Source organism: Oncorhynchus nerka, linkage group LG17, assembly GCF_034236695.1.
Source record: "Oncorhynchus nerka isolate Pitt River linkage group LG17, Oner_Uvic_2.0, whole genome shotgun sequence".
Lineage (NCBI taxonomy): Eukaryota > Metazoa > Chordata > Actinopteri > Salmoniformes > Salmonidae > Oncorhynchus > Oncorhynchus nerka.
In genome coordinates this window covers 24,526,471-24,670,649 of record NC_088412.1, presented here as the reverse complement: position 1 = coordinate 24,670,649, position 144,179 = coordinate 24,526,471, and the positions used below count along the sequence as shown (strand labels likewise).

The 144,179-nt window shown below is 45.3% G+C and overlaps 3 protein-coding genes and 1 pseudogene across 3 annotated transcripts; 1 reads left to right on the top strand and 3 right to left on the bottom strand.

The window, feature by feature from the left end:
* Positions 1-18,518: 18,518 nt before the first annotated feature.
* On the bottom strand, positions 18,519-20,342 carry LOC115145032 (UMP-CMP kinase-like; annotated as a pseudogene).
* A 5,466-nt stretch (positions 20,343-25,808) lies between these two features.
* LOC115145462 (protein FAM78B) lies at positions 25,809-30,147 on the top strand. The gene is made up of 2 exons (XM_029686994.2): positions 25,809-26,991; positions 28,624-30,147. Exons 1-2 carry the CDS (start codon positions 26,729-26,731, stop codon positions 29,144-29,146), a joined length of 786 nt encoding a protein of 261 aa, XP_029542854.1. The 5' UTR covers positions 25,809-26,728; the 3' UTR covers positions 29,147-30,147.
* Positions 30,148-31,595: 1,448 nt separating this feature from the next.
* On the bottom strand, positions 31,596-37,080 carry LOC115144948 (UDP-N-acetylglucosamine transporter-like). Its single transcript, XM_029686105.2, has 8 exons — positions 36,600-37,080; positions 35,801-36,016; positions 35,451-35,605; positions 35,009-35,131; positions 34,719-34,893; positions 34,047-34,165; positions 33,555-33,688; positions 31,596-33,453 (listed from the first exon to the last, which is right to left on the bottom strand). The coding sequence occupies exons 2-8, from the start codon at positions 35,988-35,990 to the stop codon at positions 33,363-33,365; spliced, it is 987 nt and encodes a 328-aa protein (XP_029541965.1). The 5' UTR covers positions 35,991-36,016; positions 36,600-37,080; the 3' UTR covers positions 31,596-33,362.
* Positions 37,081-50,238: 13,158 nt separating this feature from the next.
* LOC115144946 (neurogenic locus notch homolog protein 2-like) lies at positions 50,239-112,340 on the bottom strand. The gene is made up of 34 exons (XM_029686104.2): positions 111,765-112,340; positions 96,699-96,780; positions 78,948-79,213; positions 78,195-78,536; positions 72,632-72,754; positions 72,227-72,460; positions 71,916-72,071; positions 71,583-71,780; positions 71,387-71,500; positions 71,176-71,289; positions 70,811-71,044; positions 67,280-67,390; positions 66,979-67,171; positions 66,735-66,880; positions 66,500-66,613; positions 66,264-66,383; positions 65,993-66,145; positions 65,558-65,786; positions 65,109-65,310; positions 64,868-65,021; positions 64,528-64,712; positions 64,295-64,427; positions 63,906-64,157; positions 63,697-63,809; positions 62,517-63,058; positions 61,498-61,851; positions 61,220-61,362; positions 60,845-61,049; positions 60,480-60,555; positions 60,109-60,262; positions 59,688-60,007; positions 58,850-58,997; positions 55,624-55,721; positions 50,239-54,373 (listed from the first exon to the last, which is right to left on the bottom strand). The coding sequence occupies exons 1-34, from the start codon at positions 111,835-111,837 to the stop codon at positions 52,994-52,996; spliced, it is 7,461 nt and encodes a 2,486-aa protein (XP_029541964.1). The 5' UTR covers positions 111,838-112,340; the 3' UTR covers positions 50,239-52,993.
* Positions 112,341-144,179: the final 31,839 nt, after the last annotated feature.

Here is a 144,179-nt window from a genome sequence, read left to right as displayed (position 1 = left end):
TCGGGCTCACCAATGTCTCATAATGACTTTCTTCAAGGTCTATGACCCTAGAGTTGGAAATGTGTGATAACAGTGCCGCAATGACAGCTTTCTCTGTGTTATCACTCAATTCTTTCATCCCTCCATCACATTTATTTTCCCATAGGAATTTTACCCCATGACAATGTCAGTATTCAACATGTCATTGCTCACATATACCCCTTAATCATATGTCATTGGAAAGCTTAGATTCACAACTATCCATCAGGCACCTTTTCGGAATGTTCAGGTCAACAGAGGTTTGAACGTTGACCTCTAGGTTACATATCAGAATGACCTGTATAAATTGCTTTGAAAAAGGAAACCCTGATTCATTTGTAACTATTTGTGCCATTGACATTAGAATGCTGGAAGCTTAGCCATAGAATTCCATCTTGATGATACAAGATGATACAGACACACACAGCTAGAACAGGGTTTTAAAAAAGATTTGTAGATAGAGGAGCATCACAAGATCCAAGCATTAACCCCACAACCACCAACCAACTTAATGGACCAAATCCACATGACCATACCTGTATGAAATATAATTGTAGTGTGCCCAATAATATCTTAACATGTTCATAGTGATGTAGAATACACAACCAAACAAGACAGGTGTGCCGAGTATATAAATATGTTAAATTATTCACAGAATTGTGTTAAGAATGTGCCACAAAAAAAACTGTCTGAATCAATGATTTTTGAATATGTTATGATCATTAATTGGAGATCATTTTGATATGTACTCTAGAGGTCAAATGTCAAAGTTCTGTTGACCTGAGCATTCCAAAAATGATATATGATTAAAGGGTATATGTGAGTGTTATGGAATAGGTTAGGTGGGTCAGGTGTTAGGAGAATGATTAGACACTACCACTACCACTTCTATACTCCATCCCCTGGGGGCAGCAGCAACCGGTTAGGATGATGTGCTCTGCCAGGAAGCCTTGATAATTACTCAGGTGTGGGCAATCAGGATGATTATCAGTCCGGGAGAGATAGGAGGCCAGAAGCTTCTCAGCCAGCCTTTGCTTGTTTCCTTGTGTTAGTTAAGCCTCTTTAGTTGGTCATGCCTTAGTTTCATTTTTTGCATGTATTTATTTTGTCACCATTAATATAAAAATAATCTGCTTGGACTGGCAAACCAAGAGGTCAAGACGGAGCTGACCCAGAACTCGGGATGTTTGCTGTCTCTTGAGTACAGATTCATATGTTAAATCAGGTTAACTAGGCCTAAGACCCCTAGACTTAGCGAGTGCAACAAAATCAGTAGGCCAGTTATTCGTTTGATAACATGAGCATTGTCATGGGGTGAAATGAATGTGATGGAGGGATGAAAGAATTGAGTGATAACACAGAGAAAGCTGTCATTGCGGCACTGTTATCACACATTTCCAACTCTAGGGTCATAGACCTTGAAGAAAACCATGATGAAACATTGTCACCCTAAGTGAGCCCAACTGACCCCCCTGCATGGACAAAATGTTTAGCTGATCATCTGGCGCCACAATACTTCCCGGTATTTTGCACCTGTGACACGCGCCGCTTAGTTATTGCACACCCAGTAAGCGTTTGGAAAATTGGTCATGTGACATTGTTATTCTTATAATTCCTTTTATCTGTGACAGGATGAACTCTAACATTCAGTCATGAAGATCATCAATGTAATCAAGAAGTACATTTACTTAGGTCTGTATGAAAATAGACTGATTTTGTCAACATATCAGGTTTTTCCTAATGTAGTCTACCCAATAACTAATAATAATAATAATTTGATGGGTGCTTATATTTGTCCTATTTCACATTTGTACAAGTGTGTATTAATACAAATGTGTGAATTGGAAATGTGTTTTTTGTATATCCCAACTCTCCCTAAGACACCCTCGGAGAGTGGGGTCACAGCCAGGGTCTGCCATTATCAACGGTGACCCTGGAACAATTAGGCTCAAGGGCACATCGACAAATCTAATATGTCACCTTGTTGTCTCGGGGATTCAAACGATGGTCCCAACGCTCTAACTGCTAGCTATAGGCCTCATGTAGGCCTAGCTTATGTTATCACCCAAAGTTATTATCCATGTGAATAATGCATGTGCAAAATAACGTTTGTAGAAGTTTTTAAATAGAAAGCCTCCCATGCATTTCAACAGCCTTTCATGTGAAGGTCATGGAATAGCCAAAAAATAGTGATCTGATCTAGATTTAGAGTTTTTGGGAGACTGAATGTCCTGCAGAGCTCAGAGAATGATGTTGTAGACATTCCCTGAATACTCACTGTTTAAAGTTGCTACTTCCATTGTTGGACTTATAAATTAATTATATATACCCATTGATTCTTGAAGAATATAACTTCTAAATGCCTCATGAGCTTAGTTCAACTGTCATAACCCCAAATTCTAAGCTTGTTTTGCTCCAATGTTAGTGAACAATGTAAATGTAAAGCCTCAAAACATGGTTAAAACTATACTTTTGATTTAATGGATGGTCAGTCCTTGCATCCATAGCTCTGTATATGAATTTGAGAGTGGTTACATTTCTCCCATCCCCCAGCTTTTTACCCAAACAGAGGTGGGGTAATTGCTTTGTTATTTTTACAATAAGGACACTAGCTTTAACTTGGCACACACCAGCAAAGAAGGCCTAATAACTTAATGCTCTGAGCTCCTGTCTGACAGGGTGGGTCTCGTAGGCCTACCTGCTATTCATAGGGCCACCAAGGAGAAAGACAAACAGGAGGATCATACTCTGTATCAGAGAGTTTCTGGGGGAAGAAGAAGAACAGGTTGTTTAGATCTTACAATAAGATTTTCTCCTTTTCTGTGAGATGAAAACTCCCCGAATGTTTCTACAAGCTGTGATGGAGCTAAATAAGTCTGCGTGGAGCATTCCTGGGGGGCTATGTGGCCCAGACTGGAGGAGGGTGAGTAGCGGCTTTTGGCAGGAGTGGAGGGGATGAGGTTTGGATCGGGTGGCTGGGTAGTCTTTGTGGGTGTGTGCGTGTGCATGTGTAGAGATGGGAAGGGGTTGTCGACTGAAGATCTATGAAAGTAGCCTAATCTACCTTTCAAATGTCAGAACACAAGGTTCTGAAGATGGGAGTTATTCCCCCCCCCATTTTATCAAGAAATATTGTTCTGCGGAACTAAATTAGGTATCAGTGAGGTGACGCAGGCAGACACGACGTTAGACGTCAGAGTTTCAGAGGACAGAGGGGCGAGAGAATCACGCTCTGTGAGAGGGGACAAGGAGATCCTTTCAAAGTCTCCTCACCATCTCTTTTCATAGTGCTAGCTGTCAACAGGTGCTTCTCATTCGCTCCCTCTCTCTTCAACGCACTAGACTGAAATCCACTCTGTTCTCCACTGAAAAGGGGGTAACAACTAAGAGTTGCTCTATCATAACATCCAATATTTCATGCATACAATTTATGACTTTATTTGTTTTTACTGAATATCCAAAGCATCTCAACACAAATGAAATCATTACATTGCTTGGTTAACACAACAGTACAGATGTAGGAGCTTCATTTGAGCCCGTTTACTATCACAGGAAAATAATCCTCCAGCAACAGGAAATATGAATTATTATGTGGATTATAACTAATGGACATTTTTGTAGCAGATGACAGGTTTTTCGTAAAGGAAAATCAAGTCTGAAATGCCAAAGTGGAAATTACAAACTTTTTTAAACCTCAAACACTATACACATTTTATCTTTCCAGCATTGCAGGAAAGTTGTCCTGCAACAGGGTGATCAAATTAAGACCCTATATCTGTATATGGCAGTGCATCATACAAAAAGTATACACAAAGTTGTCTCCTGTCATTGCTACAGTATATTCCGCATGCAAATATATGTATTAAATCCAAGGCCTAATTGATTGAATGAGTGCTAATCTAGCCTACTGTTATCACCCTAGACATCAGCAGCAGCACTAGCTGTTCACCTCAAAGCACCTTTTGGCCCTGGCATTACCTGGTGATGACAAACAGACGGACAGACAGACAGTCCACCGGCAGACACCCAGCAGCCCTGATCCTTTATTCCCCAGAGAGAGCGAAGAGCAGTGATAAAACACGGCCTTTACACACACAGTCTCAGACAGACAAGATAGGGAGAGCTACACACACAGACTCAGACAGACAAGATAGGGAGAGCTACACACACAGACTCAGACAGACAAGATAGGGAGAGCTACACACACAGACTCAGACAGACAAGATAGGGAGAGCTACACACACAGACTCAGACAGACAAGATAGGGAGAGCTACACACACAGACTCAGACAGACAAGATAGGGAGAGCTACACACACAGACAAGATAGGGAGAGCTACACACACGTACATAAGAAATCACAATGTCCAATCCCAGCCTACACATTTATGCTTGTGCAAACGCACACAGGGTCACCCCACATGAGCAAGGAGAGGAGCGCACAAGCACGTGTGTGCTCGCAAACACACAGACAGACACACGCACACACACATACACACACTGAGGGCTCCAGTCCCAGAGTTCAACCTTTATCTCCATGAAACTTCATTAAAGCAGAAAGGTCAGTAGCAAACAAGTTTCACAGGTAGGCAGGCTAGGTGATTACACTCTGTACACCCCACCTCCCTAGTACACAGACAGGCTAGGTGATTACACTCTGTACACCCCACCTCCCTAGTACACAGACAGGCTAGGTGATTACACTCTGTACACCCCACCTCCCTAGTACACAGACAGGCTAGGTGATTACACTCTGTACACCCCACCTCCTAGTACACAGACAGGCTAGGTGATTACACTCTGTACACCCCACCTCCCTAGTACACAGACAGGCTAGGTGATTACACTCTGTACACCCCACCTCCCTAGTACACAGACAGGCTAGGTGATTACACTCTTACCCCACCTCCCTAGTACACAGACAGGCTAGGTGATTACCTGTACACCCCACCTCCCTAGTACACAGACAGGCTAGGTGATTACACTCTGTACACCCCACCTCCCTAGTACACAGACAGGCTAGGTGATTACACTCTGTACACCCCACCTCCCTAGTACACAGACAGGCTAGGTGATTACACTCCCTAGTACACAGACACCCCACCTCCCTAGTACACAGACAGGCTAGGTGATTACACTCTGTACACCCCACCTCCCTAGTACACAGACAGGCTAGGTGATTACACTCTGTACACCCCACCTCCCTAGTACACAGACAGGCTAGGTGATTACACTCTGTACACCCCACCTCCCTAGTACACAGACAGGCTAGGTGATTACACTCTGTACACCCCACCTCCCTAGTACACAGACAGGCTAGGTGATTACACTCTGTACACCCCACCTCCCTAGTACACAGACAGGCTAGGTGATTACACTCTGTACACCCCACCTCCCTAGTACACAGACAGGCTAGGTGATTAGTACACCCCACCTCCCTAGTACACAGACAGGCTAGGTGATTACACTCTGTACACCCCACCTCCCTAGTACACAGACAGGCTAGGTGATTACACTCTGTACACCCCACCTCCCTAGTACACAGACAGGCTAGGTGATTACACTCTGTACACCCCACCTCCCTAGTACACAGACAGGCTAGGTGATTACACTCTGTACACCCCACCTCCCTAGTACACAGACAGGCTAGGTGATTACACTCTGTACACCCCACCTCCCTAGTACACAGACAGGCTAGGTGATTACACTCTGTACACCCCACCTCCCTAGTACACAGACAGGCTAGGTGATTACACTCTGTACACCCCACCTCCCTAGTACACAGACAGGCTAGGTGATTACACTCTGTACACCCCACCTCCCTAGTACACAGACAGGCTAGGTGATTACACTCTGTACACCCCACCTCCCTAGTACACAGACAGGCTAGGTGATTACACTCTGTACACCCCACCTCCCTAGTACACAGACAGGCTAGGTGATTACACTCTGTACACCCCACCTCCCTAGTACACAGACAGGCTAGGTGATTACACTCTTACACCCCACCTCCCTAGTACACAGACAGGCTAGGTGATTACACACCCCACCTCCCTAGTACACAGACAGGCTAGGTGATTACACTCTGTACACCCCACCTCCCTAGTACACAGACAGGCTAGGTGATTACACTCTGTACACCCCACCTCCCTAGTACACAGACAGGCTAGGTGATTACACTCTGTACACCCCACCTCCCTAGTACACAGACAGGCTAGGTGATTACACTCTGTACACCCCACCTCCCTAGTACACAGACAGGCTAGGTGATTACACTCTGTACACCCCACCTCCCTAGTACACAGACAGGCTAGGTGATTACACTCTGTACACCCCACCTCCCTAGTACACAGACAGGCTAGGTGATTACACTCTGTACACCCCACCTCCCTAGTACACAGACAGGCTAGGTGATTACACTCTGTACACCCCACCTCCCTAGTACACAGACAGGCTAGGTGATTACACTCTGTACACCCCACCTCCCTAGTACACAGACAGGCTAGGTGATTACACTCTGTACACCCCACCTCCCTAGTACACAGACAGGCTAGGTGATTACACTCTGTACACCCCACCTCCCTAGTACACAGACAGGCTAGGTGATTACACCCCACCTCCCTACACAGACAGGCTAGGTGATTACACTCTGTACACCCCACCTCCCTAGTACACAGACAGGCTAGGTGATTATTACACCTCCCTGTACACAGACCCACTCTACACCCCACCTCCTAGTACACAGACAGGCTAGGTGATTACACTCTGTACACCCCACCTCCCTAGTACACAGACAGGCTAGGTGATTACACTCTGTACACCCCACCTCCCTAGTACACAGACAGGCTAGGTGATTACACTCTGTACACCCCACCTCCCTAGTACACAGACAGGCTAGGTGATTACACTCTGTACACCCCACCTCCCTAGTACACAGACAGGCTAGGTGATTACACTCTGTACACCCCACCTCCCTAGTACACAGACAGGCTAGGTGATTACACTCTGTACACCCCACCTCCCTAGTACACAGACAGGCTAGGTGATTACACTCTGTACACCCCACCTCCCTAGTACACAGACAGGCTAGGTGATTACACTCTGTACACCCCACCTCCCTAGTACACAGACAGGCTAGGTGATTACACTCTGTACACCCCACCTCCCTAGTACACAGACAGGCTAGGTGATTACACTCTGTACACCCCACCTCCCTAGTACACAGACAGGCTAGGTGATTACACTCTGTACACCCCACCTCCTAGTACACAGACAGGCTAGGTGATTACACTCTGTACACCCCACCTCCCTAGTACACAGACAGGCTAGGTGATTACACTCTGTACACCCCACCTCCCTAGTACACAGACAGGCTAGGTGATTACACTCTGTACACCCCACCTCCCTAGTACACAGACAGGCTAGGTGATTACACTCTGTACACCCCACCTCCCTAGTACACAGACAGGCTAGGTGATTACACTCTGTACACCCCACCTCCCTAGTACACAGACAGGCTAGGTGATTACACTCTGTACACCCCACCTCCCTAGTACACAGACAGGCTAGGTGATTACACTCTGTACACCCCACCTCCCTAGTACACAGACAGGCTAGGTGATTACACTCTGTACACCCCACCTCCCTAGTACACAGACAGGCTAGGTGATTACACTCTGTACACCCCACCTCCCTAGTACACAGACAGGCTAGGTGATTACACTCTGTACACCCCACCTCCCTAGTACACAGACAGGCTAGGGTGATACACAGACAGGCTAGGTGATTACTCTGTACACCCCACCTCCCTAGTACACAGACAGGCTAGGTGATTACACTCTGTACACCCCACCTCCCTAGTACACAGACAGGCTAGGTGATTACACTCTGTACACCCCACCTCCCTAGTACACAGACAGGCTAGGTGATTACACTCTTACACCCCACCTCCCTAGTACACAGACAGGCTAGGTGATTACACTCTGTACACCCCACCTCCTAGTACACAGACAGGCTAGGTGATTACACTCTGTACACCCCACCTCCCTAGTACACAGACAGGCTAGGTGATTACACTCTGTACACCCCACCTCCCTAGTACACAGACAGGCTAGTGATTACACTCTGTACACCCCACCTCCCTAGTACACAGACAGGCTAGGTGATTACACTCTGTACACCCCACCTCCTAGTACACAGACAGGCTAGGTGATTACACTCTGTACCCCACCTCCTAGTACACAGACAGGCTAGGTGATTACACTCTGTACACCCCACCTCCCTAGTACACAGACAGGCTAGGTGATTACACTCTGTACACCCCACCTCCCTAGTACACAGACAGGCTAGGTGATTACACTCTGTACACCCCACCTCCCTAGTACACAGACAGGCTAGGTGATTACACTCTGTACACCCCACCTCCCTAGTACACAGACAGGCTAGGTGATTACACTCTGTACACCCCACCTCCTAGTACACAGACAGGCTAGGTGATTACACTCTGTACACCCCACCTCCCTAGTACACAGACAGGCTAGGTGATTACACTCTGTACACCCCACCTCCCTAGTACACAGACAGGCTAGGTGATTACACTCTAGTACACAGACCCACCTCCCTAGTACACAGACAGGCTAGGTGATTACACTCTGTACACCCCACCTCCCTAGTACACAGACAGGCTAGGTGATTACACTCTGTACACCCCACCTCCCTAGTACACAGACAGGCTAGGTGATTACACTCTGTACACCCCACCTCCCTAGTACACAGACAGGCTAGGTGATTACACCTGTACACCCCACCTCCCTAGTACACAGACAGGCTAGGTGATTACACTCTGTACACCCCACCTCCCTAGTACACAGACAGGCTAGGTGATTACACTCTTTACACCCCACCTCCCTAGTACACAGACAGGCTAGGTGATTACACTCTGTACACCCCACCTCCTAGTACACAGACAGGCTAGGTGATTACACTCTGTACACCCCACCTCCCTAGTACACAGACAGGCTAGGTGATTACACTCTGTACACCCCACCTCCCTAGTACACAGACAGGCTAGGTGATTACACTCTTTACACCCCACCTCCTAGTACACAGACAGGCTAGGTGATTACACTCTGTACACCCCACCTCCCTAGTACACAGACAGGCTAGGTGATTACACTCTGTACACCCCACCTCCCTAGTACACAGACAGGCTAGGTGATTACACTCTGTACACCCCACCTCCCTAGTACACAGACAGGCTAGGTGATTACACTCTGTACACCCCACCTCCCTAGTACACAGACAGGCTAGGTGATTACACTCTGTACACCCCACCTCCCTAGTACACAGACAGGCTAGGTGATTACACTCTGTACACCCCACCTCCCTAGTACACAGACAGGCTAGGTGATTACACTCTTTACACCCCACCTCCCTAGTACACAGACAGGCTAGGTGATTACACTCTGTACACCCCACCTCCCTAGTACACAGACAGGCTAGGTGATTACACTCTGTACACCCCACCTCCCTAGTACACAGGCACTACAGACCATCTACAGACCTATTACATTTTTGTTGCTTTGATACTATTTTCACAACTCTTAGTACAAAACTCCAAACTTGTCACACTTGTAATGCGGCCAGTCTTTCATATATAACCTGTCATTGTGCATTTGGGGCGGCAAATACCCTAGTGGTTAGGGGCGGCAAATACCCTAGTGGTTAGGGGCGGCAGATAACCTAGTGGTTAGGGGCGGCAGATAACCTAGTGGTTAGGGGCGGCAAATACCCTAGTGGTTAGGGGCGGCAGATAACCTAGTGGTTAGGGGCGGCAGATACCCTAGTGGTTAGGGGCGGCAGATAACCTAGTGGTTAGGGGCGGCAGATAACCTAGTGGTTAGGGGCGGCAGATACCCTAGTGGTTAGGGGCGGCAGATAACCTAGTGGTTAGGGGCGGCAGATAACCTAGTGGTTAGGGGCGGCAGATAACCTAGTGGTTAGGGGCGGCAGATACCCTAGTGGTTAGGGGCGGCAGATAACCTAGTGGTTAGGGGCGGCAGATACCCTAGTGGTTAGGGGCGGCAGATACCCTAGTGGTTAGGGGCGGCAGGTACCCTAGTGGTTAGGGGCGGCAGGTACCCTAGTGGTTAGGGGCGGCAGATACCCTAGTGGTTAGGGGCGGCAGATACCCTAGTGGTTAGGGGCGGCAGGTACCCTAGTGGTTAGGGGCGGCAGATACCCTAGTGGTTAGGGGCGGCAGATAACCTAGTGGTTAGGGGCGGCAGATACCCTAGTGGTTAGGGGCGGCAGATAACCTAGTGGTTAACATCGCTCACCACACAACCATTGATTCAAAATCTAAGTTTGTTGTGAAATGTAATGAGAACATTGGTTTAATCCCCACAACATAATGGTGTCTTTTCAATTCAGTTGTTCTAACTACCAGTTAATCGAATAGCAAACCATGCAAAATACGTGTTTCAAATCACCCTTAGAAGTGCTGAAAGTAATATGAAGTGCTGAAAGTAGATTACACAGTTTTCACACTATGCAGTACACTTACATTACCCAACTAAATTTACCGAAAATCTATCTAAAATATATCTATCCAATGTGTAATCAAAAGTGTGATCATCCTTTATAACCATTCATGCAAAAAAAACATTGTATTTTTCAGATATAATTGCAACCTACGTGTACTGTCTGTAATGAAATGTAAACAATTAAATGAAACCATTTAAATGAATGAAAATAAAACATAACGTTTGGCGTGCATTTGCATCAAGCATGTCTTGAGCATCTGGCCATACATTCTCATCCACATCACAGTGAATGTCCTCATTGTTCATGCACCGCAGGAAAAACCTTTTGGCATGGCGAATCCAAACTTGACATGGGTCTACATTGATGTCGTCCATGCCTCATCCATGGCTAGGAGGGTGGCACGCTTATGGGGATGGCGATCTAAACCTTCCACCTCCTTGCTGAAAAACAAATAGGGTTGAGGAATGGGGCATGGGGGCAGGTATAGGTTCATTAATCGGGATGGGCACCAAACCATGCCTGAACCACCTCTGCATGGTAGGGTAGAACAGAATATACTGTCAATAGTTCATACTGTAAGAATACTGTAACATGATTTGTGAATTTACATGTATTACAATATGTAATTTACTGTAAGCGTAATGGTAAAGGAAAGTGCATATCATGCAGACTTACTGGTTTTCTTGGCGAAATGTTCTCATGATCGAATTGACAGTTGATCTTTTCAGATTGAGGTGAACTAATCTGGCAGCCTCTGTTTACCACATGGTCAACGACAATGGCCCGGACATCATTAGACACCACAGTTCCCTGCCATCTACCTCCCTCTCTCTGATGTCCACTTCTTTGACGGGGCCCATGCCCACCTCTTTGACCTCTTTGACAGGGCCCATGCCCACCTCTTTGACCTCTTTGACGGGGAACACGCCCACCTCTTTGACCTCTTTAACAGGGCCCATGCCCACCTCTTTGACCTTTTTGACGGGGTTCATGCCCACCTCTTTGACCTCTTTGACAGGGCCCATACCCACCTCTTTGACCTCTTTGACAGGGCCCATGCCCACCTCTTTGACCTCTTTGACGGGGCCCATGCCCACCTCTTTGACCTCTTTGACAGGGCCCATTCCCCCCTCTTTGACCTCTTTGACAGGGCCCATGCCCACCTCTTTGACCTCTTTGACGGGGAACATGCCCACCTCTTTGACCTCTTTGACGGGGAACATGCCCACCTCTTTGACCTCTTTGACGGGGAACATGCCCACCTCTTTGACCTCTTTGACGGGGAACATGCCCACCTCTTTGACCTCTTTGACGGAGCCCATGCCCACCTCTTTGACCTCTTTGACGGGGCCCATGCCCACCTCTTTGACCTCTTTGACGGGGCCCATGCCCACCTCTTTGACCTCTTTGACGGGGCCCATGCCCACCTCTTTGACCTCTTTGACAGGGCCCATGCCCACCTCTTTGACCTCTTTGACGGGGCCCATGCCCACCTCTTTGACCTCTTTGACGGGGAACATGCCCACCTCTTTCACCTCTTTGACGGGGAACATGCCCACCTCTTTGACCTCTTTGACGGGGAACATGCTCATCTCTTTGACCTCTTTGACGGAGCCCATGCCCACCTCTTTGACCTCTTTGACGGGGCCCATGCCCACCTCTTTGACCTCTTTGACGGGGCCCATGCCCACCTGTTTGACCTCTTTGACGGAGCCCATGCCCACCTCTTTAATCTCTTTGACGGGGAACATGCCCACCTCTTTGACCTCTTTGACGGAGCCCATGCCCACCTCTTTGACCTCTTTGACGGGGCCCATGCCCACCTCTTTGACCTCTTTGACGGGGCCCATGCCCACCTCTTTGACCTCTTTGACGGGGCCCATGCCCACCTCTTTGACCTCTTTGACAGGGCCCATGCCCACCTCTTTGACCTCTTTGACGGGGCCCATGCCCACCTCTTTGACCTCTTTGACGGGGCCCATGCCCACCTCTTTGACCTCTTTGACAGGGCCCATTCCCCCCTCTTTGACCTCTTTGACAGGGCCCATGCCCACCTCTTTGACATCTTTGACGGGGAACATGCCCACCTCTTTCACCTCTTTGACGGGGAACATGCCCACCTCTTTGACCTCTTTGACGGGGAACATGCCCACCTCTTTGACCTCTTTGACGGGGAACGTGCCCACCTCTTTGACCTCTTTGACGGAGCCCATGCCCACCTCTTTGACCTCTTTGACGGGGCCCATGCCCACCTCTTTGACCTCTTTGACGGGGCCCATGCCCACCTCTTTGACCTCTTTGACGGGGCCCATGCCCACCTCTTTGACCTCTTTGACAGGGCCCATGCCCACCTCTTTGACCTCTTTGACGGGGCCCATGCCCACCTCTTTGACCTCTTTGACGGGGAACATGCCCACCTCTTTCATCTCTTTGACGGGGAACATGCCCACCTCTTTGACCTCTTTGACGGGGAACATGCCCATCTCTTTGACCTCTTTGACGGGGAACATGCCCACCTCTTTGACCTCTTTGACGGAGCCCATGCCCACCTCTTTGACCTCTTTGACGGGGCCCATGCCCACCTCTTTCACCTCTTTGACGGGGCCCATGCCCACCTCTTTGACCTCTTTGACGGAGCCCATGCCCACCTCTTTGACCTCTTTGACAGGGCCCATGCCCACCTCTTTGACCTCTTTGACGGGGCCCATGCCCACCTCTTTGACCTCTTTGACGGAGCCCATGCCCACCTCTTTAATCTCTTTGACGGGGAACATGCCCACCTCTTTGACCTCTTTGACGGGGAACATGCCCACCTCTTTGACCTCTTTGACGGGGAACATGCCCACCTCTTTGACCTCTTTGACGGGGAACATGCCCACCTCTTTGACCTCTTTGACGGAGCCCATGCCCACCTCTTTGACCTCTTTGACGGGGCCCATGCCCACCTCTTTGACCTCTTTGACGGGGCCCATGCCCACCTCTTTGACCTCTTTGACAGGGCCCATGCCCACCTCTTTGACCTCTTTGACGGGGCCCATGCCCACCTCTTTGACCTCTTTGACGGGGAACATGCCCACCTCTTTCACCTCTTTGACGGGGAACATGCCCACCTCTTTGACCTCTTTGACGGGGAACATGCCCATCTCTTTGACCTCTTTGACGGGGAACATGCCCACCTCTTTGACCTCTTTGACGGAGCCCATGCCCACCTCTTTGACCGCTTTGACGGGGCCCATGCCCACCTCTTTGACCTCTTTGACGGGGCCCATGCCCACCTCTTCAACCTCTTTGACGGAGCCCATGCCCACCTCTTTGACCTCTTTGACGGGGCCCATGCCCACCTCTTTGACCTCTTTGACGGGGCCCATGCCCACCTCTTTGACCTCTTTGACGGAGCCCATGCCCACCTCTTTAATCTCTTTGACGGGGAACATGCCCACCTCTTTGACCTCTTTGACGGGGAACATGCCCACCTCTTTGACCTCTTTGACGGGGAACATGCCCACCTCTTTGACCTCTTTGACGAGTCCCTTGTCCACTGGCTTTTAATTTCTACCTCTCCCTCGCTGTCTATCTGCTCCATGTTGAAAGAAATTGCAAGTGTTCACACATCCCCTTTCATATGGAGACCAACTGTGCTTACCACTATGTGAAATCAATTAGCAATAACCAGTAGTCATTATGTATGGTTATCATGTATCATACATGTCATTAGATGTTTATAATTTACAGTAGTCATTATGTATGGTTATCATGTGTCATACATGTCATTAGATGTTTATAATTTACAGTAGTCATTATGTATGGTTATCATGTATCATACATGTCATTAGATGTTTATAATTTACAGTAGTCATTATGTATGGTTATCATGTATCATACATGTCATTAGATGTTTATAATTTACAGTAGTCATTATGTATGGTTATCATGTGTCATACATGTCATTAGATGTTTATAATTTACAGTAGTCATTATGTATGGTTATCATGTATCATACATGTCATTAGATGTTTATAATTTACAGTAGTCATTATGTATGGTTATCATGTGTCATACATGTCATTAGATGTTTATAATTTACAGTAGTCATTATGTATGGTTATCATGTGTCATACATGTCATTAGATGTTTATAATTTACAGTAGTCATTATGTATGGTTATCATGTGTCATACATGTCATTAGATGTTTATAATTTACAGTAGTCATTATGTATGGTTATCATGTGTCATACATGTCATTAGATGTTTATAATTTACAGTAGTCATTATGTATGGTTATCATGTGTCATACATGTCATTAGATGTTTATCATTTACAGTAGTCATTATGTATGGTTATCATGTGTCATACATGTCATTTAGATGTTTCTACTTTACAAACACACATTTTATTTCTGTAGTTCTCAAAATCCATATATAGTAGACAACCTGTTTAAAATCTCTAGGTTTACCAAGCGGTTAAGGGATTAACCATTAAAGCACAGTTGGATTAAGTGATGGTCAAATGTATTTAAACAAATGAGAAGAGAATCATATGAAACGTATTGTGAGCATTGCATTGTGAAAGGCAATAATGTTATATGAAAGATCTTTCTAGATGAAACACTGATTGGTGAAATAGTTACTGTGGGACTTTGTGTGTTGTACTTTGTCAATTGAAAATGTATTTAAAGTTTTGAAAAAACAGCCTTATTGATGATACAAAAAAAACTATATTAAAAATAGATTTCAAACAATTTTATGTTAAATATTTAAAATGTTGGTATAAATGAAATTTGTCCCCTGCACAGGATTATGGTCATTTTAACATCTCCTTAACAGCCAGTAAAGATCTCCCTCCCCCACACCCCTCGCCCTGTCATTCCATTGTCCTTTAAGAGCCCAAGCCCAGCTCAAAGAGCTGGGATCAGCACCCATTATGTTCCACAAGACTTTAGGCACACAAATGGCCATTCACCTGGTAGACACCTAGCTAGCCACCAGCACACACCCCTCATTAGTGCAGTGTCAGAAGTTCTGTTTCGCTGGTGCATGTCATCCCAGTCTGAGACAGCCATTCGGTCATATCTGGAATGGGGAGACTTCACTTCCTGAGGTGCAAGGTTCCAAAGTAGCGAAGCATTCAATCCTAAAACTCTGAGAAACCCCAGGAATTATGGGATTGTAGACTGCACTCATATAGCTCACTTCCTTACTATCACTTTATTCAAACAGAAATGTGGATTACAAAAAAGATGAATGAGTTCTAGGGTTAATTGTAATGTCAATGTATTTTTGGTCAGGAGGACCATCAAACAATGAGATTGGGAATAAACAAAAGGTAAGCATTATATGACAGACGTCAGGTCAGGAGGTCAAAACTAGGACTCATTAGAAAGGTGTCAGCAGACAGGCTGTACATGGAGACAATGGACAGTAAAAGACACCCATACTACCCTCTATTGGACTGTTGTAGGCAGTGCAGAGGAGCACTTCACTGGCCATGTCAATTAAACACGTTTACTTTGATCCAAGGTGGTTTATTATATGAAGTAATTCTTCACTGCTTAGATTACAGAGTTGCAACTATAACAGAGATTCTGTAGTAATAGAGTTAACAGTGCACAGTAAGACTCACTATATATACATACGTTTGTGGACACCCCTTCAAATGAGTGGATTCGGCTATTTCAGCCACACCCGTTGCTGACAGATGTATAAAATCGAGCACACAATCTCCATAGACAAACATTGGCAGTAGAATGGCCTTATTGAAGAGCTCAGTGACTTTCAACATGGCACCGTCATAGGATGACAACTTTTAAACAAGTCAGTTCATCAAATGTCTGCCCTGCTAGAGCTGCTCCGGTCAACTGTAAGTGCTGCTATTGTAAAGTAGAAACGTCTAGGAGCAACAACGGCTCAGCCAAGTGGTAGGCCACACAAGCCCACAGACCGTGACGGCGAGGGCTGAAGTGGGTAGAAAAAATAATAATCTGCAACACTCACTACCGAGTTCCAAACTGCCTCTAGAAGCAACATCAGTCAGCACAATAACTTTTGTTGGGAGATTCATGAAATGGGTTTCCATGGCCGAGCAGCCACACAAAAGTCTAAGATCACCATGCATAATGCCAAGCGTCGGCTGGAGTGGTGTAAAGCTCACCACCATTGGACTCTGGAGCAGTGGAAACGCATTCTATGGAGTGATGAATCACGCTTCACCATCTGGCAGTCTGACGGACAAATCTGGGTTTTGCGGATGCCAGGAGAACGCTACCTGCATAGTGCCAACTGTAAACTTTGGTGGAGGAGGAATAATGGTCTGTGGGCTGTTTTACATGGTTCGAGCTTGGCCCCTCAGTTCCAGTGAATGGAAATCTTAACGCTACAACATACAATTATATTCTAGACGATTCTGTGCTTCCAAATTTGTGACAACAGTTTGGGGAAGGCCCTTTTCTGTTCCAGCATGACAATGCTCCCATGCACAAAGCGAGGTTCTTCCAGAAAAGGTTTGTCAAGATCGGTGAGGAAGAACTTGACTGGCCTGCGCAGAGCCCTGACCTCAACCTCATCGAACACCTTTGGAATGTATTGGAATGTATTCCAAAGGTCCCTGCAACAATATTCAAACATCTAGTGGAAAGCCCTCCCAGAAGAGTGGAGGCTGTAATAGCAGGAAAGGGGGGTACAACTACATATTAATGCCTATGATTTTGGAATAAGATGTTCGACGAGCAGGTGTCCACATACTTTTGGTAATGTAATGTACAGTATGTCAAATAAAAATGAAAACATGTGGTTGCTATTTGCTATGGACCTTTATATAGATAAACAATATGTGCAATAACTAACTATATCTTGACACAACAGGCTGCAGTGCCCCGCACACCAATGGCCACTACGTTACAACAATCCTCATAATTAAACTCCTTTGCATAACAGACTCATTCAAAATCATCATTATTGGCTTGTTATAGACTATTCTCTCTGCTACCGCAAGGCAAGAGGTACTGATGCACCAAATCTGGAACCAACAGGACCCTGAACAGCTTCTACCCCCAAGGCAATAGTTAGTTAAATACTTAACCATATAGCTACCCGGATGATCTGCATTGACCCTTTACAAGGACTTTTATGGACTCATTACGTATTCTGCTGCTACTGTTTACTATCTGTCTCATTATTCCTAGTTACATATCTACCTCAACTACCTCATACCCCTGTACATCCACTCAGTACTGTAACACCTTGTATATAGCCAAGTTATTCCCTCGTACCCCTGTACATCCACTCATTACTGTAACACCTTGTATATAGCCAAGTTATTCCCTCGTACCCCTGTACATCCACTCAGTACTGTAACACCTTGTATATAGCCAAGTTATTACCTCGTACCTCTGTACATCCACTCAGTACTGTAACACCTTGTATATAGCCAAGTTATTCCCTCGTACCCCTGTACATCCACTCATTACTGTAACACCTTGTATATAACCAAGTTATTCCCTCGTACCCCTGTACATCCACTCATTACTGTAACACCTTGTATATAGCCAAGTTATTCCCTCGTACCCCTGTACATCCACTCAGTACTGTAACACCTTGTATATAGCCAAGTTATTACCTCGTACCCCTGTACATCCACTCAGTACTGTAACACCTTGTATATAGCCAAGTTATTCCCTCGTACCCCTGTACATCCACTCAGTACTGTAACACCTTGTATATAGCCAAGTTATTCCCTCGTACCCCTGTACATCCACTCAGTACTGTAACACCTTGTATATAGCCAAGTTATCGCTAGTCATTGTGTATCTATTATTATTAAGTGTTTAAGTTTTCTATTATTTCTCAATTTTCTTTCTTGTTGGGAAGGGCCCATAAGTCAGCATTTCATTGTTAGTCCACACCTGTTATTTACAAAGCACGTGATAACCTCAAAAGACCCAACTTGCTGTTAGTGCAGGGTTAATTGCATCGGTGGATAGACAGGAAGCTGCAAAATTCTCTTGACTTCAGCAAATACCTGGAGGAGACAGGATACGATTAATTAAGCTTTTTAGAGGAAAATAATTATTTTCAATTAACAACACCACAATCACACAACACTGTAAATAGAAAGAATGAGAGGAGTGTTTCACTTGTCAGCCACACATGTTCGGACAGCTGGGGTGGCCTGCTGAGTTGCCCCAGCAGCTCATAGTGAAGTGGTGATCCACATGTGGTCATAGGAAGACAGTGCAACAGATATGTGACACTGTCTGTGTGACTGTGAACAGCCTGGGAACATATTACTCTGCATGTAATATACAGTATTACATTTTGACTATATACAGTATATAGTGTGTGTGTGTTTGTGTGTGTTGTGTGTGTACATGACCTTACTGACCTCCTCCACACACTGCGAGAGGCATCCACGGTGTATACTTTCCTCTGTTGTTCATTCAGCTCTATGACGGGCCGTGTTGACTGTATGTCTGGACCCTTCAGCGCAGACCAGGAACATACATGAGACACACATCCTGGCATATCCATAAGACAAGACATCTCAGTACCACAAGAATAAATGCCTGGGGGCTTGTTGTAGGTGAGGCCCTACTGCTTCTCTAGACACCCTCTGTTGTCGTCTTAGCGTCCACTGCTCTTCCCTCAATCCAGACACCTGTCAAAACACAGCTGCACACACACACACACACACACACACACACACACACACACACACACACACACACACACACACACACACACACACACACACACACACACACACACACACACACACACACACACACACACACACACACACACACACACACACACACACACACAGGCAACCCTGCTGACTTTACCATTCACAATACCACATACACAATAGAGACTGAGTCAGATCATTTCTTCATATGGACTGCTGCATTTAGATGAAACGTATCAGAGATCACACAGCTCTTTCCCTGCTATTCCAGGAGATGTAGTTAGTTGCCTCCCGCCTGATTGCTGTAGTCAAAGAAGAGGACGAATTGGACATCAGCCTTCCCCTCCATGACACAGGTCCAGCCCTGGAAGTGATCTTGGTTACGCAGAAAGCCATCAATTAGGAAGCGGAACTTTGACTGGTCCAGCTGCATCGTTTCCTCCATCGCCTGGGAGAAGGATGGGGGCAGGGGAGTTGGGAGGGTACAAACTGGATCTGATTACTGTATGTAGGTGTCACTCAATTCCTTCTAAAATAATGCCTCGTCCAGCCTTTCTACTTATCCCAGGAGCAAATTTGAAAAAGGAAAAAACAATAAGGCAGGGTTTACTCAATTAACTGCAAACAAGAGGATGAGGTACCTTCCTCAGTAAGTTGATTGTGATCTCCACAGGAACAATCTTGCCATCCTTGATGTAGCTTCCGATCAGCTGTCCATATTCAATGCCTCCTGACCCCTCTCGGCCCGCAAGAGGTTGCCTGCAGACAGGTGAGTGCAGCCATAAGCCTGGAATACTTGAACAAGGGAAGACCTAAGAAAAGAAGGAAAATACACAAGTGAAAGAAATGAATTGTTTCATATAGTTTTATCTAAAAAGGATACCTTTTTAAATGTTTTACAATTGTTTAATGAAATTCAAAGAGGAGGATGGACCTTCCATTCCTCCTCTGTGGAGCCTCCACTGCTTAAAATATAAAATATCTCCATCCTGACCGAAATTTCAAATGTTCACATGCCTCCAAATTTTGGCACGATGGGTTCCTTTCCCTGCGCCAGGTCCTCCAAGTACAGACACAACTTGTGGATTCATCATGATCACAGTCAGTGGTGGAAACTACATAAGTAAAAATACTTTGAAGTACTTCTTAAGTCATTTTTTTTAGTATTTGTACTTTACTTTACTATTTATATTTTTGACTACTTTTACTTTTACTTCACTACATTCCTAAAGAAAATAATGTACTTTTTAGTTCATAAATTTTCCCTGACACCCAAATGTACTGGTTACATATTGCTTAGCAGGACAGGAAAATGTTCCAATTCATGCACTTATCAAGATAACACGTGGTCATCCCTACTGCCTCTGATTTGGCAGACTCACTAAACACAAATGCATCGTTTGTAAATCAAATTAAATTAAATCAAATGTTATTAGTCACATGCGCAGAATACAGTGAAATGCAAGACACTAACCAACAGTGCAGTTAAAAAAATGATGGATAAGAATAAGAGATAAAAGTAACAAATAATTAAAGAGCAGCAGTAAAAAATAACAATATATACAGGGGGGTGCCGGTACAGAGTCAATGTGTGGGGCACCGGTTATATGAGGTAGTATGTACATGTATGTAGAGTTAATTAAAGTGACTGCATAGATGACAACAGAGAGTGGCAGTGGTGTGGAGAGGGGGGCGGGGGTGCAAATAGTATGGGTGGCCATTTGACTAGATGTTCAGGAGTCTAATGACTTGGGTTGGAAGCTGTTTAGAAGCCTCGTGGACCTAGACTTGGTGCTCCGGTACCGCTTGCCGTGTGGTAGCAGAGAGAACAGTCTATGACTAGGGTGGCTGGAGTCTTTGACAATTTTTAGGGTGTTCCTCTGACACCGCTGGGTATAGAGGTCCTGGGTGGCAGGAAGCTTGGACACAGTGATGTACTGGGCCGTTCGCACTACTCTCTGTAAGTGCCTTGTGGTCGGAGGCCGAGCAGTTGCCATACCAGGCAGTGACGCAGCCAGTCAGGATGCTCTCGATGGTGCAGCTGTAGAACCTTTTGAGGATCTGAGGACCCATGCCAAATCTTTTCAGTCTGCTGAGGCGGAATAGATTTTGTCGTGCTTGCTTCACGACTGTCATGGTGTGCTTGGACCATGTTAGTTTGTAGGTGATGTGGACACCAAGGAACTTGAAGCTCTCAACCTGCTCCACTACAGCCCCATATTTTTCCTGTAGTCCACAATAATCTCCTTTGTCTTGATCACATTGAGGGAGAGTTTGTTGTCCTGGCACCACATAGCCTGGTCTCTGACCTCTTCCCTATAGGCTGTCTCGTTGTTATCGGTGATCAGGCCTACCACTGTTGTGTCATCGGCAAATGTAATGATGGTGTTGGAGTCGTGCCCGGCCATGCAGTCATGAGTGAACAGGGAGTAAAGGAGGGGGCTGAGCACACACCCCTGAGGGGCCCCTGTGTTGAGGATCAGCGTGGCGGATGTGTTGTTACCTACCCTTACCACCTGGGGGCGGCTATCAGGAACTCTAGGTCCAAAAGGCTTCTTAACAGCTACTACCACCAAGCCATAAGACTCCTGAACATCTAATCAAATGGCTATTTGATTGCCCCACCTTTTTACCCTGATGCTACTCTCTGTTTATTATCTATGGATAGACACTCTCTACCTACATGTATATATTACCTCAATTACCTTGACTAACCGGTGCCCCCGCACATTGACTCTATACCGGTACCCCCTATATATAGCCTCGCTACTGTTATTTTACTGCTGCTCTTTAATTAAATGTTATTTTTATTTCTATTTTTTAGTTAAGACTTATTTTTCTTAAAACTGTATTGTTGAGGGCCTCATGGGTGGTGCAGTGGTCTAAGACACTGCATCGCAGTGCTAGCTGTGCCACCAGAGATTATGGGTTTGCGACCGGGAGGCCCATGGGGCGGTGCACAATTGGCCCAGCGTCGTCTGGGTTAGGGAGGGTTTAGCCGGCAGGGATATCCTTGTCTCATCGTGCACTAGTGACTCCTGTGGTGGGCCGGGTGCAGTGTACGCTGACCAGGTCACCAGGTGTACGGTGTTTCCTCCAACACATTGATGCAGCTGGCTTCTGGGTTGGATGTGCATTGTGTCAAGAAGCAGTGCGTCTTGGTTGGGTTGTGTTTCGGGGGACACATGGCTCTTGACCTTCGCCTCTCCCGAGTCTGTACGGGAGAGGCAGCGATGAGACAAGACTGTAACTACTACCAGTCTGTACGGGAGAGGCAGCGATGAGACAAGACTGTAACTACTACCAGTCTGTACGGGAGAGGCAGCGATGAGACAAGACTGTAACTACTACCAGTCTGTACGGGAGAGGCAGCGATGAGACAAGACTGTAACTACTACCAGTCTGTACGGGAGAGGCAGCGCTGAGACAAGACTGTAACTACTACCAGTCTGTACGGGAGAGGCAGCGCTGAGACAAGACTGTAACTACTACCAGTCTGTACGGGAGAGGCAGCGATGAGACAAGACTGTAACTACTACCAGTCTGTACGGGAGAGGCAGCGATGAGACAAGACTGTAACTACTACCAGTCTGTACGGGAGAGGCAGCGATGAGACAAGACTGTAACTACTACCAGTCTGTACGGGAGAGGCAGCGATGAGACAAGACTGTAACTACTACCAGTCTGTACGGGAGAGGCAGCGATGAGACAAGACTGTAACTACTACCAGTCTGTACGGGAGAGGCAGCGATGAGACAAGACTGTAACTACTACCAGTCTGTACGGGAGAGGCAGCGATGAGACAAGACTGTAACTACTACCAGTCTGTACGGGAGAGGCAGCGATGAAACAAGACTGTAACTACTACCAGTCTGTACGGGAGAGGCAGCGATGAGACAAGACTGTAACTACTACCAGTCTGTACGGGAGAGGCAGCGATGAGACAAGACTGTAACTACTACCAGTCTGTACGGGAGAGGCAGCGATGAGACAAGACTGTAACTACTACCAGTCTGTACGGGAGAGGCAGCGATGAGACAAGACTGTAACTACTACCAGTCTGTACGGGAGAGGCAGCGATGAAACAAGACTGTAACTACTACCAGTCTGTACGGGAGAGGCAGCGATGAGACAAGACTGTAACTACTACCAGTCTGTACGGGAGAGGCAGCGATGAGACAAGACTGTAACTACTACCAGTCTGTACGGGAGAGGCAGCGATGAGACAAGACTGTAACTACTACCAGTCTGTACGGGAGAGGCAGCGATGAGACAAGACTGTAACTACTACCAGTCTGTACGGGAGAGGCAGCGATGAGACAAGACTGTAACTACTACCAGTCTGTACGGGAGAGGCAGCGATGAGACAAGACTGTAACTACTACCAGTCTGTACGGGAGAGGCAGCGATGAGACAAGACTGTAACTACTACCAGTCTGTACGGGAGAGGCAGCGATGAGACAAGACTGTAACTACTACCAGTCTGTACGGGAGATGCAGCGATGAGACAAGACTGTAACTACTACCAATTGGGGAGAAAAAAGGGAGTATAAAAATGTAAATAATTAAAAACTGCATTGTTGATTTAGGCATATTTTAGCAATTACATTTACTTTTGATAGGTATATTTAGAACCAAATACTTTTTTACTTTTACTCAAGTAGTATTTTTCTGGGTGATTTTCACTTTTACTTGAGTAACTTATTAAGGTAACTATACTTTTACTCAAGTATGATAACTGGGTACTTTTTCCACCACTGATAACAGTCAAATTATTTTATAAAAGTACTTGAAGGCAGGAGTCATCTTTTACCAACTATATGCTGATGTAACAGTACAGCTTCCATCCCTCTCCTCGCCCCAACCTGGGCTCGAACGAGGGACCCTCTGCACACATCAACCACAGTCACTCACGAAGCATCGTTACCCATCGCTCCACAAAATCTGCGGCCCTTGCAGAGCAAGGGGAACCACTACCTCAAGGTCTCAAAGCGAGTGACGACACCGATTGAAACGCTATTAGCGCGCACCACCACTAACTAGCCAGCCATTTCACATCGGTTACACTGAACACACTGCTTGCGTCGCGTGCGCAAGCATTGCAAAATCAATATACATGTACATGTTATTCAATCATTGCACCCACACTGCTCGTGCACGTCAACGAGCGTCTGTGTAGCCAGGGGCTAAAATACAACTTTTTATTTTATATTTATCCGTTATTTTACCAGGTAAGTTGACTGAGAACACATTCTCATTTGCAGCAACGACCTGGGGAATAGTTACAGGGGAGAGGAGGGGGATTAATGAGCCAATTGTAAACTGGGGATTATTAGGTGACCATTATGGTTTGAGGGCCAGATTGGGAATTTAGCCAGGACACCAGGGTTAACACCCCTACTCTTACGATAAGTGCCATGGGATCTTTAATGACCTCAGAGAGTCAGGACACCCGTTTTAACGTCCCATCCGAAAGACGGCACCCTACACAGGGCAGTGTCCCCAATCACTGCCTTGGGGCATTGGGATATTTTTTTTTTAGACCAGAGGAAAGAGTGCCTCCTACTGGCCCTCTAACACCACTTCCAGCAGCATCTGGTCTCCCATCCAGGAACTGACCAGGACCAACCCTGCTTAGCTTCAGAAGCAAGCCAGCAGTGGTATGCAGGGTGGTATGCTTGGTTCTATTTGTGATGGTTGACACACTGCAAGTCCCACCTCTCTCATTTCCTCATTTTTTAGGAGCATACACCCACGTGGGTGACTGAAAGATGAACTGAGGTCCACTCTCCAGTCCAGTTGGTGGTGGTAATGCACCTTGAAGTTGGTTGCCAACCGCCATATAAAGTCCAGATAAGAAGAAGAAGCCTGAAGGAGGAGAGATGACTAGAAACAAACTCAGTTTACTCTATTATCTGTGGATTCATTGTCGGAGTAGAGGACCTTGTGCATTTCAGGGAAAATACCAAACCAATGTCAGCGTGTTGGCAAAGGGATCACTGTAGGATGACATTAAAGTCCCAGCGTGCCAATAATGGGGGGTGCTTTGTTATTCTACATCAGATTCCCTGGCAGGGCCAATCCCATAAACTGTAAGGCCATGTCAAATGTCGCTACAAGTGTAGAACCTCCCATTTTCGTAGTTAACTGAAATTGGGCATCCTTGTCTGCTCAGAATGCCACGCCTACCTTTATTCATGTAAAGAACTCGACTGTGGTTCATCATCATGTCAAACAAAGATTAGTAAGTGCTATTTATTTTTTAAGAATATCAAGCTCTCCTGCAAAAATCGATTTAAATTTGCCCTAAAATGATATGATATAATCATACAATTATAGCCTAATCTTATTGATCGCGCTGACTTCAAATAATGGCTATTAGAGTAGCATAATTGGTGTGGAGTATGTCGCTCATAAAAAATGAAACCATCAATTGGCCAGGTATACGCTATAGCCATTCAAGCTATGGAGGAAATGTACAGACTGTTACTGCCAAATAATGGACCCCGGCACTACCACGCGCTCAGTATACCTCTGCTTTTCATTGGTTCCCTCATCATCATCAGCACCAGGGAAGCTGAACAGCGCCAGAGGACGCATAGCTTTCGGAGAAAAAAGGAGACAAGACAGAATCCCTAATGAATCCTTAATGTGTCTGACTTCATCAAGCCATGCGGCGACAATTCGATACATTGATTGTCTGATTGGATAGAACTGTGGTAGGCTATATAATTTCTCTTTTCTTAAACAATTGTTTTTCACCTGCTGATTTATCGAGGCGAGAAGCTGTTGTTCAGCCAATTCTGCAGCGAGGAAGCAAGCGTTCAATGAAAAATGCGGGAATTCTCCGCTTTGGCCTTGTTTTTATCCATCGTTTTACTGTCATAGTGAGGAATGCCGGGTGGTGTAGATTGTCAATGTCATCGCTCCGATCAAGTGCACCTTGTGAGCCGCCAGCGCCGCATCAACAAGCATCACGACCACCACCCGACGGGGACATCGACACGACGCCTCTGAGTCCGCCGCTCTCCTCCGGCTTGTGACATGACAGCCCGGGGAAGAAAGAAGAGGATCAAGCGGCACAGACCTGCAAGCGGACGTGTGGATTTGAATACAAAGGCCGCGGGTAACAATCATTTTGAGGGGCTGGAGCCCACGGAAGCCCGGACTGCAAGAGAGGGCAGTGCCACACAGACACCGACAGGCTACACCTGCGATACGAGACATAGAGAGGATCCCATATCACCAACTGCTGTTATTTCATCTGTTCCCCTATTCCAAGATCAGGCCACCTATCTGTTTTGTCTTTGTGCGTAAATGTGGATGGAACTGATTGCGTTTTTGGATAAAATGCATTGACTAATGTGCCATTTTAACTATAGCGTCTGGATTCAATGGGACGTGACAGAGATTGATGACACATTTATCCCAAGTCCACAGTGTTATCATCCCGTCAAGTCCCCCTGACTAGAACCCTAACCTCATCATGGGCTGCATACAGAGCATCACCTGTAAGTCGCGCATCAAACGTGAAAACATAGTGGTCTACGACGTTTCCGCCACTATCGACCACTGCCCAACAATCATTGAGGAGAACTCGCCTATAGTGTTGCGCTACAAGACGCCCTATTTCAAGGCCTCTGCACGGATAGTGATGCCCCCTATTCCCCGTAATGAGACTTGGGTGGTGGGTTGGATCCAGGCATGCACCCAGATGGAATTCTACAACACCTACAACGACATCGGCATGTAAGTTGAGTTCTCCTCCTGTTTTGAATTCCCCCATCAGGAGGCTAGCTGCTGACTGTCCTCTGTCACAGGGGACTGATGCTCCACCCTTCCCCTGATGATATGTCCTAAACTGTCACCTCTTTGGTGCATTCGGCAGGTGCCAAAGCAAAGGAACAGACATTAGTCATTGTTCCAGTGTGTGTGTGTGTGTGTGTGTGTGTGTGTGTGTGTGTGTGTGTGTGTGTGTGTGTGTGTGTGTGTGTGTGTGTGTGAGAGAGAGAGATCTTAAATGCCATAAATCTCTAAATCGGTTTTGTGAGGCATCAAAAATGACGTGAATGCAATGCAACAGTTGATGTATGGCTGTGTGGGTACATGTGTTGCAGAGCATTTGTGCACACAGCAGGGTAACTATGCTGTCACCATCTTTCATTCAAACGCCCACCAATTGATTCTGTTCCTGTGATTTCAGCATCAAAATAGAAACAACTGAGGAGCTAAACAACTGCTTCTAGACACATTGTGTTCACCGAAACAATGGAGGGAGAGATAGATGCACTGACACTCCCACGCTCCCTCCTCTACCGGAGACACAATCACACACACACACACACACACACACACACACACACACACACACACACACACACACACACACACACACACACACACACACACACACACACACACACACACACACACACACACACACTCACACACCCACTGACGAGCAACACATACCTCCGCCTCCAGCACTGCCTGGGGGTATTTTTCACTGGAGGAGGCATATGTGAGGGGATGTTTAACCCTGGCTGGAGGTGGGGTGTCTGGGGGTGCAGAAAAACACAGCGTACAGACAGATGGAGTTATTCTGAGGGGGAGACAGTGGCATCAGGTCACACCAGCTGACACTCCCTCATTGGCCAACAAACAAATGAGATATGAATCTACTACTGACGCACTGAACACATACAGTATGGAGCCCTGAGGTAGAATAGAGATGGACATGCTGATTCCATTTATCACACATACAGTATGGAGCCCTGAGGTAGAATAGAGATGGACATGCTGATTCCATTTATCACACATACAGTATGGAGCCCTGAGGTAGAATAGAGATGGACATGCTGATTCCATTTATCACACATACAGTATGGAGCCCTGAGGTAGAATAGAGATGGACATGCTGATTCCATTTATCACACATACAGTATGGAGCCCTGAGGTAGAATAGAGATGGACATGCTGATTCCATTTATCACACATACAGTATGAAGCCCTGAGGTAGAATAGAGATGGACATGCTGATTCCATTTATCACACATACAGTATGGAGCCCTGAGGTAGAATAGAGATGGACATGCTGATTCCATTTATCACACATACAGTATGGAGCCCTGAGGTAGAATAGAGATGGACATGCTGATTCCATTTATCACACATACAGTATGTATTTGTTTGTCTTCCTCTGTTCTCTTCGAGAATGTCTAATTCCCAAATGTGTTTGTGTGAGACACCTAAAGCCTTTTGAAACTTCTCGTGACCCTACAGTGTTACAAGCCACAATACAATGTCAATCAGGGACCAACTAAGAACATGCTCCAACCCACCATCTGTTAAACTGTAATCTGATCCTTTGTCCTCCTGCAGGTCTAGCTGGGAGCTACCAGAGCTGTGTGAGGGTCTTGTGAGGGCCATCAGTGACTCAGATGGGGTGAGCTACCCCTGGTACGGCAACACCACCGAGACGGTCACCCTGACGGGGCCCACCTCCAAGCCCTCTCGCTTTACCGTCAGCATGAACGATAACTTCTACCCCAGTGTGACCTGGGCAGTGCCCATCAGCGACAGCAACCTTCCCCTGCTCACCCGCATCAAGAGGGACCAGAGCTTCACCACATGGCTGGTGGCCCTCAACACGGCCACGCGGGAGAAGATCCTGCTGCAGACGGTCAAGTGGCGGATGAGGGTGGACATCTTGGTGGACCCCTCCATGCCCCTGGGCTCCAGAGCCACCCTGATGGGCCGGACGCACCAGGACCAGCCCCGCGTCCTAACCCGCATGGAGCCTATCCCCCCCAACGCCCTGGGGAGGCCCAACGCCAATGACGCCCAGGTGCTGATGTGGAGGCCCAGGAAGGGCCCGCCTCTGGTGGTCATCCCTCCTAAGTAGAGAAGGAAGGAGAGAGGGAGGGGAGGTGGAACTATGGGACCGGACATCCAGCCATGATGAGATCAATATGGACAGCTGCCTTAAATCTCCACCACTGCCTTTGAGTAGAGCGGGAGAAGACCATTGCCTGGATCAGGTTTAAATACAGGACAGACCCACAGACGGACCCCTGCCTTAATAAAGTAATTTGGCCTGGAGAAGTAAGGACGACTTGTGGGTGTGCCAGGCCCAGCAGGCTTCAGAGTAGGCTACACTCCAGGGGAGCAGCCTGTAACCTATCGCACACCATACTGCCTCACCGAGATGACAGAGCAGCCATCTTTAATCACAGATTGCTCTGGGTCTATGACAGTGATGTAGAGGGCTGTATCTCAAATGGAGCCCCATTACTCTTTGGCTCTGGTTAAAGGTAATGCAGTATGTGGAGAATGCGTTGCCATGTGAGACTAGCCCAAGGTGTGAGAGGCACAAGAGTACATGTATGTGGCTTTATGGGTATAATACAGGTGGTATTGAGGTGTATAATGTATTTTATATGTAAGAACAAAGATTGTGGTACATTTAAAGTCAGCCTTCATGCTCAGTACAGTTACAGAAAGGGATGGATGTGTTACTGGGAGAGGGGAAAGACAGGGTCTCTAAAGCAATCTACAGCAGCCCCAATGAGAACAGCAGTGTAGGCCAGGCCAGGTAGTAGATGAGTTTCATTACAAACGCTATATATTCATTTTCAGAAATGTTGGTAAATGAGCTTTTATTGTTTAAAGAAATATTGAAAGAGATGTGTTTTTTCACTATCTAATCATGGCGTGTTCAATGACAGACATGCATTTGTTTAAATCTATCACTTGATGGTTTCATTTCAGAGACAAATTATATTTTTGTTGTGCAAAATGCTATATATCCACCTCACTCTCTGAGAAATAAGTAGTTATGCTAGGTTTTATAGAATGAAATGTAACAAATAGCTACATTTTTAATAAAGAAATGTACAAATGATACATATGTGATATCTTTATATATTTTATTTTACAAAAATAATTCAACATAGTAATATGAGATCTATATGTAAAACATTTACATTTGACATTTTAGTAATTTAGTAGATGCTCTTATCCAGAGCTACTTACAGTAAGTGCATTCATCTTAACATCTTAAGATAGCTAGGTGAGACAACCACATTTCACAGTCAAATATACAGGATAGAAACATTCCATTCGAGCTAAACAATGGATATATAGCGTTTTCCCCCAAAAAAACATTTCATACATATCTCAAATCTATGAATAAAAAATATGAGAAAAGTTATATTTTATACACACATGAAGGTGATTAATCATTTCTGGTGGAAAAATACAAATGTAAAAAATTGGTGGATAATAGCATTTTGGAAATCAATTTTTCAGATGCAGAAAGGAGACTGAGTGGGCCAGGCCAGGTAGTAGATGAAGAGCAGACTGAGTGGGCCAGGCCAGGTAGTAGATGAAGAGCAGACTGAGTGGGCCAGGCCAGGTAGTAGATGAAGAGCAGACTGAGTGGGCCAGGCCAGGTAGTAGATGAAGAGCAGACTGAGTGGGCCAGGCCAGGTAGTAGATGAAGAGCAGACTGAGTGGGCCAGGCCAGGTAGTAGATGAAGAGCAGACTGAGTGGGCCAGGCCAGGTAGTAGATGAAGAGCAGACTGAGTGGGCCAGGCCAGGTAGTAGGTGAAGAGCAGACTGAGTGGGCCAGGCCAGGTAGTAGATGAAGAGCAGACTGAGTGGGCCAGGCCAGGTAGTAGATGAAGAGCAGACTGAGTGGGCCAGGCCAGGTAGTAGATGAAGAGCAGACTGAGTGGGCCAGGCCAGGTAGTAGATGAAGAGCAGACTGAGTGGGCCAGGCCAGGTAGTAGGTGAAGAGCAGACTGAGTGGGCCAGGTAGTAGATGAAGAGCAGACTGAGTGGGCCAGGCCAGGTAGTAGGTGAAGAGCAGACTGAGTGGGCCAGGCCAGGTAGTAGATGAAGAGCAGACTGAGTGGGCCAGGCCAGGTAGTAGGTGAAGAGCAGACTGAGTGGGCCAGGCCAGGTAGTAGATGAAGAGCAGACTGAGTGGGCCAGGCCAGGTAGTAGGTGAAGAGCAGACTGAGTGGGCCAGGCCAGGTAGTAGGTGAAGAGCAGACTGAGTGGGCCAGGCCAGGTAGTAGATGAAGAGCAGACTGAGTGGGCCAGGCCAGGTAGTAGGTGAAGAGCAGACTGAGTGGGCCAGGCCAGGTAGTAGATGAAGAGCAGACTGAGTGGGCCAGGCCAGGTAGTAGATGAAGAGGAGACTGAGAATGTAATGGGCGTGTTCCTCTGCCCAGGTTTTGCTGACGCATGCCAGAGCTTACAACATGTGAATATTTTAAGTTTCAGCTAACCACAGCATTATGGTTGCGTTCCCCTGTTCAGATGTTGCATGCATCAACCAATGGTTGCATGCCACATCATCAACTGTGTCATCGACTGACAGATTGCCATAACATACAGTATATGGTTAGCTGATACGTAAAATACCTATCTAAACGTAAGTTCTGGCAGGCGTCAGCAACGCCAGGGCAGAGGGACGCTCCCTACGTTATAGCAATCTTGTCAGTCGATGACACAGTTAATGACGTGGCACGCAACCATTGGTTGATGCATGCAACGTCTGAACAGGGGAATGCAAACAATATGAACTCCTCATGCTGCTCATTACTGAGGTGCAAACCATACTAGCCTTTACACTGACACACACATCCCCTCTGTGACTAAACACACATGCAGACACACACATCCCCTCTGTGACTAAACACACATGCAGACACACACTTATGCACACATCCCCTCTGTGACTACACCCAAGTCATTATCATAAGAGGGACGAGTGGGATGTTACAAACCATTTGTTTAGATTGGAGGTCATATCACATACCGTATATGGTGGCCACTGTATGGTGACAAACGTCCATTGAGAGCCAGTCACTCACAGTAACAGATGTGCCTGAGAACAGAATGACTCGGACTGGAGGATGTAATGGGACAACATGGGGTGGTACTTTACAGGGTTTCAGAATGGATGGGTGGGAGCTTTTGCATGCAAGCAGTGTTTTTAATTCAATAAAATGATTCAAGTAAAATGTGTCTTTTTTATCGAACCTATTTAAATCCCTCTGCAAACGTAATCATTTCCCCCCTCAGTTGCACATTGACAGTTCATGGGTGTATGTGTTACAGGGGGTCTCATGCACAATACGCACTCAATCAGAAAATGTATTAGTGGCAAAAACAATAGGGAGTGCATCCATTTGACTTTGTGTGTTCATATCATGGCTCAGAGCACTTGTAAAACTTCTACAAGGGAGCATTATATGACGCACAATGTTACGACAACAGAGTCGTGAAATAGAATGATACACTCGTCTTTGACGTAGGAAACATTTCCTTTATGGACTTTGTGTTCCTAATGATTGGTAAATACAGTAATAAAGTCAACCTTCCCCTCTTCCCCAAATAACACACACATCACATTACACCAATGCGTGGAAAAGTACAGAGGTCTACAGCAGTGAAGCAGTAACATAGTTCATCAGTATGTCTGTGGAGTCCAACACATCCGGACTATTGTCACAAGTCATGAGTGAACATTATGGCCTTCAGGGAAATGCACAAGTCAGAAAACTTCCCTGCCTGTGTCTTTGTTTTATCCATCATCTTCATTATTAAGATGACAATAATATAAAGACAGGGGACCCTACCCAACCAGTTTTGACCCAGTGCAATAACCTGCCTGGCAGGTGTGTCCAGTACACTGCTGAGCTTGGTCATGACTCATGGGTCTATTTCTCTGTGGTGGCAACTTCCTGATCACACTTTTTAGTCGAGGAACTTATTGGGCTGCGTTTACACAGGCATCGTACCGGCGTTTACATATAGCCGCGTTTTCACAGGCAGCCCAAATCTGATATTTTTTTCACTAATTGGTCTTTTGACCAATCAGATCAGCTCTGAAAAAGATCTGATGTGATTGGTCAAAAGACCAATTAGTGGAACAAATATCAGAATTGGGCTGCCTGTGAAAACACAGCCACAGTGTCTGAGGCCCATGTCAACAATGCCTCTAGGCTAGTGTCCTTCGCTCCTCTTTTCTCTCTTCTGCTCCACTGTTTTCTTCTCCTCTTCTTTTCTCTTCCCTGACATCCCCTTCGGTCCTCGGTGATGTCCTCTAGGCACGGCTGGGGTTGGGGGATGGCTTATCCTCGTAGCCATACAGGAAGGTGGCCACGATGACCAGTACTGCACCAAGGAAGAACACACTGGAGAGGACACAAATAAATAAAAAACACAGCATTACACGTGTCAGAGCCAAGGGACATTAAAATAGGAAATTGAAATAACCTGGCTAGAATGTATGTACCTTGTGGGTTCAAAGTCCTCAAGCCAGAAGTAGGATATGAGTGTTGACAGGATGATGGAGAGTGACGTGGCAAAGCCCTTCAGGATGTTGTCTGCATACTTGATGACAGCTGCTATAACCAGCCCTCCTAGTGCCTAGAGAAACACACACCAGACATGGACTGGATGAGCAGAGTGGGGTAGTTTGGGCAAAACGGACACTATAATACTGCTAGGCTTATACATTTGGAATCAGATCAAGCAATATTCCCTTAGTAAAGAGGCATGGCAATATTCATTCTGCAATATTAACAGAACAAGCTTTTTCACTTAAAACAGAATACTATTTGACCGGAGTCTGGTTCAGTGGGTAACACTCTCGCCTCTGAAACCATATACTTATAAAAAACTGAACATTATTTCTCCTCATTGGTAGCTTGCGAATTAGTATTGCATTTGGCTAAATTTGACCTAAAGCTGATAGGTGAAGTGAAAAGACAATAGTGAGATGTACCTGCAGAGCCACCACTGTCCAGGTGATTGTGTTGTATCCCTTGAACATCCCAGATTCTCGGACTCTCTCCCCATCGTATGCAAACATCCCCATCAGACCAAACACCAGGCCAAAAATTCCTACAGCCAGACACACAGGTCAGATGATATGGCAGTTTGAACTGATGTAGGATTGATAGGAAAGCAGATTTAGCATAACCCTGCCCGCATTAATAAAAAAAACAATAACCTGTGGTGCTTGACTGGAAATCAAAGACAAATCATGTCTACATGCATAGACATGAATACATTCATGCCAAAAACACTACACTCATCCATTCCTTATGAGGATGAATCAAGTCTCTTCTCTGTACATACACTTGATACAGGAAACTAGCACAAGTTCACACCAGGAAATGAATCACAGGAGAATTAACACACGCTTCACACGTTCAGAGGTAAAAATAAACTCAGCAGGAAGACTCATTTGGCAGAAAAGGAGCTGAGAGACAAACAGGGTTTCTGTGCAGTGAAAAGGAAAAAAAACACTGTAAAACCTCCTTTCAAGGACCCGGTAGAGATACTGGAGCTCTGTCATAAACAACATACCTTTAAAAATAATGGGGTAATTCTGGGATGAAAAATGCCCTTATAGCAAGAAAACCCTACTATAGTATAAACCTTTCATGCTGACCCAGTTGGATGTTGCGGACCCAGACGCTCTGTTTGGTCTCTTTGAGGATCTTCTCAAAATAAACCCCAGCGAAGCCACTGGAGCAGCAGGCCACCAGCACCGCCACCATACCCACAAACTGGGACCCTTCAGACATCTGCTCCTTCTCAGGGGCCCCGAGGGATTCAGAGGGCCACTAGACATCGGACACACAAAAACACACACACTTGCACTAAAACAATTTAGTCACTGAAGTGTGTTAATGCAGGTTTAAAAAAAGTGGATTGTAAAGGAGTTAGAGTAGAGTTTACCTGCACAAGTGCCACCCCAGCCATGAGGATGAGCAGGGAGAGCCACTGGTACACACCCAGCCTCCGGCCCAGCATGGACACTGAGAACAGGGCTGTGGTGAGGATCTTCAGCTGGTACGTCACCTGGTGGAGAGACAAGGGGAAAGCAGGGGACACCATTTAGAGACCATAAAAAGTACACTACCCCAGACACAAGTAGACATCCCACACAGAAACATATGCGTGTGTCCACACAATTACAAAACAGACACACACACACTCAGTGGAGGCTGCTGAGGGGAGAATGGCTCATAATAATGGCTGGAATGGAGCAAATGGAATGGCATCAAACACATGGAAACCATTTCACTCATTCCGCTCCAGTCATTACTATGAGCCTGTCCTCCCAAATTAAAGTTGCCACCAACCTCCTGTGCACACACTCCATAACAGGTTGTCTTACCTGGTAGGTGGCAGCGTCCAGGTTGGACAGAGCCACATAGAGCAGGTTGTTTTGTAGGGTGTAGATCCCAGAAGGAATGGCCAGCTTCAGGGTCTCTTTCGGCTTGTGAGTGATCTCTTGCCTCAGAATACTGTTCAGAGCCCGAACATTGTAGCCTGAGAAACAGAGCCAGGCAGAAGAGTGAGAGAAGAAAGCATTTCATTGGACAGTGTATGCCATGTGTATCATGTACATATATGACTAATACAACTTGAAACTTGAGAGGGAGACAAATGGAGGGTCAGCTTCCCTAAATGTATACTTGCACATGAATATTTTTAAACAGTTGTATTTTCTTTGAGGACTCTCACTGTGCTCCTTGAATATGAGCAGCACACAGGTGATGATCTTCATGAGCTCAGCCACCACCACAGCAGAGGAGGCCAGGTAGCGGGGGCCATCCCCCTGTAGTGTGCGGGAGTAGCGCATGGTCAGCACCAGGAAGGTGGTCTGGAACACCAGCACCCACAGAGACAGGTACTTCAGCCTGGACGACACCATGTTGAGGACAGCAGGGTCACTCTGGTCTGCAGGGAGAGGAGATAATATTTAGGCACTGCAAGGTGAGGGGGCAGTCTTGAAACATTCAAAGGAAGGACCAATGGGCCAAATGGCTGCAACTCTTGCTCCTGGTCGGGCACTGGAGACAAGCTTCAGTGGTGTGAAGAACAATTAGCTTACACTGACACTGTGGCCAGACAAACATGCTGGCATCCTACTGGCTCAAAAACAGCAACACAATGCTCTATTTGTCCGCAAGACCAGGGGCACCAGCAGATACCATATATGACAGTTTCCTAGTTCATCAAAGATAAACAGACTTTTAATTGTAGTGTGGTAAGGTCCGTTTGGACATTTCCATGATTGTAGAATCCCCTTTTCAATGATTTTACAGACAAAAGTCAGGCTACATGCATAATGACAGAAAGTCAACAATGACTAAATTAATAATTCAACTTTTGTTTATTCCGTTTAATTACAGTCAAAACAAGTGGCACCTTCCTATAAAGTTGACTAGCTAGTTTGTACAGGCGTCTTCTCACGTTCATCACCAGCGCCACTGACTCATCATTCTCACCCAGTTTAATAATGCAAGGATTGCAGACCTACCTGGTGGCACCGGAAGCAGCTAGCTAGGTTATACAAAAGTTTAACTTGAGCCGTAATTCTTGAAGTGTGGGTTGTAGTGCAAGCTATCTAACGTTAGCTGCCCGGAGTAGCTAATTAACTCAGAGGTCTGTTAGCCACACATTTCAAGCAGAGTTTCTAAACCATATTGTACTGTCTTAGTTCAAGTCCTCTCGTCCATTGACACAGGCTGGCTCACCAACAACGGTATTCTACCATTGCCCCTTCATACCGACGTAATTGTCCATAATACCATAATTGTTGTCTGTGTTATTACGGTAACTATTCTAAAGGTGCAAAGACATAGCTAGCTAAATCAAAAACATTTCGTATAATTTTACTGAGGTGTGTTCGAATACTCATACTAATCGTACTATTTGTGACGTGAGTATATCGTATGCTTATTGGTCATAATATGGATATAGTTAGTATGCCAAAAGTTCCCGGATGTGTACTAAATTCGCCAAAATACGAAGTATACAAGCAGTGGACACCATGTCCTCATCATGTCTTCTCTACTTTTGGTGGCCTTAACTTCATGTTTTGCAATTATAATATTGACAAAATTCCAGTGAAACTTTCTGCTTTTCATCGGCAGGTTTTCTTGTCATGGTCCTTAATTTATAAACACAATATTTCTCCACACAGATATTATATGGAATAATCGGGATATATTGTATAAAAATACTTATTTGTTTTTAGAATATTGGTTCCGAAATAATATCCTATTGGTGAGCCAACTGGTAATTGCAGAGGGTATTTTACTCAGTTATAAGGAATTCTTATCACTTTACAAGGTCCCTGTAACACCTAAAGATTTTGCAATTGTTTTAGATGCTATTCCCTCAGGTGTTGCTCTGTTATTCAGGAACGTGTCAAGACCTGACCCTCCGAGCCTACCTTTTATTGACCCTGTTGACTCATCAGTAGGAAAGATTTGTTTCTCCTTTGGTCCATTCAACAACAGAGTGGTACGAACCTTGTTTCAGCAGGATGTTGTATCTATACCTTATGTCATGCCTTATTGGAATGGATTTATTCATAATATCTGTTGGAAAAAAGTTTGGATGTTGTAACACACATACCTACTTGTTAATTAACAAAATGTAAAAATGTTTTTATTCACAAATATTATCCTGCCAACCACTATATGAAGAAGTTTAAGGAAAACAACTTAAATGGCTCCTTTTGTGATGACCACCCAGAAACAGTGTTGCATCTTTTTTGGCATTGTATTCATGTAAGAAAACTGTGTCAAGACATCAGTAGATTTATAATTGAACACATTTATGAAGATTTTACACTATTGTGGAGAGATGCACTGCTTAGATTCTTTAGATGCGATATAAATAAGCTGAAACATTTTTATGTAATTAATTTCATTATTCTTTTGGCCACATTTCATATACACAAATGTAAATTTACAAACAAAAAAACATTTTCTTACCCTACAAAAAGAAATGGAACTATTTTAAGAATTGTAAGTGTATGTATGTCCCTTAAGGTCCTTGTGTAATTGTAATGTGATATTGTACCCCCTAGCTCGGTGTCCATTGTATATAATCTATATATACTTGTTCCCTCATGTACTTTCTGTATTGATTTGTTGTTAATAAGAAAAAAAAGCAGTGGACACCATTTCCGTGCTTTTACGGCCCATAATGCAAGTCTTCAGAAAATGGACGTGGCTTCAACGTTTTCAAATTTGAAGAAAATGGAGGAAAATATGCAGGCAAAGTCCGACGAGAGCGGATACAAATGAATTGCTTTAACTAATTATGACAAATGTTGAGCAATTTTTCAAATAAGTTACGTTGGCTGACAATTTGTTAGCAATGCTATCCTTACCGCAGTATGTACCGGTATGTTAGCTAGTTACCTAACTCTAGTTGGCTACTAATAATGTTACATCAAACTTGCCAGGCAGTATATTAACTATCTACTATCTAACTACCCAACGTTTATTGACGTGATTATTCACATTATTAGCTAACGTAAACTCGTACATCGCCTTGGTCCATACAATTGCTTTATTTTAGCGCCCCAAAAACATAATACTTCCAGATCAACTGTAATGTCAATACCATTGTAAAGCACAATTTCTCCCCTTTCCAACAGAATCAATTACATGACCTACACACTGCCCGTTTCTGCATAATTCAAGCAGGCAATGAGCCCCGTTGGGTCTTTTTAAAAATGGCGGGTGGGGAAGTGAAACTAATGCGTGATAGTAAGAAGGAGAGATGTCGTGTGGGAAAATTGCTTTTTTTCACTCGATCCAGCTTATCGGTCCAATTTATCACCTTATCGCCTCTAAAATGTAAATAAAACACTATAAAGAGTTCATATAATGTGTCATTACATATCTGTTTGAAGGTTTGTGCCGAATTTTTATTGCGTTTTTAGGGCGGTGTTAAAGTGATCTTAGGGCGGTGTTAAAGTGATCTTAGAAGTAAACAGCGGCTTTGAGAATGATGATCGCATGCAATGATGACACAAAAAATGACTAGGTAACGCCCCCTTACCCCGTCACTGTCCATTTCTTGTTTTTAAAGGATGAGAGAAGAGCTACACCTGGTGGAGAGAGATTGTAAGACAGAAATAGTTGCTTTATGCGTGCTGTACGTTACGACATGACACGCCACAATGTAACGGAGGGTCCGTTCTTTCAACTTTTCTAAAATACTATAGATCCATTACCATGCTTGAATAGAAACCTAGTTCACACCCCCAATTTTGAAGTCAACACAGTCACTACAGTCCCATTAGTTTTCTTTGTAGCCTAGTTTGAATGTTGCGGTTTGCGCACATTTGTACTGAATGGGGTGAGTTTACGTTAAGTGGTATAGCCATTGCTCGTTTCAATGGGCATTGTTAATTCCGGCTATCTACTCCAATTTCAGAGTGCTCTCATCTGAGTGTGGCAGAGCCAGAATAACTGGTGAATACCGGTTGAATATGGCCGGTGTCAGTAAACATCGGCAAAAAAAGCGGAATTCTACTGTTGCCAGCAACACAGTTAGTCACCAACGCTCTGGATAACATGAAAACTGCATAACATGAAAACTGCCGAACCAGCCCTGCTTAGGCCGAGTAAAATGGTCAGAGTGAAGTGTTCTCTCATTTGTGTCTGGAAGTAGCTAACCAACGTTTATTAGCGATCCCTCTTCATGGGGTCCAAACATATTAAAGCACTTGCATTACATATAATTATAAAGATAAAAGAGTACATCATAACATTACAGTACTACATATATACAATACAAAATGTTTGATACCACTATACAACAATATCCCAATGCATGTGTCTGTACCTTTGTGTGTATCTCTTCACATTCCCCGCTGTTCCATAGGCTGTATTTTTACCTGTTTTTAAAATCTGATTCTACTGCTTGCATGAGTTACCTGATGTGGAATAGAGTTCCATGTAGTTATGGCTCTATGTAGTACAGTGCGCCTCCCATAGTCTGTTCTGGACTTGGGGACTGTGAAGAGACCTCTGGTGGCATGTCTTGTGGGGTATGCATGGGTGTCCGAGCTGTGTGCCAGTAGTTCAAACAGACAGTTCGGTACATTCAGTTTGTCAACACCTCTTACAAAAACAAGTAGTGATGAAGTCGACCTCTCTTCCACTTTGAGCCATGAGAGATTGACATGCATGTCATTAATGTTTTATCATGATAATATTTTAAAGGGGTGTCATTAATGTTAGCTCTCCATGTACTTTTAAGGGCCAACCTTGCTGCCCTGGTCTGAGCCAACTGCAATTTTCCTAAGTCCCACTTTGTGGCACCTAACTACACTACTGAATACTAGTCCAGATGCGACAAAACTGGGGCCTGTAGGACTTGCCTTGTTGATAGTGTTAAGGCAGAGCAGCGCTTTATTATGGACATACTTCTCCACATTTTAGCTACTGTTTTGACCATGACAGTTTACAATCCAGGGTTACTCCAAGCAGTTTAGTCACCTCAACTTACTCAATTTTCACATTATTCATTACGAGATGCAGTTGAGGTTTAGGGCTTAGTGAATGATTTGTCCCAAATACAATGCTTTCAGTTTTTGAAATATTTAGGACCAACTTATTCCTTGCTACTCATTCCCAAAACTAACTGCAGCTCTTTGTTCAATGTTGCAGTCATTTCAGTTGCTGTAGTAGCTGACGTGTATAGTGTTGAGTCCTCCGCATACATAGAACATATTTGGTATAACTCTGGTTCATAGGCTCATGATTACTGCATACAATAGCTGTACGATCAACAGAGGTATTCAGAGCAATTAGGGGGACATAATTGAAGTTACTTACATTGTGTCTGCCAACGCCCCTGGGCTAATGTACAGTTTATGCAGCATTATGACGACTCATTGTCACAATGGTAAGGATTAATTGAGCTGGTCATTGAAAAATCATTGTTTGAACACAGCCTTGAAACGCTTGGGTGCTTGACTGCCGTTGAACGCTCGATCCACCCCCCTTGGCCAGAGCTCCCAGTGTGCGCTCCGAGAGCGAAACACTAAATTTATGAACTGACAATCTGACAATGATTTACAAACGCCCAGAGCGCACTCTGGCACTCCAGATTGAATTTACCAACACACCCAAAATCGTAAAATGTCTGGCTAGTCATTTGTCATGCTAACAAGCTTAGCAAGAGGTTGCATAGCAACAGCATCAACTTCCGATAGACAGGCGCAACTCTAGTACACTCAACACATGAACGATACCATTCGTTTACAGTATACTAAAATGAACTAATAGTATGTAGTATATACTCATTAAGTATGTAGTATACAGTATGTTAGTATGAGTATTCTAACACGACTTGTACAGGATTTTTTGTCTTCCTCATCTGATTAGAAGAACATCAAGAACTAACCTTCCGCTCGCCCTTTACTGCCACCTGCTGGATGGGTGGACAGGGTTCTACTGAAAACCCATGATGGCAGGCTTGTTCGTCAGTTTCGGAGACTGCCGAGTGACTTATTTTTCTTCGGTGGAGTTTAATGACGGTTGACATCCAATATGTTGCATTACTGCTACCAAATGAACTAAAGTAATGTTATTTACTGCTACTCTTTAAGCATTTGTTATTCTTATCTCATACTTTTTAAAAAGGTATTTTCTTAGTAAGCATTTAACTGTAAGGTAGGGTGACCAGTCCCCGTTTTTGGTGGCCTGTCCCCGGAAATGTCCCCGTTTTTAACTGTGCGTTAAAAACAGACCGCAAAGTGAAATATTTTACTTGGCAAGAAAGACCGGGCAGCAGAGCCTACGGGTTGACGTATCAATCGCGTTGTGCTTGTTTTAGGCCAACAGAGGGGGCTGCTCGCTATAGCAGTTTCATTCACTATTCTTCTTCTACTAACTACTTGCTCGCGATAGTTTTAGAGAAAACTGCTGTGGAAAACTTGTCCAGAAGCTAGCAAGTGTCAAGTGAATCCACAACATCACCACAAACCTATTTTCAAGCCAGGTAAATTACAATCGTTTGAGATACTAGCTAGTGATGTTATGTCACAATTTATTATATAGATAGATGATCTGCTCTATAAGGTTTTAAATAGGTTATGCTAGCTAACGTTAGCTATGTAGACTAAGTTAGCTAGCTAGGTTAGCTAGCTACTGTTATGGTAGCTAGGTTAAAAAACGTTCACATGTAAACATGCAAGTGGACGGGCTATTTTGAAAATATGATTATATTAAATGAATGCACAATTTATTCAGAGACATTTTTTGTAGATTACAATTTTAATGGTTTGGCATTATAATAAGTAGTGTGAAAATATATTTAGAAATGTTCATGGATAGCAGTAGCAGTGGAGAGGAGGAAGACTGGATAGGAAGAAGTGTGAAGGAGACAGGAGGAAAGGTAAAGATATGATTACGGTGAAGAACGGCAGTGGTAGAACATCAGCAGACGAAAAAGCATAAAGCCTCTCTGATTGGCCGTGTTGGTATGTCCTCTTGTCACCACATTCTTCAAGAAGGTAGAGCCTTCCCAAGAAGAACATGGTTTAGCTGTGCAGAAGGGTGTCTTTGCATACCACACTATGCAACACAATCATTGTTACAGATCTCTGGACTGCACAGCACAACTGACACGGAAGCTTTATGAGCCTACGTTTACATGTGCAAGGACAAAATGTGACGCCATAGTGAGTAACGTGTTAGCACCATGGGCAACTACTTTGGTAACACAGGACCTAGACCAGGTTGAATTTGTGTCCCTGTCCATTGATGCGTCCAATCGTGGACATGTAAAGCTGCTGCCAATAGTAGTCAGATATTATAAGATATATGATGGCAGCACATCTGTGGAAACAAAACTGCTTGATTTTGTTGAATTGAATGGAGAAACAGCAGAGGAAATTGCAGCTGTGGTCCTGGTGGTCATCCAAAAATGTAACCTGGAAAACATTCTCTGCCGACAACAAATACCAAAAATGCTCTGCAGTGGGAGGTGATTGGCTTAGGTTTTCATTCAGAACACGGCCAGAACAGCTTTGGATATGATGTTGAGTATCTGCTCACAAAGATATTTGAATATGTTCATATTTTCACCATCAGAGTAGAAAGACTGGAGGGCTTTTGTGAGTTTGTTGGCCAGGAGTACCATAACATTTTAGGACACAGCAATGTTCGCTGGATGTCCATGCTCCCTGCTCTAGAAAGAGTCCTGAAAATGTGCCATTGAAATCCTTTTTATTTCTGAAGACAAATGCCGTGTTGTCCTGTGAACAATGTTCGAAGATCCACTGACTGAACTTTGGCTGGCCTTTGTCGATGGAAACTTGATTGTAATTCAGTAACACGATCAAGATGCTTGGAGGCCAGGACCACTGTGCTGTGGACTCCACTGCATTTCTGAGAAACGTTGAGGCAAAATTGACTGCAAGACGTGATGAAAACTTCATTCCAGTTTTGGTCAGAGGACTTCTGAGAGAGACAGAGAAAAATGGAGCCATGTCAAAAAGAAAGCTTTCTCAAAACATCCCAATCATTCTTCACTACGGCTGTGAACTACTTGCAAGCATGGGGAAAGCACACAGATAATCTAAAAGATGTACATCGTCTCCTTTTAAAAAGGCAACCTCTGCGTGAAGAGATCCAGAAGGCAGCAGCCACACTGCAGGAAAAATGCCCCAATATGACCATCAATGAGGATGTGTGACGAAGTTACTGGCCTGCAAGAGTTCCTAAAGGGGGGATCGCTTGAAGAATGGAAAACATCTGAGACACCGCTTAGTCAGAGATGGAGCATGGTGGTTACTGGCCTGCAAGAGTTCCTAAAGGGGGGATCGCTTGAAGAATGGAACACATCTGAGACACTGCTTAGTCAGAGATGGAGCATGGTGGTTACTGGCCTGCAAGAGTTCCTAAAGGGGGGATCGCTTGAAGAATGGAAAACATCTGAGACACCGCTTAGTCAGAGATGGAGCATGGTGGTTACTGGCCTGCAAGAGTTCCTAAAGGGGGGATCGCTTGAAGAATGGAAAACATCTGAGACACTGCTTAGTCAGAGATGGAGCATGGTGGTTACTGGCCTGCAAGAGTTCCTAAAGGGGGGATCGCTTGAAGAATGGAAAACATCTGAGACACCGCTTAGTCAGAGATGGAGCATGGTGGTTACTGGCCTGCAAGAGTTCCTAAAGGGGGGATCGCTTGAAGAATGGAAAACATCTGAGACACCGCTTAGTCAGAGATGGAGCATGGTGGTTACTGGCCTGCAAGAGTTCCTAAAGGGGGGATCGCTTGAAGAATGGAAAACATCTGAGACACCGCTTAGTCAGAGATGGAGCACGGTGGTTACCCACTTCAAAGAGAACGACATCCCACACACTAACCTGGCTAGATTAGCGTCTGTTGTCATGTGCTTACCTGGAAGTAATGCATCAGTCGAGAGAGTGTTCTCCCAAATGGATGATCTATGGACAGCAGCAAGAAATAGGTTCACTGTTCCTACCATCAAGGCCATGCTTATTGTCAAGACAAACTTTAACCTGCCCTGCGAGGAGTTCATGGAGAAGCTGGCCAAAGACAGAGCAATCCTGAAGAAAATACATTCTTCTGAGAAATAAACAGATTAGGTTGGTATAAGTATATTATGTAGTTACCAATCTCATCAGCATCTTATTTTATTTGATGTGCTTTATTATGTTAAGTATTTCACATATACTAATGTCTGTTTTTTCAATTTTGCTCATGTTCTCTTCTGCTCTTATTCTACCAGGACCACTGAATGGCTGTTCAGATTGGACAGTTCTGTCTTGTCTGTAGTGTTTCTATAGTATAGTTGTTTTCTCTGTCTATCACAGTGTGCCTGTTAGACTAAATACATGAAACCGGAATTGTCCCCCTCTTTTATTTCATAGATAATAACATTGGATATTTTAATGATATATTAACCGCCGAACTGGAAATGTCCCTGGTTTTCATTTCACAAATCTGGTCACCTTACTGTAAGGTCTACTACACCTGTTGTATTTGGCGCATGTGACAGATAAAATTTGATTTTGATTTAATAAATCCTTTACACTTTTTGATACAAAATGAGAAAAGGGCAAACAATAAAACCCACCACCTTATTCCACTACTTTAACCCTATCTGATCCTACCCCAGGCCAATGACCTGAGAGGACGGTAACCCTATCTGACCCTACCCCAGGCCAACAACATGAGAGGACGGTAACCCTATCTGACCCTACCCCAGGCCAATGACCTGAGAGGACGGTAACCCTATCTGACCCTACCCCAGGCCAACAACATGAGAGGACGGTAACCCTATCTGATCCTACCCCAGGCCAATGACCTGAGAGGACGGTAACCCTATCTGACCCTACCCCAGGCCAACAACATGAGAGGACGGTAACCCTATCTGACCCTACCCCAGGCCAACAACATGAGAGGACGGTAACCCTATCTGACCCTACCCCAGGCCAACGACCTGAGAGGACGGTAACCCTATCTGATCCTACCCCAGGCCAACAACCTGAGAGGACGGTAACCCTATCTGATCCTACCCCAGGCCAATGACCTGAGAGGACGGTAACCCTATCTAACCCTACCCCAGGCCAACAACCTGAGAGGACGGTAACCCTATCTGACCCTACCCCAGGCCAACAACCTGAGAGGACGGTAACCCTATCTGACCCTACCCCAGGCCAACGACCTGAGAGGACGGTAACCCTATCTGACCCTACCCCAGGCCAATGACCTGAGAGGACGGTAACCCTATCTGACCCTACCCCAGGCCAACAACATGAGAGGACGGTAACCCTATCTGACCCTACCCCAGGCCAACAACATGAGAGGACGGTAACCCTATCTGACCCTACCCCAGGCCAATGACCTGAGAGGACGGTAACCCTATCTGACCCTACCCCAGGCCAACAACATGAGAGGACGGTAACCCTATCTGATCCTACCCCAGGCCAATGACCTGAGAGGACGGTAACCCTATCTGACCCTACCCCAGGCCAACAACATGAGAGGACGGTAACCCTATCTGACCCTACCCCAGGCCAACAACATGAGAGGACGGTAACCCTATCTGACCCTACCCCAGGCCAACGACCTGAGAGGACGGTAACCCTATCTGATCCTACCCCAGGCCAACAACCTGAGAGGACGGTAACCCTATCTGATCCTACCCCAGGCCAAGGACCTGAGAGGACGGTAACCCTATCTAACCCTACCCCAGGCCAACAACCTGAGAGGACGGTAACCCTATCTGACCCTACCCCAGGCCAACAACCTGAGAGGACGGTAACCCTATCTGACCCTACCCCAGGCCAACGACCTGAGAGGACGGTAACCCTATCTGACCCTACCCCAGGCCAACGACCTGAGAGGACGGTAACCCTATCTGACCCTACCCCAGGCCAACAACCTGAGAGGACGGTAACCCTATCTGACCCTACCCCAGGCCAACAACCTGAGAGGACGGTAAACCCTATCTGACCCTACCCCAGGCCAACAACATGAGAGGATGGTAACCCTATCTGATCCTACCCCAGGCCAATGACCTGAGAGGACGGTAACCCTATCTGACCCTACCCCAGGCCAACAACCTGAGAGGACGGTAACCCTATCTGATCCTACCCCAGGCCAATGACCTGAGAGGACGGTAACCCTATCTGACCCTACCCCAGGCCAACAACCTGAGAGGACGGTAACCCTATCTGACCCTACCCCAGGCCAACAACATGAGAGGACGGTAACCCTATCTGACCCTACCCCAGGCCAACGACCTGAGAGGACGGTAACCCTATCTGACCCTACCCCAGGCCAACAACCTGAGAGGACGGTAACCCTATCTGACCCTACCCCAGGCCAACAACCTGAGAGGACGGTAACCCTATCTGACCCTACCCCAGGCCAACAACATGAGAGGACGGTAACCCTATCTGACCCTACCCCAGGCCAACAACCTGAGAGGACGGTAACCCTATCTGACCCTACCCCAGGCCAACAACCTGAGAGGACGGTAACCCTATCTGACCCTACCCCAGGCCAACAACATGAGAGGACGGTAAACCCTATCTGACCCTACCCCAGGCCAACAACCTGAGAGGACGGTAACCCTATCTGACCCTACCCCAGGCCAACAACCTGAGAGGACGGTAACCCTATCTGATCCTACCCCAGGCCAACGACCTGAGAGGACGGTAACCCTATCTGACCCTACCCCAGGCCAACAACCTGAGAGGACGGTAACCCTATCTGACCCTACCCCAGGCCAACGACCTGAGAGGACGGTAACCCTATCTGACCCTACCCCAGGCCAACAACATGAGAGGACGGTAAACCCTATCTGACCCTACCCCAGGCCAACGACCTGAGAGGACGGTAACCCTATCTGACCCTACCCCAGGCCAACAACATGAGAGGATGGTAACCCTATCTGACCCTACCCCAGGCCAACAACATGAGAGGATGGTAACCCTATCTGACCCTACCCCAGGCCAACGACCTGAGAGGACGGTAACCCTATCTGACCCTACCCCAGGCCAACGACCTGAGAGGATGGTACAATACCACTCAACACACACTGTAAATATATTTTTTTCCCCTGAATTCAAACCTCGTAGCCCCAAGTACTTCTCTGCAGCTGCCACCACAACATCTATTGTTTGTGACGTTCCATCTCTGCGGTGCAGTTGATGACCATTGCTATGAACACTAGGAAGCCAACCTTACTGAAATGTATCACCCATTGGCCTATCCCTCTTTGTTCTGGCACATATCTACTATTCACAGGGATCCTCTCAGAATCCCTCACCCTTGATCCACACTCCTCTACTTTATTCACTGTCTCGGCATACGACATCTTCTGCACTACTCTGACCCTGGCCACCTCAACCTGCCTCCCTCGCACCAGACATCGCAGATCCCCAGCAACATGGGCACTTGTACAGATGACACACACAACTTTTCTCACTGAAACTATGCATTTCTCTGTCCCGTGTCCTCCTGCACATGTCCCACATCTTGGAATCTCCATCCTACAGTGCTGCCACATGCCCATAAGTGACACCTATAATGTGAATTATGGATTTGATGCTCTTGAACCAGTGTTTTGAACACAGCCCATGTCTGTGAATTTGGAGAGGAATTGAGTCATGGGTAACTACATCTACCTCAGTGAACTGCATATGTGGAGTGTGTCTGGAAGTAGGGGTTGGAAAACAAGTGGGAGGATCAACACAAGTGGGTCTATTGAAAACTAACAGCTAATTGGGCAGATGCTTTTCCTAACCTTAACCTCATTCTTGTAACCTGCTAGGGTAGTTCTCCTAACCAGCCACGTTAATTCACCTAACCTGCCATGTTTATCCTAACGTGCTACCCTAATTCTCCTAACCTGCCATGTTAGTATTCCTAACCTGCCACGTTAATGATCCTAACCTGCTTAGCTAAAAGGATACAAGGAAGGAAGCAGCCACATAAAACAGTCTTGAGTGGCAACCAATCTGCCCAATTAGCTGTTGTTGACACACCCACTGGTGTTGAGCCTCCCACTTGTTTCGCAATGCCCACTTTCATACACATTCCACGTATGCAGTTACTGTACACATACTTGGATTAATTAGGTCTTTACTGTGTTCTCCACTTTTACATGAAGCGGCTATGCTACACTAAAAGTATGCGGACAACCTTTCAAATGAGTGGATTTGGCTATTTCAGCCACACCCGTTGCTGACAGGTGTATAAAATCGAGCATACAGCCACGCAATCTCCATGAACAAGCATTGGAAGTAGAATGGCCTTTCTGAAGAGGTCAGTGTCTTAATGTGGCACCGTCATAAGATAGTACCTTTCAAACAAGTCAGTTCATCAAATATCTGCCCTGCTGGAGCTGCACCGGTTAACAAGTACTGTAAGTACCTCTGGCCTGCTCGCCTCCCTACCACTGAGGAAGTACAGTTCCCGCGCAGCCCAGTCAAAACTGTTCGCTGCTCTGGCCCCCCAATGGTGGAACAAACTCCCTCACGACGCCAGGACAGCGTAGTCAATCACCACCTTCCGGAGACACCTGAAACCCCACCTCTTTCAGGAATACCTAGGATAGGATAAAGTAATCCTTCTCCCCCCTTAAAAGATTTAGATGCACTATTGTAAAGTGGCTGTTCCACTGGATGTCTTAAGGTGAACGCACCAATTTGTAAGTCGCTCTGGATAAGAGCGTCTGCTAAATGACTTAAATGTAAATGTAATTGTGATGTGGAAACGTCTTGGAGCAACAATAGCTCAGCCACAAAGTGTAAGGCCACACAAGCACACAGAACGGGACCGGCGAGTGCTGAAGGGCGTAGTGCGTAACAATCGTCTGTCCTCATTTGCAACACTCACTATCGAGTTCCAAACTGCTTCTGGAAGCAACGTCAGCATAAAAACAGTTTGTCAGGAGCTTCATAAAATGGGTTTCTAAGGCCGAGCAGCCGCACACAAGCCTAAAAACATCATGCGCAATGCCAAGCGTCGGCTGGAGTGGTGTAAAGCTCGCCACCATTGGACTCGCTGCCAAGTGGAAAAGTGTTCTCTGGAGTGATGAATCACGCTTCACCATCTGGCAGTCCGACGGACGAATCTTGTGTTTGGCGGATACCAGAACGCTACCTGCCCCAATGCCAATTGTAAACTTTGGTGGAGGAAGAAAAATGGTTTGGGGCTATTTTTCATGATTCGGGCTAGGCCCCTTAGTTCCAATGAAGGGAAATCTTAACGCTACAGCATACAATGACATTCTAGACGATGTATGACTGCAACTTTGTGGCAACATCAACACCCGACCTCACTAATTTTCTTGTGGCAAATGGAAGCAAGTCCGCACAGCAATGTTCCAACATATAGTTGAACGCCTTCCCAGAAGAGTGGAGGCTGTTATAGTAGCAAAGGGGGGGACCAACTCCATATTAATGCCCTTGATTTGCTTTATCAGTGAATTGGTTCAATGCCATAGTGTAATACAGAAAACAAATCGGTTGTAATATACATTGTTTTGAACAGTTTATTCATTTATTTTGAAAAACAATTCCTGTGTTTTACCATGAGAATGGCGGGTACGTGCACAATAGGCAGATATACAGAAATAAAGTCAGACTTTTAGATCTATAATATGTATCATTTGTTTAGTTTATTTCAAATCAGACAGGTTTTGTTCTTTATAAACAGGCATATTTTCCTCATCATACAAATATGAGGGGAAGCTACTTCATATAACGTATGTATTTGGTTAGCAGAAAAAGTATAAACATACAAAACTTGTTTATATACAGTACGTTAAAAAAATAGCCTTGCATAATGCGGCATTTAGGTGTAAATACCATGCTCCACGAGCTCTGCTGATAGTACATCACAAGTCATTTAGGTGTAAATACCATGCTCCACGAGCTCTGCTGATTTATGTGGATAGTACATCACAAGTCATTTAGGTGTAAATACCATGCTCCACGAGCTCTGCTGATTTATGTGGATAGTACATCACAAGTCATTTGTAGTGGGGGATATTAAGTGCCAGATAGGGGGAATGGGAAAGGACTTTGGGGATTTTGGTATGTAGTTCTCATAAAGGCACTCGCATGATACCTAGTGGTTAGAGCATTGGACTAGTAACCGAAAGGTTGCAACATGGAATCCCCGAGCCGACTAGGTAAAAATGTCTTTCTGCCCCTGAACAAGGCAGGTAACCCACGGCCATCGTTAACACTAACACTAGGCCGTCATTGAAAATAAGAATTTGTTCTTAACTGACTTGCCTAGTTAAATAAAAGGTATAACAATAATCATTGACTATTTGGATTTTGCTCTGTCAAAGCCACATTAATCTTTCAAATACATTGTAACAATAATCCACTTTGATTAGACAATATCTCCAAAATGCAACATTTCCAAAGAACACTTTCACCAGTCACCAATGTCATGGATTTGCAATGAATCACTTTGGTCTTGGAGACATTGATGTTTCATTTATCGGTACAAAATAGAAACAATCAATGATTGTCTGTAATCACAGAGCATTCACATAAGGCTATGCTCATGAGAAACATTAGGATGACAAAAATACTCATTATACAATTGTTTTTATCTTAAACGACTTGGTTTATGAATCACAAAACATATACACAAATACACTGATTGTAATTAAGCAAAAAAGTGATTACATGATTTTGGAAGAAATACTGTACCTCAACGCTCAACTGTTCGATCAAAGTGATTGACTTACATTTACATTTACATTTAAGTCATTTAGCAGACGCTCTTATCCAGAGCGACTTACAAATTGGTGCATTCACCTTATGACCTCCAGTGGAACAGTAGTGCATCTAAATCTTTTCAGGGGGAGGGGGGGTGAGAGGGATTACTTTATCCTATCCTAGGTATTCCTTAAAGAGGTGGGGTTTCAGGTGTCTCCGGAAGGTGGTGACTTAGTAACATAATGTAAAGCATCTTTGTCCTCGTCTTATTTCACACACCAGAGTGAAACCCCCATGGTGAGAGAACATGGAGAGCGACAGTGCAACATCAAACAATGCCTTTTTCTTTAATTTGGTATTTCAGTCACAATCTTTTCTTTTGTATCCATAACTGTACCATACATCTTAAACTCTTCAGTAACACAGATTCTCCTGACACAGAACACCACAGCCCCCACTAACTGACATCCTCCCTAAGGTGTAGGGGAGAGACAGGCTACACTGTAACAAAGGCAATAATGAAAAAGAATACAGGAACTTACACTGAGTGTACAAAACATTAAGAACTCCTGCTTTCCATGACATGGATTCACCTGGTCAGTCTAAGATAAAGCTATGATCACTTAAATAAAAAAATAAAAATCAGTGTAGATGGGAGGAGACCGGTTAAAGGAGGATTTTTAAGCCTCGAGACATATTGTGTATGTGTGTCATTTAGAGGGTGAATTGGGCAAAACCAAAAATGCAAATGTCCTTGAACAGGGTATGGTAGTAGGTGCCAGGTGCACCAGTTTGTGTCAAGAACTGCAACGCTGCTGGGTTTTTCATGCTCAACAGTTTCCTGTGTGTATCAAGAAGTCTGTTCTTAGGGCAAAAGGGGTGCATCTCAATATTAGGATCGTGTTCCTAATGTTTGGTATACTCAGTGTACATGACAACTATTTACACCACAGTTTAGCTTAGAACCACACATTGAAGAGATGTATGTGGATGTTTTTAGCTTGTGTGTGTTTCTAACCACACAATAGCCCCTCAAATAGCATCACCACATCCTAATCGGATACATTCCATAATACGAATCCATAAGGCAGTCTTCGCTTAGTGAACACATCTTAACATAAGCGAACGTAACCCATCATATAAAAAGTCAAGTTAATTTTCAATGAAACCGTATGTCCTTGGCAGAGGCCTACATAAAACAGTGAATGAAAATGATAGCATGTTAAATGAGCAATTATTTCCTTAATTTTTAAAATAAAATAAGTCTCAGCCCAAAGAAACGTCCCAAGAGGGATGACAATAAAAAGCAGAGTTAGACAATGTCCAATGTCGATTCGGTCTTGGTGTCTTCTTGAACAGTCCGTTTTCCTTACATAATCACCGTTTGGCTCTGGTTCCTTGTTTGATTTCTGACGATCCGTCACTTTTAAATGTCAAAGGTACTTAAACAGTTTTTGGTTTTAGTTGACAATACACATACAAGACTATACACTATCTTTAAGTGCAAAATTGAAGAAAATCGTGTGACAATGAAGTGTAAAAGTGATTACTGTAATCAGAGAGACGATAAGACAAAAACAAATGACGAAAGAAGTGATGGATAAGAGTTTAAGTGTTGTAACTACAAAGATCAGCAAAGCATTTAAGAGTTGGGCACTTTAATAGAGTCCTCTTGTCTATGCAAACACCTGCATGTTGCCACGCTGAGGCTGCTGGGGGTTCTGTTGTGTCTGCTGGGACTGCGGCTGCAGCTGCTCCGGAATGTGTGTGTGGCGGAGAGGTGGCAGTGCATGGGGGTTCCCCAGGGGGGTGGGGCTGGTGGTGACGTCAGACCAGTCTGAGTTGGAGTGGGGGGAGGAGGAGGACCAGGGGTCAGGGGACTCAGGGGAGGGGGTGAGGTAAGGGTGCTCGCTGGGCGGGTGAGCCGGATACCCTGGGGTGGTGCCCTCCGAGCCAGCCGTAGCGTAGCTGTGCTGAGAAGGAGGGGTTGGGTACTTATCCACGGGGCTCTGCATAGCCTGATAGGGAGGGAGCTGTTGGCGGGACTGGCCATCCTGCACCATGCCGTGGCCGTGGGCCAGGCCGTGGGGGTGAGGGAGGCTGTGAGACAGGCTGTGCTGGAGGCTCATGTTGGGCATCTGGTACAACATGCCCTGGGTGCAGTGAAGGTGAGTAGGGCCCTGCTGAGATTGGGGCTGGCCCTGGTTTTGGCCCTGGGACTGCACCTGCCCAGGCTGGGGCTGCTTCAGCAGGGCCTGCCCGCCCCCCGGCGCCATCATCTGGAAGGTAACAATGGGAGGCAGCTGCTCGCGGCTCATGGTGACATTCATAGGGGTGAGCAGGCCTTGGCCGTGGTGCTGGGACATGCTAGGTTGGCCACTGCCCATCTGCTGGGGGAGGAGGTTGAACATGTGGCCACCGTAGCCATGCTTCAGGCCCACCCAACTCTGCTGCTGGCCCAGCATGTGGCTGACTGGGGGCAGCAGGGGCCTGGAGGAGGGGCTGCCCAGGAGAGGAGAGTTGGTCGTTTTGGAGGCCCCGGCAGCATCTCCTATGTATGAGTGTGGAGACTCCAGGGAGTCGACAGGGGACATGGTGACTGAGCTCTCCGACAGCCCTCCTGCAGCTTTAGTGCCGTTGCCACTGGCTCCTCCCACTGCAGGCCCTTCTCCTCCCGTTGGCTTCTTTCTCCGCTTGGCCTTCATGTCTTTCAGCTCTTTTGCTGTAGACCCACCCACCCCTCCAACCTTTGCCCCGCCGCGCCTGCTCTTCTTGCCCTGGGGTCCGGGGCGCATGCCCATGTAGCCAGCGCCATTGCCTCCACAGACCAAGGAAGAGTGTCCCCCGCCCATGTGGTTGGGGCCATTGTGAGGGCTGTGGACCAGGTTGTACTGGTCAAGCAGACGTACGATGTCATGGTGCATGCGCTCCTGTGCGGTGTCGCGAGGCAGCCGGTCCAGGTGGTCTGTGATGTCCCTATTAGAGTAGTGGTCCAGCAGAACCTGGGCTGCCTCAAAACTACCCTCTCTGGCTGCCAGGAACAACGGGGTCTGCTCCTGATGGAACACAACAGGAGAAACAACCCATGAAGGCATGTACCAAGCAAATAAAAGATCATCCTCGTGATAGAATATACAGTGCATTCAAAAAAGTATTCAGACCACTTCACTTTTTCCACATTTTGTTACATTACAGCCTTATTCTAAAATGGAATAAATACTTTTTCCCCCTCTTCTGAAATCTACCAATACCCCATAACAACGTAAATATCACATTTACATAAGTAGTCAGACCCTTTACTCAGTACTTTGTTGAAGCACCTTTGGCAGCGATTACAACGTTGAGTCTTCTTGGGTATGACATTACAAGCTTGGCACACCTGTATTTTCGGAGTTTCTACCATTCTTCTCTGCAGATCATCTCAAGCGCTGCCAGGTTGGATGGGGAGCGTCGCTGCACAGCTTTTTTCAGGTCTCTCCAGAGATGTTCAATCGGGTTCAAGTCTGGGCTCTGGCTGGGCCACTCAAGGACATTCAAAGACTTGTCCCAAAGCCACACACCTGCATTTTCTTGGCTGTGCTCTTAGGGTCGTTGTCCTGTTGGAAGGTGGAACATCGCCCCAGTCTGAGGTCCTGAGCGCCCTGAAGCAGGTTTTTTATCAAGGACCTCTCTGTACTTTACTCCATTCATCTTTCCCCTCAATCCTGACTAGTCTCCCAGTCCCTGCCGCTGAAGAAAATCCCCACAGCATGATGCTGCCACCACCATGCATCACCGTAGGGAAGGTATTGGCCAGGTGATGAGCAGTGCCTGGTTTCCTCCAGACGTGACACTTGACATTCAGTTCAATCTTGGTTTCATCAGACCAGAGAATCTCATTTCTCTTGGTCTGAAAATTCTTTAGGTGCCTTTTGGCAAACTCCAAGCGGGCTGTCATGTTCCTTTTACTGACAGGTGTGTGCCTTTCCAAATCATGTCCAATCAATTGAATTTACCGCAGGTGGACTCCAATCAAGTTGTCGAAACATCAAGGATGATCAATGGAAACAGAATGCACCTGAGCTCAATTTCGAGTATCATAGCAAAGGGTCTGAATAATTTAGTAATAAGTTATTTTTGTAATGATTTTTTCCCAAAATATTCTAAAACCCAGTTTTCGCTTTGTCATTATGTGGAATTATAGAAAAAGTGAAGGGGTCTGAATACTTTCTTAATGCACTGTAGCTTGACTTAAAGACTACTTTTGAGGTTTGAAAACATGTGCAATACAAGGTATAAGTGAAATGCAAACTGAAGTAGTACAAACCTTGTTGTCCTGCATGTCTCTGTTGGCTCCATTCTTCAGCAGCACCAGAGTGGCCTCCACATTGTTCACAGCAGCTGCCCAGTGCAGAGCAGATTTACCTGAGAGAGAAAGGAATATGAGTCAAAGACAGACATGCAAATTGCTCTTATGGCACAAAACTATTTTGACTGCCCACTTTTTTTTTTTTTTTAGAAGGTTGGTCCTCAAGCAATGGCATGACCGAAATGCAAATGCCAAAACCGCAAAACAAACTCATGACCCAGCTTTAATGGAATTGTAATGGTAACTGGGCTCCATTGAGAGCGAGATTGAAACCATGGGACTATAAGGTTGACTTTTTGTTTTTTTAAATAGTTAAAATCACACAATTCATCTTTAGATGGTTCTTCATGTCTGTGAAGTAAAATGTTTGATAGTTAATTTTAAGTGAAAAAATGAAAAACTAAAAAGTTCTCTACATAAAACTACTTGAACTTGCCACTATAAGGTTCTATCTGCAATCCAATCACAAGCCTGAACAAATAGACAGACCAATCAGCACACGTTCTTGCCATCTTTCTCCATGTATGGGCTAGTCTAGCCAGCAATAATGGCACGTAAGCAAAAAACAAGTAAATGAAGTTGTCACAGTCATTCAGTAATGACAGTCATTTGTCTGATTATCATATTACATTTCTTGATGTATTTGATGAGTCTTGACTGTCTTGGTAAAATAATGCTATTCTATAATGTATCATGCATTCAAATAGCTACAGTTTTCTGTCTAATTCAGAAAGAACCTTGTGGCTGAACCCAGATTGACATGTCATAGCCACAAGGTTCTATCTTCTGTTTTTTTCAGGGGGATGCAATTGATCTTCAAATGTCTCAGGATTTTGATAATCTGCACTTTAGGTACCTATAAAAAGGTGAGGACCTTAATGGGTTATGAAAGAAGAATTCACTACAAAACAGTTCTGAGATCTGAAAACAATGCTTAATAGGGGGGGGCAGGTAGCCTAGTGTTTGGAGAGTTGGGCCAGTGTTACGGATACAGTTATCCTGTGTGTGTGTGTATCCTGTGTGTGTGTTTCTTTTCTCTCCTTCTCCCCTCACAGGTGAAAACCATCACTCCCCAATCAGTCAACAATCAATCATCAATCAGAAGACACACCTCCTCCTACTTCCTATCCTATCACAGTTCCTTCCCCATGGTTTAAAAACCCCATCATTTGTTTGTTCTGGAGCTCAATCTCTCTGTTAATGCCATGTCTGTAGGTCTCTGTGTTTCACTCTCGCTTTGTGTCTTAACCTCTCTTTTGTTTAAGCACCTCATAGCACTTTGTCATCACCTGTGAGTATTGTTTTTGGTTATGGTGTTTGTTTGTTGCTGGTGGGAAAAGGGGGAAACCAAGACAAGTCGCCCATGGGCATACACTACCCGTAGGTGAACTTTGTTAAATACACTAGTTAGAACTGGGCGGACCACCCACTGTATTTTGGTTAGTTAGTTAGCTGTTGTTAAAGTAGGCTAGTCTAGCTTAGGGGTGTTTTTGAATACTTATTGTTTCTTTTCTTGGGTCCAGCTCAGCCCCTTTTCCTGCTCCCCCCATTACCGTGTGTTTATAAATAAACCTAGAGTTTGACGGTAGATTTCTGTTGTCGTGGTTATTTCGTGCACACTTTTACTTTGTCACAATAATAATTTGCATGAGTTATGTTACGGGTCTCATTACCATCCCCCCTAGACTGTCGGGCCAAAAGGGATTCGTAACAGCCAGTAACCGAAAGGTTGCTAGATCAAATCCCTGAGCTGACAAGGTAAAAATCTGTCGTTCTGCCCCTGAACAAGGCAGTTAACCCACTGTTCCTAGGCAGTCATTGTAAATAAGAATTTGTCCTTAACTGACTTGCCTAGTTAAATAAAGGTTAAAAAAATCTCAGAACTATGTTTTGCACAGATAGAACCTTACAGTCCCAAGGTCTTTCCTAATTATTGCCCTATATGGCAGTGCTCAATGAGAACATCACTAAAACAACATTTCCTATTTAAGTATTACTGAACAGTTTGAGTTAATTTTTTACAGGGACTGCACATTAATCAACGTTTCAGTAAAAGTGCCGGTTTTAGCCAGCCGGCTAATTTTCAACCGCAGTCCCTGGGCAGGTTATTAAAAACAATTACAATATAGATAATAATTGAGCAGTGAGCACACACAGAGCAACATAGGACAAGCAAGACATAGCATACAGACAGAGCAACATAGGACAAGCAAGACGTAGCATACAGACAGAGCAACATAGAACAAAAAGCAGCAAGACAAAATTCATAAAAGCAACCAAGTGTTTCCACACCTCATTAGCTACAGACAACATGGAAAGCGGCAACACACAGCTAGGGACCATGTTCACAAATCTGATTGACCTTTAGCCATGTATTCATACATTTTGTGAAGGTGTGATAGGTGGTGCAGTTATGTGTGTCTGATGGCAGTGTATTCCAGACATGGGAAGCTCTCACAGAGAAAGCGGATTTACTAAAGGTGCTTTTCCTTAAGGGAACTATACAGTCACCTCTCATGGCAGACCTTGTGGATCTGCTGCCATTTGTTTGGGTTTTCTGTTTAACAAAAATACTGAGTGGAGGGGGAGCCAGACCATTTAGGATCTTGAATACAAGACATGTGTCGGTGTATTGCACAAGATTTTCCCAACTCAGGAGCTCATGTTTTCTGAGGATGTAACAGTGATGATGGCTATTGGGCTTCCTATCAAGCACTTTGAGAGCCTGTTTGTAGACAGGCTGAATAGGTCTTAATGTTGTGCAGCAAGCTTGGGCCCAACTAGCCGAGCAGTATGTTAAGTGGGGAAGTATCATAGATTTGAAGTACAGTTTTGCTACCTCTGTAGTCAAACAATTTCGTATAAATCGGAAATTAGCTAGGTTGAATCTGAATGACCTTTTTCACATGCTTTTTAAAAGAGATGTTGGAATCAAGTATGATGCCAAGGTACTTAAAATCAGATACCACCTGGAGCTTCTCCCCTGACACAGACATCTGGTTCAGTAGCATCTGTTGCCCTCTTTGTAAAGAACATGCAAACAGTTTTTTTTTTACATTGAGATGCAAACACAAGTCACAACGTAATCTCAGTTTAGAACAAATCTCTAATCCCAATGGGATTACCTGTATAAAACAAATGTAAAATCATACAATATACATGTAAAAACAATGCCAGTGCTCACCGTGGTCGTCGACAGCGTTGATGTCAGCATGGCAATGTACCAATTCCTCCACCATGCCTTCCACAGCCAGCCTGGCAGCCAGGATCAGAGGTGTGGTGCCATCATTCATCCTGGCATCCAACTCAGTGGCCCGGTTACGGATCAGGATCTGAGAGGGGAACCGTGTTAAAGGGGCAGTGCAGCCAAAAACTTTTTTTTCCCTCTGTCATGTTTTGTACACTCAGTATATATTTTACAGTGGTTTAGATGGTACAATGATTCTCTACACTATACATTTCTTGTTTTGTCACAAACTGAAATTAGGCGAACTATTCTAAATTTAGCAACCAGGATATGGCGAAACGATTTCTGAATATTGCATATTAATGATATTTCCACACTGAAGTTGTAATAACAATGAAAATGCCCTTTTATTATAAGAGCCAAAACATTTTTTTAAATATAAAAACACCTGGAATTTCAATCTGTTCAGGTGGGATAGAGCTTTTGGCCCACAGAATGACATCACAATCTGATTATTCTGACCAGACCCACCAACGGCTGCACCTATGCCCAGTAAAGTGAAATCCATAGATTAGGGCCTAAATCATTTATTTCATTGAATGATTTCCTTATATGTAACATAGTAAAATCTTTGAAATTGTTGCATGTTGCGTTTATATTTTTATTCAGTATATTTCAAGTTATTTTCCAAATAAACCCACATTAAACATACAGTGATGATTTCAAAATAACATTTAAAAGACTGCAATAAGATTTTTGAAATGGTGCCCATGTGAGCGCAGTACGAGGAATAGTTTTCAGCTGCTCCAATAGGTCTGTTTTTCTAGCCTCTCACCTGGAACACTCCCTGGGCATCGGCTGCCACAGCAGCGTGGAGAGGGGTGCGACCCATGTTGTCGTGAGCGTTGGCGTCTGCCCCAGCGTCCAGCAGCCTCTTGGCGGCGTCGGCCCGGGCGTAGCGAGCAGCCAGGTGGAGTGCCGTCTCCCCGGTGCGGTCTGTCTGGGCCATGACTGTTGCACCCTGGGTGATGAGGTCTGAGATGGCGTTGGGTCCCGGCTCATCTCCCCCGCTCTCTTCCTCCTCCTCCGCCTGCAGGCCGCAATCAGATGCACCTCCGTTTCGTAGAGAGGCCAGCATCAGGGGGGTGAAACCATCTGGAAAATATTTTTTGCAATTTGGTCAGTCAAAAAACACACAGCAATCACTTCTCAGTTAGGTATCCTTACACTTGATTGACACCAATCCTAAACTCTACCTGGTCCTTTGACATTGACATCCAGGCAGTCTGCCTCCAGATCAGTCTGTGGTGGAGTGAGAGAGATGTCAGCAGCCTTGTGGTGCTGCAGGGTCCACTCCCGTCTGTCCACTCCTCCATCCACACCCATGGGCAGCAGGGGCTTGTCCTCAGTCTGGGGGAGAGGGAGGCAAAGGAGGAGAGATTTTGAGACACTGACTCAATGCCATTATGTATACAAGGCTTTCAGATTTCAATATTTGTCCAACATTTCTACTTAAAATATCAAAGGGAGGCAAAAGTCACTTATTTCCTGGAACGACTCAGTAGCTGGTGAGCGTTCTGACCCAAAATGGCTGCCAAGAAGGGTTCCTCTTCTCGCTCTCCCTTACTTTCTTTGGCGGAGCCTCCTCTTCCATCCACCTCTGGCCTCCATCTATTATCCCTCCATCCTGGGTCTTGAAGTTCCTGCAGGGAGGAGAGGAAAAAGAGGTCAGTTTGTGGCCCAGGAGAATTACACCCCACATGACGGTACACCAGTCAAACATTTGTCTCAGTTCCATTCTGAATCATTCTGAACATACTAGAGTATGGTACAGTATAGAGGTACACATTTGTCTTTATTCCCGGTGTAGTGCAGTAATTTAATAAAACAATAAATATATATTGACCGTATGCAGGCCCTGGTCAAATGTAGTGCACTATACACGGAATAGGGTGCCATTTCAGACGCAACTTCTGTCTTTTCTCCACTCACTTCATGCCGAAGTCGTCCTGGCCCACGGGTTCTCGCCTCTTGTCATCCTTCTTGGCCAGGAAGCCATCGGGAAGCCAGACGATGCCGTGTTTGCGTTTCCTCTTGGCGGCCAGCACGCCCAGCACCAAGATGAGCAGGATGATGACGGCTGCTCCCACAGCCAGGTAGAGCAGGAAGGGGGGCTTATGGGGTTCCGTAGGGTCACCTGGTGGTGGAGGAGACATGGAACGAGTGTCCATTTGTTACCAAAGAACATGATAAGTGGGTTTAATCAGGTCTGTGATCAAAGATAATTGTGTACTGATGTAACATAACCATTAGGGTGTTTTAAAGGTGTCTCAGAAATCACACTGGGAAGAAAGGAGAGGGACTTACTGTTGACAGAGACCACAGGGTAGGGCAGCTCAGATTTCAAGTACTCAGCAGCGATGAAGGATGCAGCCAGCTCTGTGCTGGAGAAGCAGTCCATGGAGCGCTCAGAACACTTACGGTTATCGATCTCCAGGTACACCTTAGACCTGCAGCAAACACAACTTCCGTTAGTCTTACTTCCCAACATGGAAGACTATACACACACCTCATCTTATCTAGTAGAGAAAGAGAGAGAGACAGAGAAAGAGGGAGACAGACAGGATAAATACACATCTCCTTACCCGACAACCTCCTTGTCTAGCTCCCGTTTGCCTCTAAGCTTCATGGTAGAAGGCTGTCCTCCATTGGCGTCGTCGTGCTCGAGGCCGTAGTACGGATACAACATAGGTTTCTGCTGGTCGTCCATCTTGACACGGAGGTTGGTGTGCAGCAGGGTTCCCAGGGAGCGCAGGAAGCCTCTCATGTCTCCCATTAGCTCCTCAGGCTGCAGTAACACTACGATCACCAGCGTTCCGTCAGCCACCACAGCAGGGGTGTCTCCAGAGCAGTCCAGGCCGTCCCAGCCACATGCCTCCGTGTTACAGCCCTTATCACAGATCTTGTTGGCATAGTGAGCCGCACAGTACTTATCATACCTTTATACAGGACAAGGGAGAGGGTTAGGGAATTCAGAAGACTAGAAGTTCCTATGGGTTAATAAACTTTGAAATTTGAATGTAATTAATAAGACATACACACTGAGTGTACAAAACATTAAGAGCACCTGCTATTTCCATGACAGACTGACCAGGTGAATCCAGGGGAAAGATATGATCCCTTATTGATGTCACTTGTTAAATCCACTTCAATCAGTGTAGATTAAAGAGATGAAAGAGAAAATATATTTTTAACCTAAGACATGGATTGAGCATGTGTGTCATTCAGAGGGTGAATGGGCAAGACAACCAATGGAAGTGCCTTTGAACGGGATATGGTAGTAGGTGCCAGGTGCACCAGTTTGTGTCAAGAACTGCAACACTGCTGGGTTTTTCACACTCAACAATTTCCTGGGTGTATCAAGAATGGTCCACAACCCAAAGGACATCCAGTCAACTTGACAACTGTGGGAAGCATTGGAGTCAACATGGGCCAGCATCCCTGTGGAACGCTTTTAACACCTTGCAGATTCCATGCCCCGACGAATTGAGGCTGTTCTGATGGCAAAAGGGGGCGTGCAACTCAAAAATGTTCTTAAATGTTTGGTATACTCAGTGTACATGTGTATTGATGTCTTTATGTTGTTGCACATTCTTGTACCTACTTGCAGTAAGACTGTGCGCTCTCCTGACACTCGAAGCTGTCGAAGAGGCAGCCAGAGTTGTCACACTCGGGGTCACATCGGCCGTTGCGGAACAGCTCCCAGCAGGGCACCGGGGCGGTGCAGTTGACCCATGGCTGGCGCCAATGTAGAGAACAGTCCCCTCCGTCCCATTGGCACTCATGGCTGTTGCACTGCGGGTCACACACCTTATCCCCAGAATGCTGCTCACACTCTATGTAGGGGCAGGAGGCGGGGGTGCTGGTAGACGGATCGAAGATTACATTCTCACAGTGCCTGCCTGAGAAGTGGGCTGGGCAGTGACAGCTGTACTGGTAGAGTGGGTCCTTCATACAGGTGCCTCCGTTCAGACAGGGCCGGTTCTGGCAGCTGTGGACGGTCTCGCAGCGGGGCCCACTGAAGCCTGGCTGGCAACGGCAGTGCGGACGACCAACCTGAGACTCCTGGCAGTGCCCGCCGTTCTGGCAACGCAGCTTGGCACAGTTGTAGCCCTCCACCTCTCCACAGTTGAAGCCAGTGAAGCCCTGAGGGGTCGGGACAGAGTGGGCATCAGACATTTGAACAGACTGGCTAGACAGATACCTGTGGTCTCCGTTTTACATCTCTAACATGCATTACTGCAGTTGACTAGTCAGAAAGTCTGGGAGAATCTACTAAGTTCGGTATCTTCCTAGAACACTGGTGTTCTCAGTCATACCTGACCTGTGTTGTTTCACCCTCTGAAGCAAGCATGACAATAAGGAGAAGGAAGTGGTTAGTGGTTTAGAAAACAAGCCAGCAGGTCAGGGTTTCCCAAACTCGGTCCTCGGAAACCCAATGGGTGCACATTTTGGTTTTTGCCTTAACACTACATAGTTGATTCAAATTATCAAAGCTTGATGATGAGTTGATTACTTAAATCAGCTGTGTAGTACTAGGGCAAAAACCAAAATATGCACCGTGTTTGGAAACCCTGCAGTAGGAAAAAAAAAACTCACTCCATATCTACATTAAAGGTAAATACAATTTTATACAACACAATGCAATTTCTATGCAGTTGTAAATCCATTCAAAACAAAGAGAGAAAGATCAGCAAGCTGGCACATGGAGTACTTAGTAACACAGCAGTCTGGCAGTTGGAAAACAAACATCGAAAAGGGTAGAGTAACGTTATATGACTTACTGGTTGACAGATGCATGTGTATCCATGCACTGAGCTCATGTTCATGGAGCAGGTGCCACTGTTATGGCACGGCTTCGACTGGCACAGGTCCACCATGGACTCACAGCGGCGTCCTAGGACAACAGACAGACATGTCATGTTATACAGCATGAATGTGGGGTAAGCTAGGTAACTTGATACTGTCTAACATATACAGAGGGGCACTCTACCTGTGTAGCCCAAGCGACAGCGGCACTGGTAGTCATTGGTCAGCTGTACACAGTCCAGGCTGCCAGGAGACTGGCAGGGACCAGAGAGACACTCGTTGACGTCCCCCTCACAGTGTTCCCCAGCGAAGCCAGGGGGGCAGGAGCAGGTGTAGCGTCCCACCCCGTCCACACACTGGCCCCCATTCAGACAGCGAAGCTCCCAGGAGCCAGGCTTGGGAGCACAGTCGTCCACATTCACCTCACACTGAACACCTACAGAGAGGGGGAGAAGAGAGAGAGGAGAGTGAAGACCATCAGTTCAGAGGTCAGAATTATAGTTGTACATTACGCAAAACCAATAGGCCAGAAAGAGATAGATAAAGGAAGAGAATCTTCCGGTATCTGCTTACCATTAGTGCCAGGTGGGCAGGCGCAGGAAAAGCGGTTTATGAGGTTGATGCAGGTTCCTCCATGGTGACAAGGATTAGAGTGACACTCATCCACATCATATTCACAGTTCACCCCCTGGTAGCCAGCCTTGCACTGGAACAGAAAAATACATTTTTAGATGTTTCCCTGGGTGCAGTACAGTAAGTGCAATACTTAGATCCCATACGCAGACACACATTCATACACAACTTACCATACACTCATATGTGCCCTGGTAGTCCATGCAGGTGGCCCCGTTGCGGCAGGGGTTGGAAAGGCACTCATCCACCATCTCGTTACAGTAGCTGCCCGTGTAACCAGGCAAGCACTGACACTGGTGGGCATTACCCACGTTCACACAGCGACCCGAGTGCTTGCACACTAACTCCACTTGGATACCTGGCCGAGACAAACACACACAAAGACACGTTAACCAGAGACGCATTATGCGTAATATATCTTCATCAAATGGTCATTATCTTTACCTATATAAGTTTCATATTTCACTGGTGACAGAATGAAGAAATGGTACTATAGAGGCAGTTCCTGCTCACCGTTCCGAGCAGCATAGTCCTGACAGGACATGTTGGGGACATCACAGTACATGCCAGTCCACCCCACAGGACAGTGACACAACCAGGTGGTCTCTGACTGGGAACAAGACCCTCCATTTTGGCACAGTGGCTGGCTACACAGGTTCACAAAGTTCTGCAATGAGAGAAAAGTGAGTATAAAATGTTAGCATTGATTTTAAAATGAAGAACCAGGCAAGAACCATACTACAACACACTCTACCTGGCAGTTCTGTCCATTGTAGCCCACAGGGCAGGTGCAGCGGTAGGAGCCCAGGCCGTCAGTGCAGGTTCCTCCGTGCTTGCAGGGCTGAGAGTCACACTCATTCTGCTCATACTCACAGAAGGTGCCGTAGAAGCCAGGACGACAACGACACGAGAAGGTGTTGATGTCATCAACACAGGTCCCGTTATTCAGACAGGAACTAGAGGAAGGGAGAAACAAAGAGAGAAAGAGATGTAGTCAAGCATGATGAAAAGTCGAACATATGTAGGTAGATAGGAATTCCTTGTGCGTTGCAAAGGAAATTATTTTTCAATACATGTTTGATACATCTAAATGCGTCACAATACATATATCAAAAAGGAAACTCATTGAAGAATAATTCTGAGTGCGTCTCAACGTTAAACCCTTTACCATATTGACTATAGTTACAGTCCTTTTTAACCCACCTCTCAGTGCATTCTGGGATGTTGTGTTCACAGAGGATTCCATCGAAACCTGGCCGGCACACACAGACAAAGCTGTTGACGTAGTCCCGGCACACAGCTCCATTCTGACACGGCTGACTGGCACACTCGTCCACTTCTGCCTCACACCGCTCACCATCAAACCCTTGCCGGCAGTCACAGGAGAACCCACCCACTTCGTCCACACAGGAACCGCCGTTCAGACACGGGTCTGAGAGGGAGAGAGAGACGGAGGGAGAGACGCATAAAAATAAAGGATTGAGTCGGACAAGAAGTTTAAAAGACCCAGAATAGTAACTAACTACGGAGATGAGAGTGTACAAGGTGCTCATGGAGAGTACCCAATATGCAGCAGTATACGTGTTGATACAAATTAAGTAAAAAATTGAAGTAAAAGAGAAACGTGTGATAACTCACGGGGGGAGCAGTCATCGATGTTGGTCTGGCAGTTGAGACCGCTGTAGCCTGGTCGACACTTGCACACGTAGCTGCCCTGGCTGTTGATGCAACGGGCCCTGTTCTGACATGGGTTCTTCCTGCACTCATCCACATCCTCAGCGCAGCGGGGGCCTACTCACAAACATACCATTTCAATTAACATCAACGCAATGACTGAATGGTAGAACATGTCCCCCAACACACAGACACACACAAACAAACCTTTTCTCTCTTTCCATGAATTACTCACCTTGCCAGCCACTGGGACATCGACAGGTGTAAAAGGTGTAGTCTGGGGTTGGCTGACACACACCTCCCCTCTCACATGGATGAGACGCACAGGGAACCAACTCCTCCTCACAGTGTTTTCCTGTGGACGCACATAGCAATATTGGTAATATCCCAAATGGCCACGGTACAAATCAACTCAGCTCCAACAGAGGGAATGTATCCTGGATAGTACAGTAGTGTGACTGCTGTTGTTACCGGAGTATGGAGGATCACACAGGCAGCTGTAGGTGTTGACTCCATCCACACAGGTACCATGGTTCTCACACGGGCTTGATGCACACTCCTCCATGTTGAACTCGCAGTTCACACCTGAGGGGAGAGGGATGTTAACTAAAATGGTGAACAGAAATAGACGTGTATCTGTTAGGTACTGCAGTTTAATGGGATCATCTGTATATTAATAAAGGATAAATGAAACCCCGATTCAGACCTGTGAATCCGGGGCGACACTGGCAAGAGTATCCGTTGAGTCTGTCCACACAGGTGCTGCTGTACTGGCAGGGGCTGGACTGGCACTCATCCTTCTCCTGGTCACAGTGCTGCCCCACCCAGCCAGAATCACACTCACAGTTGTACCTACATAGAGACCAGGGGAGGGGTAGGAATATTATTTTACATGAAGTACGTAACTCAAGAAAGAGATAGATAGAGAGATAAGGTGAGGAGAAGCGTACCCGCTCTGCTGCTCTACACAGTCTCCGTGTACACAGGGCTGGGGGGCACAGTGGTTGGTGCCAGAGTGGCACAAGGGGCCGTGGGTGCCAGGGGGACACTGGCAGATGAAGCCGTTTACCTTGTCCACACACGTACCCCCACTCATACACGGGCTGGAATTACACTCATGGATGTCCACATCACATTTTGCACCTGTGAGACAAGGAATTCAGAAAGTAAATTAATTCACTGGAAAAAAATCAGGCTGTCATTAACATGGAAATGCTTCTGATTAGATGAGAGGGAGAAGTGTGTGTTTACCTGTGTATCCTGGAGCACAGACACACTTGTACTCATTGATCCCGTCCTGGCACTCTCCGTATTCACAGGGGTTACTGGCACAGTCGTCAACATTGAACTCACAGTTCACCCCTGGGAAGAAAACCATTTAGTCTTGAGTCTAATGTAAGAAAGGAAGGATGCATTTTGAAGTTACTTGAATAAGGCTCTCCATTACACAAGGTAGATGCAGTTCTAATGGCCTCCATCAGGGGGAGCTGTGGACTAGCTGATCATGCTTAACAGGTGTGTTCCAAAGAGAGCTGAGCGAGTGAAAGTGTGTGTGACCTAAGCTAGCTAACTGGATGGCTGACTGGCTGTATGTGTCTGTACAGCACCAGTGCTCTGGCCGCACTAATCCCCCCCAGGCCACGGCAGTGTGCTGGGCACAGCAGGGCAGAGATCAGACGACCCTTATGACTGTTCCACTCCTGTCTGAGTGCATTGTGCTGAGAGCTGCAGGAAGCCCCTTCCACACCACAGAACACAACGGAGTAGGAACTGCTGGTGTTTCAGGTTCAGAGCAGCACAGCACAGTGCTTTGGGGCTGAGAGCACCTTCTGAGCAGCAGTGTAAGTTGGGGCTACATGACACCAATGAAGTCATGGTCTACTAAAGTTTACAAACTATAGTTTGGTCATGGTCAAGACAGACCAGAGTTTCACACATAAGTGTTTTCCCTGGGACATTTTTCAGCAGCGGTGGCTAAGGTAATGGGGTTGGGGATACCCCACCAGGAGATTGTTTTGGTAGAATGACTGCGAGGCCACTTCTGGTGACAATTTAAAACGTATGAACTTAAAGGTGTGCTCTGCTGCTCCTCTCTCCCTTCTCTGTGCCCAGGGGTGTCACACTCATTTTGCAGCACGGGTCACATTCGGGTATTCACTGAGGTCCGGAAGCCCAAGAGGTCTTCAACCTTTTCTTGCCCAGGGAACCCTCCCAGGCAAACCGGCGACCCAGGGAACCCCATCATAGAATAAGTTAACAGGTCTTGTCTTATTATCAGGTGAATGATAATGGAAAGGGGAAGTGATCAACATTTAACAATTAATAGATTTGGTTGATTGTTTTGATGTCCATACATAATTGGAAGAGGAAGTGTAAACTAACAGAGCCAATAAGGTAGAAAGGTAACTAAACACATTTTCACTAAGATCAGCTATTTAGCTGGTTAATCAAAGGTTAGACATACATTTTTGCCAACACATGGCTAAGTCAGGAGAGCTTTAACCAGCAGCACTTGTTGAAAAAGCAGTGTTATAAAATGTTATTTGTCAAATACACCTAATACAGTGGGTGTAGACTTTCCTCCAGTGATCCAGTCAAATACTCCAGTGAATGTAGTAATTTGTTGAGAAAAAAAGTAATTAGAAATAAAATATATTTTCTACTGTATGTAATTACGTTTGTTTTTCTATTGTTGCTAGAGATATTTATAAAACATTTGAAATAAACACGTTTTTCACATCAACAACATTTTTTTGTTTTGTTATGCAGACCCCCATCCATTGCAGACCGCCGGTTGAATACACCTGCTCTATACATCACTTTTGGCATTTGACACTCCCTGACTGTCTAGCTTTTGTTTCGATGACTGTTAGCAAACAGGTCAGAGTGAAGGAACTATAAATGTAAGTACACTACATTACCAAACGTATGTGGACACCTGCTCATTGAACATCTCATTGGACCATTCATATGGAGTTGGTCCACCCTTTAGCTGCCCAAACAGCCTCCACTCTTCTGGGAAGGCTTTCCACTAGATGTTGGAACATTGCTGCGGGGACTTGCTTCCATTCAGCCACTAGAGCATTAATGAGGTCGGACACTGATGTTGGGCGATTAGGCCTGGCTCACAGTCGGTGTTCCAATTCAGTCCAAAGGTGTTGGGTGGGGTTGAGGTCAGGGCTCTGTGCAAGCCAATCAAGTTCTTCCACACCGATCTCAACAAACCATTTCTGTATAGACCTCGCTTTATTCATGGGAGCATTGTCATGCTGAAACAGGAAAGGGCCTTCCCCAAACTGTAGCCCCAAAGTTGGAAGCACAGAATCGAATAGAATGTCATTGTATGGTATAGCGTTAAGATGCCCCTTCACACTTTGCCCTATCGTTGTCTAATATCTTTTCACTTTTGTTTTGAATGTTCTTAATTGGAAAATGCAAAAATAAAATATTTGAAAAAAAAAAAAAAAAAAGATGCCCCTTCACGGTGCCTTCCGGGTGGCGCAGTGGTTAGGGGCGCTGCAGCTGTGCCACCAGAGACTCTGGGTTCCTGCCCAGTAACCGGCCGCAACCGCGAGGTCCATGGGGTGACCCACAATTGGCATAGAGTCGTCTGGGTTAGGGAGGGATTGGCCGGTAGGGATATCCTTGTCTCATCGCACACCAGCGACTCCTGTGGCGGGCCGTGCGCAGTGCACGCTAACCAAGGTTGCCAGGTACACAGTGTTTCCTCCGACACATTGGTGCGGCTGGCTTCCGGGTTGGATGCGCGCTGTGTTAAGAAGCAGTGCGGCTTGGTTGGGTTGTGTATTGATTGTGGAGGACACATGACTTTCAACCTTCGTCTCTCCTGAGCCCTTACGGGAGTTGTAGCGATGAGACAAGATAGTAGCTACCACGAAATTGGGGAGAAAAAAGGGGGTAAAATTCAACAACAAAAAAATGTTTTGGAACTAAGGGGCGATTACACTAAGGGGCCTAGCCCGAACCATGTAAAACAGCCATTATTCCTCATCCAACCTTTACAGTTGGCAGTAAACCCAGATTTGTCCATCGGACTGCCAGATAGTGAAGTGTGATTCATCACTCCAGACAAAATGTTTCCACTGCTCCAGAGTCCAATGGCGGCAAGCTTTACACCACTCTGGCTGACGCTTGGCATTGTGCATGGTGATCTTAGGCAAGTGTGCGGCCATGGAAACCCATTTCATGAAACTCCTGACGAACAGTTCTTATGCTGACGTTGCAGTTTGGAACAGTTTGGACAGACAATTTCTACGTGAGCTTGTGTGGCCTACCACTTCGCAGTTGAGTAGTTGTTGCTCCTAGACATTTCCACTTCACAAGAACAGCACTTAAAGTTGACCGGGGCAGCTCTTGCAGGGCAAAAATTTGATGAGCTGACTTGTTTGGAAGGTGGCATCCTATAACATGCCACATTGAAAGTCACTGAGCTCTCCAGTAAGGCCATTCTTGTACCAATGTTTGTCTTTGGAGATGGCATAGCTGTGTGTTAGATTTTATACACCTGTCAGCAATGGGTGTCACTGAAATAGCCAAATCCACTAATTTTAAGGGGTGTCCACATACTTTTGTATATAGTCATTTCATTCGAGATCGTTTCCCCCCTATTATTTTACTTAATATTTTTGGGAGAGGCAATGGTTTAGCAGATGTAAGTTTATTTTTCTGTTTGTCCAAACATTCTCTTGTTGCTTTCCTCTTATTACAAAGTTTTTGTTCAATAAAATGAAAATAGTCCACCCCTTCTCTGTCTCTGCTCACCCGAGGTGCCAGGCAGACAGTTGCACTGGTACTTGTTGACCAGGTCGATGCAGCGTCCGCGGTTCTGGCAGGGGTTGCTGTGGCACTCCATGAACTGGACGTTGCAGATAGAGCCTGTGTAGCCCGGGTCACAGTCACAGGAGAAGGTTGCGATGCCGTCACGACAAACCCCGTGGTGACAGGGCTCTGGGTCACAGTCATCTATGTTCTCATTACACAACGGCCCCGAGAAGCCTGGCGAGAGAAACCAAACATTGAGTAACAGTTAAAGATTCCCTGTATTAATGCTTTAGTTTAGACATCATGTTTAAAAATGGGAGAAAGGTACGTTAATTAAAGTTGAGATAGTGAAGGCGGTCTAGTACCTTCAGCACATTCACACTCGTAGCCGTTGGGACGGTCGATACACTTCGCCCCGTTGAGACATGGTGTGCTGGAACACTCGTCAATGTCGATCTGACACATCTCCCCACTGAATCCTAAAGGCCAGGGACGGAACCCAGCTTCAAATACTGTAGATACAAACCTTCTGAAACACTATGACAAATGAATTTGATTAGAAAAAGGCAGACGAACCTAGAGGGCACTGGCAGACGTAGCGTTTCACTTGATCCAGACAGGTCCCTTGGTTCAGACATGGAGAACTGGCACACTCGTTGATGTCAATCTCACAGTGTGTTCCCTCAAATCCTTGAAACAGAGAGAGAATATTACACAACAGTACTGTGTGTGTGTAATTATAAAGAGATAGGGAATCACTGATCACACACACCTTCCATACAGATGCAGCTGTAGTCTCCTATGCGGTCCAGACAGGTGCCGTCATTCTGGCAGGGGCTGGACGCACACTCATTGATGTCTGTCTCACAGCGCGGCCCACCATAACCTCTCGCACAGTTACATGTGAACGAGCCATCTGTGTTCACACACGATCCTCCATGCTCACAGGGATTTGGACCTGAGGGGAAGCCTGAGAGAGGTTAGATACACATAACTATAAAGGAGTAACGAAAGTACCAAAGGGAAAGGAAGGATTTTTCTTAAAGAATAAGTCAAATTACAAAAGCACTCTAGGTATCATGTGTTCTGATCTGTCCCTCCTCACCTATGATGCACTCATTGATGTCGTCATTGCAGGTGCTTCCTATGTAGCCTGGGGCGCAGTTGCAGTTGAACATGCCGTTGATGGGGTTGGTGTCGCACTGCGCCCCGTCCCGGCACGGGCTACTAATGCAGGCATCGTTCACGTGGCAGAGCAAACCTGGTAGGGAATACTCAACAGTCAGTCAGCCTGTGTGTTTTCTGTGCTTATAGATAAACCCTGGGGATTAATACACTTTGTTTCTATTTATCCATCAGTCTGTCCATAAGAGATATCTGTATATATCTATACTATAGACAGGCTTTGTCCCACACCTGTTTTTCCATAAGGGCAGACACAAAGGAAGGATGCCACACGGTCAATACAGGTGGAGCCATTGGTGCAGGCAGCCGTAGCACAGTCATCTATGTTCTCAGAGCAGTCCAGGCCACTCCAGCCGTTGACACATACACAGGTGTAGCTGCCCTGGATGTTGCTGCAGGTCCCCCCGTTCTGACATGTGTTGGGCTGCAGGCGACACTCATCCACATCCTCAGTACAGAACTGACCTGTAGGGGGAAAACAGTTGAACTTTAGAGAAGGAAAAAAACCTCCCCCAATTTGGACACAGAGAGAAACCACAGACAAACAAAGAAACACAGACACTGAACGAAAAACTGAAACAAAGAAGTAAAGCCAACCAGACAGACACAAAACCATGGACTATTCTTTATCCTTACCAGTCCATTCTGGGGGGCATTGGCAGTTGTAAGTATTGACACCGTCCATGCAGGTCCCTCCATTTCGGCATTGATGGTCGGGGCAGTCGTCAATGTTGTTCTCACAGTTAGTACCATTGAAGCCTGCGATGAGAGAGACAAAGACAGATATGATACTTAGGCTAATTACACTACATGAAAGCCGAACCATGAAAAACAGCCACAGACCATTTTTCCTCCTCCACTAAACTTTACAGTTGGCACCAATGTTCCCTCTTAGCTGCAGGCTGGGACACTGTGAAGTCCATGGAGAACAAGAGCACCTCCTCCCAGCTGCCCACTGCACTGAGGCTAGGTGACATGGTCACCACCGATAAATCCATGATTTTCGAAAACTTCAACAAGCATTTCTCAATGGCTGGCCATGCCTTCCTCCTGGCTACTCCAACCTCGGCCAGCAGCCCCCCGCAGCTCCTCGCGCCCAAGCCTCTCCAGGTTCTCCTTTACCCAGATCCAGATAGCAGATGTTCTGAAAGAACTGCAAAACCTGGACACCCTGGACCCAAACTGCTACAGACCTATATCCATCCTGCCCTGCCTATCTAAGGTCTTCGAAAGCCAAGTCAACAAACAGGTCACTGACCATCTCGAATCCCACCGTACCTTCTCCGCTGTGCAATCTGGTTTCCGAGCCGGTCACGGGTGCACCTCAGCCACGCTCAAGGTACTAAACGATATCATAACCGCCATCGATAAAAGACAGTACTGTGCAGCCGTCTTCATCGTCCTTGCCAAGGCTTTCGACTCTGTCAATCACCATATTCTTATCGGCAGACTCAGTAGCCTCGGTTTTTCTGGTGACTGCCTTGCCTGGTTCACCAACTACTTTGCAGACAGAGTTCAGTGTGTCAAATCAGAGGGCATGTCCGGTCCTCTGGCAGTCTCTATGGGGGTGCCACAGGGTTCAATTCTCGGGCCGACTCTTTTCTCTGTATATATCAATGATGTTGGTCTTGCTGTGGGCGATTCCCTGATCCACCTCTACGCAGACGACACCATTCTGTATACTTCCGGCCCGTCCTTGGACACTGTGCTATCTAACCTCCAAACGAGCTTCAATGCCATACAACACTCCTTCCGTGGCCTCCAACTGCTCTTAAACGCTAGTAAAACCAAATGCATGCTTTTCAACCGTTCGCTGCCTGCACCCGCACGCCCGACTAGCATCACCACCCTGGATGTTTCCGACCTAGAATATGTGGACATCTATAAGTACCTAGGTGTCTGGCTAGACTGTAAACTCTCCTTCCAGACTCATATCAAACATCTCCAATCTAAAATCAAATCTAGAGTCGGCTTTCTATTCCGCAACAAAGCCTCCTTCACTCACGCCGCCAAACTTACCCTAGTAAAACTGACTATCCTACCGATCCTCGACTTCGGCGATGTCATCTACAAAATAGCTTCCAACACTCTACTCAGCAAACTGGATGCAGTTCATCACAGTGCCATCCGTTTTGTTACTAAAGCACCTTATACCACCCACCACTGCGACCTGTATGCTCTAGTCGGCTGGCCCTCGCTACATATTCGTCGCCAGACCCACTGGCTCCAGGTCATCTACAAGTCCATGCTAGGTAAAGCTCCGCCTTATCTCAGTTCACTGGTCACGATGGCAACACCCACCCGTAGCATGCGCTCCAGCAGGTGTATCTCACTGATCATCCCTAAAGCGAACACCTCATTTGGCCGCCTTTCGTTCCAGTTCTCTGCTGCCTGTGACTGGAACGAATTGCAAAAATCGCTGAAGTTGGAGTCTTTTATCTCCCTCACCAACTTCAAACATCTGCTATCTGAGCAGCTAACCGATCGCTGCAGCTGTACATAGTCTATCGGTAAATAGCACACACAATTTTACCTACCTCTTCCCCATACTGTTTATATTTATTTACTTTTCTGCTCTTTTGCACACCAATATCTCTACCTGTACATGAGACCATCTGATCATTTATCACTCCAGTGTTAATCTGCAAAATTGTAATTATTCGCCTACCTCCTCATGCCTTTTGCACACAATGTATATAGACTCTCTTTTTTTTCTACTGTGTTATTGACTTGTTAATTGTTTACTCCATGTGTAACTCTGTGTTGTCTGTTCACACTGCTATGCTTTATCTTGGCCAGGTCGCAGTTGCAAATGAGAACTTGTTCTCAACTAGCCTACCTGGTTAAATAAAAGGTGAAAAAATATATATATAAAAAAATAAAAAGGCACGCAGTAGTTCCGAGACTGCCGCACAACTCCCCTGGGACTGCCGAATATCAGCCCACGGAGAGAAGCATGAGATTGACCTTCACTCAACTTTCTAGAGTAGTGGTCAACAACCATTTCTGTAAATAACCCAACGATAAAGCCTTGTGCACTCTAGACCTACCTCTCGCCAATCGGATTGCTCAGATTACCATGTCTGCAGTAATGTAGCAGGCATAAGAAATCTACAGCAAAGTTGATACTGTGAGATTTCAAAATGTTTAAAACCATGACTAGAGAGAAACTGTCAACGAATACAGCAAAGAGCTGCTGTTTTTTATGCCTTCATGTTTAAGTTCTTACTGAGCACTGTCAACTAGAGGTGGACCAATTAATTAGGGCTGATTCAAGTTTCCATAACAAAATCGGTAATCAACATTTTTGGATGCCGATTACATTGCACTCCACGAGGAGACTGCGTGGCAGGCTGACCACCTGTTACCCGAGTGGAGCAAGGAGCCAAGGTAAGTTGCTAGCTAGCATTAAACTTATCTTATAAAAAACAATCAATCTTCACATAATCACGAGTTAAACACACATGGTTGATATTACTAGTTTATCTAGCGTGTCCTGCGTTGCATATAATCGATGCGGTGCCTGTTAATTTATCATCGAATCACAGCCTACTTCGCCAAACGGGTGATGATTTAACAAGCGCATTCATGAAAAAAAGCACTGCCGTTGCACCAATGTACCTAACCATAAACATCAATGCCTTTCTTAAAATCAATACACAAGTTTATTTTTTTAAACCGGCATATTTGGTTAAAAGAAATGTGTTAGCAGGCATTAACTAACATTAAACATTAATTAATATTAACTAGGGAAATCTTGTCACTCCTCTTCCGTTCTGTGCAAGCAGAGTCAGGGTATATGCAGCAGTTTGGGCCACCTGGCTCGTTGCGAACTGTGTGAAGACCATTTCTTTATTTAGTTTGCCAGAATTTGAGGGATTCCACCCTTTCGATAAATGATAGGTTTCCAGATTTGACCATATTAATGACCCAAGGCTCATATTTCTGTGTGTTTATTATATTATAATTAAGTCTATGATTTGATATTTGAGAGTGCAGTCTGACTGAGCAGTGGTAGACAGCAGCAGGCTCGTAAGCATTCATTCAAACAGCACTTTACTGCGTTTGCCAGCAGCTCTTCACAATGCTTGAAGCACAGCTCTGTTTATGACTTCTAGCCTATCAACTCCCGAGATTAAGCAGGCAATATTATAGCGCCTATAAGAACATCCAATAGTCAAAGGTATACGAAATACAAATGGTATAGAGAGAAATAGTCCTACAATAACTACAACCTAAAACTTGTTCTGAGCAAGGAACTTAAAAGTTAGATTTTTTACATGGCACATATTGCACTTACTTTCTTCTCCAACACTTTGTTTTTGCATTATTTAATGTTTATGTTTCATTATTTATTTGAGACTAAATTGATTTTATTTATGTATTATATTAAGTTAATATAAAAGTGTTCATTCAGTATTGTTTTAATTGTCATTATATATAAAAAATTGTCCGGTTAACCGGTATCGTCTTTTTTGGTCCTCAAATAATCGGTATCGGCGCTGAAAAATCATAATCAGTCGACCTCTACTGTCAACACTTTGTATTCAACACTTTTATAAGCCAAAAAATGCACATTCTTCCTATTTCCACTCAGCGCTACAACAAGCACTGCAGCAGTAATGAAGGAGTATGAAAGTGTAAATCGATAGGCTTGCATTCTAGTTGTTATTAGCAGCGTGGGTCTTTTTTCATCTTTAGGAATATTTCAATTTCTTTGTTCATAGAAGTACCATGAACTTGTCCATGCAGAAATAATGAGGTGTGACTGGAGTTGTCATCATCCGCTGGAGGATGGTGTCCCTTTTTGGTGAGAGTCAGTGGAGGAAAGAGAGAGGAGACTGACTGACCATCAGATGCAGGCATCATCAGCCCAGTAAAATGAAAAGCAAATGATTTAAAACGCTCCCTCAGTTGTGCCTCACAAGTAATACAACAACGTATTTATTACTAGTGTGATCATATAGAATACCTCAAATTTTTAAATATATATATTTTTAAATGGTCCGTACAGGGCAATTCAAGCAAAGCCAGTATGCAGTGATAATGTATTGGATCTATAGCCTACTGCACAAACATCTGTGTCCATATGAATAACCCCTATGATGTAACTGGAATGATGAGATAGATGTTCTTCTTTTATGTTTTTGTTTTATTATTTCACTGCCATACTGTGTTCAATCTTGTCTAGCCATCTTGTCTCAAGAGGACCACAATGGAAATTAGTCCCAGACTTTATTGTGTGTTATCCTCAATGACTTTATTCATGTGCATGTATGGCTTTTAAGTTTCGTGTGCTTGTTTTTTTTTTTTAAATGGTCGAATTAATAAACTAAAAACACATTTCCACTGCTCCAGAGTCCAACAGCAGCGAGCCTTACACATCTCCAGCCGACACTTGCCATTGCGCATGGTGCTCTTAGGCTTGTGTGCGGCTGCTCAGCCATGGAAACCCATTTCATGAAGCTCCTGACGAACAGTTCTTACACTGACGTTGCTTCCAGAGGCAGTTTGGAACTCGGTAGTGAGTGTTGCAACCAAGGACAGAGGAATTTTACGCGCTCCGCACTTCAGCACTCGCTGGTCCCGTTCTGTGAGCTTGTGTGGCCTACCACTTCTCGGCTGAGCAGATGTTGCTCCTAGACATTTCAATTTCACAATAACAGTACTTGTTGCCTGGGGCAGCTCCAGCAGGGCAGAAATTTTACAAACTGACTTGCTGGAAAGGTAGCATCCTATGACGGTGCCACATTGAAAGTCACTGAGCTCTTCAGTACGGGCCATTCTACTGCCAATGTTTGTCTATGGAGATTGCATGGCGGTGTGCTCAATTTTATACACCTGTCAGCAATGGGCGAATCCACAAATTTGAAAGGGTCTCCACATACTTTTGTATATATAGTGTATTTCACTACTATCAATCTTGCTGGCAATCTGTCATATAATGTATCATTTACATAGTGATGACAAGTTATATTGTAAACAGATAACATGAGCTAGGGTTGACAGTTGATTGTTGTGCCCACAAAGAGCCATTGGGAACAGTAGAGATTTAATACATAGTGTCTAGTGTTATAGCGCCAGTAGGATTCTAGTGTTTGGACCTCAAACATTGATTGCAACAAGCTGCATTCATACAGGCCTCTCACTAGGCCTTTCTCCATCTTTCTTTCTTTCTTTCCCTCCCTCTCTCTCTTACCTGGCAGGCAGTGGCACCAGTAGCTGGTCTCAGAGGTTGGGCGACACGTGCCCCCGTTGAGGCAGGGCGAGGGGGAGCAGGGGATGTAGGGGGTCTCACATTGGCGGCCAGTGAACCCGGGGGCGCAGTTACACCTGTAAGAGCCGGGGGTGTTGACACACGCCCCTTGGTTCTGACACACCGGGGCAGAAGCAGCACACTCGTCAGTGTCGTTGAGGCAGCGAGGACCCCAGTAACCTGGAGGACAGGTACAGCTGAACTTGCCCCCAGACAGAGAGCTGCAGGTGCCTCCATTAGCACAGGGTCCTGACAGACATCTGTCCTCACGATTACAGCGCATGCCTGGACACACAGGGAGAGAGGCAGTGGAAAAAGAGATGAGTGAGCCGAGGTTATATAACAGAGAAATAGGAAATAATGGGGAAGGGGATACCTAGTCAGTTGCTCAACTAAATCAGAGGTGTAGGGGGCTGCCTTAATCGACGTCCACGTTATCGGTGCCTGGGGAGCAGGCAAACGCTCTTAACAGCTAGGCTACAGTGCCTCATGTCCTTGGTTACTTATCATGGCCATAACATACAAAACAGACTTCTGATCAATGCAAAAGCTAAGGACTGTCCTGAATACATGCACCAAACAAATGACAACATAGTGGAAAGAATGGATTTGGACTAGTGAACTGCACAGCACTTAGCACGTATCAGGAGCGCTTGTACAGTGTTAAGCAACAGTTTGAGTCAGAGAGAAGCTGACCTGTCCATCCGTGGGCACACTGGCACTTGTACTTGTCGAGGGAGAGCAGGGTGCAGACTCCTTGGTTGGCACATGGGTTGTTGGGGTAGCAGGTGGAGTTCTGGGGGGTCTGGCAGTGCTGCCCAGTGTAGCCCAGGGGACAGGAGCAGGTAGGGCTGCCCGGGATGCCCGACACAGCCACAGAGCAATTCCCCCCATTCAGACAGTAACCAGGGTGACACGGGTCTTTGTGATGGCAGTAATCACCCAGGAAACCTGCGGCACACCTATAGACAAAGGACAATAAAAGTTGTCTCATCAATACATCACAGACAGGACATTACACTATAAACACTATAAAGAGGCACAGGAGCAGCAATAGTGGACAACAGTACAAATCAGTCATAGCGTAAGAATCTTACAGCGAGCTCCAAATGTATTGGGACAGTGACACACTTGTTGTTGTTTTGACTCTGTACTCCAGCACTTAGTCATTGTATCATTTCAAATCTTATGAGGTTAAAGTACAGACTGTCAGCTTTAATTTGAGGGTATAACCATCCATATTGGGTGAATCGTTTAGAAATTGTCCCCACATTTTAAGTTACCAAAAGTATTGGGACAAATTCACTGATACGTGTATTAAAGTAGTCAAAGTTGGTCCCATAGTCATAGCACGCAATGATTACATCAAGCGTGTGACTCTGCAAACTTGTTGGATGCATTTGTCATTTGTTTTGGTGTTTTGGATTATTTTGTGCGGGGTAAATATTTAAAAGCAGAAGGATGCGACGAGGTGGTGTTAGATGGAAGTGGCAATTTACCACATGTGGACTCCAATGAAGTTGTAGAAACATCAAGGACGATCGATGGAAACAGGACGCACCGGAGCTCAATTTTGAGTCTCAGCAAAATGCGGGGGGCTATGTTCAAAAAGTGCTGTAATTTCTAAACGGTACCCTAAAATGAAAGCTGACAGTCTGCACTTTAGCCTCAGTCATTGTATCATTTCAAATCCAACGTGCTTGAGTACAGAGCCAAAACAACAATAAAATTGTCACTGTCCCAATACTTCTGGAGCTCATTAAGTCAGAGAGGGTATGTGGGATAATGTAATGAATACAGGGAAAATACTACACTGAACAAAAATAAAGGCAACATGCAACAATTTCAAAGACTGAGGTACAGTTAACTTAAGGAAATCAGTCAACTGAAATACATTCCTTAGGCCCTAATCTATGGATTTCACATGACTGGGAATACAGAGTTGATCATGCTGTTGATTGTGGCCTGTGGAATGTTGTCCCACTCCTCTTTAATGGCTGTGTAAAGTTGCTGGATATTGGCGGGAACAGGAACACGCTGTCGTACACATCGATCCAGTGCATCCCAAACATGCTCAATGGGTATCAGGTGAATATACAGGCCAATATACATAGCGGGTGAATATACAGGCCATGGAAGAACTGGGACATTTTCAGCTTCCAGGAATTGTGTACAGAGCCTTGAGACATGGGTCCATGAGACATGGGTCCATGCATCATCATGCTGAAACATGAGACAGCGGCGGCAAAGGAATGGGACAACAATGCGCCTCAGGATCTCGTCATAGTATTTTCTGTGCATTCAAATTGCCATAGATAAAATGCAATTGTGTTTGTTTTCCATATCTAATGCCTGCCCATACCATAACCCCACCATCTGCCCGGTACAGTTGAAACCGGGATTCATCCGTGAAGAGCACATTTCTCCAGCATGCCAGCATTTGTGAGCAAGAAGCCGGATGTGGAGGTCCTGGGCTGGCGTGGTTACACATGGTCTGTGTTTGTAAGGCACGTTGGAAATACTGCCAAATTCTAAATCGACATTGGAGGTGGCTTATGGTAGAGAATTTAACATTCAATTCTCTGGCAACAGTTCTCGTTGACATTCCTGCGGTCAGCATGACAACTGCACAATCCCTCAAAACTTGAGACATTTGTGGCATGTTGTTGTGTGACAAAACATTTGAGTGGCCTTTTGTTGTCCCCCAGCACAAAGTGCACCTGAGAGAAATACGTTTTTTGTACATATGGAACATTTCTGTGATCTTTTATTTCAGCTCATGAAACATGGGACCAACACTTTACATGTTGCGTTTATATTTTTGTTCAGAATAGTTGGACTATTCATGTTCATGTCACTGGAGCTACTGTACATCATTTGAATAGAGCTGAGCAGCAGAAAGGGTGACAGCAAGGTAAAGTTTAAAAAAAAAAAAAATTTATGCAGAAGGATGCAACTATGTGGTGTTAAGACGGAAGTTGGCCAAGTGGCAAAAACAAAAAACAAGAACAATCTTATGTGAAGTTTCACAAATACTTGTAAACATAAAAACAAGGACATAAGGCCAGCTCACCATCGCTAGATAGTCACAAGACATAGAGAAAAGAACAGAAAAAGAAATGCCCTATGTAAAGTGATTTAACGACATGACTAACAGCAGAGTGGAAATTACAATATTGCACAAAAGGACAAATGAAAACCCCCACTCTGCCCCATACTTTCACTGTTTCTTCACTTCTTGACATGTCCCTCTCAGTTTGACATTGTCATTTTGTACTGTAGTCAGCTCGAAGTCTGTGTATATTTTGTATTGTCTATTTTCTTAAGTTCTGTCTACTGGTTGTGGTCACAGACCGATCGAGGTTGAAGCATGATCAGTGGTCACGCTGCTCTAGACAGACATGGTCTCAGGGCTCTAATGCTTCTCAGCACACCGGAGTGTGTGTCTGGCACACTGCCAATACACTATCTAGAGTAAACTGCTGACTATCAGATATAGGTCTTCACACCTGCCTCCCTGAAGGGGCTCAGCGTAGGCGGATGGTGACATCTTAATTGGGGAGGACAGTCTCATAGTAATGGCTGGAACGGAATAAATTCCATTCACTGACACACGTCCCCCCTCCCTCCCTCCCCCTCCCCACACACACACACACAATTTTCTCAAAAAGGAATACATTTTTATTTCACAGATCATTGAATGACAACCGGGAATAATTTTTATCTTTTGAAATGGAGATGGGAATCATTTTTAAATGTAGTCTCACATGTACTATATATATTCTGCACTACACCCAAACACAGCTTGAAAATATTAGGTTGAGAGAGCATGGGAAACTCTGGCTGTCATGATTCATGACAGTGAGAATTCCAGAGTAGATCGATTGAAAGTGTATAAGTGTAACCCTAATATTTATCACACCGTCCCAGGCTTCAGAGGATTCACATACCTGTTTTATTTAACATGCTTGTTTCACACACACACAAACAACCTTAAAAAAACAGATCTTCAAAGAGCTGTAACACAGACCTCCTCACCTCTCTCCGATTGGACATGCTCCACAGGCATGACTAGGCTACTTCCCTATAATACCTTCTCATCCCTGTCAGCACTCCTCTCCTCGTCTTTGGTTACACTATGCCCTCACACACAACTAAGCACAGCCTGTCAATGATATCACAACAATATGTGCTACCCTGGGAATTTACACTCCCCTCTACTCTACTCCAAGGCAACCTCTCAACCCTCTGAAAGAATGATGACATGGCCCCTGACATAGATCACATTAGCAGCCTGTCAAATAAAGCTGACCATGTCCATGTAGGTAATCGTTTTATATTTCAGAAGACCTATAATGTATGAGTAAAGGGGAACATGATATTTAACAAAAAATACAATCTCTTCAATTCAACTGTGTTGAAAGAAAAAATGACATAAGTTTGATTTCATTTAATTGGGTTTATCATTTCTGTTGACATGAAGAAATGTCTTGTCCTTCAGCTTTGTATGCTCTATTTAATATAATATTGCCCCTAACCAAAATCACCCTACAGCTAAAGAACAAGGCTGTGAATGACACACAGCATTATTATTCCCAGGGAGGTTCTAGGTGAAAACAGGAGAGGACCTAATATGACTTATAAGACAACAAACCATGTTGGCCTGTGTAGTCTGTTTGCTGCAATGTGCTGAAGCATGTTGAAAGAAACTAATAAAAAACATTAACAAAAAAAGAAATTGGACAAAGCAGTGCACAAGGCCCTACAGTCAAATACAGTCCAGACTGCTCCTCACCACCCAGTAGTCACCACTCAGTAGTCAGCTCTACACTCAGGAAGAACTCAGTGGCTCTGCAGCCAAACTCATCTATAGGATTCTTTGTTATCCTCCGTGTGGGATTTTTCATTCCCTGTCCTTCTCTAAGTGCAGTTCGCAGCAGCTTTCCTCTCCCTCCCTTCTCGGGGTGTCAGGTTTCTACAGCTGGATCACATTAGAGAGCCCCGGTCCCTTCAATGCACCTCCTCTCCCTCGGCTCTCTGATTGCTGACCTCTCCCTGTCCTGTCAATGGGGGCGTGGGTTAGGGCTTGGGGATTGCCTCTCCAACTCTCTCATGGACCCCCGCATGCTCACTGATGCCTAAACTCCATCATTGGTACTCTACCCTGCACGTTAGAGACTACTGTCCTATGCAGTGCTTTTGGGAAGTATACAGACCCCATTACCTTTTCCACATTTTGTTACATTACAGCCTTATTCTAAAATGTATTTTAAAAATCCTCATCAATTTACAAACAATACTCCACAATGACAAAGTGAAAACAGGTGAAGAAATTTTTGCAAATGTATTCAACATAACTGAAATACCTTCCTTAAGTATTCAGACCCTTTGCTATGACACTCAAAATTGAGCTCAGGTGCATCCTGTTCCCCTTGATCATCCTTGAGATGTTTCTAAAAACTTGATTGGAGTCCACCTGTGGTAAATTCAATTGACAGTGCATGTCAGAGTAAAAACCAAGAGATCAAAGGAATTGTCAGTAGAGCTCCAATAGACAGGATTGTGTCGAGGCACAGAACTGGGGAAGGGTACCAAAACATTTCTGCAGCATTGAAGGTCATCAAGAATGCAGTGGCCTACATCATTCTTAAATGGAAGTGTGGAAATGGAGGAAACCAGGCACCATCCTTATGGGGAAGCATGGTGGTGGCAGCATCATGCTGTGGGCATGTTTTTCAGAGGCAGTGACTGGGAGACTAGTCAGGATCGAGGGAAAGATTAACGGAGCAAAGTACTGAGAGATCTTTGACGAAAACCTGCTCCAGAGCACTCAGGACCTCAGACTGGGGTGAAGGTTCACCTTCCAACAGGACAATGACCCTAAGCACACCAAGACAATGCAGCAGTGGCTTCAGGACAAGTCTCTGAATGTCCTTGAGTGGCCCAGCCAGAGCCCGGAATTGAACCTGATCGTACATCTCTGGAAAGACCTGAAAATAGCTGTGCAGCAACTCTCACCATCCAACCTGAGGGAGCTTGAGAGGATCTGCAGAGAAGAATGGGAGAAACTCCCCAAATACAGGTGTGCCAAGCTTGTAGTGTCATACCCAAAAAGACTCGAGGCTATAATCTCTGCCAAAGGTGCTTCAACAAAGTACTGAGTAAAGGGTCTGAATACCTTTGTAAAATGTGATATTTGTTTTTTAAAAGCCTGTTTTTGCTTTATCATTATGGGTTATTGTGTGTAGATTGATGAGGGGGAAAAAACAATTTAATCCATTTAGAATATGCTGTAACATAACAAAATGTGGAAAAAGTAAAGCGGTCCGAAAACTTTCCGAATGCACTGACCACTGGTCAATTTAATAATGTTTACATCCGGTTTTACCCACTTGATATGCATGTACTGTATTCTAGTCATGGCCATCCTATACAACTACTGCTGTACACACCTTTTCTATTCATATACTGTCCATATATTCTGATACGTCCAATTTCTTGCTCTTTTGATATATTTTTTTACTGTCATTGTATTGCTAGAAATTTCAGCACTGTGAGAGCTAGAAACAGAAGCATTTCGCTGCACCGGTGATAACATCTGCAAATCTGTGACCAATAACATTTGATTGGATGTAGGGCTGACCCCATTTAGTCGACTGGTTAATTGTTTTGTCGATAGGCTGTTGGTCGATAGAGATTTTTTTAGTTGAGCAGTGGCAAATATATCAAAAAAACTATTATGGCACACGAGACACCTGTCTGATTCACACATTTACAATGTTTGTTTGGTTACGGTACTTTCTGTAAATTGCATTCAATATATTATTGTTACAGTCTTATTGTTGTCATTGCAGGAGTGGACATGTTTGCAGAGCGCACAACCTAGGCTACACTTATTTCATTCCTTTTAAGAGTTGTCAATTTATTCATTGTCTTTTGTTTGGAGCGCTACTGTCAATCTTGAGTAACATGCTGACCACACCGCTCCCATTACGTAAAATAAATGTAGACATACACTACCGGTCAAAGGTTGTAGAACGCCTACTCATTCAAGGGTTTTCCTTTTATTTTTTACATTGTAGAATAATAGTGAAGACATCAAAACTATGACATAACACATGGAATCATATAGTAACCAAAAAAAGTGTTAAAAAAATTAAAATATGTTATATTTGAGATTATTCAAAGTAGCCAAAATTGACGACAGCTTTGCAAACTCTTGGCATTATGTCAACCAGTTTCACGAGGTAGTCACCTGGAATGCATTTAAATTAACAGGTGTGCCTTCTTAAAAGTTCATTTGTGGAATTTATTTCCTTCTTAATGCTTTTGAGCTAATCAGTTGTGTTGTGACAAGGTAGGGGTGGTATACAGAAGATAGCCCTATTTGGTAAAAGACCAAGTCCATATTATGGCAAGAACAGCTCAAATAAGCAAAGAGAAATGGCAGTCCATCATTACTTTAAAACATGAAGGTCAGTCAATCCATAAAGTTTCACAAACTTTTAAAGTTTCTTCAAGTGCAGTCGCAAAAAACATCAAGCACTATGATGAACCTGGATCTCATGAGGACCGCCACAGGAATGGAAGACCCAGAGTTCTCTGCTGCAGAGGATAAGTTACCAGACTCAGAAATTGTAGCCCAAATAAATACTTCAGAGTTCAAGTAACAGACACATCTCAACATCAACTGTTCAGAGACTGTGAATCATGCTTAAATGGTCAAATTGCTGCCACGAAACCACTACTAAAAGGACACCAATACGAAGAGGAGACTTGATTGGGCCAAGAAACAAAAGCAATGGACATTAGACCGGTGGAAATTTGTCCTTTGGTCTGGAATCCAAATTGGAGATTTTTGGTTCCAACCACCGACACGGTGTGGGTGAACGGAGGAACTCCGCATGTGGTTTCCCACCGTAAAGCATGGAGGGGGTGGTGTGATGGGTTGGGGGTGCTTTGCTGGTGATCTGGTCTGTGATTTATTTAGAATTCAAGGCACACTTAACCAGCATGGCTACCACAGCATTCTGCAGTGATACTATACCCAAACCAGATGGGATGCCGTGAGATTATAATTTGTTTTTCAACAGGACAATTACCCAACACACCTCCAGGCTGTGTAAGGGCTATTTTACCAAGAAGGAGAATAATGGTGTGCTGCATCAGATGACCTGGCCTCCACAATCCCAAACATCAACCAAATTGAGATGGTTTGGGATGAGTTGGACCGCAGAGTGAAGGAAAAGCAGCCAACAAGTGCTCAGCATATGTGAGAACTCCTTCAAGACTGTTGGAAAAGCATTCCAGGTGAAGCTGGTTGAGAGAATGCCAAGAGTGTGCAAAGCTGTCATCAAGGCAATGGGTGGCTATTTGAAGAATCTCAAATATAAAATACATTTGGATTTGTTTAACACTTTTTGGTTACTACATGATTCCAGGTGTTATTTCACAGTTTTGATGTCCTCAATGTAGAAAAACCCTTGAATGAGTAGGTGTTCTAGAACTTTTGACCGGTAGTGTACATGTTATTCAAGCATTTCATCCAAACTGCTCACGCGCGACTGCATACCCTGGTCCTAAAATAAATAAATGTTTACACTTGATGTGCTACAAGTCCACACTCCCATCTCTTCATTGGTTTTTAGGAACATATACCCACATGGGTGATTGAAAACTGTACTGAGGTCCACACTCCAGTCCAGTTAGTGGTGGTAATGCACCTTAAAGTTGGTTGCCAACCGCCAGAAGATGACTGAAGGAGGAGAGATTACTAGAAACTAACTAGGTTGACCCTTTAACAGAACTGATATGGCAGGTGAAAACCTGAGGAAAATCCAACCCGGAAGTGCTGTTTTTCCTGAAAGCCCTCTGTTCCATTGCCTGCCTTTGCTCCATTTAAAGGGATATCAACCAGATTCATTTTCCTATGGCTTCCCCATGGTGTGAACAGTCTTTAGACATAGTTTCAGGCTTTTAGACATAGTGCCAGCAGCGTTTTGCATGCGCAACAGCTTGGAGCAGACATTTCTCTCTCCTATTCAAATCAAATCAAATCAAATTTTATTTGTCACATACACATGGTTAGCAGATGTTAATGCGAGTGTAGCGAAATGCTTGTGCTTCTAGTTCCGACAATGCAGTGATAACCAACAAGTAATCTAACTAACAATTCCAAAACTACTGTCTTATACACAGTGTAAGGGGATAAGGAATATGTACATAAGGATATATGAATGAGTGATGGTACAGAGCAGCATACAGTAGATGGTATCGAGTACAGTATATACATATGAGATGAGTATGTAGACAAAGTAAACAAAGTGGCATAGTTAAAGTGGCTAGTGACATAAGAATGCAGTCGATGATCTAGAGTACAGTATATACATATGCATATGAGATGAATAATGTAGGGTAAGTAACATTATATAAGGTAGCATTGTTTAAAGTGGCTAGTGATATATTTACATCATTTCCCATTATTAAAGTGGCTGGAGTTGGGTCAGTGTCAATGACAGTGTGTTGGCAGCAGCCACTCAATGTTAGTGATTGCTGTTTAACAGTCTGATGGCCTTGAGATAGAAGCTGTTTTTCAGTCTCTCGGTCCCAGCTTTGATGCACCTGTACTGACCTCGCCTTCTGGATGATAGCGGGGTGAACAGGCAGTGGTTCGGGTGGTTGATGTCCTTGATGATCTTTATGGCCTTCCTGTAACATCGGGTGGTGTAGGTGTCCTGGAGGGCAGGTAGTTTGCCCCCGGTGATGCGTTGTGCAGACCTCACTACCCTCTGGAGAGCCTTACGGTTGAGGGCGGAGCAGTTGCCGTACCAGGCGGTGATACAGCCCGCCAGGATGCTCTCGATTGTGCATCTGTAGAAGTTTGTGAGTGCTTTTGGTGACAAGCCGAATTTCTTCAGCCTCCTGAGGTTGAAGAGGCGCTGCTGCGCCTTCTTCACGACGCTGTCAGTGTGAGTGGACCAATTCAGTTTGTCTGTGATGTGTATGCCGAGGAACTTAAAACTTGCTACCCTCTCCACTACTGATCCATCGATGTGGATAGGGGGTGTTCCCTCTGCTGTTTCCTGAAGTCCACAATCATCTCCTTAGTTTTGTTGACGTTGAGTGTGAGGTTATTTTCCTGACACCACACTCCGAGGGCCCTCACCTCCTCCCTGTAGGCCGTCTCGTCGTTGTTGGTAATCAAGCCTACCACTGTTGTGTCGTCCGCAAACTTGATGATTGAGTTGGAGGCGTGCATGGCCACGCAGTCGTGGGTGAACAGGGAGTACAGGAGAGGGCTCAGAACGCACCCTTGTGGGGCCCCGTGTTGAGGATCAGCGGGGAGGAGATGTTGTTGCCTACCCTCACCACCTGTGGGCGGCCCGTCAGGAAGTCCAGTACCCAGTTGCACAGGGCGGGGTCGAGACCCAGGGTCTCGAGCTTGATGACGAGCTTGGAGGGTACTATGGTATTGAATGCCGAGCTGTAGTCGATGAACAGCATTCTCACATAGGTAATCCTCTTGTCCAGGTGGGTTAGGGCAGTGTGCAGTGTGGTTGAGATTGCATCGTCTGTGGACCTATTTGGGCGGTAAGCAAATTGGAGTGGGTCTAGGGTGTCAGGTAGGGTGGAGGTGATATGGTCCTTGACTAGTCTCTCAAAGCACTTCATGATGACGGAAGTGAGTGCTACGGGCGGTAGTCGTTTAGCTCAGTTACCTTAGCTTTCTTGGGAACAGGAACAATGGTGGCCCTCTTGAAGCATGTGGGAACAGCAGACTGGTATAGGGATTGATTGAATATGTCCGTAAACACACCGGCCAGCTGGTCTGCGCATGCTCTGAGGGCGCGGCTGGGGATGCCGTCTGGGCCTGCAGCCTTGCGAGGGTTAACACGTTTAAATGTCTTACTCACCTCGGCTGCAGTGAAGGAGAGACCGCATGTTTTCGTTGCAGGCCGTGTCAGTGGCACTGTATTGTCCTCAAAGCGGGCAAAAAGTGATTTAGTCTGCCTGGGAGCAAGACATCCTGGTCCGTGACTGGGCTGGGTTTCTTCTTGTAGTCCGTGATTGACTGTAGACCCTGCCACATGCCTCTTGTGTCTGAGCCATTGAATTGAGATTCCACTTTGTCTCTGTACTGACGCTTAGCTTGTTTAATAGCCTTGCGGAGGGAATAGCTGCATTGTTTATATTCGGACATATTACCAGACACCTTGCCCTGATTAAAAGCAGTGGTTCGCGCTTTCAGTTTCACGCGAATGCTGCCATCAATCCACGGTTTCTGGTTTGGGAATGTTTTTATCGTTGCTATGGGAACGACATCTTCGACGCACGTTCTAATGAACTCGCACACCGAATCAGCGTATTCGTCAATATTTCCATCTGACGCAATACGAAACATGTCCCAGTCCACGTGATGGAAGCAGTCTTGGAGTGTGGAGTCAGCTTGGTCTGACCAGCGTTGGACAGACCTCAGCGTGGGAGCCTCTTGTTTAAGTTTCTGCCTGTAGGCAGGGATCAGCAAAATGGAGTCGTGGTCAGCTTTTCCGAAAGGGGGCGGGGCAGGGCCTTATATGCGTCGCGGAAGTTAGAGTAACAATGATCCAAGGTTTTACCACCCTGGTTGCGCAATCGATATGCTGGTAAAATTTAGGGAGTCTTGTTTTCAGATTAGCTTTGTTAAAATCCCCAGCTACAATGAATGCAGCCTCCGGATAAATGGTTTCCAGTTTGCAAAGAGTTAAATAAAGTTCGTTCAGAGCCATCGATGTGTCTGCTTGGGGGGATATATACGGCTGTGATTATAATCGAGGAGAATTCTCTTGGAAGATAATGCGGTCTACATTTGATTGTGAGGAATTCTAAATCACGTGAACAGAAGGATTTGAGTTCCTGTATGTTTCCTTCATCACACCATGTCTCGTTAGTCATGAGGCATACGCCCCCGCCACTCTTCTTACCAGAAAGATGTTTGTTTCTGTCGGCGCGATGCGTGGAGAAACCCGTTGGCTGCACCGCCTCGGATAGCGTCTTCCCAGTAAGCCATGTTTCTGTGAAGCAGAGAACGTTGCAGTCTCTGATGTCCCTCTGGAATGCTACCCTTGCTCGGATTTCGTCAACCTTGTTGTCAAGAGACTGGACATTGGCAAGAAGAATGCTGGGGAGTGGTGCGCGATGTGCCCTTTTTCGGAGTCTGACCAGAACACCGCCTCGTTTCCCTCTTTTTCGGAGTCGTTTCCTTGGGTCGCTGCATGCGATCCATTCCGTTGTCCTGTTTGTAAGGCAGAACACCGGATCCGCGTTGCGGAAAACATATTCTTGGTCGTACTGATGGTGAGTTGGCGCTGATCTTATATTCAGTAGTTCTTCTCGACTGTATGTAATGAAACCTAAGATGACCTGGGGTACTAATGTAAGAAATAACACGTAAAAAAACAAAAAACTGCATAGTTTCCTAGGAACGCGAAGGATCGCGTATTGAAGAAGCTACAGTCCCGGTTGAAATATTATCGATTATATATTTTAAAAACAACCTGAGGATTGAGTATAAAAAACGTTTGACATGTTTCTATGAACTTTACGGATACTATTTGGAATTTTCGTCTGCGATGTCGTGACCGCTCGAGCTAGGAATTTCTGAACATAACGCACCAAATCAAATGGAGGTATTTTTGATATTAAATAAATCTTTATGGAACAAAATGAAAATGTATTGTGCAACTAGGAGTCTCGTGAGTGCAAACATCTGAAGATCAAAGGTAAGCGATTTAATTTATTGCTTTTCTGACTTTCATGACCTATCTACTTGGCTGCTAGCGGTTTGTAATATTTTGTCTGCTGAGAGAGATGTCTTTACATAAACGCTTGGTATGCTTTCGCCGAAAAGCTTTATTTGAAATCTGACACGCCAGGTGGATTAACAACAAGCTAAGCTGTGTTTTGCTATATTGCATTTGTGATTTCATGAAAATTTAATATTTTTAGTAATTTAATTTGAATTTGGCGCTCTGCAATTCAGCGGATGTTGACGAAAATGATCCCGCTAACGGGATGGGTGCATCAAGAAGTTAAATAGTTGATACAATGTTTCAAGTTTGTTGCAGACAGGCCATGTGTTAAAAAAAAAAAAAAAAAAAAATGTGTAACCAATGTGATATATAGGATTTTTTTTTTTTTAAATCAGGATATTTTCTACCTGCAGGTTGCAATGTTTTTATTTGTTGGCTTTATGGAGGCTATTTTTAAATTGTTGGAAATGGCAATGGAAGCTACTTTTTAGGTTTGTATAATTTTTATTTAGATTTCGATAGAATTTTGATTAACCACATGCCAATGATATTTAGATATGAAGAAGTTATAAATTAAATGAAACTGTTTCACGAAAATGTGCATATGAAAACCATAACTGGCACGCAGATCGGTAGAAATTGTAGGATAAATTGGCATTCCACATGAGAAAGGTTGCCGACTCCATGAGTAGCCGACAACCAGCAATTTCAGGAGAGTGATGGCAGAATCTGAAAGCCAACAGGAGCGGGAGGAGAATAGTTGGGCCAGGTTTTTTTTCTTCTGGTTATCTAGATCTCTGGCACCCTTTTGAGGCATGTCTTATTTCATCAACCTGTAAGCTTAAAGCATCAGACAAGCTCAACGCATATAATTGATTTTATTAAAACACATAGGGTGTGTCTATATATGGAAAAATAAACGTTTAAAATTTCGACCAATAGATTGTTTTTAGTCAAGGACAGCCCTATCTCCTCCTCTCCCTCCGGCCATCACACATAGACCAGGCTGCATAAACAAGGTGCTCCTGCTCACATTTCACACTTGCCACATTCACTTTGGCTGGTTGGACTGGAAGTGGTCTCTCTGGTGCAAGTATGTAATATAGTGCTCTATATTCTACAGTAGAAAGTTTCAATTCAAAACCAAAAATAATGTTGTAGGTTGAGAAGATTTTGAGATGTGTGTCTTATGAGATCTAGGCTATATGACACAGTATAATAGGAAAAGTCTTCCTTGGTTTCTTTACAATAAAGCAATTTCTCTCATTCCTTTTTGCTCAACACCTTCTATGCTCTTTACTCAGAGGAAATGTTAGTAGTATTTTTGGAAGCAAACACTTTCATAAAGAGAAGAAAGGCTGCAAAAACAAGCGATTTGGGGGGGTGGGGGGTGCGAAGTTGCGAACAGCAAGAAATGAAGAGAAAATGTGTGGCTTGTAGAGAGATGAGGGAGAAGGAATGAAAGGCAGGAGAGGGTAGAAAAAGAGACTGTCGGAGAGTGGAGACTGACTTTGGGCTGTGGTAAAATAGCACACTATATTTAAAAGAACACTCCAAAGTAATCCAGATCTGACAGATGGAATAAGGAATCCATTTTGATTCTGTATGCTCCATCTGCTTTCCTCTGTTGTGTGGTGTCATTTAGTTATGAATCTCTAGGAGGCCTGAGGACTTCAATGAAAGATGTTGGCATGTAACCACTGGGCATTTGAACTTCACAGGGTTAGCCTACTTTGTTGTCATTATCACCACAGCTCGTCACTGCAGTGTCTTGTGGGTTTAGAATCTGGTTGTTACATTCCCCACTATTCTGTAGGGCTTCCTCCCTTTCAGATTGAGTGGGTGTAGGGGTGAAACACACAAAAAGGGACAGTCCCTCTTGGCCAGCAGGCCATGTTGACCCTATCTAGTGAGTTGACAATGATGAATGGTCTCGTCTCCACCCCGTCAAGACCCCTGCCATAGACCATACACACAGGCCTAGTCATACCCCACTCTAACATCCACCAACACCCCCACCGGCAGACCCCTTTCTTAGCCCTCTGTTCCAGCCACACTTAAGGTCTTTCCCTGCCCCACTGTCCCAGGGCCAGGCAAGCCACCATCTTGTCTCAAGGTGCCCCTGGGCCTGTCTTTAGTCTCTTATCTGTGTGGTTTCATTCTGTCAATACATCTCATTGAGCTGTGGTGGGCAAGTGGACTGGGTGGAAAATCAACACCCTGGGTTTGTTTCTTCAAAATCACAGGGTTTTGTTAACTCAGGTTTGCCTGGCCACTCAGTGTGTGTTATGAGCTACTGTGGTTGTGTGTGCTGGTCTGCTGGAGTAGAGGAGACGGAGTGGTTACAGTGAAAGGAGTGAGGGAGAGATTAAGCTAACGCAGTGCTCTGAGGTTACAGTGAAAGGAGTGAGGGAGAGATTAAGCTAACGCAGTGCTTCTCCACTCAGCTTTCCCTCCTCCCTTGTGCTGGAGTTTCTGGTTCTCTCCTGTTTCACCTGAGGCTATGGGAGGCTCAATGGGGATAGGAAATCACATCATGGCTCTCTGTAGGGCAAGCTCATGATGAAAGAGAACTGACATATATAGACAGGAGTAGAAAGGGGGTGAGGTTAAGTCAGTGGGGCAAAGGCAAGGGGTAACAGAGGATTTGAGGGTCTGAGAGACTAAAAGTAGGATGGAGGGGTTAAATGAAGAGAACGAGATGGTGGAAATAATGAAAAGGGGGATAAATTGAGGGAGAGAGAGAAAGAGAGAGAGTGAAGGATTAAGACACCAGGTGAGATGTGTCCAGAGGCATTTAGCTCGGCGAGTTGAGGGATGATTGATAGAGTGATGCGGAAGGGGCAGTGACAGGTCATTTCTGTCCCTCTCCTTTCTCCTCCCCTCCCATACCTCTCATCAGTGACAAGTCAGCTCTGAGATACTCTCCTCAAATTACTGCTAAAGAGGCATCCTCCTTTCTTTACTCCCTATTTTTTCCTCTCTCTGCCCCAAGCTAAATTCTGTCAGATCAAACCAACTACTACACACCAAACTCCCTCTCCCCTTCTCTGTTCAGTCAAGAGAGAGAAAATTAATCAGTTTGCACCATGGCACTGCAGTAGACAAAGGGATCTTGTTCAGGGGAAAAAAAGGTTTGGATGTCATTACTCTTGCCCTAGGGTTGCTGTGATGAGGTACTAGGCCCAACTCTAAATCTATCCTGAGCGAGAGAGAGAGAGCAAGAGAGAGATAGATAGATATAAATGTTTTATTGGAAACCTTTTAAGTTTACCAGTAAACTACCAGAATTTTGATAACTCAAGGATTTGATGTAATTTCTCTCAAGACATCAAGTGGCCCTTTTGTGTCCTTCAGATTATCACACATTGGCCCTCTGTGGGTTTATCACGTCAAATATGTCAAATAATAAATAAAGATCAACACACTTTGCTGTGACTTACCAGTACACTTGGGCACTAACGAAAGCCCAGGCTCAACAGACAGTGACACACAAACACACAGTGGTGACACACGCCTCGTTCTCACACCCTGGCTGAAGGCTTGTAGTCCCACCGGTTCAACAGCTTAAACACACCCTGCTCTGCCAGCCAGCCTCTCCCTCCCAGACTCATAATTCTCTCATTAGGTTCCCAGTAAGCAAAAAGAGAGACAGAAATGAGTGCTTGGGTGTCACCTCCACAAAAAAAGCATTACTAAGCATCAGCTGAATGTTCCCCTAATTCCTTCTCTGTATCCTCCTGTTCCCTTTGCACAAAAGCCAACAGGCAGCCATCAATCTGTTTTGGAGCACATTTCAGCCTGCCTCCCTTGTCCCCCGGCAGTGTTCAGCCTTGTCCTAAAGACAGCATATCAACACAACAGTAGTCTTTACAATTAACTCTGACCCCTGGGCTGCTGCACAGTCCATAATTGCACTTGTCTTGAGAGGGATGGACCAGGCACTGTTTTTTCACTGCTTGCCTTAACATGTTGGAAGTCTTATAAACACAATGGGATTTTCACACAATGACTCTTTTAAGGTCAGCCAGCGGGCGGGCAGGAGGGAGAGAGCTGGGACTGTGTGTGCCGTCTGACTGGTTAATCAGTCTAACAGTTGCCCTCCTCTGTCACCCGACTGGCCTTGGACTGAAAGACTCCTCTCTTCAGGAGGAGCAACCCTCTGCCCGATATGGGACAAAGGACTAAATTAATTCAAATAGATAATAGAGAAGAGGGACAAACTCAAATGTTGAAACTTCCTTCTGGGGCAGTCAGCCAGTTACACAAGTCACCGTTAAAACCAGTGTGTGACTCAAGCAGTCTGTTCAGTGTTCTTTGTCTTGGGCTCACTTGTCCTCCTACTGGCTCTCATTACAACCACTGACTGTGAAAGCTAGGCCTAGCTTAGGTCAGTGTCTTGTTCTACACCAGAGGCACACAATGTAGGATCCTATAAAATACATAAAGCGGAGGATGCAGACGGAATCACGGAATCTAGACATTGAAATGGAATTCAAAAACATTCAAAAATGTATTGAACTTATTAGTATGAAATCAAATAATGTATTCAACTTACTACAACATGTATTACATTTGCCCAAGACATTCAAAAATGATTCAGTGATTCGTATTTCCAGCAACTTTCTGAAGAGGCAACGCACAGGAATGCCCGTGCATTGATTATTTATTCTGTTACTATGATTTTATTTAGCAAATATTTGTCTTACTTTTTAACTCTGTGTTGTTGTGGATGAGCTGGTAAGTAAGCATTTCACGGTAAAGTCTACAACTGCTGTATTCGGTCCATGTAGCCAATAAAATGTGATTATCCAGTGGCGATTTATTTAGCAAACTCTGCAATTACATGTGTGGTACAGAAACACAGCTAACCAAACAAGTCTCTTGCTGGTGCTCAGTTGAATTAAAGAGCATCTACATTTATTAGATTTTTCCCAGACTCCAAAAGTGGTCTCCTGTTTGGGTTTAAGCACTTAAAACATCCAAAGGGTGTGATTTTGAGAGCGAAACCCCTCCCCCCAAAAAATGAAACCTGGAAAAACAAAAATGGATAAAACAGAATTTGGAAAAAAATAAAGCAGACTTTATAGGGCCCTAATAATGGACTCCATACACCTGTAGGGGAACATATTTGCTTTATAGTTGAATTGAAAACATTGACTATAGCCTAGATGTTTTCTATTTATTTCGGAAGCAGCAAACTTTTCAGATTCCACAGATCTGGGAACAGAAACAGAGCGTGACTCACACCCCATTACATGCAACGTGATAGGTTCATGACCCAGCTGTGTGTTTCTATAATTGGTGTATAGATTGGGAGTGTCCGTTCTTTCTATGCTAAGTAAATGTATAATTACAAGCACTGTGAAATAACTGCAGACCTTTACAGAACATTAAAAAGCTATACCCAATCTGGATTTAGACAGTGAACCATTGCCATTGAATACAGTGGAAGAGTCTTGATTCATTTGGCAACACAAGACCCCTTTGAAAATGTACGACTTGGGAGATCCCCCGCAATCTCTACAAAAAAAAACAGCTTGGAGGTGGAAGTATTCTTTGGTGGGGCTGCCAGTATTGTTATTACTCAGTGATCCTTGGGTTGGCACTGGACCCAACAACCACCTGAGGGGTTTCTCCTCGGCCAAGCCAGTCTTACCTGCAGTATCCTGTCCCGTTGGTGAAGGTGGCACATGTAGCATTGTTGACACACGGCTTAACAGCATCCAGACACTGGAGAGCTGCAACAGACAGGAATACAACACATCAGTCAAGAACACACAACCAATAACTTTAGTGATTATTTCCAATAGGCCTTGATCTGTTTATTCAGAATCCTCTTGAAAACATGCATTTAAAAAAAATCCTAATATATTTCAGTCTTATGCCATCCAAACTCAAGCACATCTTACCACTCCTGCCACCCAACCCCAGGTGATCATATTAATATAGGAAACTACAAGAGCCACATTGGCCAGCCAGTGAACATGCAGCAGACAGAGACATCAGTGAGCCTTGATAGAGACCACAATGCTCATCTACGTCAGGGTTTCCCAAACTCAGTGCTGCCCCCCCCCCATTGCACCTTTTGGTCTTTTCCCAAGCACTACACAGCTGATTCATACCAACTCTTCATCAAGCTTTGATGATTTGAATCAGCTGTGTAGTATAGGGCAAAAAACAATATATACGTGCACCCGAGGGGGGGGGGCTGCTAGTCAGACACTCAGGCTCAGCGTCACTTCCCTGTCAAAATAAAGGTTAAGAAAAATACGATTCAAAAAATAAACACTTCCTCTATTGTGTGGGGAGGATGCAACCAGAGACGGCACTCAAGTGCTCCTGATGCATACCAGGTGGTAGTTAGGCTTTGGCGGTATATCGTATAAATAAAGCCACAGGAATGTTTTTATTACTATTTACTCAACTATTTATTTTAAGTTTTTGTATCTACTTTATTAATGAATACCTGCAGTAATTTGTGCAGAACGTTAGGAGATAAAGCAGATTGCGTACTTCATTTCACCTGTCACATACTCCACTGGATCCTTGTTGTAAACTCTGGACCTTGGCACCGGATCACCACTGCTACCGATTGGCTATAGTGGCTAACGCCACTGCCACGAAGCTAGCACCAGTTAGCCGTGAGCCAGGCGCATCTCCCGGCTAGCAAACTAAATTCTACAATACCTCTTTCGCCATCTGGCTTGGATTCTCTGTCGACACGGCACCCCGCCGTACCACCACGACTGGCCTGCCGATGAATACTCCATCCGCTGTGCCTTCAACCGGCCTCCATCGGAGCAGACGCTCCTACTAGCCCCGGGCTACTAACTTTAAACGCTGTGTCACCCGCGTGATAGCGTAGTGGCGGCTTCTCTGTTCCATCTACTGCTGCCCCCTGGACACTATGATCACTTGGCTACATAGCTGATGCCTGCTGGACTGTCCATTAATCACGGTATTCCATTCTGTTTATTTAATCTGTCGGCCCCAGCCGCGAACTCAGGCTCTGTGTGTAGTTAATCTGACCCACTCTGCCTAGTCATCGCCATTTTACCTGATGTTGTTGTGTTAGCTGATTAGCTGTTGTTGTCTCACCTGTTGTTTTAGCTAGCTCTCCCAATCAACACCTGCGATTACTTTATGCCTGGCTGTATGTCTCAAATGTCAATATGCCTTGTATACTGTTGTTCAGGTTAGTTATCATCATTTTAGTTTACAATGGAGCCCCTAGTTCCACTCTTCATACCTCTGAAACCTCCTTTGTCCCACCTCCCACACATGCGGTGACCTCACCCATTATAACCAGCATGTCCAGAGATACAATCTCTCTTATCATCACCCAGTGCCTGGGCTTACCTCCGCTGTACCCGCACCCCACCATACCCCTGTCTGCGCATTATGCCTGGAATATATTCTACCATGCCCAGAAATCTGCCCCTTTTATTCTCTGTCCCCAACGCTCTAGGCAACCAGTTTTGATAGCCTTTAGCCGCACCCTCATCCTACTCCTCCTCTGTTCCACGGGTGATTTGGAGGTAAACCCAGGCCCTGCATGTCCCCAGGCACCTTCATTTGTTGACTTCTGTGATCGAAAAAGCCTTGGTTTCATGCATGTCAACATCAGAAGCCTCCTCCCTAAGTTTGTTTTACTCACTGCTTTAGCACACTCTGCCAACCCTGATGTCCTTGCTGTGTCTGAATCCTGGCTTAGGAAGGCCACCAAAAATTCTGAGACTTCCATACCCAACTATAACATTTTCCGTCAAGATAGAATTGCCAAAGGGGGAGGAGTTGCAGTCTACTGCAGAGATAGCCTGCAAAGTAATGTCATACTTTCCAGGTCCATACCCAAACAGTTCGAACTTCTAATTTTAAAAATTAATCTTTCCAGAAATAAGTCTCTCACTGTTGCCGCCTGCTACCGACCCCCCTCAGCTCCCAGCTGTGCCCTGGACACCATTTGTGAATTGATCGCTCCTCATCTAGCTTCAGAGTTTGTTCTGTTAGGTGACCTAAACTGGAATATGCTTAACACCCCGGCAGTCGTACAATCTAAGCTAGATGCCCTCAATCGCACACAAATCATCAATGAACGTACCAGGTAAAACCCTAAATCTGTAAACATGGTCACCCTCATAGACATTATCCTGACCAACTGGCCCTCCAAATACACCTCCGCTGTCTTCAATCAGGATCTCAGCGATCACTGCCTCATTGCCTGTATCCGCGGTCAAACGACCACCCCTCATCACTGTCAATTGCTCTCTAAAACACTTCTGCGAGCAGGCCTTTCTAAACAACCTGGCCCGGGTATCCTGGAAGGATATTGACCTCATCCCGTCAGTTAAGGATGCCCTGTCATTCTTTAAAAGTAAATTCCTCACCATCTTAGATAAGCATGCTCCGTTCAAAAAAATGCAGAACTAAGAACAGATATAGCCCGTGGTTCACTCCAGACCTGACTGCCCTCGACCAGCACAGAAACATCCTGTGGCGGACCGCAAAAGCATCGAATAGTCCCCGCGATATGCAACTGTTCAGGGAAGTCCAGAGCCAATACACGCAGTCAGTCAGGAAAGCAAAGGCCAGCTTTTTCAGATTTTTTCCTGTAGCTCTAACAGGAACCTCGGCCAACAGCTCCCCCCCCCCCACCCCCCGCAGCTACCTCCCCCAGCTTCTCCTTTACCCAAATCCAGATAGCAGATGTTCTGAAAGAGCTGCAAAACCTGGACCCATACAAATCAGCTGGGCTTGACAATCTGGACCCTCTATTTCAGAAACTATCCGCCGCCATTGTCGCAACCCCTATTACCAGCCTGTTCAACCGATCTTTCATATCGTCTGAGATCCCCAAGGATTGGAAAGCTGCCGCGGTCATTACGCTCTTCAAAGGGGGAGACACCCTGGACCCAAACTGCTACAGACCTATATCCATCCTGCCCTGCCTATCTAAGGTCTTCGAAAGCCAAGTCAACAAACAGACCACTGACCATCTCGAATCCCACCGTACCTTCTCCGCTGTGCAATCTGGTTTCCGAGCCGGTCACGGGTGCACCTCAGCCACGCTCAAGGTACTAAACGATATCATAACCGCCATCGATAAAAGACAGTACTGTGCAGCCGTCTTCATCGACCTGGCCAAGGCTTTTTTTCTCTGTCAATCATCATATTCTTATCGGCAGACTCAGTAGCCTCGGTTTTTCTAATGACTGCCTTGCCTGGTTCACCAACTACTTTGCAGACAGAGTTCAGTGTGTCAAATCAGAGGGCATGTTGTCCGGTCCTCTGGCAGTCTCTATGGGGGTGCCACAGGTTTCAATTCTTGGGACGACTCTTTTCTCTGTATATATCAATGATGTTGGTCTTGCTGCGGGCGATTCCCTGATCCACCTCTACGCAGACGACACCATTCTGTATACTTCCGGCCCTTCCTTGGACACTGTGCTATCTAACCTCCAAACGAGCTTCAATGCCATACAACACTCCTTCCGCTGCCTCCAACTGCTCTTAAACGCCAGTAAAAACCAAATGCATGCTTTTCAACCATTCGCTGCCTGCACCCGCACGACCGACTAGCATCACCACCCTGGATGGTTCCGACCTAGAATATGTGGACATCTATAAGTACCTAGGTGTCTGGCTAGACTGTAAACTCTCCTTCCAGACTCATATCAAACATCTCCAATCTAAAATCAAATATAGAATCGGCTTTCTATTTCGCAACAAAGCCTCCTTCACTCACGCTGCCAAACTTACCCTAGTAAATCTGACTATCCTACCGATCCTCGACTTCGGCGATGTCATCTACAAAATAGCTTCCAATACTCTACTCAGCAAACTGGATGCAGTTTATCACAGTGCCATCCGTTTTGTTACTAAAGCACCTTATACCACCCACCATTGCGACCTGTATGCTCTAGTCAGCTGGCCCTCACTACATATTCGTTGCCAGACCCACTGGCTCCAGGTCATCTACAAGTCCATGCTAGGTAAAGCTCTGCCTTATCTCAGTTCATTGGTCACGATGGCAACACCCACCCGTAGCACGCGCTCCAGCAGGTGTATCTCACTGATCATCCCTAAAGCCAACACCTAATTTGGCCGCCTTTCCTTCCAGTTCTCTGCTGCCGGTGACTGGAATGAATTGCAAAAATCACTGAAGTTGGAGACTTTTATCTCCTTCATCAACTTTAAACATATGCTATCTGAGCAGCTAACCGATCGCTGCAGCTGTACATAGTCCATCGGTAAATAGCCCACTCAACTCACCTACCTCATCCCCATCGGTAAATAGCCCACCCAATTCACCTACCTCATCCCCATACTGTTTTTATTTATTTACTTTTCTGCTCTTTTGCACACCAATATCTCTACCTAATTAAAGTTGGGTTGGAGCGAGCCGGTCGCATCCGCGCTTCGGTCTGCAGGTTGTATAACTTTTTCATTACATTTCATTATAGTACAACGGTCTGATTTGTCTAATCTTAGCAATTTCTTCTTAGCTAGCTACATAGTCGTCGTTGTATCAAAGATAATTGCGTAATTATCGTATTTCGTCGTCTCCTATCTGCCCAACACGTTCACCGTCTACCGTAGCACTGTAGTAACTATCACACTCAACTGAACGACTTGATTAGTGTAGTGTTAGCTAGCTACATAGTTGTCTTTGCTGTCTTCGTATCCAAGATAATTGTGTAGTTAGAGTGTGTAGTCTTAGAGTGATTATCTTAATTTACCGAGGTTAGCTAGCCAGCTATTTTGTCGTCCTTAACGTAGGAGACACTCCTAGCTAGCCAATAGCCAGCCAACGTCTACTGAATAGAACTTTCGCATTCGGTCGCATTCGCTTCGCTCCACAGGTAGTATCATATTTTCATTTCATTTCATTACAGTCCCAACGGTGTGATTTGTTTGATCGTAGCTAGCTATATAGCTAGCTACATAGCCGTCTTTGTTTCAAAGATAATTGTGTAGTCTAGAGCGATTTTCTAGGTTAGCTAGCCAGCTATTGTCGTTCTCCTAACGCAACGTAATGTAACCAACACTGCTAGCTAGCCAGCTTGCCCCGAAAAGCAGCATTGTAGAAACTTCACACTCAACGGAACGACTTGATTAGGGTAGTGTCAACAACGCAGCTAGCCTACCTCAGCAGTACTGTATCATTTTAATCATTTTAGTCAATTAGATTCTTGCTACGTAAGCTTAACTTTCTGAACATTCGAGACGTGTAGTCCACTTGTCATTCAATCTCCTCTGCATTAGCGTAGCCTCTTCTCTAGCCTGTCAACTATGTGTCTGTCTATCCCTGTTCTCTCCTCTCTGCACAGACCATACAAACGCTCCACACCGCATGGCCGCGGCCACCCTAATCTGGTGGTCCCAGCGCGCACGACCCACGTGGAGTTCCAGGTCTCCGGTAGCCTCTGGAACTGCCGATCTGCGGCCAACAAGGCAGAGTTCATCTCAGCCTATGCCTCCCTCCAGTCCCTCGACTTCTTGGCTCTGACGGAAACATGGATCACCACAGACAACACCGCTACTCCTACTGCTCTCTCTTCGTCCGCCCACGTGCTCTCGCACACCCCGAGAGCTTCTGGTCAGCGGGGTGGTGGCACCGGGATCCTCATCTCTCCCAAGTGGTCATTCTCTCTTTCTCCCCTTACCCATCTGTCTATCGCCTCCTTTGAATTCCATGCTGTCACAGTTACCAGCCCTTTCAAGCTTAACATCCTTATCATTTATCGCCCTCCAAGTTCCCTCGGAGAGTTCATCAATGAGCTTGATGCCTTGATAAGCTCCTTTCCTGAGGACGGCTCACCTCTCACAGTTCTGGGCGAATTTAACCTCCCCACGTCTACCTTTGACTCATTCCTCTCTGCCTCCTTCTTTCCACTCCTCTCCTCTTTTGACCTCACCCTCTCACCTTCCCCCCTACTCACAAGGCAGGCAATACGCTCGACCTCATCTTTACTAGATGCTGTTCCTCCACTAACCTCATTGCAACCCCTCCAAGTCTCCGACCACTACCTTGTATCCTTTTCCCTCTCGCTCTCATCCAACACTTCCCACACTGCCCCTACTCGGATGGTATCGCGCCGTCCCAACCTTCGCTCTCTCTCCCCGCTACTCTCTCCTCTTCCATCCTATCATCTCTTCCCTCTGCTCAAACCTTCTCCAACCTATCTCCTGATTCTGCCTCCTCAACCCTCCTCTCCTCCCTTTCTGCATCCTTTGACTCTCTATGTCCCCTATCCTCCAGGCCGGCTCGGTCCTCCCCTCCCGCTCCGTGGCTCGACGACTCATTGCGAGCTCACAGAACAGGGCTCCGGGCAGCCGAGCGGAAATGGAGGAAAACTCGCCTCCCTGCGGACCTGGCATCCTTTCACTCCCTCCTCTCTACATTTTCCTCCTCTGTCTCTGCTGCTAAAGCCACTTTCTACCACTCTAAATTCCAAGCATCTGCCTCTAACCCTAGGAAGCTCTTTGCCACCTTCTCCTCCCTCTTGAATCCTCCTCCCCCTCCCCCTCCTCCCTCTCTGCAGATGACTTCGTCAACCATTTTGAAAAGAAGGTCGACGACATCCGATCCTCGTTTGCTAAGTCAAACGACACCGCTGGTTCTGCTCACACTGCCCTACCCTGTGCTCTGACCTCTTTCTCCCCTCTCTCTCCAGATGACATCTCGCGTCTTGTGACGGCCCGGCCGCCCAACAACCTGCCCGCTTGACCCTATCCCTCCTCTCTTCTCCAGACCATCTCCGGTGACCTTCTCCCTTACCTCACCTCGCTCATCAACTCATCCCTGACCGCTGGCTACGTCCCTCCCGTCTTCAAGAGAGCGAGAGTTGCACCCCTTCTGAAAAAAAACCTACACTCGATCCCTCCGATGTCAACAACTACAGACCAGTATCCCTTCTTTCTTTTCTCTCCAAAACTCTTGAACGTGCCGTCCTTGGCCAGCTCTCCCGCTATCTCTCTCAGAATGACCTTCTTGATCCAAATCAGTCAGGTTTCAAGACTAGTCATTCAACTGAGACTGCTCTTCTCTGTATCACGGAGTCGCTCCGCACTGCTAAAGCTAACTCTCTCTCCTCTGCTCTCATCCTTCTAGACCTATCGGCTGCCTTCGATACTGTGAACCATCAGATCCTCCTCTCCACCCTCTCCGAGTTGGGCATCTCCGGCGCGGCCCACGCTTGGATTGCGTCCTACCTGACAGGTCGCTCCTACCAGGTGGCGTGGCGAGAATCCGTCTCCTCACCACGTGCTCTCACCACTGGTGTCCCCCAGGGCTCTGTTCTAGGCCCTCTCCTATTCTCGCTATACACCAAGTCACTTGGCTCTGTCATAACCTCACATGGTCTCTCCTATCATTGCTATGCAGACGACACACAATTAATCTTCTCCTTTCCCCCTTCTGACGACCAGGTGGCGAATCGCATCTCTGCATGTCTGGCAGACATATCAGTGTGGATGACGGATCATCACCTCAAGCTGAACCTCGGCAAGACGGAGCTGCTCTTCCTCCCGGGAAGGACTGCCCGTTCCATGATCTCGCCATCACGGTTGACAACTCCATTGTGTCCTCGTCCCAGAGCGCTAAGAACCTTGGCGTGATCCTGGACAACACCCTGTCGTTCTCAAATAACATCAAGGCGGTGGCCCGTTCCTGTAGGTTCATGCTCTACAACATCCGCAGAGTACGACCCTGCCTCACACAGGAAGCGGCGCAGGTCCTAATCCAGGCACTTGTCATCTCCCGTCTGGATTACTGCAACTCGCTGTTGGCTGGGCTCCCTGCCTGTGCCATTAAACCCCTACAACTCATCCAGAACGCCGCAGCCCGTCTGGTGTTCAACCTTCCCAAGTTCTCTCACGTCACCCCGCTCCTCCGCTCTCTCCACTGGCTTCCAGTTGAAGCTCGCATCCGCTACAAGACCATGGTGCTTGCCTACGGAGCTGTGAGGGGAACGGCACCTCAGTACCTCCAGGCTCTGATCAGGCCCTACACCCAAACAAGGGCACTGCGTTCATCCACCTCTGGCCTGCTCGCCTCCCTACCACTGAGGAAGTACAGTTCCCGCTCAGCCCAGTCAAAACTGTTCGCTGCTCTGGCCCCCCAATGGTGGAACAAACTCCCTCACGACGCCAGGACAGCGGAGTCAATCACCACCTTCCGGAGACACCTGAAACCCCACCTCTTTAAGGAATACCTAGGATAGGATAAAGTAATCCTTCTCCCCCCCCTTAAAAGACCTAGATGCACTATTGTAAAGTGGCTGTTCCACTGGATGTCATAAGGTGAAAGCACCAATTTGTAAGTCGCTCTGGATAAGAGCGTCTGCTAAATGACTTAAATGTAAATGTACCTGCACATGACCATCTGATCATTTATCACTCCAGTGTTAATCTGCTAAATTGTCATTATTTGCCTACCTCCTCATGCCTTTTGCACACAATGTATATAGACTCTTTTTATCTACTGTGTTATTGACTTGTTTACTCCATGTGTAACTCGGTTATCTGTTCACACTGCTATGCTTTATCTTGGCCAGGTCGCAGTTGTAAATTATAACTTGTTCTCAACTAGCCTACCTGGTTAAATAAAGGTGAAATAAAAATAAATAAATAAATTCACTACTATATGTTTGCAATCTTATAATGGCTTTCTGCCAGAAGTCAAAGAGCTCTGGATGGGTTGCCTGGAAAGCTCCATTTTTTTCCTTGTGATTCCTACTAGCGTTATCTCCCCCTCCTCCGTTCTTCTCCCCTCTGTTCCATGTACACATGCTGCTATTCCTTCAGAAAAGCATGCATCGCAACTTGTTCATTTGTACAATTTCTCATTCACTTTCACTTGTGAAATGTCCACACTCACTAAAAATGACATTCGGTAGCTACTAGCTATACTTGTACAACTTTATGAGCTGGATTTGCACGGCTTTGCAATTCGTTTGTTAGTTGACTTTATGATTTCGCTATTAGTTTGTGCACATTTTGTTAGCATTACGGTAAGAAACGTCCAATGGGCTTCCAATATATATATCTGAATAACAGGAAGGAAAAGAACATGTGTTTGTGAAAATCATTAGCTCCTAGAATGGTGTGTGTGTGGGGGCGGGGGGGCAAACTAAGGCCCATTCAATCCAGCCTGTTTTAAGAACAAAATAAATGTTCTCTTTTTTCCATTGATGTTTGATTTAACTTAGTCTGAATCTTAGCCTGGGGTTCACTGTCATAATCAACCAGGGGGGGCCCCAGCACCGAGTTTGGGAAACCCAAAACACAGCGCTCTTTCCTGGAAGAAAGGGCAGGTCAAATGACTTCACAGCAACGCCAATCCTCACATGACAGTCACATCATCAATGCACAGGAAGTGTGCTCAGCATTAACGCTACTTCCTGTGACAAGACCGTCGCATATTGTATGCACCACTCTGAAAGGAAGAAGTACATGAACACACACACACACATCTGGAGCAACTTCGACTGTAAAGGACAAGCCTAGTCATTTCAACAACCGAGTGCTGGTTGGAATCAGACTCCAAGGTCCAAGAATCACAGATATAAACTCAGTCAATCATAACGGATATTGGTTAAAATCAAATTTAGGAACAATGGTATTAAACACAACCACACTACAATTTAGAGCAACATAATGAGCCTGGAAGACCTGAGGCAAGACACACATCTCATAAGGCCAGTAAATATCAGCTGACATATCACACCATATACTGCTGTGCTGCATACAGCTAGGCTGTGATATCATGTGTGACTTTGCATGATGACTGACCACGAACATAATACTCATTACTCATGCTACGAGACAGTAAGACATCACAGATCATACGGAGGTCACTCCCTGTCTGGATCCTTCACTTTCATCTCCATATGACTGATCATTCAAGGCTAACTTGTGATATGCGGTTAATGCACATAGCTTAGCCTATAGGCATAAATAGGCTATGCATTGATTATTAATGAGATATTTGCATGAAAATGCATGTCAAGAAAATATATACAGTACTTAGGCCTAAAATGTATTTGGAAGCTCTAGAAGCAGACATACTTTTCCTATGCCGTCTCATTGGTGGTCACTGTGGTTAAAAAGGAGGTGCCAAAAATATGCACATGATTGAACAGTGAAGTTCGCATCTGGGGTTTCACTCTCTCTCTACTGACATTGGCTCATTAAATAGGAAATACTTCAGAAAAAAAGCTGCTCCAGCCAGACACAATTTAACTTTTTAGACACGAAGGAGAGAAATAGACAGAAAGCAGGAAGCAAAATATACAGGGGTAAATAAAGACAGTAGACAATGAGCAACTGAGTATAAGGATATCCAAATAGTATAAGGAGGAGTGCTAAAAAGAGCAACAGGGAGAGAAAGGGTGAGAAGGAGAGTGAGCGAGTAAGCAGAGGAGAAATCTCTTTCCCCTGACTGGTTTGACGAGCTCCAGTCCACATACACGCACGCTGTCACAACGCCAGGCGTAATGATCTCACAGGATTTGGAACAGGCTAACACTAATTACTCAATTTCCATTCTGAAGCAGGCCACCAGCCCACGCTCTGGCTCTGGGAGAGGGTGGGGGAGAGGGAGGAGAGGACCCCCCCATCGCAGCTCAGCCCCACCGCTCTCACACAGACCCAACAAGCAAACAAACAATACCACCACGTGTCACAGACCCCGCTGACAAATAACTTTTACCAGCCTATTGTAACTACAACTGACATTCTTTCTTCTCCCTAATGGAGGCTCTCTTATTCCATCAGTGAAAGCTGGTTTAGGGGAATTTTCTTGGGATTGTAGACATGATAAGAACCCGGCGGCTAAGGAAAACAGGGAAATTGGGGATGGTTGAAGAGGAAGGGGGGGAATGGGGAATGGTATTTAACACACAGATGAGATGACTAAAACATACTCATCGTCCTTCAGGCCAGGCTAGTAGGCCAGACACACACGTGTAGTGGCGTGAGCAGGAGCATGTGTGACTGCGGTCAGACAAGACTGTGTGGGCTAGACAATGGAATCCCCACATTCGTAGAAATGGAAGTGAATCTCTCGCTCGCTCGCTCTCTTTCCCTCTCTCTTGTTTTGTCTATGTGCACTGTATGTTGTTCTCTATCCATTTTAAGAACAGATCAAGGACATACAAACGAAGAGTATGTCTAGTCAGGGTCATGGGCCTTGGCATTTGGCTGTACAGCTGGCTGGCACACGTTGGTTCCTCCCTCAACACGCACCACTGCTTTGTCACTGAAACCACTACAAAATCCTGGGGAGGGGAGGCTCTGTTAGTTGAGTCTGATTGCGGAGAGGGAATGAGTGACGGACTGACAAAGAGTGCACAAGAATGGGCGTCCCCAAGCACAGGCTCTAGTCCCATATTAGAGAGGACAGGAAGTTGTTCGCACCAACTGAGGAAGTAACCCAGTTTCCTGGAATTGCTATAGCCCATATCCGTTGGCAAAACAAATCAAATTTTATTGGTCACATACACATGGTTAGCAGATGTTATTGTGAGTGTAGCGAAACGCATGTTCTTCTAGTTCCGACAGTGCAGCCATATCTAACAGACGACAAGCAAACAGTTGCCATGGCAGGGCTCCAGACTAACATTTTCCCCTGATGGCACTAAGTTTTTCAGTACGTGGCACCAGCCCATGATTTGGTTGCACCAATTTTTTTCCACAGCGTCACACAATAGAACAAATGAGTATCATCTTATAACATAATTCGCAGCACAAATAGTCTACTGAGATGGTATTCAAGAAATAAGTTGTTTCATCTTTTTATGTTGTGATTCTAAATATTCTCATGTGCAACCAATCCAGTGATTGTCATGCATGTTGGGTTGACAATTAAGCTATTGTTGTTATATTTTACTGTTAAAAAGTGTTGCAGGGGTCTCCTGAGTGGCACAGCGGTCAAAGATACTGCATCGCAGTGCTTGAGGCATCACTACAGACCCGGGTTCGATCCCAGGCTGTCACAGCTGGCCGTGACCGGGAGACCCATAAGGCGGCGCACAATTAGCCCAGCGTCGTCCGGGTTAAGGAGGGTTTGGCCGGCCGGAATGTCCTTGTCCCATCACGCTCTAGCAATTCCTTGAGGCGGGCCCGGCACCTGCAAGCTGACTTCGGTTGCCAGTTGTATGGTGTTTCTTCCAACACATTGGTGCAACTGGCTTCTGGGTTAAGCGAGCAGTGTGTCAAGAAGCAGTGTGACACATAGCTCTTGACCTTCGCCTCCCGAGTCCTTACGGGAGTTTCAGCGATGGGACAAGAATGTAACTTCCAATTGGACAAAATTGGGGAGAGAAAAGGTTAAAAGTACAAAAAAATAAGTTAAATAAATAAATATTGGGTTGCAGAACCTTACGTTTAATATATTTGGGGCTAAAGCTTACCGTATGCTTCCAAATTGAAACAGTTTGCGTATATATTATGACAAAATTGTGTGATGTTTTGGTTAATTTTTGTCTTTGGAAGTTTTTTTTCAGCAGTTTGTGCACACAAAAAAACATCTCGAGGCAAGTCGAAGTTCGGTAACTGAAGTCTACGCCCCTTCGTCGGTGATTGGTCAACAGTACTACTCCTAGTTGACTTAGCATGCACAGAAACTAAGCTAAACGACTTTGCCCGAGGTTTACTTAAGTCTGTGGCCCACAAAAACAGCAGCATCAACATCAAGCTGGGTTTGTACTTGGACTAGTAGGTCACATACAGCGAGGGAGGTGACGTTACAAATTGCCCCGTTCCAATCGCAACAGTAAAGTCCTGATGATAACTTTGCTGTTACAATTAGGAAGAAGAATTATCACCCCTGATCTAAATCTGTGTATACAGAGGGCCATCCTCTGCAGGCAGAGTGGCATTCACACTGCAGTGCTGGGGAGTAGTGTAGCGCCGTGGACATGGGCACCAGCGCTCTGCCCTCATGGCTCCAGGATTATTGAGCTCTGCTGGGGCAGGAATGTAGGACATCTTAATTCTCTGTTCATTTGCTAACCTGCTCAACAGTGCAGTCACAACCCTCTGTAAATCACCCCCACTCTTCACAGCAGCACCTCACATTAACCACACCAAGCCCCCCTTTCCATCAGATCGCCTCCCCTCTACTCAACTAAAAACCTATCTGGAGCACACTCCTACCCCGTTCTTATCACACAGCTGTTCTTTGCTGCTGTAATTTGAGGTAATTTACTACTACAACAACCAAAAGAAACAGGCAAAAAAACATGTGTTTTCTTCTAATATGTACATATAGCTTAGGGAGGAGAATGGGTTAAGAAGAAGAATCAACAAACATAGAAAAATCTTAAAATTGTCTGGAGGCAGACGGAGCTGGGATGAACTGATGCTCTGACCACTGTGCCCTCCACCGGCATTGTGGAGAGCCAGTGCTCAGCAGCTCAGCAATGCAGGCAGGTCAATAAACAGAAGCTTCTGTTCCACGTGGAGGGCGCAGCATGTCACAGATAAATCACATTTCACACCAGGCTCCAGCATGGGTCAGACTGCAGAACAAGCAATGCAGTAACAGGCACAATCACTGGGCTTTTCATTGCACAGGCATGCTGTCAGGACTGAGTAAATACATGCAGCCATGGACCCATGCAGTGGAGGCAGGCAGGCAGCACCAAGTCATGTGCCACAAAAAAAGTCAGAAGCTTGTGTCAGGCCTCTGTCCCAAACGTGAGAAATGATTGTCACATGCATACATGAGGTCGAGGCAGAAACATGGCTCATGTAATCACTTTTATGTTAATGTCCCTTACCTGGCTGGAATTAATGTGTTTTATTATTAACCACCATTTCTGTGCTATGACTGAGTCTGTAGCAGTACTTTGTTGAATTTGGGAACTATCACAAAGGAACAATAATAGTGCTGAGCAGATAGTAATAGTAACAGTATGGTATCATCGCTATAGCCCAATTATTCATTGTGTAACGATTAAAAGTACTGTATTAGTTATGATAATTGTGATTATCAATTATCATAATATGATAATTGTGATTATCATCAATATGAGTTGTTTTGTCATAAAAAATATGAGCCAAAAGTAGCCAATCAGCAATAAGCATTAAAAACACGCCCAAAACGAACAAAAAAATACAAAAACGTCAAATCTATACTCAATCAAACTCAAATGACAAAATATATATTTATTTGTAGCCAACACAACAAAACCATTTTGAATTCCTTTCACCCTAAATATATTGGGAGAGCGCGCTGGTTAACTAACATCTGGGCAGCGCTGCGAGACATAGAGCATAGGTGTCAATAACTAAATTGTGGCAACTAAATATAATTTGTAATTAAACACCATCCACAGATCTTACTTGATAGTGTGTGTACTGTCGGTTACACTAGATTTACAACGTATACAATGTACTCTAAAGAATAAACTGCCAAATAAAACAGTACAGCTGTGCTGTAACTTTTTCCCATTCTTCACCTTGTCGCGAACTACTACTGACTACTTTATTTGTTACAAAGTTACTAAACTGATGCTTAAGAGGCACGTGACAAAGTATTAACGTCGATATGTGTTACTTTGGATCCAAAAGTCGCCTAATCAGCCCCTGTTATTATGCAGAAGCGTGTGCAGATGCTTCGCCCCATGCCAGCACAGATGCTAAGTAATTAGCGAGAGCATACGATTTAGGTCATAGAAATGTATCAAAAGCAAAACTTATCTCAGTAACTTACCCAAAGAAAGTCGAACACAGCAGACGACGAGGACTAATACTTTGCCCGAAGAGAAAACGGGTAATTGGCCCATATTTTCTGTAAAATCCACATAGAGTCGCCAGCGCGAGGCTGAGCTCTGTCTCCGGTTAGGTGAACTAATCTTCTAAATGTGTCGTCAAGAACAATATTATTACGGAGTTAAAATAATAAAGGCCTCGTTCCCCTTGTTTCGTCCCCGTCTGTTTTTACTTTAAAATTTTCGTTTTCGTTTCTATTTTCCTATAAAAGACTGTATTCCGTTTCTTCACTCCTCACCTCGTCGCTGAAGTCACTCAGAGAAAAATCTATTCCTCCGCAGAAGTTACAGAGGAGGATCTATCTGAGCAGTATATATGAGTGTCGGCACATTTGAAAGTACACTTTGACACTCACCAAACCAACATCGCATTACAAATTGATTACTGCGATATTTTTGTGTTTGTACTTGTGGAACTGTTTTAGAATTCCACTTTTCTACTTGTATTTTTCTCTGTCGCCGCGGCGGAGGAATTTTCACATATTTTCTACTTCTCAAAGCTTCGTATGACTGAAATTTAACCCGTTCATATATTTTTTTCTCTCCCCACATGGGCCTAGATGTTGACGCTTTTCCGTTCAGCCTTTTAACTCCCACACTTTCCTAATTGTACTACTATAGGTTGCCCTCATTGGCAGGTTTACTGGTATTTGTGACTCATGAGAAGGTGATCAGAATATTTCCCTTCAATAACTATAACATAGTGTTTACTGTCAATGTTGTTTTGATGAACAATATTACTTTCAATAACCAGATTAATAAAACAAATAAGCAACATCAATAAACTTGCAGTCACAGTGCAATCTGGTAGCCTACCTTATATGGTGTGATAGGCTATACATTTGAATAATTTTAGGCCTTGTCATACAGTATAAGACAGGCTGTCTTGTGATTTGTGATATCATAGCCTACTTCCATCATGAGGTGTGAGAACAAGAGCAGCACTTTATTGGTATCATTTAACCTCCAATATAACAATAAACTGAATTACTTTATATTCACAGATACTAACAACAGTTATTGCAGGCTATTATGGTCACCTCATTCTGATCCAGGTGTAAATCACTGACTCATGACCTAAACACAGAACTCATCCAATTGTTTGTTTTCACACCCTGTTAGAGAAACTTTGCAGGACCCCTGCTGTTGGGACCACAGACATTAAATCCAGGACGTCCGTCTGTCCCTATTGACCCCTCATGAAAGAGCTGGGACCAGGGGGAGCAAATTGATCTCCTCAGGGGTTCCACCTAAATCAAATCAAATCAAATTGTATTGATCACATACACGTGTTTAGCAAATCAAAAATCACATTTATTTATATAGCCCTGATATCTCAAAGTGCTGTACAGAAACCCAGCCTAAAACCCCAAACAGCAAGCAATGCAGTTGTTGAAGCACATTGGCTAGGAAAAACTCCCTAGAAAGGCCAAAACCTAGGAAGAAACGTAGAGAGCACAGGAGGGGTGGCCAGTCCTCTTCTGGCTGTGCCGGGTGGAGATTATAACAGAACATGGCCAAGATGTTAAAATGTTCATAAATGACCAGCATGGTCAAATAATAGGTCTGGGACAGGTAGCACGTCCGGTGAACAGGTCGGGATTCCATAGCCGCAGGCAGAACAGTTGAAACTAGAGCAGAAGCACGGCCAGGTGGACTGGGGACAGCAAGGAGTCATCATGCCAGGTAGTCCTGAGACATGGTCCTAGGGCTCAGGTCCTCCGAGAGAGAGAGAGAAAGAGAGAATTAGAGAGAGCATACTTAAATTCACACAGGACACCGGATAAGACAGGATAAGTACTCCAGAAATAACAAACTGACCCTAGCCCCCGACACATAAACTAATGCAGCATAAATACTGGAGGCTGAGACAGGAGGGGTCAGGAGACACTGTGGCCCCATCCGATGATACCCCCGGACAGGGCCAAACAGGAAGGATATAACCCCACCCACTTTGCCAAAGCACAGCCCCCACACCACTGGAGGGATATCTTCAACCACCAACTTACCATCCTGAGACAAGGCCGAGTATAGCCCACAAAGATCTCCGCCACGGCACAACCCAACATTTAGCAGATGTTATTGCGGGTGTAGCGAAATGCTTGTGCTTCTAGCTCTGACAGTGCAGTAATATCTAACAGTTTCACAACATATACCCAAAAAACACGTAAATCTAAGTAAGGAATGGATTGAGAATATATATACATATATGTCAGAGCAGCATTAGACTAAGATACAGTATACTATAGAATACAGTATATACATATGAGATGAGTTTCTTTGTTGACTACGAACTTTCTTTACCCACTGGGACAGACTATGTTTGTTCTCACAGTCGGGACTCAGACTCTCTATTGCATCCGCGCTTCGGTCTCCTTCGGTCTGCAGGTTGTATAACTTTTTCATTACATTTCATTATAGTACAACGGTCTGATTTGTCTAATCTTAGCAATTTCTTCTTAGCTAGCTACATAGCCGTCGTTGTATCAAAGATAATTGCGTAATTATCGTATTTCGTCGTCCTCCTATCTGCCCAACACGTTCACCGTCTACCGTAGCACTGTAGTAACTATCACACTCAACTGAACGACTTGATTAGTGTAGTGTTAGCTAGCTACATAGTTGTCTTTGCTGTCTTCGTATCCAAGATAATTGTGTAGTTTAGAGTGTGGAGTCTTAGAGTGATAATTGCGTTATTATCGTATTTCGTCGTCCTCCTATCTGCCTAGCAGCTAGCCAGCTAGCATACGTTCACCGGCTACCGTAGCACTGTAGTAACTATCACACTCAACTGAACGACTTGATTAGTGTAGTATTAGCTAGCTACATAGTTGTCTTTGCTGTCTTCGTATCCAAGATAATTGTGTAGTTTAGAGTGTGTAGTCTTAGAGTGATTATCTTAATTTACCGAGGTTAGCTAGCCAGCTATTTTGTCGTCCTTAACGTAGGAGACACTCCTAGCTAGCCAACAGCCAGCCAACGTCTACTGAATAGAACTTTCGCATTCCGGTCGCATTCCGCTTCGCTCCACAGGTAGTATCACATTTTCATTTCATTTCATTACAGTCCCAACGGTGTGATTTGTTTGATCGTAGCTAGCTACATAGCTAGCTACATAGCCGTCTTTGTTTCAAAGATAATTGTGTAGTCTAGAGCGATTTTCTAGGTTAGCTAGCCAGCTATTGTCGTTCTTCTAACGCAACGTAACGTAACCAACACTGCTAGCTAGCCAGCTAGCCCCCGAATAGCAGCATTGTAGAAACTTCACACTCAACGGAACGACTTGATTAGGGTAGTGTGAACAACGCAGCTAGCCTACCTCAGCAGTACTGTATCATTTTAATCATTTTAGTCAATTAGATTCTTGCTACGTAAGCTTAACTTTCTAAACATTCGAGACGTGTAGTCCACTTGTCATTCCAATCTCCTCTGCATTAGCGTAGCCTCTTCTCTAGCCTGTCAACTATGTGTCTGTCTATCCCTGTTCTCTCCTCTCTGCACAGACCATACAAACGCTCCACACCGCATGGCCGCGGCCACCCTAATCTGGTGGTCCCAGCGCGCACGACCCACGTGGAGTTCCAGGTCTCCGGTAGCCTCTGGAACTGCCGATCTGCGGCCAACAAGGCAGAGTTCATCTCAGCCTATGCCTCCCTCCAGTCCTCGACTTCTTGGCACTGACGGAAACATGGATCACCACAGACAACACCGCTACTCCTACTGCTCTCTCTTCGTCCGCCCACGTGCTCTCGCACACCCCGAGAGCTTCTGGTCAGCGGGGTGGTGGCACCGGGATCCTCATCTCTCCCAAGTGGTCATTCTCTCTTTCTCCCCTTACCCATCTGTCTATCGCCTCCTTTGAATTCCATGCTGTCACAGTTACCAGCCCTTTCAAGCTTAACATCCTTATCATTTATCGCCCTCCAGGTTCCTCGGAGAGTTCATCAATGAGCTTGATGCCTTGATAAGCTCCTTTCCTGAGGACGGCTCACCTCTCACAGTTCTGGGTGACTTTAACCTCCCCACGTCTACCTTTGACTCATTCCTCTCTGCCTCCTTCTTTCCACTCCTCTCCTCTTTTGACCTCACCCTCTCACCTTCCCCCCTACTCACAAGGCAGGCAATACGCTCGACCTCATCTTTACTAGATGCTGTTCCTCCACTAACCTCATTGCAACTCCCCTCCAAGTCTCCGACCACTACCTTGTATCCTTTTCCCTCTCGCTCTCATCCAACACTTCCCACACTGCTCCTACTCGGATGGTATCGCGCCGTCCCAACCTTCGCTCTCTCTCCCCCGCTACTCTCTCCTCTTCCATCCTATCATCTCTTCCCTCTGCTCAAACCTTCTCCAACCTATCTCCTGATTCTGCCTCCTCAACCCTCCTCTCCTCCCTTTCTGCATCCTTTGACTCTCTATGTCCCCTATCCTCCAGGCCGGCTCGGTCCTCCCCTCCCGCTCCGTGGCTCGACGACTCATTGCGAGCTCACAGAACAGGGCTCCGGGCAGCCGAGCGGAAATGGAGGAAAACTCGCCTCCCTGCGGACCTGGCATCCTTTCACTCCCTCCTCTCTACATTTTCCTCCTCTGTCTCTGCTGCTAAAGCCACTTTCTACCACTCTAAATTCCAAGCATCTGCCTCTAACCCTAGGAAGCTCTTTGCCACCTTCTCCTCCCTCTTGAATCCTCCTCCCCCCCCCCCTCCTCCCTCTCTGCAGATGACTTCGTCAACCATTTTGAAAAGAAGGTCGACGACATCCGATCCTCGTTTGCTAAGTCAAACGACACCGCTGGTTCTGCTCACACTGCCCTACCCTGTGCTCTGACCTCTTTCTCCCCTCTCTCTCCAGATGACATCTCGCGTCTTGTGACGGCCCGGCCGCCCAACAACCTGCCCGCTTGACCCTATCCCCTCCTCTCTTCTCCAGACCATCTCCGGTGACCTTCTCCCTTACCTCACCTCGCTCATCAACTCATCCCTGACCGCTGGCTACGTCCCTCCCGTCTTCAAGAGAGCGAGAGTTGCACCCCTTCTGAAAAAAACCTACACTCGATCCCTCCGATGTCAACAACTACAGACCAGTATCCCTTCTTTCTTTTCTCTCCAAAACTCTTGAACGTGCCGTCCTTGGCCAGCTCTCCCGCTATCTCTCTCAGAATGACCTTCTTGATCCAAATCAGTCAGGTTTCAAGACTAGTCATTCAACTGAGACTGCTCTTCTCTGTATCACGGAGGCACTCCGCACTGCTAAAGCTAACTCTCTCTCCTCTGCTCTCATCCTTCTAGACCTATCGGCTGCCTTCGATACTGTGAACCATCAGATCCTCCTCTCCACCCTCTCCGAGTTGGGCATCTCCGGCGCGGCCCACGCTTGGATTGCGTCCTACCTGACAGGTCGCTCCTACCAGGTGGCGTGGCGAGAATCTGTCTCCACACCACGTGCTCTCACCACTGGTGTCCCCCAGGGCTCTGTTCTAGGCCCTCTCCTATTCTCGCTATACACCAAGTCACTTGGCTCTGTCATAACCTCACATGGTCTCTCCTATCATTGCTATGCAGACGACACACAATTAATCTTCTCCTTTCCCCCTTCTGATGACCAGGTGGCGAATCGCATCTCTGCATGTCTGGCAGACATATCAGTGTGGATGACGGATCACCACCTCAAGCTGAACCTCGGCAAGACGGAGCTGCTCTTCCTCCCGGGGAAGGACTGCCCGTTCCATGATCTCGCCATCACGGTTGACAACTCCATTGTGTCCTCCTCCCAGAGCGCTAAGAACCTTGGCGTGATCCTGGACAACACCCTGTCGTTCTCAACTAACATCAAGGCGGTGGCCCGTTCCTGTAGGTTCATGCTCTACAACATCCGCAGAGTACGACCCTGCCTCACACAGGAAGCGGCGCAGGTCCTAATCCAGGCACTTGTCATCTCCCGTCTGGATTACTGCAACTCGCTGTTGGCTGGGCTCCCTGCCTGTGCCATTAAACCCCTACAACTCATCCAGAACGCCGCAGCCCGTCTGGTGTTCAACCTTCCCAAGTTCTCTCACGTCACCCCGCTCCTCCGCTCTCTCCACTGGCTTCCAGTTGAAGCTTGCATCCGCTACAAGACCATGGTGCTTGCCTACGGAGCTGTGAGGGGAACGGCACCTCAGTACCTCCAGGCTCTGATCAGGCCCTACACCCAAACAAGGGCACTGCGTTCATCCACCTCTGGCCTGCTCGCCTCCCTACCACTGAGGAAGTACAGTTCCCGCTCAGCCCAGTCAAAACTGTTCGCTGCTCTGGCCCCCCAATGGTGGAACAAACTCCCTCACGCCGCCAGGACAGCGGAGTCAATCACCACCTTCCGGAGACACCTGAAACCCCACCTCTTTAAGGAATACCTAGGATAGGATAAAGTAATCCTTCTCACCCCCCTTAAAAGACCTAGATGCACTATTGTAAAGTGGCTGTTCCACTGGATGTCATAAGGTGAAAGCACCAATTTGTAAGTCGCTCTGAATAAGAGCGTCTGCTAAATGACTTAAATGTAAATGTAAATGTAATGTAAATGTTACACAGACTTTTGGCCTCCCATCCCATTCTAACCACCTCTCGCCTGCTTTGTATTCATGTTACCTGATGAAATTGCTGTACAATATGATCTTGTTGCCGTTCTTATGCACATTCAGATGTCATAAATCAGCACTGCAGAGCTCCCCTCTCCTATGCCGTGCCTTGATTGTATTACTGTTGATGATATCTGGAAATGTGCATGTACACCCTGGCCCATCTACTGTTGCTAGCTCCTATTCTGCTCTGATATCTGCTTCACTGATTTCTGCTCCTGTAAAAGCCAGGGTTTTCTGCATGTTAACACTAGAAGCTTATTACCTAAAATGGATCAATTGAATGTGTGGGTTCACCCCTCCAATCCAGATGTGTTGGTAATTAGTGTTTTGAATACTGATGTTAACCTTTCTGGTTATAACCTTTTTCGGCAAGACAGATCTTCCAAATGTGGGGCAGTGGCAATCTTTACCAAGGATCGCCTTCAGTTGTCTCCAACCCAAACAATTTGATGGTTTAATCTTTCAAATAGCTCTTTGTTGACTGTTGCGATCATCTTCCATTTTTTTATTTAACTAGGCAAGTCAGTTCAGAACAAATTCTTATTTACAATGATAGCCTACCGGGGAACAGTGGGCTAACTGCCTTGTTCGGGGGCAAATTTTTACCTTGTCAGCTCAGGGATTTGATCCATCAACCTTTCGGTTACTGGCCCAACACTCTAACCACTAGGCTACCTGCCACACCAAAATTATTAAAGTGGCTCGTGTTTCATTTCCTTAAAGTGGCCAGTGATTCCTAATTTATGTCTATAGGCAGCAGCTTCTGATGTGCTGGAGATGGCTTTTTAACAGTCAGGGGTGTAGTATAGAATACAATACAGTAGATTCATATGAAATGGGTGATGCAATGTGTAAACACAATTTAAAAGTGACTAAGATACCGTAGAATAGTGTGGAGTGCAGTTTATACATATGAGATGAGTAATGCTAGATACAGAACATTATTAAAGTGGCTAGTGATCCATTTCTGAAAGTGGCCAGTGATTCCTAATCTATGTCTATAGGCAGCCACCTCTGATGTGCTAATTATGGTTGTTTAGCAATCTGATGGCCTTGCGATAGAAGCTGTTTTTCAGTCTCTTGGTCCCAGCTTTGATGTACCTGTACTGACCTCGCCTTCTGGATGATAGAGGAGTGAACAAGCAGTGGCTCGGGTGGTTGATGTCCTTGATGATCTTTTTGGCCTTCCTATGGCATCGGGTGCTGTAGGTGTCCGGGAGGGCAGGAGGTTTGACCCCAGTAATGCGTTAGGCAGACCGCACCACCCTCTGTAGAGTTTTGCGGTTGTGGGCGTTGCAGTTGCCGTACCAGGCAGTGATACAAACCGACAGGATTCTCTCAACCTAACTCTATTGTTGCTGTAATCAATGTCAAGACAAGCCTTAAGGCTGCAGGGTAAATGTTAGGTAAAGCACATAAAAACGAACAAAACTGATCACACATTTGCTCGCTTTCTATTCCTTTATTTACAGTAACATCCATTTCTCTTTCTCTCTGTTCTCCCATCTGGCTTCATGAAACACTATATATTCTCTTTTAATAGCCAGGACACAAATTCACTGCTGTAGAAACAATTCATGCAAGTAAAAAATATCAAAAGAGTTTAATGGTAAATCATGAGTTGGCCTTGTGAAAATACACTCTATCCCAAATGTGAAAATCCCAAGTTACATGAAAATGACACAGACTTAAACAGGTACTATAATATACATTTCACAATGGAGTCTGCGGTCATATGTGTCAAAAGTAATGTAAAAGGAAACATTACATACAGTCATTGTCTAGTGTACTGTATTCATATGATGTAACTCCGGATGTGGCCTTCCGAAGTGTGTATGAGAGTGTGGGCCTCTATCTTAGCCATGTGCAGAACTAGCCGATTACTGCAGTTCCTCATTACTATTGCACTGATGAAAAAGAAGCAGGGACTTAAGAGAAAATAAATAAAATAAATAAATACATCATAATAGAGTTGGAAAACCCCTACGGGTTGCTTTATGTCTCTCTGCTTTCATTTTTTCAATCCTTTCTTGGTGCATTGGTGTCTGGCTGCCACATGCTCATTAATTACTGTTCTCACAAAAAACTCAAGTATTTTTAATAACCAAGGACATATAGCTGGAAACTACCCCACTCACTTCAGAGTCTTTGATTGAACAGTGCGGTGTCACAAAGGATGACCTGAACAATTCGTCTTAGCACCCACTTCCTGATGTGGGTTGGCAAAACACGGATACAAGTTATTAAGATAAAGAAAATGATCTGTTCAATTAAGGAAGATGTAGGCCAATAGATATCGAAATGTTCTGTATAGTTATGTGTAAGTATAGTACTGGAGATTCAACATGTGTGTTTGTCAATCGATATTGGAGCAGTGCAGTTCACACCAGTGTAGTGATCATCAGGAATACTCCAGCTGTCAGACAATAGATTTATAGCGATGGACATTGGTGTCAGGGGGAAGATAAAGGGCTGCAGAGTAATTGCCGTGGATTGGTCCCCCCCCCCCCCCCTCACACCACAACTCCCCCACACTGATTTGATAACCGTGGGAAACCAAATCACCGGTTGTCATTCTAGAAGGAAGTAACGTTCTGTAGGGGCTTAGTTGGCTAGTGGAGTTGTTTACATGTAATTCACTACACTCATCTATAAAACATGTCGCCTAGGACTGATCCACTAAACAGAGGTGAATACATACAAACGGATAGAAATAGTTATACAGTTAGTGATAGCTGGCGTTATTTAATTAACCTCATGCATCAAACATGGCCCCTCATTGTGGCATCCTAGACTGGTCGACAGAACAGAGACCAACAAAGATCAAAGACCACAGGACAGTGGACCTAAAGTGTTGAAGTGTCGATGCCCCCCCCACCCCCCACCCCCCCACGCACACCATGCCGGAAACATCACCCATCTTAATGTCCCTTCAAGTGAAATGGGAGCCGGGTGACAGGAAGCAACGGGTATATTTAGGGAAGATTATGACCCCTTTCTCACCGACCTGTCACTGAACTGTTTAGACTTACAGACAGCTATACTGTGGATATACAGTGGCTATCAGTTAGAGGACTAGATGAATTACAAGATCCTAGTAGATGAGAGACAAGATTTGCCCTCTGTCACCGAACAGATATTATGTGAGTGGACACTGCATTGGATGCAACTGTTTTCTTACATCAGCCAATGTTAAAAGCCCAATGCAGCCATTTTTATCTCAATATCAAATCATTTCTAGGTAACAATTAAGTACCTTACTGTGATAGTTTTCAATCAAAATGGTCAAAAAGAAACAAAAATACATTCTTAGCAAGAGCAATGTCTCAAGCAATATTTTTTCTAGGACTGTCTGGGAGTGGTCTGAGTGGGGAGGGGGAAACTGAAAACTAACTGTTATTGTCAGAGAATTTTGGAACTCTCTTTCGTATTGGGCTATTGTCACCAGGCAGGCAAAAACTCTATCCCACAATTTTTTTTATTTTAATTTTATAAATTTTTCTCCCCAATTTCATGGTATCCAATTGTTAGTAGCTACTATCTTGTCTCATCGCTACCACTCCCAAACGGGCTCGGGAGCGACGAAGGTTGAAAGTCATGCGTCCTACCGATACACAACACTACCAAGCCGCACTGCTTCTTAACACAGCGCGCATCCAACCCGGAAGCCAGCCACACCAATGTGTCGGAGGAGACACCGTGCACCTGGCAACCTTGGTTAGTGTGCACTGCGCCCGGCCTACCACAGGAGTCGCTGGTGCACGATGAGACAAGGATATCCCTACTGGCCAAGCCCTCCCTAACCCGGACGATGCTATGCCAATAGTGCGTCGCCCCACGGACCTCCCGGTTGCGGCCGGTTACGACAGAGCCAGGGCGCTAACCGAGGGTCTCTGGTGGCACAGCTGGTGCTGCAGTACAGCGCCCTTAACCACTGCGCCACCCGGGACGCCCCCGATCCCACAATAAAAATAAAAAACACCTCACAATTTCACAGTAATTTTTCAAACCCAATATCCTTTTAGTTACGGCAACTGCATGCCCGCAACCGCATGGCTCTCCAGAGGGTGGTGCGGTCTGCCCAATGCATTACCGGGGGAAAACTACCTGCCCTCCAGGACACCTACAGCACCCGATGTCACAGGAAGGCCAAAAAGATCATCAAGGACATCAACCACCCAAACCACGGCATGTTCACCCCGTTATCATCCAGAAGGCGAGGTCAGTACAGGTGCATCAAAATTGGGACCGAGAGACTGAAAAACAGCTTCTATCACAAGGCCATCACACTGGTAAATAGCCATCACTAGCCAGCTTCCACCCGGTTATGCAACCTTGCACCTTCGAGGCCGCTGCCCTATATAGACTTTGAATCCCTGGCCACTTTAATATTGGAAAACTAGTCACTTTAATAATGTTTAAATAATGTTGACATACTGCTCTACTCATCTTATATGCAGAGTACCAGTCAAAAGTTTGGACACAGCTACTCATTCCAGGGTTTTTCTTTACTTTTACTATTTTGTACATTGTAGATTAATAGTGAAGACATCAAACTATTAAATAACACATATGGAATTGTGTAGTAACCAAAAAAGTGTTAAACAAATCAAAATATAACCACCCTTTGCCTCTCAACCAGTTTCATGAGGTAGTCACCTGGAATGCATTTCAATTAACAGGTGTGCCTTGTTAAAAGTGAATTTGTGGAATTTATTTCCTTCTTAAAGCATTTGAGCCAACCACTTGTGTTGTAACAAGGTAGGGGTGGTATACAGAACATGGCACTATTTGGTAAAATACCAAGTCCATATTATTGCAAGAATAGCTCAAATAAGCAAAGAAAAATGACAGTCCATCATTACTTTAAGAAATGAAGGTTAAGCAATGTGGAAAATGTCAAGAACTTTGAAAGTTTCCTCAAGTGCAGTCGCAAAAAAACATCAAGCACTATGATGAAACTGGCTCTCATGAGGACCGCCACAGAAAAGGTAGACTCAGATTTACCTCAGCTGCAGAGGACAAGTTCATTAGAGTTACCAGTCTCAGATATTGCAGGCCAAATAAATGCTTGGGCAAACATGAGCAATGGACATTAGACCGGTGAAAATCTTTCCTTTGGTCTGATGAGTCCAAATTTGAGATTTTTGGTTCCAACCACCGTGTCTTTGTGGAGTAGGTGAACGGATGATCTCTGCATGTGTGGTTCCCACTGTGAAGCATGAAGGAGGAGGTGTGATGGTGTGGGAGTGCTTTTCTGGTGATACTGTCTGTGATTTATTTAGAATTATTATTTTTTTTAAATTTTAAACCTTTATTTTACTAGTCAGTTAAGAACAAATTCTTATTTTCAATGACGGCCTAGGAACAGTGGGTTAACTGCCTGTTCAAGGGCAGAACGACAGATTTTGTACCTTGTCAGCTCAGGGATTTGAACTTGCAACCTTTCAGTTACTAGTCCAATGCTCTAACCACTAGGCTACACTGCCACCCAGAATTCAAGGCACACAACCAGGATGGCTACCACAGCATTCTTTTTGTTGACCTTCCTGTAAGATTTGACATTTAGATTAGATTCATTTATTAGTCACATGCACAGGGTCGCAAACGTGTGCATGTGACTAACGTGGAACTCATAAACTCGGAAATCCAACAGTGCAGGTCAAAAACAGAAGTCAATAATAAAAATAATATATATATACTGTATATACATATTTACAACTGTAACAATGATGAATGACCATTGGGGGTAGGGTAAATGTCCATTAGGTAAGAGATGCGGCCTGAGACCTTGGTCTCCGTACTGTCTCCACACACTGATTGAGATATGCAGCGAGTGACCTATTACAAAATACCATACAAAACTCCATCAGGTTCTACAGCAGCACACAATATCATATTTCACTTGATGTTAATGCATGCAAATCTGCTTATTTCAAGACCTCACCAGAACAAGTTGGTTAGCAGTGCATGAGGCTTGTGCTTGTGCTGTCATTGGCGCGCCAACGTGCCAAATCATGGTGTTCCACAGTGGTCAGGATTAGAGGGTCATTGAGCGCGAACCGCAGACCCAGTGACCAGGCAGGCAGGATATAGGCTGGATACCTTCAGAGCAAATGGGTCCTGCTAAGGGGGATGTGGAGAAAGCAGTGGTCGGTGGGGAAGCACTTTGAAGGTGTGAGGTTCTTTGGGGAAGTGGGAGAGGAGGAATAGGTCCTGAAAGGTGACCTGGGTGCTGGCAGGGCCAGGTGGGCTAGAATGTGCTGCTGTGCATGGGATCTTCCCTGAGCGGCCCTGCCGTCACCCCACCCTACTCTATCCTGGGCTATTTATACTGCACTGTGGGAAAAGGATGGCCCCAGCAGTGTGAGCTGGGTTCTGCAGGGTTTGTTTCTCAAAGTAATATTTATGACCCGGAGGCTCAAAGACATGAAATGTGGAACTGTCTGCCACAGGGTCCAGGTCTGCTTGTAGGGTGGGAGGGTTGAAGCTGATGTGACTGGAGCAGATTAGTTAGAGGAATAAATGGGGAGTCCTGAGGTCAATACCAGGACCTCTTTAATACACCATAACAAATGCATGTGTATGTTGGAGTCATTTGACTTGGTATATGGGCTGAAGTTGGAGTTCATAGTGCCAGATCCCTCCCCCTGCCTCTCTAGTCCCAGGGTACACTGAGGTCAAACTAATTTACCATAGTCCATGACATTTTAACCACACTAACACACTGACTGGGTGAGAATGTGAGAGAGGAAGGGAGTGGGAGGGGGAAGAGAGAGAAAAAATGAAAATAAAATGGTACTGGTGCTGTAAGTCAGTGGCGAGTGTTTATCAGGCTTGTGCAAGTGAATGCAATGGTGTGTGTATGAGTGCATGTGTGTGTGTGTTTGTACTTGTGTGTGTTTCTGTGTGCGAGTTTGACACACTGAGTAGGCTAGTAGCCAATGCTCAAAAAGGGCTTTGGTTTTTGATAGTCCCCTTCCCGAAGCACAGCCATGTTTTTCACTTAGGTCTCCCATATAAAAATAAAAATATTTTTTAAATGGTTAAAGTGATAGATATTTTTTACACACCCCCTTAACTCAAACAGTGCAGAATAATGCCCGGCTGGAGGGGTGGTGAGTGACCTAAGCTCATGTAACCCAATATCACAAGCTCTGATATTGCAAAAAATGAGCAAGTAGTCAGTTGTCTGCACTACATACACAAACAACAACATTAGGATATCTTAATGCATCTTGGAAATATAGACCTGTAAACACACAGATACAATAGTCTGAAATATCAACTATGAATATTTATGATGAACGTAAACCTCACTTTTTGGTTGCTGTTCAAATTTGCTCTCCTTCAGTGCTGTGTGGTGCCAGTGGAGGTTGCTGAGGGGAGAATGGCTCATAATAATGGCCGGAACGGAGCAAATGGAATGGCATCAAACACCTGGAAACCATTTGATGTATTTGATACCATTCCGCTGATTCCGCTCCAGCCATTACCACAAGCCCGGTCTCCCCAATTAAGGTGCCACCAACCTCCTGTGGTACGGTCCTGCTTGAGAAAAAGGAATACATGTTTTTTGATGTTATGGCCATTGTAACCAGCTCTAAGGCAAGTGGGCTCAGACACTGAAAATTGTCATTTTTCCCAGTCAAAGATTCCTCTGTGGATGTTATATGTTTAGCCCCTACTCCTGCAATTACGTTAGGGGGCCCCCTAGATTTGACTCCAAATCCAATATGGCTGCCACATTACCATTAAATGGTTGTTTAATCACCTGTATCTGTACATGTTTTAAATGAGAGCCATTTTTCAGATTTGTGTACTGTACTTCTGACCTGTACTCAATACTATTTTTGTGTGTGTCAACTACTGTATGTTAAGAATCCAATATGCCCACCATATACACTCAAACACCTTTATCTGGATATATAAAAAGGCAGCAGACAGCTTGGCATGGCAAAACCAAGTATTCTTTGTCACAAGCCTCTTTGAGGATCAATAAGACAACTAGGAGGCTCCAACGAAAGGTAAGAAAATCCAACCCTGGACTCTAACATCCTCTCCCTAACTCTACAACTTGCCCCCACTGTGGTATAACTTGCCCCTCCAGGATTGGGCTCTTAAGTTACCTCCCTTATCATTTAGAAGTGAGCTTTGATTCATTGCTAGTCCAATACATCTGCCTGAATCCAACATGACCTTATGCTGGCTCACTGCATTTGTGATGTACATTAGGATGTTCCGGTGCAGGTTGACCAGGTTGACCTGCCGCATTGCTTCTTCCAGACAATCACATCCACTATCCTGACTGTCTGGCCTGGAGTTGCCATATATGTTGACTTGGTGACAGTTATGGTGTATGTGGAGGATGCAACCACACATGACAAGCCATGGTTCACTACAATGAACCAACACAACCTGACACTCATTTGATAAGAAATACCATCAACTTATTGGGCCTTCATGTCATAGGACTTGCACCTCCCAAATGTCAATGTTATCCCGAATCTCCCAGAACTGTCCATGATAGGCCCACTCCACCATCACTCCTCCCCTCAGGCAGTTACTAGAGACAGAGACACCATGGAACTGGACTGCCACATGTCAGGAGGCCATTCCACAGCCAAAATGCTGTCTGGAAAGTTCTGCCGTGCATTGTTCTCATATGTACCTATTTTGCTACCAACCCTGGCTGGCCAGCCCATGTTACACTTGAACTGGACTCACATGAAGAATGAGCATTCAAGCTGGGGTGACTCATGCATTGGTTTGGGAAACTACAGTAATCCCAACATCCCTGTACGGACATGCCATTTATGGCAAACAAGAGGCACAGTAGGATGGTAAAACTTGCTGTATGTGATCATTTATGGCGGCTGGGTATTGACTGTGAGATAGTGGTCTTTGTGGACCATGCTTCATCAGCTCCACCTGCTCTGCAACCATTTTACTGTTCATCAAAGCCCAGGGATCATCTTCAAATGTATATGTGTGTGGAGCTGTGCTTCGTCCCTCACAACCAACGATTCTTAGTCATTAATCTATGACCTACACTCCAAGTAACCTCTAATTAACCTGAGTTCACCCTCACCGGTTCAGTTACTCTCCTCATCTCCTGCTGGGCATGCTCCAGTCCACAATCAATGCCAACCACCCACAGTTAATATCAGCCAAATTATAATCCTATCTGACTTCCAAAGGAGTATAAAGAAATATGTAGGATGTGAACTGCAAGACTTTTTGCCACATTCAACATTAAAAAGTCTGTTTGTGACAGCCCTTTCACTTTTACAGAAAGGATACTACCCTTGTCACTGCAGCTTGCACAGAATGACCAGTTAGCTGTGCAAGCTGATCAGGCCCCAGAACTACAACCACCACTGGCTGCTGATCAGGCCCCAGAACTACAACCACCACTGGCTGCTGGTCAGGCCCCAGAACTACAACCACCACTTGCTGCTGGTCAGGCCCCAGAACTACAACCACCACTGGCTGCTGATCAGGCCCCAGAACTACAACTACCACTGGCTGCTGATCAGGCCCCAGAACTACAACCACCACTGGCTGCTGGTCAGGCCCCAGAACTACAACAACCACTGGCTGCTGGTCAGGCCCCAGAACTACAACCACCACTGGCTGCTAGTCAGGCCCCAGAACTACAACCACCACTGGCTGCTGGTCAGGCCCCAGAACTACAACCACCACTGGCTGCTGGTCAAGCCCCAGAACTTCAACCACCACTGGCTGCTGGTCAGGCCCCAGAACTACAACCACCACTGGCTGCTGGTCAGGCCCCAGAACTACAACCACCGCTTGCTGATGGTCAGGCCCCAGAACTACAACCACCGCTTGCAGCTGGTCAGGCCCCAGAACTACAACCACCGCTTGCTGATGGTCAGGCCCCAGAAATACAACCACCACTGGCTGCTGGTCAGGCCCCAGAACTACAACCACCACTGGCTGCTGGTCAGGCCCCAGAACTACAACCACCGCTTGCTGATGGTCAGGCCCCAGAACTACAACCACCGCTTGCAGCTGGTCAGGCCCCAGAACTACAACCACCGCTTGCTGATGGTCAGGCCCCAGAAATACAACCACCACATGCTGTTGGTCAGGCTCCAGAACTACAACCACCACTGGCTACTTTGTTTCCACACCCGTTAAGGACACACTCATGTCCTGGTCACCTCAAAGACTTTGAATCAACCTTGCATACTTAGTTGTAGTGGGGAAAAGAGGGCTATACATATAAACTATTAGAGTAGTTAACAGTTGTACTATGGTTGCTTTCCTGTAACTTGGTTACGCTACTGTGTCATGAAAGGCTTGTTATTATATTTTGTGAAATTTACCATTGTTGATATGCTGTAAGTGTGTGAATGAGATTAAAGCAGGAACACACATTGAAAAACTAGTTGGCTTCGGCTATTCAAACACAACAGAGTCATGGCAGTGCCACTCATAGTCCTAGATAAGATGTACCAAGAGCCTTACGAAACCATTTTAAAGACAGAATAACACAATACAAAACTAACATGGGCTACTTACAATCAGGCAACAGTGTTTGAGTGTAATCATGTTGGACATATTGGATTCAGAATAAAAATGATTCACACCAACAGTATTTATAGGCGTGAGTGTTGTACACAATAATAAATAAATAAACATATTTACAGGTGATTTAACCTCCATCAAAGTTGTTATGGTAGCCATATTGGATTTTGGACACCATATTGGATTTGAGGCTAAATATGAAGATCATCAGATTTAATTGCAAGACTAGGGGATACATTTTCAAAATTCTTTAAGGAACATGTCTGAGCCCACTTAGTTTTCTTAGAGCCAATTACAAGTCACAACATCAAAAACAATGTAACTGTATGCATTTTTGTCAGGCAGAACTATACAGCGCTGAATATCTATCAATTTAACCACTTTTGCAGTATATGGGAGACCTTACAAAGAGACCTTACAGATATGGAAACACATGCTTGTGTTTTGTTATATCTTGGGTATGGGTATCTAAAAATAAATGTGGGGCTTTGCCACTAGCCTAGAGATAGTGTAAAGTGAGTGAGCCTGTCGTTTCTCCAGGCGGGGGTTAATTGTATCATAAATTCAGGAGTTGTTAGAGGACAGGCATGACTGGTATTCACACCTCACCATTCTAGCTCAGAGAAGAGGCCAGGGATCCACATAGGACACTATTAATAAACTCAGATGGTGCATGACCCTCTCAACACAAGAACCATAGGCCTCCACAGTCAGGTGAAATTGTAAATGGTCTGTATCTCGGTGTACCCAATATAATGGCAGACAGTGACCTAATATCTGACCGATTCAGACATAAAGTACATAGTGCACATTTTCTATTTCTGTTGCCAGGCCTGTGACTTTGCCATAAATTCTCCCATTTTGAAGTGTGTTTAGGGCTACACAGCAACAGACACAGTAGCTGCATGTGATCATGGTGGGAACAAATCTGTTGTAAAGCAATGGTAAGCTAATGGTTTTATTATGGAGAAAACGCTGTCTTGTTGTCCATACTGTATACTCTCATGCCTCACTATGACGGCTGTGGACTTGTGATGGGGTGGTAATGTACACAGAGGGTGATGGGGGAAGCAGGCCGGAGAACAGCCCTGCTCCACGCTGCACCGTGGTCCTCTGTGAGAAGAGGACAGTTCCCAGGCCCCCGTGTGTACGTTGGAGGGTAATAACTCAGAAGGTCCCCCTACTTCCTCTTTCGGCCCTCGCTTTTACGACCCCGTCCACTGCCGTACAGCTGCTGCCTCCATGTGCCTGGATGGGAGGGAGTGTGAGAGAAGAGGAACAGGAAGGGACAGGGAAGCATCAGGACAGCTGGGAGGAGACACACTGGTTGCATGACATTGATTGTTTTTGATATTATTCAATACTAACCAGGGGAAAGGAGGAACTCCCATTTACTGTCACATCATACATCATCCATAACAGTGGGTGACAATAGTTTTTAAAATTATATTTTTCCATTTTAGTAAATATTATTATATTGAAGTTGTAGAACTACAATAGTGAGCCTTGTACTACTATAGTAAAAACTGATACCACTCCATGAAAGTTTCAGGGTCACATGCACATTTAAACTCAGGGTAATTTACACAGGACAGTTGTGTGTGTGGGCCTTTATATCATCACATCCTGTCTAGTAAGGCTCTTGGTCTGGACTGAATCCATGTTTCATAAGCTTGAAATATCCATCTGTCATTGAATTTCCACTCAAACAAGGACTACAGAATGTGGCTCGGATGTCATACATTTCAAGGTGCTGCTGCTTTTTAAAGTAAGAAGTGCAGGAGACATGAAGGACTAAGGGTACCTAATTCCCCTGTTTGTAAGTCTTTTTTGCAGTAAACTTCTTTAATGAAGTAAGCGGGGCATGCATTGCCTATTGTGTCTATGTCACTGTGGACTAAATTTGGATGCTATGCGCTATGAACTTAACGTGAATGTGTGTGTACGTATGTTGTGTGTGTGTCTGCCTGTGTCTGTATATATATATATAATCCGTTTATGGTGCCTTTAGTGCATGTGCAGTTTTCCTGACCCCTGATCACACAAAGTATTTTAATCCAATCAGCTTCCTATTCACATGACTGCTACGCACCCCCTGCTGCCATGGTAACATACAGAGGTGGGGAAAAGGACAGAAAGTAGAGCAGTATATTGTTCTCACAAGTCCTTCAGTCTTTTTTATCAGCCTGACATTTCAGCTCTCCCATAGTAAGGATCATGCCATGGGGTGGAATTCTACTCCCCCCTTCCCCCTTCTATACTGCTCATGCTACATAGTAGATATGTGTCTGAGGTGAAGACATTGCATAAATCATCACATACTAATTTTCTACTTTGTTTCCAAATGACACTTTTACAGTTTTGGAGAACTTACAGTATGTGGACACATAACAGGGGAGATAGGGGCAGTGAACTTCATGTATGAACTTCAGTAGGCAGGAGATCACTATTGGAGAAGAAGCAGTCTGATTAAAACAAAGTTACTCGAAACAGAAGTTGATGTCGATGTTCCTTCAACATAATTGAGATATGGAGGATTACAGTAAGGTAGGCCTACGTGATTCTATAAGATATGCTCAAAAATATAGTTAATGTGCTTTTTATGTCGGTTTTTACGAAGTTTAAACCCTGCCCTACTACTACATTTGGTTCTTTGGAGGTTGTGAATACATACGCTTTTTCTTCCCCATTGGTTCTGGGAACGAAGCCATAAGTTTCCTGACTGGTAAAACTTTAACATTCTGAGAACAGAAGTGAACATTTTGCTTGTTCTAGGAGTGTAAATAATGGGCGTGGCCAACACACCTGAACTCACTGAACAAGATAGAGGACAGAGAGAGTTTTGTTGACGCTGAGAATGGAATGTATATGTTTTTAAATAACATTCTTATAGCGTTATTTCAACGTTATTAATGCTTTCTTGTGGTTTCTATGGAACGTTTTCTTAATGTTCAGAGAACATGACTTTAAATAGAACCATGAGGAAATCTGCAGAAAATGTTATGCTGAAGTACTGAAATTCCCACAGAAGAAAGTTGTTTCTTAACGTTCTCTAAACATTCGGAGAACATGACTTTAAATAGAACCATTAGGAAACTTGTAGAAAACGTTATGCTGAAATTAAACGTTAGTACTGAAATTCCCACAGAAGAACGTTTTTTCTTAACGTTGTCAGAACAATTTGAGAAAACATGATTTTAAATAGAACCATGAAGAAACCTGGTGTAAACGTTTTGCTGAAGTTTTGAAATTCTCACAGGAGAACGTTGTGTCTTAACATCCTCTGAACTATTGGAGAACATTCCCAATGTCAAACCAGATGGAGAACATTCCTATAACATGACCAAAAATGTAAATAAATGAAACCATGTTTGAACTTTTAGGAAACATTATGTTAAAGTAATACCAAGAAAATAATGTTATTTTGTCAAGATTCTTAAATGTGATGAGAAAGTTCCAAAGCCAAGTAACTATCCAGCACCATTCCCAGAACGTTGTGGGAAGGTTGTGTGCAAAATAACCATGGGTCAACGACACTCACAAAACTCACAAAACTCGAAGAAACACCAAACTCGAAGAAGCATATGGTTCTCAGAACGTAATGTGCTAGCTGTGTGATAAGTGCCTCAGTAAGGAATAAGCACAATTTTGATATCTTATTTGTCAGGAGCCATGAGTTTGATTATAGGAGAGCCCGTTTCTGTGTGTAGGCTATGGCCTCTCATGAATTGAATGCCAGTTTACAAGGATGTTTTAATTTACTGTAGCTAGTCATACAGCAGCCTACACAGCATCATATAGACTAGGCCTACCTGGTCTGGAAGTGATAGACTACCTGTACAAACCTTGCAGCAGCGTTAATCTTCCACCTTGAATCATCCGTGTAGCCTAAATAATTAACCTTATAATATAGATGCGGGCAGCAATGAACGAGGTCGGAAAGGACACAAGATCAGTTGGATAACAAAGCATGTTTAGCAACACTGAGCCATGCAAGAAGGCACCAGCTCTTCCAGACGACTGTGTGAAAGCACCAGCTCTTCCGGACTGTGTGAAAGCACCAGCTCTTCCAGACGACTGTGTGAAAGCACCAGCTCTTCCAGACGACTGTGTGAAAGCACCAGCTCTTCCGGACTGTGTGAAAGCACCAGCTCTTCCGGACTGTGTGAAAGCACCAGCTCTTCCAGACGACTGTGTGAAAGCACCAGCTCTTCCAGACGACTGTGTGAAAGCACCAGCTCTTCCAGACTGTGTGAAAGCACCAGCTCTTCCGGACTGTGTGAAAGCACCAGCTCTTCCAGACGACTGTGTGAAAGCACCAGCTCTTCCAGACGACTGTGTGAAAGCACCAGCTCTTCCGGACTGTGTGAAAGCACCAGCTCTTCCAGACGACTGTGTGAAAGCACCAGCTCTTCCAGACTGTGTGAAAGCACCAGCTCTTCCAGACTGTGTGAAAGCACCAGCTCTTCCAGACTGTGTGAAAGCACCAGCTCTTCCAGACTGTGTGAAAGCACCAGCTCTTCCGGACTGTGTGAAAGCACCAGCTCTTCCAGACTGTGTGAAAGCACCAGCTCTTCCGGACTGTGTGAAAGCACCAGCTCTTCCAGACGACTGTGTGAAAGCACCAGCTCTTCCGGACTGTGTGAAAGCACCAGCTCTTCCGGACTGTGTGAAAGCACCAGCTCTTCCGGACTGTGTGAAAGCACCAGCTCTTCCAGACGACTGTGTGAAAGCACCAGCTCTTCCGGACTGTGTGAAAGCACCAGCTCTTCCGGACTGTGTGAAAGCACCAGCTCTTCCGGACTGTGTGAAAGCACCAGCTCTTCCGGACTGTGTGAAAGCACCAGCTCTTCCGGACTGTGTGAAAGCACCAGCTCTTCCAGACGACTGTGTGAAAGCACCAGCTCTTCCGGACTGTGTGAAAGCACCAGCTCTTCCAGACGACTGTGTGAAAGCACCAGCTCTTCCAGACGACTGTGTGAAAGCACCAGCTCTTCCAGACGACTGTGTGAAAGCACCAGCTCTTCCGGACTGTGTGAAAGCACCAGCTCTTCCAGACGACTGTGTGAAAGCACCAGCTCTTCCGGACTGTGTGAAAGCACCAGCTCTTCCGGACGACTGTGTGATCACTCACTCCGTAGCCAATGTGAGTAATACCTTTAACATTCAGAAGGCTGCAGGGCCAGACAGATTACCAGGACGCATTCTCAGAGCATGCGCAAACCAGCTGGCAAGTATCTTCAATGACATTTTCAACCACTCTCTGACCGAGTCTGTAACACCTATATGTTTCAAGCAGACTGCCAAGGTAACCTGTCTAAATGACTAGCACTCACATCTGTAGCAATGAAAGGCTTTGAAAGGCTGTTCCTGGCTGACATCAACACCATCATCCCAGACACCCTAAACCCACCCCAATTAGCATACTGCCCCAACAGATCCACAAGATGATGCATTATCTATTGCACTCCACACTGCCCTTTCCCACCTGGACAAAAGGAACACCTACATGAGAATGTTGTTCATTGACTACAGCTCAGTGGTCAACACCATTGTGCCCTACAAGCTCATCACTAAGCTAAGGACTCTGGGATTAAACACCTCCCTCTGCAACTGGATCCTGAACTTCCTAAAGGGCCACCCCCAGGTGGTGAGGGTAGGCAACAACATATCTGCCATGCTGACCCTAAACACGGGGGCCCGTCAGGGGTGCGTGTTTAGTCCCCTCATGTACTCCCTGTTCACCCATGATTGCGTGGCCGCGCATGACTCCAACACCATCAAGTTTGCAGACGACACAACGTCAGGTAAACCTGATCACCGACTACGATGAGCCAGCCTAAAGGGAAGAGGTCAGAGAAATGACAGTGTGGTGCCAGGACAACAACCTCTCCCTCAGAGGAGTTGATCATAGACTACAGTACGCCCCCATCCACATCAATTGGAGAATGGAACCAAGATGGCATAGCAGTTGGACTTGTCCCGTGTAAATATCATTTTCCCGTATATATTTCATATATATTTTAATATCACTTTCCATCTACGGACTGAATATACTCTCCTGCAACCCACCTCACCCAATGTGTTACGGTCTGCAATTTTTTATACCTAAGAACCGGAACCCCCATCAAAAGCTAGCCAGCTAACTGGCTGCTAGCTAGTAGTCAGTTAGCCATTGCTAGGCCCATCTGCTAGGCCCATCTCCCGGCAAGCCGAAGAGACCCATCAGCCACTCCTTGGGCTACAATACCTGGACCCCCGCAGACCCATCAAGACTGGACTACCGACGTAATTCCGCCCGAGGGGGTTTTTCAACTGACTCCTCCGTCGCGACGTCCCCTGAATGTCCACCTGCTAGCCGCGGCCCAATAGCTGTCTAGAGCACATCGGACTGTTAGCTTAAGAGGCCCATCGGACAAATTCTTTGGCCACTATGCCTATTTTGCCAATTGGCCTGATTTACAACACGGAGCCCTGCTGATCCGTCTCCCGACATCACAGCACGACAGGGCCACAACAGACTTTCTTCCGTCGCAAAGTCCCTCGAAGGCCCATCTGCTAGCTTGCTAGCTGCCTGAAGCCACTCACTGGACTCCTATGATCACTTGGCTATGCATGACTCTCCCTAACGTCAATGTGCCTTGTCCATTGCTGTTTTGGTTAGTAATTATTGCCTTACTTCACTGTAGAGCCTCTAGCCCTGCTAAATACGCCTTAGTTAACACTTAAGTTCCACGTCCCACACATGCAGTGACATCACCTGGTTTAAATGATATTTCTAGAGACAATATCTCTTTCATCGTCACTCTATGCACAGGTTTACTCTCACTGTATTCTCATCCTACCATACCTTTGTCTGTTCATTATGCCTTGAATCTATTCTACTGTGCCCATAAATCTACTCCTTTTACTCTCTGTTCTGAACGTACTAGACGGACAGTTATTATAGCCTTTAGCCGTACCCTTATCCTACTCCTCCTCTGTTCCTCTGGTGATGTGGAGGTTAATCCAGGCCCTGCAGTGCCTAGCTCCACTCCCATTCCCCAGGCGCTCTCATTTGTTGACTTCTGTAACCGTAAAAGCCTTGGTTTCATGCATGTTAACATTAGACGCCATTAGAAGTTTGTTCTATTCACTGCCCTAGAAAACTCTGCCAACCCGGATGTCCTAGCCGTGTCCGAATCCTGGCTTAGGAAGACCACCAAAAACCTTGAAATTTCCATCCCTAACTATAACGTTTTCCGACAAGATAAAACTGCCAAAGGGGGCGGAGTTCCAATCTATTGCAGGGATAGCCTGCAGAGTTCTGTCTTACTTTCCAGGTCTGTGCCCAAACAATTTGAGGTTCTACTTTTAAAAATCCACCTCGCCAGAAACAAGTCGCTATAGCAAGCGGTGCAGCTTGCTATAGACCACCTTCTGCCCTCAGCTGTGCCCTGGACACGATATGTGAATTGATTGCCCCCCATCGATCTTTAGAGCTCGTGCTGTTTAAGTGACCTAAACTGGGACATGCATAACACCCCGGACATCCTACAATCTAAGTTGATGCTCTCAATCTCACGCAAATTATCAATGAACCCACCAGGTACAACTCCAAATCCGTAAACACGGGCACCCTCATAGATACCATCCTAAAACACTTAATCGAGCATGCCTTTCTAATCGACCTGGCCCGGGTATCCTGGAATGTTATTGATCTCATTCCGTCAGTAGAGGATGCCTGGTTATTCTTTAAAAGTGCTTCCTCATCATCTTAAATAAGCATGACCCATTAAAAGAATTTAAAACCAGGAACAGATATAGCCCTTTTTTTACTCCAGACCTGACTGCCCTTGACCAGCACAAAAACATCATGTGGCGTACTGCATTAGCATTTAATAGCCCCCGCTATATGCAACTTTTCAGGGAAGTTAGGAACCAATATACACAGGCAGTTAGGATCCCAAAATGATCTGCCGAAATTTTTGCTAACCCTATTACAAGCTTGTTCAACCTCTCTTTCGTATCGTCTGAGATCCCAAAAGATTGGAAAGCTGCCGCGGTCATCCCCCTCTTCAAAGGGGGAGACACTCTAGACCCAAACTGCTACAGACCTAGATCAATCCTACCCTGCCTTTCTAAGGTCTTCGAAAGCCAAGTTAACAAACATCACCGACCATTTCGAATCCCACCATACCTTCTCCGCTATGCAATCTGGTGTTCGAGCTGGTCATGGGTGCACCTCAGCCAAGCTCAAGGTCCTAAATGATATCATAACCGCCATCGATAAGAGACAATGCTGTGCAACCGTATTCATCGACCAGGCCAAGGCTTTCGACTCTGTCAATCACCACATTCTTATTGGCAGACTCAACAGCCTTGGTTTCTCAAATGATTGCCTCGCCTGGTTTACCAACTACTTCTCTGATAGAGTTCAGTGTGTCAAATCGGAGGGCCTGTTGTCCGGACCTCTGGCAGTCTCGATGAGGGTGCCACAGGGTTCAATTCTCAGACCGACTCTCTTCTCTGTATACATCAATGATGTCACTCTTGCTGCTGGTGATTCTCTGATCCACCTCTATGCAGACGACACCATTCTGTATACCTCTGGCCCTTCTTTGGACACTATGTTAACTAACCTCCAGACAAGCTTCAATGCCATCCAACTCTTCTTCCGTGGCCTCCAACTGCTCTTAAATGCAAGTAAAACTAAATGCATGCTCTTCAACCGATCACTGCCCGCACCTGCCCGCCCGTCCAGCATCACTACTCTGGACGGCTCTGACTTTAAATATGTGGATAAATACAAATACCTTGGTGTCTGGTTTGACTGTAAACTCTCCTTCCAGACTCACACTCCAATCCAAAATTAAATCTAGAATTGGCTTCCTATTTCGCAACAAAGCATCCTTCATTCATGCTGCCAAACATACCCTCGTAAAACTGACCGTCCCATCGAACCTTGACTTCGGCGATGTCATTTACAAAATAGCCTCCAACACTCTACTCAACAAATTGGATGCAGTCTATCATAGTGCCATCCGTTTTGTCACCAAAGCCACATATACTACCCACCACTGCGACCTGTACGCTCTTGTTAGCTGCCCTCGCTTCATACTCGTCGCCAAACCCACTGGCTCCTGGTCATCTACAAGTCTCTGCTAGGTAAAGCCCCGCCTTATCTCAGCTCACTGGTCACCATAGCAGCACCCACTCGTCACCATAGCACCCACTCGTCACCCACTCGTCACCAGCACCCACTGGTCACCATAGCAGCACCCACTCGTAGCATGCGCTCCAGCAGGTATATCTCACTGGTCACCCCCAAAGCCAATTCGTCATATGGTCACCTTTCCTTCCAGTTCTTTGCTGCCAATGACTGGAACGAACTGCAAAAATCTCTGAAGCTGGAGACTCATATCTCCCTCACTAGCTTTAAGCACCAGCTGTCAGAGCAGCTCACAGATCACTGCGCCTGTACATAGCCAATCTGTAAACAGCTCACCCAACTACCTCATCCCCATACTGTATTTATTTATTTATCTTGCTCCTCTGCACCACATAATCTCTACTTGCACATTCATCTTCTGCACATCTACCATTCCAGTGTTAAATTGCTATATTGTAATTACTTTGCCACCATGGCCTATTTATTGCCTTAACTCCCTTATCTTACCGCATTTGCATACGCTGTATATAGACTTTTTGTTTTCTTTTTTCTACTGTATTATTAACTGTATGTTTGTTTATTCCATGTGTAACTCTGTGTTGTTGTGTGTGTCGAACTGCTATGCTTTAACTTGGCCAGGTCGCAGTTGCAAATGAGAACTTGTTCTCCATTAGCCTACCTGGTTAAATAAAGGTGAAATAAAAAAATACAATAAAAAATGCTACCTCATTTGCACACACTGTATATAGACTTTCTCTATTGTATTATTAACTGTATGTTTGTTTGTTCCATGTGTAACTGTGTTGTTGTTTGTGTCGCACTGCTTTGCTTTATCTTGGTCAGGTCGCAGTTGTAAATAAGAACTTGTTCTTAACTAGGCTACCTGGTTAAATAAAGGTGAAATAAAATAACTCTATGTTGTCCTTTCTCTTCAGGACTCCAGCCACTCAAGTTATAGACTGTTCTCTCTGCTACCGCATGGCAAGTGGTACAGATGCACCAAGTCTGGAACCAACAGGACCCTGAACAAGGCATAAGACTGCTAAATAGCTAGTTAAATAGTTCATCAATAGCTATCCGGACTATCTGCAATGATCCTTTTTGAACTAACTCTTGTCACATATGCTGCTGTTACGTTTTATTATCTAGCCTGTGGCCTTAGTCACTTTATCCCTACCTATAGTATATATCATAACATGCAGTATCTACCTCAATGGCTTTTACCCCTGCATATTGACTCGGTACTTACCCAGTATCCAAGTTATCGACACTGACTGTGTATTTATTTCTCGTGTTATTATGTTTTATATTTTTATATTATTTTATATGTTTTTCTCTCTGCAATGTTGGGAAGGGCCCGTAAGTAAGCATTTCACTGTTGGTCTATACCTGTTGTTTACGAAGCATGTGATAAAAAAATAATATTTTGTTCTTTCAATACCACAAGGATGACGCAAGTGAATTTTAGTCTAGTGCTGTAGGTTGGTTATATTTGAATGCAGAAGGTAATCATTCTTAAACTCATTACAGGGCATTCGGAAAGTATTCAGACCCCTTGACTTTTTCTTACATTTTGTTACATTACAGCCGTATTGTAAAATTGATTCATTCGTTGTTGTTTTTAAACTTATCAAACACAAAACTACATAATGACAAAGCAAAAACAGGTTTTTAGAAATTTGAGCAAATTAATAAAAAATCTTAAAGGAAATATTAAATGTACACTCAGTACATTGTTGAAGCACCTTTGGCAGTGATTACAGCCTCAAGTCTTCTTGTGTATGACGCTACAAGCTTGGCACACCTGTATTTTGGGAGTTTCTCCCATTGTTCCTTGCAGATCCTCTCAAGCTCTGAGCGTCGCTGCACAGCTATTTTCAGGTCTCTCCAGAAATGTTCGATCGGGTTCAAGTCCGGGCTCTGGCTGGGCCACTCAAGGACATTCAAAGACTTGTCCCAAAGCCACTCCTGCGTTGTCTTGGCTGTGTGCTTAGGGTCATTGTCCTGTTGGAAGATGAACCTTCGCCCCAGGTCCTGAGCGCTCTGGTTCGATTACAGGTTCAGAATGGCCAGAAACAAATAACTTTCCCCTGAATCTCTTCAGTCTATTCTTGTTCTGAGAAATGAAGGCTATTTCATGTGAGAAATTGCCAAGAAACGGAAGATCTCATACAACGCTGTGTACTACTCCCTTCACAGAACAGCACATACTGGCTCTAACCAGAATAAAAGAGTAGTGGGAGGCCCCGGTGCACAACTGAGCAAGAGGACAAGTACATTAGAGTGCCTAGTTTTAGAAACAGACGCCTCTCATGTCCTCAACTGCCAGCTTCATTAAATAGTCCTCTCAAAACACCAGTCTCAACAGTGAATAGGCGACTCCGGGATACTGGCCTATGACTCCTTGAAGATTTAGACAATGATGAGTGGGTCCTGGGTGTCTTTTGACAGACTGTCACCTTCACTTCCTCCTTCAACATCAATGTTGATCTAAAGGAGCTCCCTGGATGTCTACATTCTCTCTGAGGTGGATATTTCACTCTGGATAGTGAACAGGAGTTTTCCGAGGGTCTCTTTGGAAGAGGCATTTAAAGACATTGCTGTTTGTTTAGGACATACAGTAATGGCTTCAACCCTGTGAGGAAATCCTTAAGCTTCTTCTGCACATTGGTGCAGATGTTCTTAGCCATTGACCAAAGCTTTTCCTCTGATATTTTCACAGTCAATCCCTGGGAGGCCACTGTTGAGGTCTCTGAAACTCCCCCCTAGCACTGACTCTGTTGGCCACTTAGTGGACTCAGTGTTCTGGAAAATAGTTGCCATCCCTTTGACAAAGGTTCCCATTATTCCAGAGGCTGTGTCCTGAGAGGATGTGAATGCAATCTCTGATGATAAGCCAGATGACAAGTCAGTCCGAAGACCTTCCTGAAGACTAGTATGGCTATCCTGTATAATAAGGAAATTACTGGATGTCATAATAGCCTCTTTTGCCTGGAATTCCTTGCTAGAGGAATTTGATTGCTCTGACTCAGACTAGCCGATGACTGTGTGAATATTACACTCTCTCCTGAGCTCAGTTCAGAAAATTGAAGACTCAAGTCCTGAAATGTTGAGGGGGACTGGGAAATAGTGAGAACACCATCCACAAACCACCCAAGGGAACTTGCTACTGTTGAAGATTTGCTCTCCACTTTTGAGACCTCTGTCTTAAAGATGTTCACAAGGCTGCTGAGCACCTCTTGATTGCTGTCGTCTAGATCAGGAAGACAGATAGCTGGTAAATGTTGGCTCTCACTGGGACCTCTACTGAGTTGGGTGGTGGGTAATTGCTCCTCACCAGTGGAAACGTTGTCCTTTTGCAGAGTGTCTGAAAACTCCCAAAGAGGAGCATCTTTAGCCACGCCTTGATCTGGAGCAAAAAGTGTAAGGAAGTCCATACGGCCATAGACTCTGTGGGCTGCAGAGAAGACACTCCTCTATGAAAACTCTGTCTCTTGGTTATTGAGAGAAGCCGGCTCAACACATGCTTCACATGACTGTGCTATGGCCTCCATGTCTCCCATACATTAATATTATTAATAATCCCTTTGGTTGTGGAGGTTACAGGCGTCAGAACTATGGGAGCAACACAAGAATGCCTTCAGGAAATAAGCACACCAGAGGAGCTGCTGACCTTCATAAGTATGGTGCTCACCGCTGCAGGGGCGTTAGACTGGAAGTCAGGGCTAGAGAGAGTCTGAAGGTTTCTGGACACTGCACTGGTAAAAGGTCCAGAGTCTTTGAGAGAGTGAGTGGGCTCTTCTTTTCCAGGTGAAACATCAAGTTCAGATTGAAGTTTAGATAGAAAATGAGACCCAAAGATTTTAATCTTCTTGGTTAAATCCAAAAGAACTTTGAAGTTCTCTGCCATTATGTCCATACTCTCCACAATGACATTAAGGAACTCATTGGTCAAAGGGTCCATTAGGGGCTTAATCATGTTCACGCACTACCTTGGCTCAGCCTTTCCATCAAAGCTGTCCATTAGTGTCTGTAGCTGGACCGAGACCACATGCACCATCTCCCTGCCTGCTGCTTATCCACCAGCATCATCACAATCTAACATTATGGGGGAGAATCTACCCGAGCTGGTCTGCATTGCCACTGAGAGGCCAGCATTGAGCTGGTTGACCAACTCCCCCACCATAGCACAGGTGAGCTGGAATGAGTTGGTGTAGGCAGGGTTTAAGTGAGCCTCACCTAGGAACAGTAGGAATCTCATCTCCGTTATACCAAAGAGATCCTTCTGGAGAGACATTCTGCATAAAAGTCTGGGACCTTGAACATACAATAAATGCACAAACTTGAGATTGGAGACGAACATTAGCACCCTGATGGTTTACTTATGTCAGTGTAGTTCACCAAACAACCTCCACTACATAAGTGGGCACTATTCTTCTTCTAGAATCCCTAAACCAAATAACATGGTTGTGTGGCTGAGTTTGATGTTCATACGACGTCACAATTAGATTTGTTTTACTTGAAATGTCACAGTAGCTTCATTCAGCAATCTACAAACACATAACCTATTAGGTATATGATTAGCTGCTACACATTAACTCACATTAACTCCCCCCCTGGGATTAAAAACTATCATTTAAAACGTACATAGGGATCTGTTAGCAGAACAAGTATTTTATTTACCAAAGGTCCGTTTTAAAACTAATTTCCCTTCACATTTTGCCATGTTAATATGATATCTGAGTAAGAGTGAGGTCAGGGCCCCTGTGCACCAGGGCTGGGGCCAATTAGAATTGAAGGCAGTCAATCAGGAAGTGATTCTAATTAAAAAATTAAAAAATGGAAAAACTTTAAAAACTTTTTAGCTTCTACTCCTCGGTTTATTGAGAAGCCATTGAAAATAAAAGCAGTTTTCACAAATTTTGAATTGTTATTTAAGTTTATTTCCTGAATTTCCGCACATGCCCTCCGTTCACTGTCGGTAATTCAGCCATGATTACTACAGTTTAGATAGCTGGCTAGACTAACTAGAATAATTTACCAATCTAATTTTTTTTTACTGACATGGGCTAATTGAGTGTCTGTCAGTGAGTGACATACAGTATCATAAAAAAGTATTTGCCCCCTTTCTGATTTTCCCTATTTTTGCATATTTATGATAGTGGATGTTATCAGATCTTCAACCAAAACCTAATATTAGATAAAGGGAACCTGTGTTTACAAATAACAAAGAAAATGTATACTTATTTTATTTACTTAATGAACAAAGTCATGCAACACCCAATTCCCGTGTGAAAAAGTAATTGCCCCCTTACACTCAATAACTGTGTCACTTTAAGTTGCATTGACTGCAACCAAATGCTTTCTGTAGTTGTTGGTCAGACTCTCACATCGCTGTGGAGGAATCTTGACCCAGTCTTGCATGCGGAACTGCTTTAACTCAGTGACATTTGTGGGTTTTCAAGCATGAAGTGCTTGTATCAAGTCCTGCCACAACATCTCAATAGGGATTAGGTCTGGACTTTGACTAGGCCATTTCAAAACTTCAAATTTGTTGCTTTTTTAGACATTTTCATGTAGACTAGATTGTGTATTTTGGATCATTGTCTTGCTGCATGACCCAGCTGCACTTCAGCTTCAGCTCAGACAGATGGCCTGACATTCTCTTGTAGAATTCTCTGATAGAGCAGAATTCATGGTTCCTTCTATTAAGGCAAGTCGTCCAGATCTTGAGGCAGCAAAGCATCCCTAAACCATCACACTACCACCACCTTTCTTGACCGATGGTATGAGATTCTTACTGTGAAAGTGGACTTTTTTTTGGATGACATGGGACCCATTACGCCTGGCGAAAACCAAACAATGCATTCATTTACTCTGCTGATTCCAGCAATGTAACACAGACTAGAATAATGATTACTATAGTGATGACTGCAGGCTGTGTTATCAGTTTGAGTCCATTAAGTAACATCAGTATCATTTGGCTCCCGAGTGGTGCAGCGGTCTAAGGCACTGCATCTCAGTGCTAGAGGC

Coding starts and splice junctions, on each gene's coding strand:
- LOC115145462 (XM_029686994.2), top strand. CDS start 26,729: ATGGGCTGCATACAGAGCATCACCTGTAAGTCGCGCATCAAACGTGAA. Junction 26,992..28,623: donor ACCTACAACGACATCGGCAT/GTAAGTTGAGTT, acceptor GTCCTCCTGCAG/GTCTAGCTGGGAGCTACCAG.
- LOC115144948 (XM_029686105.2), bottom strand. CDS start 35,990: ATGGTGTCGTCCAGGCTGAAGTACCTGTCTCTGTGGGTGCTGGTGTTC. Junction 33,689..34,046: donor GGACAGTGGTGGCTCTGCAG/GTACATCTCACT, acceptor GTGTTTCTCTAG/GCACTAGGAGGGCTGGTTAT. Junction 33,454..33,554: donor GAGGACTTTGAACCCACAAG/GTACATACATTC, acceptor TGTCCTCTCCAG/TGTGTTCTTCCTTGGTGCAG.
- LOC115144946 (XM_029686104.2), bottom strand. CDS start 111,837: ATGGGCCAATTACCCGTTTTCTCTTCGGGCAAAGTATTAGTCCTCGTC. Junction 71,290..71,386: donor CGTCTGCCAGTGCCCTCTAG/GTTCGTCTGCCT, acceptor CCTGGCCTTTAG/GATTCAGTGGGGAGATGTGT. Junction 67,391..70,810: donor CTGTCTGCCTGGCACCTCGG/GTGAGCAGAGAC, acceptor TTTTCTTCCCAG/GGGTGAACTGTGAGTTCAAT.